Below are 144,179 nucleotides of genomic sequence, written 5' to 3'. Positions count from 1 at the left end.
TCAGCTGCCCAATGAATTCGGCTGCACTCTCTTGCTCAAGTTCAATCTTCAGTTAAATCAGCACATTTACGCAATCACGGCCTTTTAGGGACCGTAGTGGGTTTTCGGCAGCGTCGTGACCTCGACATAAGTTTGCTGGCTGGGGAGTTCGGAACTACAGGTTCCTCAATACTTCATACACTCGAGGTCCTACTACAGTCAGGAATACAGCTTGCTTCTTGCCTTCAGCCACATCATTTGCCAAGACGTAAAGCTCAAATATTTCCAAGTAGGACTCGAAGCTGTCGCTCCTTTTATCAAGAGAATGAAATTTTCCCTCCTTCGCCACTGCAGCACCCGCCAGGGAGTCGTCTTCAGCAGGAGCCGAAGAAAGTAGCCATCCTTTTGGTCCCAACCTCGTCTCCAGTGAAATGTCGTAGCGTGGGCAGCCGAGCGACAGCACCAAAAAAAAAAGCGAAGGGTGGTGCAGTACAAGGAATGACGCTTCTTTTGTAGGCTGTGATCGCTTATCCATTGCTGGTATCAGTGCGCGTGATGACCAAGTGGCGCGTCATGCACTTGACGCTATCGCAGTTACATAATGGTACCATAATGCCCCTAGTTTCGTGGGTGTTCCGCTGTTTCGAGGCAACTCGCTCGGTAAAGACAGCGCGTTCCTGAAAATGAAGCGATTCAGTTTCGACAGACAGAGTACTTACGCCAATCCATGACAGAAGGAGGAAAAGCGGAAACTGGTTCGTCGCACAAAAACTGTTTTTCAGATCTGTCACTTTACCTTCTTTTCTTTCTCCCGGCGATCCACACGCGCGGCTCGACAGTATCCACACAAATAGGCATGCATGAAAAGACAAACGTTGCGATGAGCCAAAATATCTGAAGAGACAATGATCTCTTTAGCGGAGGTCAAGTTATAAGTCCGCCTAAAGTATTACGGCGTTGAAATTATTGAGCTTATTTTGCCTCCGTATATTTGGCTAGCTTGGCGAGAGAAATTGTCTAGTTATTACACGCACAGGTAAAGCTTGCCTTCTTGTCTTCACATAGTTTACCGTCTCGCGGCGCGCGCCTCTCCGGCGCGCGGTCGACCGTCGTTGCCCTAGCCGAAGCTGGGGCTCGCCGAGCGCCTTCGCCTTCCAGCGCAGGGTCCGACGCGATGGAAACACCGCTAAGAAGCCCGAGCCCGAGGTCGCCCCGCAGATCCTCGTCCCCGCCACCGGTGTCGGCTCTTACTCCGCCGCCAGCACAGCCCCGCAGGGCGACGAGCAAGCCGTCCTTCTGCCTCCTGCCCTGTTCCCTCTCCGAGTTGCTGTCGGCCCGCTCGACACCCACACCACCGCCCAGACGGTGCGAGACCGAGACCCAGGTGTCGTTCAGTAGTCGGAAGTAAGGCGAATTTCTTTGCATCCGCGTTTCGTTTTTCTTTTCGCCTCTACTTCCTTCCATATACGAGCAATACAGGCTGAGTCGGTTTGAGGCGTTTAACCCATTCAGCAGGAGGGCCATCGTGATGTCTTCGATTAAGGCACTTTTTACGACGACCCAATATTCTCGCTGCACTCAGAACGGCAGCCCAGACTGCAGTGGAGAGCATGGACAAAAAGACTACGCATGTTACGCGCGGCTGATAGAGTATAGGTGCCTTCTGGCTCTTGAGCTCCCAAGGTGGTCAAATGCCACGTCCAAAGGAATTGCTTACACGTGGGTAAAACATACAATGCCACTTTCACGCGCTAAAGGTGTTTCGAATTAGGACGCGTTTGTGACGTACTGCTACTGTCTTGTCCCAGTGTTTAATCAGTTTCATTATTTCGTGGTTGCCGGTGGTGCAGGCAGCTGAAGGCGGTCGAATCAGCGCCGTGGCTGCCATTCCAGAGCTACTGTGCGCGGTGCTGGGAGCCGGAAGCGTGGTCGCGAAGCACGCAGACCGACCTGCCCGCCGAAAGTAGCACCCAAACTGAACCGGTCGCCTTTCTCTACAATGAACAACTGAAGCAAGAGTAGGCTGCGCGTGCGCTTTGCGCACTGCTTTCATTCGTTATGTCTTAATACCTATCGGTGCTTTGTGAATGGATTCTAAGAAGGTGGAGACGGATGTTTTCTCGTTATGCCAACAGGACGGCACCCAAATTATCTTCGATCACGTCGCCAAAAAGTTCAGTTATGTGTGCCAACGATTTCTCTAGTTTCCACGTTGATGGATCCCGCAGAGGCCTCATAAGAACACGGCTGAGGCTCCAAACCTCACAGGGGCTCATTCAGCAGCGAACGTCTGAATATAGGAGACAAAATGTTTAGAGTGCGCTGTGGAAGTTTAGATAGGCGAATTGCGGTTGTCACCTACTACGAGATGCATAGGGGCGGTATTCAAGAAAAGGTAAGAGAAATAGCTTTTCTTTGGAAATTTTGCGCAAGGCGGCAAGAAAAAAAGAGACAGAGAGGGGTTAAGCTACAATGGTGATTACAGAGTGCTGCTAGATATTTTTGTATGAGGCAGTCAAAATGAAAGATAATTACCAGTTCCAACACAGTATATTTTAACGTCAACACCAATGCATAGATTTAGTGTCACGTTCAGCATTGTACGCTCTTCGACCCACACTGCTCGGCCCACTAACAGATTCGTTTCTTTCTCCCTCGGAACGCGGACCTGTCGCCACTGTTGGGGTATCTCACTTTTTATCCACGGTTCAGCGAGGATCCCCTGCACTCGTTCCAGCGGCTGCTGGATGCACGGTTCTACATCAGCCCTTTCTTCTTGACGGTAGCGACGATAGGCCTCTTCGTGTTCATCTTGGTCACCATCGCCACCGTTCTGGGACCAGGTATTGGTGGCGTTGTAAACCGGGTCTGCCAAACATTCTCTCAGAATCGTGTGTAATACTTGTGACTGCATGTATATCAACGGCAGGGACCGCCAGGCTACACTAAGAATACGTCGAATGCAGATTTATGGGACATGCACTCTTGGAAGTGGAATGGGGGTTGTGGGCAATTTGATTTTTTTTTTTTCTCCCAGAAAATTGAGTTCGGTGTGTTCAGTGAGAGTACATGGAGAAGCCATAGAGTAGAATGCTTAGGGTTTTCAGCCGCTTTGGTTTTTTTTCATAAACTTGGAAGCATCAGTGCAAAAGTGTAAGCGTTTTGCTCCCAGCAAAAAGCGGTCGCCGCGGTTCAAATCGAAATCATGACCGCGACGTTTTGAAGTTGCTGCATATGTCTCTGCTCCGCGGCAACCCATTAGTGTTCATTACCTCTACGTGTTCATTAGATCTGAGCGGATAAAAAACATTTGGTTCAGATCTGCTGGCTTTTATAGCGCACACGTGTCCTTCCTAGACTGCGGCCGTCAGTAATTCTTTCCTCTGCAATGAAGGCATCATACATTCTTTGTTAATTAACATATACGGGAAGCTACTCCTGACGTGGGGACTGCGCATATCTTAGGAGCGGGTCGCTACTGCAGACAGGCATTTATCCGATAAATACAGAGGGCATTTCGGAATGGCCTAGCTATGCTGTGTCCACATGTACATGGCGGAGAGGCTGTGATTATCTTCAGTCGGACTGCAATAGGCTTATAATACAAAACGCAGTTTGAGGTAGGCTAATAAAAAATTCTTAGAACAGCAGGGGTTTAAAACGCCGTTTCGTTTTTTTGTTTTTCTAATGAAGAATTTGATATGCTACCAGTGGACGCCCGCGCCGTAGTGGCAAGCTTTAGCGGAAGGGCGTCGTGCTTTTGTAATAACTTCTTAATATAATTATTTTTGCTACCATACTCCTGCCCTGTACTGTGTCCTTATCGCACCCCTCTCTTATTGCCCCTTTCTTTGTTTCCGCCACAGCTCCTCAGGTGACACCAAGTGCGATGGCAGATGCACGGCGGGAACAACTATTTTCCTTACTTTTGAGATATTTCTTAGTAACTATTTGAAAATGATTATACTTTTCGGGGTAATCTCAGCATTAGTTTTCCACTTATAGAAAGCAAACTTGCATACTAAAAGTTCATAACAAAAACAAATAATGAGATATCCTTAGCAAGCTTGGCTTTATAGCGAAGCGGCGAATCTATCTTTTTTCTCACTGTCAACACAGGCCAGAAAGCTGAAAAAGCGGAGCTTCTTTCCGACGCGTTCGAAAAAGATCAGCCAGCGGTTGTAGCGGCGGCACTTGAAAACTCCCGGGCCATCAGCATCCCATTAACAAGTAGAGGTAAAGTTCACATATTCCTTACCATAATGGGTAGGACAGACCTTCTCCTCTCACTGTCTAATCAAAAGAAAAAAATTTCTCAAATCTTTACTGTGCTTCTGTGTTCAGTGCTGCAACTTGTTATTCTAATTTACTAGTTTAATTCATTCATGCAATACATTCCTGGCCACAAATGAGGCTGCAGGACGATTCGTCTTCTCTTCACTTCCGCTTTTTTCGTCCGCCCTGTCGAATGACAATTCACCGCGAACGTGGGTGCTGGTGGTGTCTTCATCTGATGGTGCAGGGAAAAATGAATATAGGATGTAGTAGTTACATCATCTCAGCCCCTTGTACAGGTTGTAGTCGTCTCCTTTCACACCCTGGATGAGGGCGAATAGTCGTGGTTTTTGATTGCTGGCATTTTTGTTTTTATATTCTCATAGAAACAAGCCAAGTACCGGAGGTTGCCGATTAGTGACGAATTACTCCCATGCTACATGCGTGTTTTCAAATTATTTCGATCTTTTAAGGAATGAGACAGCCAATTCAGTAGGTATAAAAGGATTTCAAGAAAGAAAAGAATGCGATTAGGCCCTCCGTTTTGGTACCATTGCGAATGAAGTGCCCTGCTAGTGCAATATAAGCAACCCTCTTCTTGGCCGTTTCTAAGTATACACGAACTCACAATCCACGTGGACGGATGGCTGCTTCCTAACGGGAGCATGAAACCCAAAGCAGTAAACATAGCGAGCCGGTGTCCATCATTCACGTTTGTTCGCTCACAGATGCGTGGCTTATACCTCTGTCACACGGGCAATCTCAGTGCCCATTGAGTGAATGGCCATTGGAATTTTCGAGGGTCATCGATATGCACCAAAGCCACACGACAAGTTTCAATCACTATTGAGTAGTGAGCCTGTTATCCGAGAAAGGGCGCCACGGGTAATAACACGCAGTAAAGATATGATGTGAAACAGGATAAAACGAGGCAGGTATCACACTATCAGCCATTAATAAATGAAATTTAGTTCAGAGAAGGGTATTGAAATACCTCACAACACGGCATAACCCACAGGGAAGCAAGAGCGGAGCGACGACGAACGATGTGCAATCGCAGCATTCATTTTACGTTAGCGATGCTGCCATAACTCGGCAGTCTTCGCTGCTTTCGTAGTTGATGTCGTTAGGAGCAGATATGGGGCTAGCTCTTCTTGGACTCGGTTATCGCAAAGCGTTGTAAGGGCCGAACATGAGCGAAACACTGCAGCATGCCGCACTGCCATAGAACAGCACCTAGACAGTCTAGAGCAGCGTCAGTTTGTATACATCTGAACGCCGCACATTTTCTACAGCGATCATTTTGACTTAATAAACACTAGTCGTTGAACTGTTTAATGTAGTCTAAATAATATATACAAGTTTGTCTTGTTTTTCACCTTAGAGTGAGTGCGGGGCTGCTCTGAATGCTCAGTGGCATTCCAATCGACATCCTCATTGAGTCAATGAGGATCGAGTTCAATCGTCATTGAAAACCGCCGTGTGGCCATTGAGTTCGATCTCCATCAACTCAATAGGCGTTGAAACTGCCGGTGTGATAAGGGTATTAAGAGCCTAAGTAATTCATCGACAGCACTGTCGCACTGAAAACTTTTGTAATGTCTGTCAACCTGATTTCGAAGAGTTACGAAATAATTGCCTGATGACTAGGGTAATTTTTCTCTAAAGAAAAAAACAAAAATGTTACGGCCTAACTTAGGTTTAATGTAATAATGAAGTCCTCCCAAGTGTTTTGTAATCTTAATATTGAGTAATTGACTGGGGCTTATTTTGGCCGGCTAAGTGCAAAGATCACGGCCACTGCAAAGTGTGAACCCGGCTGCAAGATCAGGAAGGGAAGAGGGCAGCGCAATCGCAAATCAGTGCTAAAACATTTTTTAATGTGTGTTTTCGCACCTTCCGCTTGTACCATGCGGAAGCTTAATCATAGCTTCCTATGTTCTTAGGACAGCCTAGAAAAACGCTCAGAGATAAGGTAAAGGTGATACGGCGAGTGCACCGAGCCATCGCCTCCCTCTCGTCTATTTGGAATTGTTTCCGATAAATTACTGCCGCATCGGTGGCGCACAGAAAGTTTAGGTTTTCTTGCCTGCCGACTATAGGCAAAGGGCATTCGCTAGGAGCCGCCGCGATCGCCTAGCAAGCCAGCGCCACCCCGCGCAGCAGCGGGAAGAGTATTTATTGCACGATCGCTCCGGCGCAGCTGGCGTAGGAGGCTGGGTAGCGTAGCGCGAAACCGAAGCAAAATAAAGCATGCGAAAAAATGGCTGTTCCGGCCGCAATTTATGCCTTGGGTGTTTGAATTACCAGGTCTTTTATTTTGTAGTGGCAATTTAAAGTTGGGGCCTGCTTTCCGTCCGTCTCCTCTGGAAACACAGCGAATTGCACGCCTCCGATGATGAACGCGCAGCCGCATTTCCTCTTAAAAGCACCTGTATTAAATGGGCTTAGAGTTTTGGCTGCTTTTAAAGGGTTTTCGCGTGGCTAGTACGGCTGGCGGCGTGACGCGTATCAGTTGTCATATCGTATGGCGACGCGGCACAATTTCGATGTCGCTATAGAGTGCGGTACCCGAACTCCCTATGCATGGTCGCCTGTACACATTTTAAACAGCTATTTCGGCTAAAGCTTGTCTGAATGAAACCTAAAATGCGTCTTTGTTTAGAAGGAAACTCTGGGATGGTACCATTGAGAAAACGGAATTATGCTGTGCTGCGTATTTGGCTGCAAAAGACGTCATGCCGTGGTTTTTAGCATAGTTATAACATGACAATTGTAAGAGTACGTGAGGACACAGCAGTACTCCCGACGTCGGGAGGCTGAGTGCAGGACAGCAAGAACAACAAAAATGATACAGTTTTAACATAGTTAAACTGATTCGGTAGCACGTGCGAAAGCTTTTCGGCAGAGATGAAAGTTGATGTAGATGACGACATGCAATGAACAGCGCGAGAGTATTTTGCACTCTGCACGGGGGGTGACCGGCTGCGGTGGTAGCTACCGGACTTCGCATCCGTTTCCCACGAGAAATTACGAGATTCGAATCCGCTAATTTCCGAAAGCTTTGTCCTTCTAAGCTCGGCAGAGGCTTCAAGCAAAATTCGATGTTGTATTTGACCGTGTTAAATCTAGTCTAGTGTACTAGACATATGTGCCTTTCTGACATATAATAGACTTCGTGTATTGAATGAGTAGCGCTGTCGAGCTACTCATTCAATACATTTCGTAATATATCTATTTTCGCACTCTCTCAGTGTACCATAAAAATTTGCCAGCTGTTAATTTAGATCACGTACGACGGGCTCAGTAGCATGCTTCAGGTACAATCTGGTTCTGCAGCAGTCTGTCCCTTGTGCCGTTGTTTCTGAAAGCGGCATATATTTGCAATCGAATGGGAACGAACTACAGCAGGCATAACAAACGTATTTGTGATGGTAGATGTATAAAGAGGCAGACATTCTGGACGAATTTTTTTCTAGCAAGTTTTTAATATTTTATAGTGATCACCTAGTAATTGGTACGAGTGTCAGTTTTATAACACGTAGGAATGGCCGCTTAATTCGCCTTCGAAACGAAAACAAAATGCTTGCTCTCCCTATTCTCTACTGCGTAAGCTGCATAGATAGCACTCATTCCCGGTAACCGAAAAGCGCTGTATCCAGCCTGAGGCAACGTTTGCCACAAGATCAGCCGCAATAAAACGACTAGTGCAAGCTGTCAAACAGGGCTGATGGAGAAATATTATATGTACGTGCCTTGCGAAGTTGGCAATCCCAAAAATTTATGTTTAAAATCGGCTGTCTTTGCTAACTAAGAATGCAGTAGCATGCTCGCAGTAAACGGAAAGCAGCTGTCTCCCACGCGCGGCCGGCTAGAGTATCCTGCAACACGTACGCCCCTCGCCGCGAGCGGCGCTCTCGTCGGCGCCGGAGTTACGTTCGCCCGCCTCGCGCTATCCTTCACGTCGCGCTCTTTACTTTTGCTTTTTTTTTTTTATGAGCGGAGCGCGAATAAAGCACTGCCTTCGGGAATATGCTTCTCACGACGCCGCTAGTACAGTAATTTGCGGTACGCTGTGTCGGTCAGTTCAGGCGCACTTTGGTGGCTTAAAATTTCATTTGACGACGAATGCAGTATTAACAGACTCAACTGAACTTAGTGTCTTCTTTTCCTTTCTCCGAAATCACGGTACCGTCTTATAAGACCTCGTCAACATAGGTGCAAATACGTAGTTCCTATTGTAGCTGACTCCATGAGAGTTCGTCCTAATTTATATAAGTTATGTACATGCAATATAAGAATTCATTCTAGCCGTTTATGCATTTGTTTTTTTCTGGGCCTCGCCTTAGAGGGCATTCTGATTCAATTAAGTTTGAAAGGAGATCTTTGCAAGATCTTCTTTATTACGTAGGCTGTGATAGCGGCAAGCTTTCCTTTCAGGTCACCTTTGACGGAACGTCTTGAATTAGTGCAGCAAGTAAAATACGGATACGCTCAATAGGTCGTATACCCTGAAAATTCTCGCTTCTTATCCTTTATAAATAAGGACGAGCAGAAAATATTATAAAACGATGCGGCGAAATTTGCAAAGCTTTGCCTACCTATTGCATTCAATGGCCGTCAAAAAAATGTTTGGTTCTAATGAAGACAATTTTTGATCATGGCATAGAACAAAACTCATTATCACCCCCATCTGCTGTCTATGAAGCAAATTTATTTCAATGTTAATTCAATTCCAGCATTGATCTTGTTGTTGATCTCGACAAGTCATTGATCTCGACAAACTCTCCATCATAATGTTCAGTCCATGGTGGCTAGCCAACTGGTTTACTCTTTTGGCTCAAATCGCTTTAGTGTATAAAGAAAACTTTGATTCCCACGTACCAGTATATTGTTATTTGTCCTCGAAAGCTTTAAGCAAACGAAAGAGTGCGGCAACTGCTTTTCTCTATCCCTTAGTGTGACACCACTTACTGGAATTATACTCGATGCAAAATAGAATGGTGCATAACAAACTGAGACGAAACCGATGCTCCACTATGGTTGCAGCCCGTGTTACTGCAGTTCAGCTGGCTACTCCAAAGCTTACGGCTAAGATGCGCAGAGCCTCGCGAAGAGCGTCAGCGAAGGATCATGAGGCTACTAGGACGTTGCGCCGACGTCCTCGGAAGGATGTGCGCGGCACGTCCTTAAAAGCGAAAGCAACGCCAAATGCGCGGAGGACAAAGGGCTCGTCCTTGAGAAGGAAAATACCAGCTGTGCGGAGGAGGACAAGGGGCGCATCCTTCAGAGCAAAAGTGACTCAACCAGGCGCTATGGAGCCTAAGTACGAGTACGCGAGTGAACTGAACCTGTACCAGGCCAACTACATGCGTAACTCGAAGGCTATCGGCGTTCTGTGGGCCGTGTTCACAATCTGCTTCGCCATCATCAACGTGGTGGTGTTCATACAACCACACTGGCTCGGCGACACCAAGGAAGCTAAGGAGCCCAGTAGCCTCTCCGGCTGCCGCGGCCCGACGCCCAAGTATGTGCTCATGTCTCTGGATGCTGATCGACCTGCTCATGAACTCTCGATGTAGTAGTAATGGGACTGAAACGATATGAGTGCACTGCTTTATGCAGGAATTTCTGCTTATGGTTGCCTAAGATCATAGTCTTTGGAGCGCAACGCTGAAAGCGTGGTTCGCATCTCGCTCTGATCAGCTCGTGGGTAGAGGGTGCCGTTGTCGTTGTTGGTCTAGTGTTTGGATAACTCAACTGGTGATGGTTAACGGCTGTTGTGCTAACGACAACAGCAGAAGCCTCTGGCCACTCGAAGCCTTTCGCGGGAGGGGGGTTGCTGCCCCTCGTTCAGCTCTGTGGATTGCGTTCTACGCCTTATACACACGCTGTAAACTTCCGCACATGTAGTCCTAAAGGCTACTTTTATTTTTCTTTGGAAAGAATTCATGGCGCCAAAATTGTCTATTTTCTAAAGATATCAGATGGCACATCACTGTGAACATCTAACGATACGCGTCACTGGTACTGGAAAACTGATCTCATTAGCGTGATACAAAGTTGAAGCGTACAACCAGACGAGGACGGTGAAAGACACAAGAGGCAAAGGGAGACGAGAGACTAGTCTCTTTCACCGTCCTCGTCTAGTTGTGCGCTTCAACTTTGTATCATGTGTCACCAACACGCTCAAACAATCACTCTGCTCATTAACGTAACTCGTTTGCTACGCCGTTCTTATAGGTGCCATTGGAGGGTCGCGCAGATAAGTGGCCATTTTCCATGGCGCAAGAAATCGGTCAGTGAAGTCATTTTCAAGTCGTAGGATCACCGCAAATCTGTCAATACCGGTGCCAAGATCCCGAACTCGTTGGTGTGATTGTACTTTTGAACTGTCTGGTGGGACAACGCATGCTTTCAATCATTTCTCAGGAGCCCGGATGGCAGGCAGCCGTAACTACTTGACTCACAACGGCCACATGGGGGTGGTGATCAGAGAATTGGTCGCCTTAGCATCGGGCCGTGGGAACAATTGAACTCTGAGTTTTTTGTTTTTTTTTTTTTGCTCTTCATTCTTCGATCTTGTTACATTCCGTGTCATGGTATAGAAATGATTGAAAGAAAATATAACAGAGGCATAAGTGTAATACTTATGCCTCTGTTATACTTATGCCTATAGATTATCCCATTCAACTCCGGTTTAACGATACCCTGATTGAATCTGTAACCTCCTGTAAATTCCTGGGCGTATTTTTCCGTAGTGACCTAGGCTGGGGAGACCATGTAAATTATGTTCGCCTGCAGGTAGCTCGGTCAGTTGGTGTGATCAATCGTATCAGACACCTGTTGCCCTTGCAGATAAAAAAACAGCTGTATTTTGCCCTAATCCATTCTCAACTGGTGTACTGTAATTTAATCTGGGGGACTTGCAACAAAACTTGTTCAGACAGTCTATTTTCTTTGCAAAAAAGAGCTTTACGCGCTTGCTCCACAAACCCTTCAAACGGCGGCCACTCATTTCACGCCCTACATATTCTTCCATTCCCTGTGTGCCATAAGTATTCTGTTGCTGTGCATATCTTTCAAAAAATTAGGCAAGACATCACATCATTTAGAAATAAATATCTGAACAGAAATACCGGCTACAGTCTGCGTGTTACCTCTCTTGTTTCCACTCGTGCCCGGACTAACTACGGCACCCAACATACAGATACCCAAATTAGTATAGTATGCAATGCCTATCCTTCAATAATTGATGATGCTATAAACAGTAAAACTATCTTTCAATTTAAAAAGAAAATGAAGTTGCTTTTTTCCACTTCTTAGGAATGCACCAAATCTATGTGACTTGTAGTGCTTGTCGTATATTATTTTGTTTACATTTTGTGCCGCGAATTGTAGCGTTACTGATGTACTTACCTTGTTTACGATGCCATGGTTCTTATATACTTTCTTATAATGCCAAATATAATCTATGAGATTTTTTTTTTCTTCATTGGTGATGTTTTGTTTTGTTTTCTTGGTGAAACTTACCTTGACCTTGTCCATCCTTCTGCCATTGATGTGTGACCCGGGGTGAGGCCTCGTCAGGAAGAATGCAATCAGCTTCTTCCTTTTGCCTCTTCCCGTGGGCATGTTCTGTGTACATGTTTCATGTCCGAATAAACTTATTATTATTATTATTATTATTATTACTTAAACTGAGCACCGTAACTGTCCCCTGCTTGTTGTACTTTTCGAAATACATGCATTAATACTCCCGTGACGTTTAACAGCCAGGTTACAACCCATTCAATCTATAAGACTTCTCGGTCCATCATGAAAATGCGGGGTCGTCCAGTGAGGATGCTTTTTACGAACTTTATTAGGTTTCAGTTCTTGGCGCTTTGGTCTGAGCATCTGTGTTAGCACATGACATCAATATATATTACCATTACTAGCGTTCTGATGCATACGGGCTGCTAATAGGCGCTGTCTAAACGCGTAAAAAGTGAAGCAGCGCAGCGGCACGAGCCCAGAAAGGTGCAAAAGGGCAAACGCGGCTCTTAACATTCAGCTATATATTGAGCTATCTATTTTCTTAACTGAAAAAGGTGTACAGCACGAGGACGAGGGATAAAGAAGAAGAGCCAGAACTATTCAATCAACAACACTCTAGTCTATTAAATACGAAAGCTGCTGGAAGCCTGAAAACCTTCTTTGAAACATATGCGCCTATATATATAAGAAAGAAATGCGAGAGCTGGCAGACTAGAAGGAGGAGACGAAGTTATTTACTTCAAGACATGTGTTTGTGTGCAGCTTGCAATCCGTAAAAGTCCTCATGACCACTGCCCAGCTCGAATTGATTTCGCCTCATGCTGATTACAAGGCCGTCTTGTTTGTCTTCTCTCTTTTGGTCCAGCAGCGACGAGGAAGAGCATGCACCGGCCGATGATGTTGGCGCCCCCGAGTGGATGCGGCCTCGAGGGTTGCCCACACCAGCTACCGGTTTCGCGAAGGAGATCATTTAGCACGCCAGAGTGGAACTACTGTGCATGCACTCATGATGTTACGGAAGCAGATTGCCGCTGTAGCTGACAGTGCAGTATCGGAGAAAGGCAAAAGAAAAATGCAGCCACCGCTACATTTGGGTGTGCTCAAGGTGTCATGATATTGGCACGAGGTGAAAGGGTAGTCAAGTTTCACTGCCAGTCTAACACCCAGATACGGGGCACACTGCTCAGATGTTCCGTATTCTGCTACATTGTAAAGGCGAGTTATATCTGTCCTTAGACCAGAACCACAGACATGGTGTTGGTTTTCGCCTCTGTGTCCCAGCATTGAATTTGAAAATTGCCGATTGTTGAGAAGATAATCGATTTCAGTCCCAGCCTTTAATCTTTGAACCTTGTGCCCCGCCTACAATCTTTTGAAGCAGCGTAAACGCTCTTCAGAAGAATTTACAAAGAAAAATTTAATGCAACTCAAAATTGAGGAACCTTATGTCCTTGTATTCTTAGCTCTACATTTATATCTAGAGTTGTGCACAGGCAATATTTTGAATACATATCCGAGCATCGCATGTGGAAGTGCATGTGTGTGGCAGAAGTGTGCGGCTGTAATCTTCTTTCATTCCGACGTTTCTACCTACCGAAGACCATAAGACCTGTTTTTTAAAATAAAATTGCATCGTCTACTGTAAAGTGTATTTTAAATATAGGTCCACACTATCTGGCCAATTGAACACGGCGCAGCACAGCAAATCCTCCGCGAGATGTGCATTGTAGGCACGTAGTCTTGGATTAGACGTAAGAACTTCCTGTACACAACACAGTGCCGCATCGGGGGTCACTTCATTGAGTGGATTTATTAAATTATCCTCAAATGTGTGTTTGTGTATGTGTGGGGGGGGTGGGGGGGGCAATGGCTGACGCTTCCACTAATAGGCAATTATCACAATCGTCCGCACACAAGCTTCAACCGTACACATACGGATTCTTCGAAATAAGCCCAGAGTTTATTTGAAAAATTCTCGAAGTCCTCGATGGAGAAGAGTATGAAGTCCGCGTCACTATCAGCTTGCCAGGGAGGCAATGACTGAGACGTCGGGCTAGCTGTGCAGTGCAGCACGTTTCTGCATCACAGAGCCCGAGGAAATCCTACGCTTTTTTCTTCGCCGTCTACAGCGTATACTTTACCTCTCTCAAAGGATATGTGGGTGTAACAGGCGTTTGCTCATGGTGCTTACTTCGCGCGAGCATCTCTTTTCACTCTCCCACCTACCGCAATGGTGCGTTTTCAGCTTATCTCCTGAAAAATAAAATGAAGGGATCAAACCCTACCGGCTGCTGCAGTGTTTCGAAAGAGGCTAAATGCGGTAACGCCATAAGTGGGCCGGAGTTCTGCGGTACGGAGAATTTTTCTTTACTTCATTCTGTCCCTTATCTCATTACTCCATTCAGTGAACGGGTGGTTCTGGTTCCCACTTGAGCTCGCCTGCTAAAATTCGCAGTTTTCTCAATTGTGAATGAAAAAGATAACATCTGCGCTAACGTGGGAACACTCTTATGTAATAACGCATTAACACAATTTGTTCTGCTGATTGAATGGGTCAGCGGTTTATGATAGCTTTGGCATGCATCCAGTGAGAGTCAATTTTCACTTGCTTTTCTTTTTTGCAAGCTTGTAGGATTTAGAGGTCTAAAATAGATTTATTTTTTTTTATTGTCTTATATATACTGTGACAGGAATCAGCCGAAAGAAGCATATTGAGATTAGAAAAGAGTGCGGAATCACATGATCCGAAATTCTGAGGGCCCTACATAATCAGCATATTTAATAAGCGGAGAAAATTCTTTTTTTTTGTTTTTAAATACTGGCGTCAGAGGCTTCTCGCAAATATTTGTTTCGAAAAAATCTCCTCGTCCCTGGATTTTAATCCTCGTGTGAATGGGTGCATATACACAGAGTATTAGGTATATATGCGCACACAGAATTTTTGGTGACCACGACGAGCGCCAATTCGTTTGGGCTGGATGCCTCACTTCAACAGACATCAGAATTACTGGGGGTGCCGGAAACCCTATTTTCACAGTGAAATATATAGATATGTAAATTTAGAAATAAATTGTCACTGATGAAAATCCACTCAATCTCAACCCAAGTAAGATTTCGAATTTCACGGTGAATTTCTTTTTTTTTTTTTTGACGTTCCAAAGAGCCCTATTAAAATAGGGCTCTTTGGAACAGAACAATATGCATGCTTGGCATGTACCCAACACCTTGCATCTTCTACATAGGTGCGTATTCCATGACCTCTATTGCAATGCGGCTACCATGGCCAGTAGTGAGAACAGCAAACTCGCGGTGCGTTCATAATACAGAACTTTGGCGAAAGAGTTATCATAGTGAGTCCTTCAGCCACACAGAACGGCCTCTTAATGGTTTGCGGGCATATCGATCTGACCACACATCACGCTCTGTGTTGTTATTCGTTTGCATTTTTCATATTTGAGAGTATATTGGGCTACTGCGTTTACCTACAGTAGACAAGTACTGTCATTCGCGATGTTGGGTAGTCACAGGACCCGGTTTACTCAGCCACGTTAGCGTTAATGTGCAAGGAGTCCCGCAGATTGTTTCTTTTTTGCTTCTTGACAAACATTTATTCTACTGTAACCTTTCTTGATTATTTTTTTTCTGCATTTCCATTCCTCGTTGCAAGGCAGAAGCTAGAAAATCATCCGCTTATCATTTTCATTTAATCAAAATCGATCGCGTCTATTGCCGACAGAGGCAGGAAATCGGAAAGAGGCAATTTCCGGTTCAGCAATCACCTGAGATCGTTGCAACGGCGACTACTGAAGCGTCATCGCTTCACGGCTTGATGATGTTTGACCTCCTGGCAATGTCCGACAGAAATGAAAAGAAGATCAAGGTGTAGCGCAGCCGCTGGTCGAGTCGTCGAAGCCGTCCTTATAAGCGCCTTAGGACGGAGTTCCCAGGACGCTATCGAACGGCCTGCATTTCCGAGCTTATGAGAAATACCACGGACCGGACGACTGTTTTCCTGTTCGAGGTTGCAACACCGAAAACCACTTCCTGCGGTTACCTAAGCTTTGAAAGCCACGGGGATGCTCTCCAAACGGCACCGGCTCCGCTGCTCCGCGCCCTCGGCATTCAGCTGGCGAGCGCTCTGCCTCTGCAGCTCTGTCGCTGAGGCGACGGTAACGCTAAGCAACAGACGCCTTGTCCCTATGCAGGTATCATAGGTAATAAATTCAAATAAGGCTGAAGAAATGAGTAAAAGCAGGACAATGGTTTGAACCTAATGGATAAATTTTCCCTCTTAGGTGCGGGGTCTTAGGAACGCTGAAATCTCCGTACGCTGGGCTATAATTATACGTGACGCATGCAAACACCTGCTGGTTATCCGCTTTCTTTTTCGTGCTTTACGCTTCACGGAACACCTCGCGGGAAGGGTGCTTGAAAGCACGCGTACATAACACGTTATCGGGACGAGTGGGCGTAATAGACGCTTTATTTCAGTCCTGGCCCCGGAACTCCGCATTATGCGGAAACACCATGGAAACACCGAAAACACCACTCAATTTCCTCGGAAATTGAACGCAAGTTCCCAGCACCCATGCCGCACTGGAAAGAGATTGCCCGTGCAGCGGCTGCAATGTTTTGCCGCAATCAGATTTATCACATCGGACGGCTACGCTCACTGACAGCTGTGACATCCGTGTGTTGAAGAACTGCGCATGCTCTATAGCACCGCCTCGGCATGGTGTTCTTGTGTGCCTAAAGCCTTGAAAGGCAGTGCAGTGACGCGTCGACCACTTTTTGTTGTGCGCTACATGGTTAAAGTGCAGGTTATAACGCAGTTATGATATCACACTCCGATGTAACAAATCAGCGCTAGAACATTTCTAGACGTTTCATTTGTCTTGAACAAAACTCCTGAGGTGCATTTGTGATGATGTTGATAACGCCGTTTAAGTTTCCACGGACAAGTTTATCGGTGTCCGGGATAATGGCTTCGCTGCAGCCGGCGAGCAAGTTGGCGTGGCCAAAGCGAGCATGTACGCGCGCATAACATTTACACGCCTCACCCGGGGTGGGATTTATGGTTTCATTAAGAGGCGAACTCGTGAGAAATTCGTGGAATTTAAAATCTCTCGAGTTCAACTACGGGCTCGCATGGCGGATAAGTTGCAGTGGGGTCATCGCTTCTATAAAGTTGCAGAAAATGTTAGTGTGATCGACGTAGAGTTCCACCTTCATTTTAGTCTGTCGAAAATACTGTCTCACTGGCCGTGCACCGAGCTAGACGACTAACATCGGCGAAGACTGCGTGGTGGCCCTCAGACGCGGAGTCGAAGAGCTTGTCCTGCGCTTGTCGGATTCTATAGGAAAAGGGGATTGTCTGAAAGCGCTTTTACACACACAGGGACACTGGACGGCATGAGCCGCTTTGTTTAGTGTAATTACTTATTGAGGACACTGTGAGCAGTCGCTCGCTGCGTTTACACACTGCCGGACTAGCGGGCTTATATTCAGTACAATCTCCTTCTCCTCAGCAGCCCCACGGTGCAATTGTGGGATGTATCGAAAGCACATACACTCTACTAGAAAGTTCCTTCTAAGAGGCTGGCACTGTCAGTGAAGTAAAGAGATTACCGTGTGTGAGCTTTGTAGAAGGACTATTGAAAGGAATAAGACACGAACGCTAACTCGCTTAGCTTTGCTCTTTACGTGCAGAAGCAGGGAAGCATTCACCCCTTCTCGGCTACCTCCGTAAAAGGTGGGACAGATTCCTTGGCCCGTGACTGCGCAAAGTGAACTTCAAAAACATCGATTCATTTCAAATCACAGGCTGAGCCTCCCAGGTCATGTGACAAGGTTAGGCTCTCTACTCCGTAGAATTTTTCCGCGAAATAAAATCTGCCTTAGCTGATCACGCAGCCTTAGCATCACATCTAGGAGAAAGCAACACATAATAAATTACAAGTCAATAGAACCTGAATTCGGTGTCCACTTTGCACACTATAATACTCTTGCAAAGTACCGCGAATCCCGAAGTAATCCGGGTCAACAATTTTCTTCGCCAATTTACATGCACAAGTAATAAGCTAGGTGAAACGATAAACAAGTGAAGTAATGCACCTGGGGGCTAACACGGAAGTCGTGTTTATGGGCTGTCCACGAAGCTCATGAAAAGCCGACCAAGCGGCAATAACCCCAATGTGGCCGTAGATAAACGAATGAAACCGCAAGGCTTGCCGAGCATTGAATTTAATACCTTTATATCATTGGTTCGGTAATTAGACGCCGTCACAATGCAGAGGTCTCGAGATCCCGAGTTGAGCCAAACTTGAGGCATCCGATTGCCGCCTCTGCTCAGTGCAATTCATAGATAGATATGAATACAATTTATTATAAAAGCTCTACATAAAGGCGAACAGAGGGAAAATTATTTGACTCCAATTTTGTTATTTAATTTTCTCTACATATTTATTTATCGTACTCTGAGTAATATATTTCAGATAAAGCCACCATGAAATTTATTCGTTGATCTCTTGGCACGTTTGCCCTTTAGCGCATTCTCTAATTGAAAACAAATACATTCCATCAAAAGAAAATCACTTATTCATGCCTTCGAAGGTTTTGTTTCTCGTGCAGTGCATATATTTATTAAGTGGTACGGGTCGCTGAGGAAATGTTTTTCGTACGGGCAAAGAAATATCAAAAGAAGACTTGGCTTCGTTTGGGTAAAGGGGTTTAACTTCCCAAAGCCACTCACGCTATGAGGGACGTCTTACTGAAGGTCTTCAGAAAATTTCCACTGCCTGTAGTTCTTTAACGTACGCTGAATTCGCACAGTGCAGAAGCGAATTTGGCCTTCGGCTCTATCGAAACGCCACCGCCGGAGCCAGGCTCTGTAGCCAAGTGCTCTAAGCCCTGACCTACTGCGGCGTTATTTATAAATGTAGCAGTTGGAATTATTTTGCAACCAATTGATGCTTTGGGGCTTACTGAGTGAAGCATGGAAGTTTAATTTTCTCAGGGAGGTTATTTGTGTCCTCTCTGCTCGGTGGAGGTTTTCAGTCGATTAGCACTAGGGCTCTCATTCAGACGATAAGCCGATGTTTGTGTGTTTGTCTGAAAACCGTAGGAATTGCAGTAAAACAAGATCGCCTTAGACACTTCCGGCATGCTTCATTGCATCAAATGCCAAAGCATTATATCCTCGCGGGTGAAAAGTTTTCACGTAAATTTGGCGACCTCCATTTCAGTTCATTCGGGCTGGTAGTGTACTCGGTGTGCACGTTTGCAGTTTCGACGTAGATTATCATGCTTCACGCGACGTCTGGGAGCACTAATTGCCGATACCTTGGCTTGAAGGCGTACAATTGGGGGTAAAGTCATTACGAAAAAAAAATGCAGCCCGGGTAGTTTGCTTTTGAGTCATGGAACATTGCTCATGGGAACACTCCTAGAATACCTTTGGTAGATAGACGCGTGGAAGAATTTACTCCTCAAATGCAAGAGCCAGAACGCTGGAGATGCGCACAAGCTACGCAAGCTACGTTACTGAACATAGGAGACCACTTGTGCAGTGTACTTTTAACTAAGGCTATATATACCGTCAGGTCTAATCCCTTTCGCCAGGAAGAAAATCGTATAACATCAACTGGAGCTCTTTACGAGAAGCGGTTCCGTCACAGTTTTGATAATAAATTCCAAACGTTGTAGCCACATGAAGGTAAACCACTGGTGAGTATATACCGAGTGTTTCAGTGAACACTTTCAAGAACTGCAGAAAATAAGAAGCTCAAAATAAAAACCAACACTTGCAGCTAGGAACGAGCTCTCAGCCTCAGTTGACAGTTTTCTGGAAAACTGTTTTATTTAGAAGAACAATTAAATACAACTATAGCTTTCAATTAGCGCGCATAAATTGTTAGTGTCATTAGAACATTTGAAATCGTGGACAAACCGATGCCATATTAGCTCTTGAAAAAAAAAAAAAGAAGAACAGTTGTCTAAAGTCCTGAAGCGCTATCAAAAAGAATGCGTTTTTTTTTTGTATCAAATCAAAACTGAGTGCACTGGACGCGCTCGATGCTGGCTGCGGACCTGACATCCGCTGCTGACTTGTTGCAATGTAAATGGCGCCAAATTTGAACTGCCCCCTCTATCGTGCCGCGTCATGCACTTCGTTGCGAACCGTCACTCTCAAAAATAACGACCACGCATTGACGGGGGTTTTCTTCGGAGCAAGGTGCGAAACGCTATTTAACGTGACGCAACACCAATTGCAGATTTAACTGGGCGCCGCTGGCCCTAGATCGCGTCATCAAATGACGTGGCGTCTGCGCCACGCTACCTGCGCGTCCAATGCGCAAAGCTCAGTTATTGTGTGGAAAAAAATGCCGAATTCATCGGGTTTCTGGGCTTAAGAAAAATCTTTTTTTTTTTTGTATGGAAAGCTGGGCAGCGCTTCAACTGCGCCGTAAGGTCGTGCCTACGTTACCTAGGGTAGCGTGTTTCTCTCGGGATTCTGGTGGACTGTATTACGATATCACCCTCCCATGTCAAACGCGATGTCAGAATTGGCAGCGCCTAGCTGCCAACTTGTGGCGTCCCTCACATAGCCCGACGTCAGTGCAAGGCCATTTCATTTGCCAACGATCACCTGCCAGAGGCACGTATACGCCTGCCATTTTCCTATAACAACGCCGAAGCTCGATTTTCTGAAGAACGAGGTCTTGAATGCTGTTCCGTTAAAAGAGTACCTACTTCTCTGTTACGACGAGCACGAAATGGGATAACATAATATTTCGGTTCTGAACTTACGAACGTAGCAGCTGCGGTCAAACGCCGGTTTACTCCGTATAGTGCGCCTCTACTACGCCCAGCGAAGCCAAACCAACCAAAAAACGGCTTGCTCATTGGGCATCATGCCCATATAGCGCATTATATGATGTGTGTGGTACGATGTCTTCGCTTGACGAAGGAACATCGCCTCACTGAAACACAAAATTTGGGCAGTACGGCCAATGACAGTGCAATCGCATGAGGTTGTGCTAGTTTCAGACCCATACAACAGTGGTCCACCTTTATTATGACTTGCATTTAAGGGGCATATCTTGATTAAAACTACGTCTCACTTTATACACGCCGTGCGACTAAACGAGGACCTCTCTAAAACAAAGTCCGATGGATCATTAGGCACACCGCACTGCAATGTGGGATAAGCAAAAAATCCGGTCACAAGAGGAGCGCTGGGGCCGAGATAGTCGTCTTCAGAGCTGATTTAAACTTCCACTTTGTTGCAGGCCAGGAGCTGTCGGCCAGCTTCCTGCGGGAAAAGCGACAAATAATGGCATTCACAACACTGCATGACTACTAATTTGTGGCAATAATGCAGATGCTCATGAGCTGTAGAGCGCAGGCTATATGCCTAAAGCAACAACGTAGTGCTTCACCAATAATAATAATCAATCAATCAATCAATCAACCAATCAATCAATCAATCTTCATTTAATGTGCGCAGGAACAACCATGTGGTCTTTGTGCTGCAGCACAAAAAAAAAAATGAAAAAGCACAAACATGTTTACACACACAGAGAGAACACAAAAAAAAAGAAATAAATAATACATGAAATGAAACTGAGACGAAAAGTATCACGGAAATTAAGCAAACAATGAGTATCATCACTTATATACACAGTGAGAGAATTTTTTAGCACACCAGGAAATAAAGAAAAAAAAAAAAAAAGAACGGTAGGTAGAAGAGAAAAAAAAAAACAGATGACTGACATTGATTATAGTAATATAGAAATATACATAAAATAAACAACCATTCCAGGCGCAACAAGTGCATGGTACTTAAAACACAGGCTAGAAATACAGAATAATACAATAAAGAAGTAAAATTGAACAAGGGACAGTAAGATTCGAATATAAAGTTTAAAGTTGAAATATAAGCAAGAAACGGATAAAAAGTAGTTCAAGATACAGACAGCATTGAACAGGAGAAAAAGCAAAAAGTGAAGTAAATACAATTTAAGGCTAGAAAGTGGGAGTTATATGTGATAAAGTACTATTTAGAATACAACGCTACGAACATCCAATGTAAATGAACAGAGCGAGTTTTGGAAGATGTCAAGGTGAGGACAAAAAGAGTTAAATAACCACTGCATCCTGTCCAGAGGGGAGTGGGAATGAAGAGGAGAAACCTGAAATGGTCTGAATTCCCTCATGCTCTTTCGCGGAACGCGCAGTAGGATGTACTCTAAGAGCTGAGGGCACATAATGTGGCCATGAAGGAGTTTGTACAGAAATATGATATCAAGTCTGATACGACGGCAGTGAAGGGAAGGAAGATTCAGTTGGGCGCTCCTGGTGGAGCGAGAGGGGGAAGTTGCGCAAGAAAAGCGATAATGAAATATCCGTAAAAATTTTTTTTGTACTCTGTCAACCTTGTCCAAGTTCGATTTGCAAGTGCCATTCCAAACAACCGACGCATACTCCAAGACCGGGAGGCATATGGACAGGTACAGTTTTAGGAACGGAAGTGGAGTATGGAACTCTCTCGAAAGTCTGCAAACGAATCCGAGTGTGCGCATAGCCCGCTGAGCAATGCGTTTAGTGTGAGAGGAGAAGCTGAGGGTGCGGTCAAAAAGTACACCAAGGTCATTAATTTCATCAACCCTATCCAACAGCACAGAATTGACAGAATAATGGTAGAGAAAGCTATGTGTTTTACGAGTAAAGGACACAACCCTAGTTTTGGAAGAATTGAGGGTAAGTCGATTCATCGCACACCAATCAGAAAAGGCAGACATGTCCGATTGCAACAACACGCAATCTTGAAAAGAATGTATTACCTTGAATATTTTTATATCATCAGCATAAAGAAGAAACGAGGAGTTCTTTATCGCCGAGGAAACATCATTAATAAAAACGGAGAAGAGAAGCGGGCCTAGTACTGAACCTTGAGGAACTCCACTCGTTGCAGGGTAAACGAAAGAAGTCTGTCCATTGACACTGACAAAGCAGAAGCGATCAAGGAGATAGTTGCGTAGGAGGGCTACGAGAGAGACTTCAACGCCAGAGAGTAGAAGTTTTTCAAGAAGTAGTGAGTGAGTAACAACGTCGAAAGCTTTGCTCATATCACAGTACACAGTGTCAACCTGACCCCTCTGAAGGACTGCTGCAGAGGCATACGTCATAAACGTGACTAGGTTGGTGGAAGTAGAGCGACCCGACATGAAGCCATGTTGATTCGGTACTATGATATGTTTGAGATGGAAGGAAAGTACGCTGTGCAAAGCTAATTCGAAAAGCTTAGAGGTTGCACATAGAAGAGAAATCGGACGATAATTGGAAACATCAGTTTTGTTTCCAGACTTGAAGACAGGAAACACGCGTGCCATTTTCCACACGCGAGGAAAGGCAGCATTTTTTAAACAGTTATTAAATATGGCAGTCAGTACTGGTACGAAGATATAACTGAAGGCTTTTATTATGGCAGCTGGAATGCCATCAGGTCCAGGAGACAAAGATGGTCTCAGACGCTTAAGACTCTCAGTTATCAACTCCTCGTCAAAGAGAATGGAATTAGATAGTGCACCAGATGGGAGGCAAACGGAATCACAATGTGGATGTTTGTAAACGGAGGAAAAATGTTGTGCAAAACTGTCGGCAACATCCCGAATTTCCGAACCCTGAGAGTCAACTAAGCTGATACTTAAATCTGATTTAATGGAACGCTTGCGAACGTAACGCCAGAACTGACTAGGACGATTTGAGGCATACCTCTCTAAAGACTCAAGATAGGAGTCGTAGTCCCGCTTGTATAAGCGTTTGCAAAGAGAACGCACACGGCGAAACTCATCTGCCCAATTGTGAAACCCAGGGCGTTTCGCTTTACGATGGGCCCGTTCCTTGAGCTTTAACGCCGTTATTAGTTCCCTTGAAAACCAGGAAGGGAACTTCCTACGCGTAGGAGTATGCAAAGGTATGTACCGACGCATACCATCAAGAACTATTTCTGTAAAGCGACTGACTTGTCCATCTGAATCATTAATGTCATTTAAAAGGGACCAGTCGACGGAAGAGAAGAAATTGAAAAGACCGACATAATCACCACGTGCATACGCGAAACGGGGCGAATTCCCCACCCGATCTGAGTTAGTAGAAGGTGATGCAGAGACAGCAGTAGTAACTAGAAGCGGAGGGTGAAATTTGTCACAGCGAGTCAGCGGTATGTCCGAACTCGAGACTCGAACACTTTCAAAATTCGATAGACAGATGTCAAGAATATTACCGCAACAGTTTTCAATGAAATTGTGTTGCTGCAAAGAGTTAAAGGCTATGAAATCAAGTAGAGCGTTACACTTACTTAATATGTAATGATTGTTGTGAGAAGAAATAAGTGAGTTCCAGTTGATACCAGGAGTATTAAAATCACCTAAAATAAGAAGTTTGTGTTTGCTATGACAGGTTATAACATGTTCGATTGAGAGCAGAACATCATCATAGGCTGAAGGAGGTAGATTCGGAGGAATGTAGAAAGCTGCAAGTAAAAGTTTTTCATGTCGATTTAAAGTGAGCTCGAGCCACACACATTCTTCAACAGTTTCCAGATCGGAACGTCGAACACACTTCACAAAACTGTCAATAGCAATGAGCACTCCACCTCCTCTTGATTTGGGACCTGTTTCAGGGCGGTCGCTACGAAAAACAGAGTAATTATTTGGAAAGAAATCATTGGAAGGAATATCACTTGACAGCCAGGTTTCGGTAACCACAACAGCGGTATAACAAGAGGACAAGACGCTAGAAAAAAATTCTGATCCCTTAGTCCGAAGACCTCGGGCGTTTTGATAATAGATATCCAAATTAGGGGCCACTGCAATTTTGCGTCAGTTCAGAGGGATGAAGCATATCGTTGTAAAGCTTCCCACGAAAGTCCTTGTATATGCAACCCATCGGCCACATCGAAGGCTCAACAAGCTTACTGTAGGATTCTTCATCAACTTCAATATGGAAGGACGAGTAGGAGTCGTACCTTGTTTTCAGCTGCCGGCAGGAAATGGGAGTAATATTCACTGATTTTAGATGGTTGGTAAGGTCTACCGATGTAGTATCGGGACTGAGTTTAGAGACGAAAATATTCTTCGGACGCTTCTTTTGGTAAATGGCAACGTTCAGGACAGATGAGCTCGATGCGCCAGTAATGGCTCGACTTCGGTGCTTCTTCATCTCACTGGGTAAGTCAACCGCACGGCGAGGAGCAGAGGCAGAAGATGAACAGGGAATATCTCCAGGAGTCATCCCTCGATGAAGAGCGGCGGAGTAGTCCACAGATGGCTGCTCCTCACGGGTAGGATTGCCCACAGAGACAACGAGAGGACGCTCGACGAGAGGACGCTCACACTGCGAAGCAGCGCACCGCACAAGCTCCTGGCGTAGGCCGCGAACATCGGCACGTAAAGAGGCGATAACCTCGGCTTGTTGTACGAAAGCCCGCGAGATCTCTACACGAAGGCGCTCGTTCTCTTCCCGTAGCTGGGCAACCTCATCGCTCAGAAAAGAGATTCCCTCAAGCGCGTCGAGGAGGAGAGCCCGTAGCGAGGCAAACTCACCGCCATGTTCGCCGGTCGCGGCTGAAGGGGGAAAACCGGTCGGGTGGCTGGGCAGGAGCGGGGCACCAGGGACTCTAGCACCACCGTCGCTAAGACTAACACCGTCAGACGACGACGACGCACACAAATTACACAAGAATGGCCGAGAGCCGGACTTCAGAAGTTGCAGCTCGTCATCCGCCCAGGTGACGCACTTCGTGTGAACACGTTTCGCACAGTCGGCACATCGTAAAAACTGCTGCTTGCCAAAAAACGGGCGGGAGCACAGCGCACATGCGTCCTTACTGGGCGCCATCTTGGGAAAAAAAAAAAAAAAAAAAAAATAATAATAATAATAATAATAATAATAATAATAATAATAATAATAATAATATTAATAATAATAATAATCAATCTTAATTTATTTAATGTGCACAGGAACAACCATGTGGTCTTCGTGCTGCAGCGCAAAAGAAAAATGACAATGCACACACAAGTTTTACACAGACACAGATAGAACACAAAAGAAGTAGCAAATAACGCATGAAATGAAACTGAGACGAAAAGTATCACGGAAAGAAAGAAATCAATGAGTAGCATGTCTCAAATACACAGTCAGAGAATTGTAGAGCACATCAAAAAAAAAACAAAAAAAAAACAATAGATAGAGAGAGGAAAAAAAGAAGCAAATAAGTGACATTGATTATAGTAAATAGAAATATACAAAAAAATAAACAACCATTTCAGGCACAAGTGCGTGGTACTTAAAACACAGGCTAGAGATACAGGGAAATACAATTAAAATATAGAATTGAACGCGGGACAGTAAGATTCGAAAATAAAGTTTAAAGTTATAATATAAATAAGAAACGGATAAAAAGCAGTACAAGATACTTTAAACAGCATTGAACAGGAGAAAAAGCAAAATGTGAATTAAATTAAATACAATAATTAGGCTAGAAAGTGGAAGTTATATGTGATAAACACAGTTTAGACTACAAAGCTACGAACGTCCAATATAAGTGAAGAGAGCGAGTTTTGGAAGATGTCAAATTAATAATAATAATAATAATAATAATAATAATAATAATAATAATAATAATAATAATAATAATAATAATAATAATAATAATAATAATAATAATAATAATAATAATAATAATAATCAATCTTTATTTAATGTGCGCAGGAACAACCATGTGGTCTTTGTGCTGCAGCACAAATAAAAAAAAAATGAAAAAGCGCAAACATATTTACACACACAGAGAGAACACAAAAAAAGAAATAAATAATACATGAAATGAAACTGAGACGAAAAGTATCACGGAAAGTAAGCAAACAATGAGTAGCATCACTTATATACACAGGGAAAGAATTTTTTAGCACACCAGGAAATAAAGAAAGAAAAAAAAGAACGGTAGATAGAAGAGAAAAAAAACAACAACAACAGATAACTGACATTGATTATAGTAATATAGAAATATACATAAAATAAACAACCATTCCAGGTGCAACAAGTGCATGGCACTTAAAACACAGGCTAGAAATACAGAATAATACAATAAAAAAGTAAAATTAAACAAGGGACAGTAAGATTCGAATATAAAGTTTAAAGTTGAAATATAAGTAAGAAATGAATAAAAAGTAGTTCCCGATACAGACAGCATTGAACAGGAGGAAAAGCAAAAAGTGAAGTAAATACAATTTAAGGCTAGAAAGTGGGAGTTATATGTGATAAAGTACTATTTAGAATACAACGCTACGAACATCCAATATAAATCAACAGAGCGAGTTTTGGAAGATATCGAGGTGAGGACAAAAAGAGTTAAATAACCACTGCATCCTGTCCAGAGGGGAGTGGGAATGAAGAGGAGAAACCTGAAATGGTCTGAATTCCCTCATGCTCTTTCGCGGAACGCGCAGTAGGATGTACTCTAAGAGCTGAGGGCACATAATGTGGCCATGAAGGAGTTTGTACAGAAATATGATATCAAGTCTGATACAACGGCAGTGAAGGGAAGGAAGATTCAGTTGGGCGCTCCTGGTGGAGCGAGAGGGGGAAGTTGCGCAAGGAAAGCGATAATGAAATATCCGTAAAAATTTTTTTTTGTACTCTGTCAACCTTGTCCAAGTTCGATTTGCAAGTGCCATTCCAAACAACCGACGCATACTCCAAGACCGGCAGGCATATGGACAGGTACAGTTTTAGGAACGGAAGTGGAGTATGGAACTCTCTCGAAAGTCTGCAAACGAATCCGAGTGTGCGCATAGCCCGCTGAGCAATGCGTTTAGTGTGAGAGCAGAAGCTGAGGGTGCGGTCAAAAAGTACACCAAGGTCATTAATTTCATCAACCCTATCCAACAGCACAGAATTGACAGAATAATGGTAGAGAAAGCTATGTGTTTTACGAGTAAAGGACACAACCCTAGTTTTGGAAGAATTGAGGGTAAGTCGATTCATCGCACACCCATCAGAAAAAGCAGATATGTCGGATTGCAACAACACGCAATCTTGAAAAGAATGTATTACCTTGAATATTTTTATATCATCAGCATAAAGAAGAAACGAGGAGTTCTTTATCGCCGAGGAAACATCATTAATAAAAACGGAGAAGAGAAGCGGGCCTAGTACTGAACCTTGAGGAACTCCACTCGTTGCAGGGTAAACGAAAGAAGTCTGTCCATTGACACTGACAAAGCAGAAGCGATCAAGGAGATAGTTGCGTAGGAGGGCTACGATTGAGACTTCAACGCCAGAGAGTAGAAGTTTTTCAAGAAGTAGTGAGTGAGTAACAACGTCGAAAGCTTTGCTCATATCACAGTACACAGTGTCAACCTGACCAACCTGATAATAATAATAATAATAATACTAATCAATCTTTATTTAATATGCGCAGGAACAACCATGTGGTCTTCATGCTGCAGCACAAATAAAAAAAGAAAAAAAGAAGCAAAAATGAAAATGCACAAACATGTTTACACACACAGAGAGAACATAAAGAAGAAATAAATAACACAAGAAATGAAATTGAGACGAAAATTATCACGCAAAGAAAGCAATCAATGAGTAGCCTCACTTATATACACAGTCAGAGAATTGTTGAGCACATCACGAAAGAAAAAAAAAAGAACGGTAGGTAGAGAGAAAAAAACAACAACAAATAACAGACATTGATTATAGTAAAATAGAAATATACATAAAATAAATAACCATTCCAGGCGCAACAAGTGCGTGGTATTTAAAATACAGGCTAGAAATACAGAATAATACAATAAAGAAATAGAATTGAACACGGGACAGTAAGATTCGAATATAAAGTTGAAAGTTTAAATATAAGAAACGGATAAAAAGCAGTTCAAGATAGACAGCATTGAACTGGAGAAAAAGCAAAAAGTGAAGTAAATACAATATTTTGGCTAGAAAGTGGGAATTATATGTGAAAAAGTACTATTTAGAATACAACGCTACGAACATCCAATATAAATCAACAGAGCGAGTTTTGGAAGATATCGAGGTGAGGACAAAAAGAGTTAAATAACCACTGCATCCTGTCCAGAGGGGAGTGGGAATGAAGAGGAGAAACCTGAAATGGTCTGAATTCCCTCATGCTCTTTCGCGGAACGCGCAGTAGGATGTACTCTAAGAGCTGAGGGCACATAATGTGGCCATGAAGGAGTTTGTACAGAAATATGATATCAAGTCTGATACGACGGCAGTGAAGGGAAGGAAGATTCAGTTGGGCGCTCCTGGTGGAGCGAGAGGGGGAAGTTGCGAAAGGAAAGCGATAATGAAATATCCGTAAAAATTTTTTTTGTACTCTGTCAACCTTGTCCAAGTTCGATTTGCAAGTGCCATTCCAAACAACCGACGCATACTCCAAGACCGGGAGGCATATGGACAGGTACAGTTTTAGGAACGGAAGTGGAGTATGGAACTCTCTCGAAAGTCTGCAAACGAATCCGAGTGTGCGCATAGCCCGCTGAGCAATGCGTTTAGTGTGAGAGGAGAAGCTGAGGGTGCGGTCAAAAAGTACACCAAGGTCATTAATTTCATCAACCCTATCCAACAGCACAGAATTGACAGAATAATGGTAGAGAAAGCTATGTGTTTTACGAGTAAAGGACACAACCCTAGTTTTGGAAGAATTGAGGGTAAGTCGATTCATCGCACACCAATCAGAAAAGGCAGACATGTCCGATTGCAACAACACGCAATCTTGAAAAGAATGTATTACCTTGAATATTTTTATATCATCAGCATAAAGAAGAAACGAGGAGTTCTTTATCGCCGAGGAAACATCATTAATAAAAACGGAGAAGAGAAGCGGGCCTAGTACTGAACCTTGAGGAACTCCACTCGTTGCAGGGTAAACGAAAGAAGTCTGTCCATTGACACTGACAAAGCAGAAGCGATCAAGGAGATAGTTGCGTAGGAGGGCTACGAGAGAGACTTCAACGCCAGAGAGTAGAAGTTTTTCAAGAAGTAGTGAGTGAGTAACAACGTCGAAAGCTTTGCTCATATCACAGTACACAGTGTCAACCTGACCCCTCTGAAGGACTGCTGCAGAGGCATACGTCATAAACGTGACTAGGTTGGTGGAAGTAGAGCGACCCGACATGAAGCCATGTTGATTCGGTACTATGATATGTTTGAGATGGAAGGAAAGTACGCTGTGCAAAGCTAATTCGAAAAGCTTAGAGGTTGCACATAGAAGAGAAATCGGACGATAATTGGAAACATCAGTTTTGTTTCCAGACTTGAAGACAGGAAACACGCGTGCCATTTTCCACACGCGAGGAAAAGCAGCATTTTTTAAACAGTTATTAAATATGGCAGTCAGTACTGGTACGAAGATATAACTGAAGGCTTTTATTATGGCAGCTGGAATGCCATCAGGTCCAGGAGACAAAGATGGTCTCAGACGCTTAAGACTCTCAGTTATCAACTCCTCGTCAAAGAGAATGGAATTAGATAGTGCACCAGATGGGAGGCAAACGGAATCACAATGTGGATGTTTGTAAACGGAGGAAAAATGTTGTGCAAAACTGTCGGCAACATCCCGAATTTCCGAACCCTGAGAGTCAACTAAGCTGATACTTAAATCTGATTTAATGGAACGCTTGCGAACGTAACGCCAGAACTGACTAGGACGATTTGAGGCATACCTCTCTAAAGACTCAAGATAGGAGTCGTAGTCCCGCTTGTATAAGCGTTTGCAAAGAGAACGCACACGGCGAAACTCATCTGCCCAATTGTGAAACCCAGGGCGTTTCGCTTTACGATGGGCCCGTTCCTTGAGCTTTAACGCCGTTATTAGTTCCCTTGAAAACCAGGAAGGGAACTTCCTACGCGTAGGAGTATGCAAAGGTATGTACCGACGCATACCATCAAGAACTATTTCTGTAAAGCGACTGACTTGTCCATCTGAATCATTAATGTCATTTAAAAGGGACCAGTCGACGGAAGAGAAGAAATTGAAAAGACCGACATAATCACCACGTGCATACGCGAAACGGGGCGAATTCCCCACCCGATCTGAGTTAGTAGAAGGTGAGGCAGAGACAGCAGTAGTAACTAGAAGCGGAGGGTGAAATTTGTCACAGCGAGTCAGCGGTATGTCCGAACTCGAGACTCGAACACTTTCAAAATTCGATAGACAGATGTCAAGAATATTACCGCAACAGTTTTCAATGAAATTGTGTTGCTGCAAAGAGTTAAAGGCTATGAAATCAAGTAGAGCGTTACACTTACTTAATATGTAATGATTGTTGTGAGAAGAAATAAGTGAGTTCCAGTTGATACCAGGAGTATTAAAATCACCTAAAATAAGAAGTTTGTGTTTGCTATGACAGGTTATAACATGTTCGATTGAGAGCAGAACATCATCATAGGCTGAAGGAGGTAGATTCGGAGGAATGTAGAAAGCTGCAAGTAAAAGTTTTTCATGTCGATTTAAAGTGAGCTCGAGCCACACACATTCTTCAACAGTTTCCAGATCGGAACGTCGAACACACTTCACAAAACTGTCAATAGCAATGAGCACTCCACCTCCTCTTGATTTGGGACCTGTTTCAGGGCGGTCGCTACGAAAAACAGAGTAATTATTTGGAAAGAAATCATTGGAAGGAATATCACTTGACAGCCAGGTTTCGGTAACCACAACAGCGGTATAACAAGAGGACAAGACGCTAGAAAAAAATTCTGATCCCTTAGTCCGAAGACCTCGGGCGTTTTGATAATAGATATCCAAATTAGGGGCCACTGCAATTTTGCGTCAGTTCAGAGGGATGAAGCATATCGTTGTAAAGCTTCCCACGAAAGTCCTTGTATATGCAACCCATCGGCCACATCGAAGGCTCAACAAGCTTACTGTAGGATTCTTCATCAACTTCAATATGGAAGGACGAGTAGGAGTCGTACCTTGTTTTCAGCTGCCGGCAGGAAATGGGAGTAATATTCACTGATTTTAGATGGTTGGTAAGGTCTACCGATGTAGTATCGGGACTGAGTTTAGAGACGAAAATATTCTTCGGACGCTTCTTTTGGTAAATGGCAACGTTCAGGACAGATGAGCTCGATGCGCCAGTAATGGCTCGACTTCGGTGCTTCTTCATCTCACTGGGTAAGTCAACCGCACGGCGAGGAGCAGAGGCAGAAGATGAACAGGGAATATCTCCAGGAGTCATCCCTCGATGAAGAGCGGCGGAGTAGTCCACAGATGGCTGCTCCTCACGGGTAGGATTGCCCACAGAGACAACGAGAGGACGCTCGACGAGAGGACGCTCACACTGCGAAGCAGCGCACCGCACAAGCTCCTGGCGTAGGCCGCGAACATCGGCACGTAAAGAGGCGATAACCTCGGCTTGTTGTACGAAAGCCCGCGAGATCTCTACACGAAGGCGCTCGTTCTCTTCCCGTAGCTGGGCAACCTCATCGCTCAGAAAAGAGATTCCCTCAAGCGCGTCGAGGAGGAGAGCCCGTAGCGAGGCAAACTCACCGCCATGTTCGCCGGTCGCGGCTGAAGGGGGAAAACCGGTCGGGTGGCTGGGCAGGAGCGGGGCACCAGGGACTCTAGCACCACCGTCGCTAAGACTAACACCGTCAGACGACGACGACGCACACAAATTACACAAGAATGGCCGAGAGCCGGACTTCAGAAGTTGCAGCTCGTCATCCGCCCAGGTGACGCACTTCGTGTGAACACGTTTCGCACAGTCGGCACATCGTAAAAACTGCTGCTTGCCAAAAAACGGGCGGGAGCACAGCGCACATGCGTCCTTACTGGGCGCCATCTTGGGAAAAAAAAAAAAAAAAAAAAAAATAATAATAATAATAATAATAATAATAATAATAATAATAATAATAATAATAATAATAATAATAATAATAATAATAATAATAATAATAATAATAATAATATTAATAATAATAATAATCAATCTTAATTTATTTAATGTGCACAGGAACAACCATGTGGTCTTCGTGCTGCAGCGCAAAAGAAAAATGACAATGCACACACAAGTTTTACACAGACACAGATAGAACACAAAAGAAGTAGCAAATAACGCATGAAATGAAACTGAGACGAAAAGTATCACGGAAAGAAAGAAATCAATGAGTAGCATGTCTCAAATACACAGTCAGAGAATTGTAGAGCACATCAAAAAAAAAAACAAAAAAAAACAATAGATAGAGAGAGGAAAAAAAGAAGCAAATAAGTGACATTGATTATAGTAAATAGAAATATACAAAAAAATAAACAACCATTTCAGGCACAAGTGCGTGGTACTTAAAACACAGGCTAGAGATACAGGGAAATACAATTAAAATATAGAATTGAACGCGGGACAGTAAGATTCGAAAATAAAGTTTAAAGTTATAATATAAATAAGAAACGGATAAAAAGCAGTACAAGATACTTTAAACAGCATTGAACAGGAGAAAAAGCAAAATGTGAATTAAATTAAATACAATAATTAGGCTAGAAAGTGGAAGTTATATGTGATAAACACAGTTTAGACTACAAAGCTACGAACGTCCAATATAAGTGAAGAGAGCGAGTTTTGGAAGATGTCAAATTAATAATAATAATAATAATAATAATAATAATAATAATAATAATAATAATAATAATAATAATAATAATAATAATAATAATAATAATAATAATAATAATAATAATAATAATAATAATAATAATAATCAATCTTTATTTAATGTGCGCAGGAACAACCATGTGGTCTTTGTGCTGCAGCACAAATAAAAAAAAAATGAAAAAGCGCAAACATATTTACACACACAGAGAGAACACAAAAAAAGAAATAAATAATACATGAAATGAAACTGAGACGAAAAGTATCACGGAAAGTAAGCAAACAATGAGTAGCATCACTTATATACACAGGGAAAGAATTTTTTAGCACACCAGGAAATAAAGAAAGAAAAAAAAGAACGGTAGATAGAAGAGAAAAAAAACAACAACAACAGATAACTGACATTGATTATAGTAATATAGAAATATACATAAAATAAACAACCATTCCAGGTGCAACAAGTGCATGGCACTTAAAACACAGGCTAGAAATACAGAATAATACAATAAAAAAGTAAAATTAAACAAGGGACAGTAAGATTCGAATATAAAGTTTAAAGTTGAAATATAAGTAAGAAATGGATAAAAAGTAGTTCCCGATACAGACAGCATTGAACAGGAGGAAAAGCAAAAAGTGAAGTAAATACAATTTAAGGCTAGAAAGTGGGAGTTATATGTGATAAAGTACTATTTAGAATACAACGCTACGAACATCCAATATAAATGAACAGAGCGAGTTTTGGAAGATGTCAAGGTGAGGACAAAAAGAGTTAAATAACCACTGCATCCTGTCCAGAGGGGAGTGGGAATGAAGAGGAGAAACCTGAAATGGTCTGAATTCCCTCATGCTCTTTCGCGGAACGCGCAGTAGGATGTACTCTAAGAGCTGAGGGCACATAATGTGGCCATGAAGGAGTTTGTACAGAAATATGATATCAAGTCTGATACAACGGCAGTGAAGGGAAGGAAGATTCAGTTGGGCGCTCCTGGTGGAGCGAGAGGGGGAAGTTGCGCAAGGAAAGCGATAATGAAATATCCGTAAAAATTTTTTTTTGTACTCTGTCAACCTTGTCCAAGTTCGATTTGCAAGTGCCATTCCAAACAACCGACGCATACTCCAAGACCGGCAGGCATATGGACAGGTACAGTTTTAGGAACGGAAGTGGAGTATGGAACTCTCTCGAAAGTCTGCAAACGAATCCGAGTGTGCGCATAGCCCGCTGAGCAATGCGTTTAGTGTGAGAGCAGAAGCTGAGGGTGCGGTCAAAAAGTACACCAAGGTCATTAATTTCATCAACCCTATCCAACAGCACAGAATTGACAGAATAATGGTAGAGAAAGCTATGTGTTTTACGAGTAAAGGACACAACCCTAGTTTTGGAAGAATTGAGGGTAAGTCGATTCATCGCACACCCATCAGAAAAAGCAGATATGTCGGATTGCAACAACACGCAATCTTGAAAAGAATGTATTACCTTGAATATTTTTATATCATCAGCATAAAGAAGAAACGAGGAGTTCTTTATCGCCGAGGAAACATCATTAATAAAAACGGAGAAGAGAAGCGGGCCTAGTACTGAACCTTGAGGAACTCCACTCGTTGCAGGGTAAACGAAAGAAGTCTGTCCATTGACACTGACAAAGCAGAAGCGATCAAGGAGATAGTTGCGTAGGAGGGCTACGATTGAGACTTCAACGCCAGAGAGTAGAAGTTTTTCAAGAAGTAGTGAGTGAGTAACAACGTCGAAAGCTTTGCTCATATCACAGTACACAGTGTCAACCTGACCAACCTGATAATAATAATAATAATAATAATAATAATCAATCTTTATTTAATATGCGCAGGAACAACCATGTGGTCTTCATGCTGCAGCACAAATAAAAAAAGAAAAAAAGAAGCAAAAATGAAAATGCACAAACATGTTTACACACACAGAGAGAACATAAAGAAGAAATAAATAACACAAGAAATGAAATTGAGACGAAAATTATCACGCAAAGAAAGCAATCAATGAGTAGCCTCACTTATATACACAGTCAGAGAATTGTTGAGCACATCACGAAAGAAAAAAAAAAGAACGGTAGGTAGAGAGAAAAAAACAACAACAAATAACAGACATTGATTATAGTAAAATAGAAATATACATAAAATAAATAACCATTCCAGGCGCAACAAGTGCGTGGTATTTAAAATACAGGCTAGAAATACAGAATAATACAATAAAGAAATAGAATTGAACACGGGACAGTAAGATTCGAATATAAAGTTGAAAGTTTAAATATAAGAAACGGATAAAAAGCAGTTCAAGATAGACAGCATTGAACTGGAGAAAAAGCAAAAAGTGAAGTAAATACAATATTTTGGCTAGAAAGTGGGAATTATATGTGAAAAAGTACTATTTAGAATACAACGCTACGAACATCCAATATAAATCAACAGAGCGAGTTTTGGAAGATATCGAGGTGAGGACAAAAATAGTTAAATAACCACTTCATTCTGTCCATAGGGGAATGGGAATGAAGAGACGGAGAAACTTTAAATGGTCTGAATTCCCTCATGCTCTTTCGCGGAACGCTCAGTAGGACGTACTCTAAGAGCTGAGGGCACATAATGTGGCCATGAAGGAGTTTGCAAGGAAAGTGATATCAACTCTGATACGACGGCAGTGAAGAGAAGGAAGATTCAATTGGGCGCTCCTGGTGGAGCGAGAGGAGGAAGTTGCGCAAGGAAAGGGATAGTGAAATATCCGTAACAAAATTTTTTGTACTCTGTCAACCTTTTCCAAGTTTGATTTGCAAGTGCCGTTCCAAACAACCGACGCGTATTCCAAGAGCGGCAAGCATATGGACAGGTACAATTTTAAGAACGGAAGTGGAGTACGGAACTCTCTCGAAAGTCTGCAAACGAATCCGAGTGTGCGGATAGCCCGCTGAGCAATGCGTTTAGTATGAGAGGAGAAGCTGGGAGGATGCGGTCAAGAAGCACACCAAGGTCATTAGTTTCATCAACCCTGTCCAACGGCACAGAATTCACAGAATAATGGTAGAGAAAGCTATGTTTTTTACGGGTAAATGAGACAACCCTAGCTTTGGAAGAATAGAGGGTAAGTCGATTCTTCGCACACCAGTCAGAAAAAGCAGATATGTCCGATTGCAACAACAAGCAATCTTGAAAAGAATGTATTACCTTGAATATTTTTATATCATCAGCACAAAGAAGAAACGAGGAGTTCTTTATCTCCGAGGAAACATCATTAATAAAAACGGAGGAGAGAAGCGGGCCTAGTACTGAACCTTGAGGAAATCCACTGTATTCGCCGCTCTCGGGCAGATGAGCACCTGTTCGAATACAAGCATGTTGTTCATTCCTCCTTTCACCCTGAAATTCTTTGGACTTGCAGACATAAAGTTCTCTTAAGGGTAACATAGCGCGTACGAAGGTTCAGCATTTCGTATGTGCACTGCCCCATGAAAAATCTCTATACTGAGCTAATTAAGCATCACTAACGTTAAAAAAGTTTGTCTACGTTTCACAAGCGCAGATGTGCCGCGAATGTACCGTGAATTAGTATCCGTCGGTCATGGACAATAATGCGCATCATTCCTGGGGAAGAAAAAAAGATGACTAATTTTTGTTTTATAGAAAAAGACTATGTGGACACACACACCACACATTTTATTGGGTGCAGAATAAAGCCGACTGGTATGACGATTTCGTGCTAGTGTGTGGAGAGACTTAGCGCGCTGCCGAGAACGATATACAGATCCTGGCGAAGGCAGTATGATGCTGAGCAGCGAAGGGAAATGAGTGAGACCTTGCCCAGACCAATTAAAAGAGTGCAACTTGCACCATCTATTGGCGGTCCCAGGATGTGCTACGTCGGTTCTGCACCGCAGTTCGTGCTCAGACCGGTACATAACGGTGACAGCGTCTTCTTTTTATTTCTTCCCATGGTGTCGTCAAGTATTCCGACTGTCCTTTGCCGGTGCCTTCTTCTGAACATAAAATTGGAAAAGATAGAAATAAACCGACGTTGACATTTTCGTTATTATGTAAAGTCACAACGCAATAATTCAGCACGTTGCTTTCGCCAATCCTAATAGTTTTATTACGAAAGTGCAATTCATTAATACAAACGCAAGCCCAAACTTTTCCCCCACTTTATAAGGGCGAGGAGAAAAATGCGAATGAGCGATCTGTCCGACTACACTAATCTAGTGAAATGCTGAAATGTCACACGGACGTAACGTATTTTTCCAAAATCTGCTTTTCCGGCGCACTTTAATTTATGCGTACTCTGTTTCAAAAGTCAAAAGTCAAAGCAGAGCCCAGGAGGTCTGCTTCTGAGCTACTTCGTGCTTCTTGTAATGCATTTTCAATGTTCCGAATCTGTTTATGGTAAGAATATCTTTTGTCCTATCCTCTCCAGTGGGAAGGACCTCCAGTAATGCTAAATTAGCGCCACTATACGGCTCAGAAGCAGACGCCTAGGCTCTGCACTTTTGGCAAAAGCTCTACATGTGCTATGTTCACATGGCCTACATCACTGATATTAATTTAGAAGCATAGTAACGGGCAATTACGCAACGGAAAATTAAATACAACGCAGGCAGGTTGAAGAATAATATCTACCCTTTAACCTAGCGATGCTTGGCTGAAAGCGAGCGTAACACAGACCGAGAACTACGTTCATAATGTGCTCTTTCCACACGATTGATATGAAGATCTCTCTATGACGCATCCTATCTCCTCAATTCACCTCGAAAGTATCAACAGACCGTCACGGTGCTCTTTGTCCATTATGGTTATTGGTTTTTAACAAGCCGAAGTGATCCTCTGCTCACTTGCGTCGCTCACACCAGCTACGCAGGTTACTCACTAAAACTGCATCTTACTTTCATACTCAGACATAGCTGGCCTTTCGTTCCCTTGCAACAGTGGCTCGGAGTTCTCGATCTGGCGGCTCCTGAACGTTCACTGGAAGGAGTCCTTCCTGGCGTCTCTGGGAGTGCTTTCCACTACTATATTCCCCGTGGTCGTAGTGGCAACTCTCTCGGCAACATGTAAGCAGTCTCTTAGTGACTACTTCTGAGAGTAAACAACTTGTTCTGCCGTTTCGGGAAATAAGTGGGAATCGATTGACCTCATCGCCTAACCCGTATTCGCTCTAAGGTTTTACAGCTTTTTCCAAAAGTGGGAGTGGCAGACTCGCCATTCCTACTCAGCATTGCTGCTGCATCACAAGCTAACAGAGCACATAATGCTATCGCGAAACCATTGTGCTCAAACCTAATGGAATAGAAATACGACGCCACTGGGCCTTCACGGCATACTAACAAACTGATATAGCCCTATCGATGCTCTGTCAGAAATATGTAATCCACTTTACACGTGTTGAATATGGGCATTCTTATTAGGTCGAGTTACCACAAAACAGGGCTTTGATCATGAAACATGTTTATACTGTTTTAAGATAAACCAGCCAACAGACTTGAAATGAGGACATCTTAGTACATATCGAACCAAAAGGCTTTCGCGAAAATTATTGCATATGTCCCGCTTTCTTATTTATGCTCGCAAATCTTATGTATTGTCTTTGTCAAAAGTAATGGAGCAGACCCGCCGGCTGAAGGAGCAGGCGCGAGGCCGAGCGACAGTGCGGTGGTGGCCATCGGTGGCTACTGCGCATCGGCGGCAAGTGTAAGGTAGCTGAATTCGATTCCCTCGCTATCTTTCTTGGGAGGATAAAATGTAAGTGGGTAACATGCGGCCTCTGATTTCGCGCTTCGCTACTGAGAAAGCGCGCTGCCAGCAGCAAAACTCGCTCAACGATCTTTTATTGCGAAATCAATACTACTCCCATTTTCAGCCATTCGCGTTGCCACGGTCGGTAGGAACGTTTGACCTTGAATCACCCCAGATGGCTGGGACGTCATACCAGCTGCTACCACCAAAGCTACAAAGTCGAGTCGTCGGGTGGCGGCGGTCGGTAAGCACGGCGCGGTGCAGCTGGAGCGGCGCAGCTACCGAGTAGAGGCGCTGCTGTCGCCTCTTCACTCGCAGTTGAGAGGAGGAGAAGGAGGAGGAGAAGGAGGAGGAGAAGGAAAACGATGTGTATATAAATATTCGCGCTTGCTCAGCTGAGGCACTCGCTATGCATCCTGATAAACAGAAAGAAAAGCCACGCCGTCTCGATGAAGGCAGCAAATGACAGCGGGCTACCGAGACAAATGAAGAACGGAAATAGCGTCTCGCTCGACGGTGGGCTCAAGATGAAGCTAGACGAGTGCGTCACGCTTATCGTCCTCCACCGGTGACGACTCCGAATGGAATGTAATGGACGCTTAGAACAGTGAAGACTCTTTGTCGACGTGTTCATTCAGCAGTCAAGGACGTAGGAATGCAACTAGGCGGCAACGACGCGTTCAGGAAACAGAAGAAGAACGGGAAGGGCGGCCACACTACGAGCTGAACTATAGCGTAGCCATGATATTATTGCTTTCACAACATACCGGGCTTAACTAAAGCTAAACTCCAGCTAATATTTTTGACTGGTGTTGTGAACCATTCTTGTGAATGGGTCTCCAGCCGACGTTTGGAGCAGATTATCCAGCAGCTGAAGACCGAGACGGATCTAGCGGGCGCCGGCGTGCGACCGCTGCCACATGCGTTGAAGCGGGGGAGTGACGCTTTGTTTCCGGCTGCAGCGACCAACCCTTCCTGCAGTCCCTCCTTCGGGATAGAAACGAGCTGCTTTCAGGCCTTAATCCCCTTGGCGCCACGGCGGCGACAGCAGGGAACCCATCGTTGTGCTGAATGGGCCAGAGGCGCGCCACCGAGCAGCCTTGACGATTGACCCTGCTCGCCGAATTCTTGAAGAAGGCGGATGACCTTCTTAGAATTACGCGGGGGAAGTGACGGCCGCGAGCGGTCGACTTCGCGGGATGTTCCACCTTGGTGCAGAAACGCCATCGCCCTCACAAGATCGGCGTCGAGATCGGAAAATGTGCCCTCGCCACCGAAAGATGTGAGAGGACATCCGAGCACCACCCTCGGCAGTGGGCGGCACATCGAGTGATTTCTTGTGCCCCAGTGATTGGACTGCACCGATTGAACTTTGTTTCCCCAGCTAGGGAAGGGGGACAACCGACTGCATTTAAGCGGTGAAAATTGTCTCCACCGAGAGCTCCATTTTCCTCTCTTAACCTGTACATATCCCATCATGTAAAAAGTTGTATAAAACGCTCCTCTTTGCCTCTCCTCCCTGGATGCTCCTGCTCCTTCATCTCGGCTCATCATGGTTAGACGGCGGTGAAGCCTAGGCCCCCGAATCCCAGCTACATCAACTGGATGGCAGTTATGGGATCGTCCACGCTTGTTCCTGGCATCGGCAATATGGTGAGCGCATGACTTTCTTTGAGAAACTGCCAGGTTTGATAACTCAGCGATTTTATTAAAACCAGTAGATATTGTTTTTGTGCAGCGTGCGTGGGGAAGCGGTTATCACGCTACAATTTGTTTGAGAAAGTCCTCATTCGAAAGGGGCCATGGATCTGAGCAAACTAGAGAAAGCAGAGCTGATTTTGTTTTGTGAAGAGTTGGGCATTGACGTCGGGGAAAGCCTTAAAGAGTCGCAACTTGTGAGGACAATTCGGGAGTGTGGAGCTGAGGAGGATGAAATTTCCGAGACCTGGGATTTCATACAGGAGAAGTTCAGGGAGGCTGATGAAGAGGCCCGCAGGATTAAGAGAGCAAAAGAAAGAGAACTAGAGCTCAAAAGATTGGATTTACTAATCGCAGAGATAAATAGTACAGGAAGTCATGCGACTAGTAATCAGGCAAGCTCGTTCGACGCAAAAATAAAAATCAGAGATCAGAAACTGCAACGAAGAGAATCGGACCAAGAGCGCGTCCGATTCGGATCGAAGGTTGGTGGGGATAGCCAGGCGGAGTTTAATGCAGATGAGGAAGCCAAGACTGGCACAAAAAACGCGTCGGCTAATTCCACACTTGGAGGGAAACCTGCAACAGGTAGCACAGAGAAAGAGGCGATAAAGGAGAGGGGTTTTAAAGCTAGGAAACCGATCGTGTGTTTCCGTTGCCAAGAGCATGGCCATATAGCGATCGGTTGCCGTAAGCCAAGGACTACCTTTTCGTCTCAGTCTAATAGCCACAAGTCGCGAGTTATGCAGCCCTTTCGGGGAGAGCGAGCGAAAAATGGAAAACCGCATAAAGTTCCCCGTAACTCGACTGCTAAAAAGGACGTTGTCCGCCCATCAGACGTTTGGCCTGCAGAGTTACCAGGCGAGCGTGCCTGTGAAGGGCAGTAGGTAAGGAGAGTAGCTTGCCCATTTCCCGCAACGAGATCGAGGAGTCATTTGGAGTTCCTCAGACAGAGGAAGCCATCTCGCAAAACCTGCCCAAGCATTATCCGTACGGGTTCTCTGATGACTCGGATATGTTGCCGAAAGTAAAGGGCCTTTGTTTTGGAGACGACGATGTTCGGGATCTCACCCGCTTGTGGCCTCAGGATAGCGCAGTGCAAGCGAGGTGCGGAAATGAAGAGGGTAGACAGGATGCTGAAAGAGAAAGGGGACTTTTATAGTCACGAGAAAGAGCAAGAGGTGACCAAAAATGGCCCTGCGAGGGAGGCTAGCTTAACCTGTGAATTGTCTTCGAGAACTAGTGACGCGCCAGTGGAAGTTTCAGAATGGCGGCATCACGTAGAGAAGGACACACAGGAGGTTCTCAGGTCACTTTCAAAGCCGAGTTGAAAACCAAGAGGCTACGTAAGCGAAAGTAACCGGTACCTCAGCGCTCTAGGTTGCTTACGCGTCGCGTGAGAACACAGAGCATTCGCAGATCAGCATGTTCAAGCCCCTCAGCATTTCGAGTATGTCTTCCCCTAACATGAGACACGCAGGTAGCTGTCCTTTGTCGGATGACATGGGTCGTTTGCTGAGAAGAGTGCGTTGCTGTCGCGCGACAGCAGCACAGGATAAGCGCGCGAAGCAGGTATCAAAGCCAGCTACGGCACTGGGAGAGTCAGAGCGTAGAGGTTTTTGTGGAACTAAATGTTCAAAGAAAAGGTCTACTTGTGTGTTCAGACACCACAGTAGTCTAATGAGAGGTGGCATGAGGAGGCTGCGAAAAAGGGTGCTTAACTCTTGCGTGAAAAGAAAGAAAGCTAAGCGCGCGCAGCGGACGCTAAAGCTACCTGCGGCGCTATCGAAGTCAGGCCGTAGATGCTTTTCTAAACGTTCGAGACCCCTCAGCACTTCTGGCTTGTCTTTCTCTAACATGGGACACTCGGGGTGTTGTCCCTTGAGAGGAAAAATGTGTCGCTTCCTACGGAGGGTGCGTAGCTGCCGCATGAAAGGCGCACAAGCAAAGCACGCGCAGCATGGACGGAAACCATCTACGGCACCATCAGCGTCAGGCCCGTGGAGGCTTCAGCAAAAGAGGTACAAGGCGCCCTTAAATTCTTTGAGCATGGCTACCTGTACCTCGAGACACTCAGGTCGTTGTCTCTTGGCAGGTTGCAGGTATCGCTTGGTACGCAGGGCAGGCAGAGCTCGCGTGAAAGGAGCCCAAGCGAAGTGCGCGCAGTGAACGTTAAAGGTCCCCAGAAAGGGGTCACCAAGAAGGGTAAACAACGCCATAACACTGGTAGTTATAGAACCACCCATCATTCTCCCGCAAAAATTTTCGATCTAGCTTCTGCAACACCAGAGATATCGGCGATTAAAAATGACCCTTCCAATTTTCCCTCTCAACTAGTACGCCGAAGGGAGCCATAAAAAAACAAAGAATACAAGCAAGTTCAAAGCTCCGCCCAGACATACGTCACTTCGACGAACTTCCGGTTGCCGCGCGCTCGCTCGCTGGCGTACTCGCGCCAACCCCCACCCGTCCTCGCTCGCACACGCCTGAGGAGTTCGCCAGTTCGCGCAGTGACGGTTAGTGTAACCGCGAACCCGTGGTTATCCTATATTACACGGCGGACCAAACCATGGTTGCACCACTAACCGCGGTTACCGCAAACCGAGCTTGATGACCTCGGTTTGCGTCGTTAACCGAGGTTATGACGGCGTCTGTTGACGGAAGCTACTCGTCGGCGCCCGAGTGCGCGAAACGTACGAGCGCGGTCTGCTTCACAAAGTTATTCATTTGCCCACTGTATCACGTTTAAAGATCGATGTATAGATTATGGTGCCGCCCGACGTCTTCGATTACGGCCGACAGCGCAGCGACTGCGTACTGAAGCCTTGTCGTGCCTACAGTATCGTTTGAACGGCTTGTTGCTGAGCAGAACGCTGAAAATACGCGGCCTTAGCTATGAAAGTACACGAGTTTGCAACGCTTGCAGCACGGGATGCCGCGAGCAGGCTGAGGTACGTTACACAATTACCGCGGGGGTGGAACGTGCGAGCGCGGCGAACGCCGGCGTCGTGCGTGACCGTCCCTAGTCGTCGCTAGGCCTATTGTTTCGCTTCGAAGCCGCGGCGGTCGACGCTTTGGAACATAATCAACGCTGTCGTAAATCGTCTACTTATGAAACTGCCTTATAGTGATTCCTATCCTGCCATAGTAAAATAATTATGGGATTAACTCTGCCGACGCATTAATCGCAGAGCTAGTACGAGCAGATCGGATCAGCCGAAATGCACCAGCGGCAGCTGGCTTGAGCAGAAACTAGCCTGTATCACGGCTATCGCTCTTACCAGCAATTTGCTGCTGGTCAGCATCCTCACGAGGGCTTCATACTTGATATTCGGCTCAATATTCCAGACTCCAACAAATTTTAGCACGCTTTATTTCGGACATCGGTGCTAACGATCCGCCGTGTGGTTCGCGAACGGTATGCGGGAGGAGGGGCCACAGCGGCGATGTTTACGGCGGTCAAGGAGGCGCTGCCATCGTGCGGTGCTTGACCGTGCTGTTGACGCCTCGTCGGATGACACTCCGATACTCCTGAAACCACGTTATATAAATAAGATATTTGTAAATACAGCTTCGTTCTGCCGATCCCTGCGTCGCTTCGGTTGTTGCACTTAATGGGCAATGGCCACCTAACCGATAAGGGCGGCGAGCTGTAACCGCCCGCACAGAGTTCGAGCAGCGCACGAGCAGACGACTTTCGCAGCTACCGGAAGTGTGTTCGTGACGTCATGGTTGCAGTGACCGCAGCGAATGGCAGCTTCTAGCAAGCCTTGCCAGTCAACCGACCCGTGACGTCACGGGATTAGGAAATAGTTCCATGCGACACCGCCAAGCGACATTCCCTCTACCGCGAATTTCAAAAAGCGCTGTTTTTAAAAACTAATAATAAATCGCTGGCTTTGTTCCAAGGAGTTATACTTTGCGTTAATGCTCAAAAGGATGTGTTCTACACACTGAACACGTTTATCAGTGGTTTCATGGGGGCCGTTTCCGTGGACCTTTAAAGTCAAATGCGGCACGATCGAGGTCCGGCCGCAAAGTTTTTAGCAGAAAAAAGTACAAAACCCCGTGGTATTTGGATATCATCATCATCATCATCATCAGCCTGATTATACCCACTGCAGGGCGAAGGCCTCTCCCATATTTCTCCACTTAACCCGGTCTGCCTAAACATCGAAACACCCAGGTAGTTGTTTCGTAAGGGTGACACGTGCGGTGAGCGGGGAAGGGACCGTAGCTGTCGCGTGAAAAGAAAACAGGCTAAGCGCGCGCAGAGAAGGTCGAAGCCAGTTACGTAACCGGCAAAGGCTCGAGGGTATAAATCCAAATGTTCTGGGCCCTCTTTTCACTCGAGACCGTGTAGTAGGGGCTCAGTAGGGCACGAAAGAGACGTCGTCGCCGCGTAAAATGGTACTGCAGAGTCCGCGGCAGTAAGAGAGGGATGCAGCATGCAAACGGGATCCAAGACAGGAGGATCAGCAAGCAACGCGTTCGCAATCGCTCGCCCCTATCTCGCGTCCTGCTTTCCAAGAGCGGGCTGCTCTTCGGAAGCGTACAGTTCCGAGGCGGAAAAAGTCGCATTAGCGAGCTGACGCCTTCAAGTTTTTCTCAGATCTCGGCTTCTAGTTCCGCCGTAGGCTCGCGGCCGCCAAGGGCGCGACTGAAACATTAAAGCTTAAGAGAGGTGAATGGAATCGGAAAACAAAATCATCCCCGGCTGGTCAGGTTTTTTGAGGGTTCCTGTCTACTCACCCTTCTGTGCTGCAGAAAAAAAAAGCGAGTGAACGCGGTGCGTGGGTCGTCCCCACTTGAGAGGTTGACAATGGAGGGGGAGCACCCCCATGATGTTTGTGAGCTTGCAAGCAGTGTGTGAGAGAAGGAAGGCACTTGTCTTGTTCCAGCTTTTCGAAAATTTCAATGTTTTGTGCAGGGTCGTACCAGCCTGTAGAAATAACCTTTGTTCGTTTACCCGCTATCTTTACAGGTATGTTTCATTGGGGCCTTGCTTTGCAGGAGTTCGCATCTGGCATGCGTTAAATAAAAGGGCGTGATAATGCCAACTTTGATGGCCTCAGACAAATCTTCCCTGGGCAGTGCCCTCTTGTTTGGCATTACTCTTTTTTGTATTACTCTTTGGTCACCTGCAGCTCCACCTTGAAGATATGTTCTCGCAGGGAGTGGCTGTCTACAGCAATTTTAATGTTATTTCATGTTAAGACATGGGTCAAATTCTAGCTTGAGTGTTCGCTTTTGAACAGAAATTCGGCTTTCTTGTTTTCTCTAACATGGTTTCTTTCGGAAGAGGACTCGAAATTATCAGGGCAAAATTTGGTTTTTTCTTTCTTTCTTGTCTTGTAAAGGCAATTTTAACTAAAAAGCAGCCTGGCAGTTTTCAAATTTGGTTTTGCGCTTGCTATATGCTGTGGTTTGGGCCTTGCGTGGCTGAGACTGTTAAAGCTGTCCAGCGAGCAAGCGAGAACCAGAATGCCATGTTTGATACGTGGCTGGACCGACCAGGCTTATCCGACTCCAGGTCTCTTCGCGGAGCGTCGTGGGCTGCCCCACTGCGGGACCTCTTCGGGCGGCGGATGTGCTGTTGTGAATGGGTCTCCAGCCGCAGTTTGGAGCAGATTATCTAGTAGCTGAAGACTGAGACGGGTCTAGCGGGCGCCGGCGTGCGACCGCTGCCAAATGCGTTGAAGCGGCTGCGATGGCGGGGGAGTGACGCTTTGTTTCCGGCTGCAGCGATCAATCCTTCCCGCCGTCCCTCCTTCGGGATAGAAACGAGCTGCTTTCAAGCCTTAATCCCCTTGGCGCCACGGCGGCGACAGCAGGGAACCCATCATTGTGCTGAATGGGCCAGAGGCGCGCCACCGAGCAGCCTTGACGATTGACCCCGCTCACCGAATTCTTGAAGAAGGCGGATGACCTTCTTGTAATTACGCGGGGGAAATGACCGCCGTGAGCGGTCGACTTCGCGAAATGTTTCACTCGGTGCAGAAACTCCATCTCCCTCACAAGATTGTCGCACAGATCGGAAAATGTGCCCTTGCCACCGAAAGATGTGAGAGGAGGTCCGAGCACCACCCTCGGCACTGGGCGGCACATCAAGTGATTTCTTGTGCCCCAGTGATTGGACTGCACCGATTGAACTTTGTTTCCCCAGCTAGGGAAGTTGGGACAACCGACTGTATTTAAGCGGTGAAAATTGTCTCCACCGAGAGCTCCGTTTTCCTCTCTTAACCGGTACATATCCCATCATGTAAAATGTTGTATAAAACGCTCCTCTTTGCCTCTCCTCCCTGGCTGCTCCTGCTCCTTCATCTCGGCTCCTCAAGGTTTGACGGCGGTGAAGCATAGGCCCCGAACCCCGGCTACATCACCATGCCCTCTTTGTTAGAACACCTTGCGCCTTTAATATCAGTACGCAGCTCCTGTAGTTGCAAAACAGTTGCTGTTCTCTTGTTAGGAGTACTAGCAAAGCAAGATCATTTACGTGTCTCGAAAAATCGATGTGGTTTTCCTCAAGATTCGGTAGTCTTCGTCTGTGACGCTGCATTGAGCCTGAGGAGAGATAAAATCTAGGGGATATATCCCTCAGATTCAGGTCTCGCGGTATTGCTACATAAGTAACGAATCAAACCCGCCATTGACGCATTTGCAGCCGCTTGCTAACGCCCAGGGTTACTGTCTTGACGTTTGTATCGTCAAAGCGAATGCAATGCGGGAAGGTTGAGTAAGGTTCATACCTGCCCAAGCATATTAGGCATTATAGCGAATGGATGATATGTACGTAAATGTACCCAAACATACGATCTCTAAGAATGCATGAAAAAATTGTTGTAGTTGAATTGAACCTCCGGCTTAAGTCGACCATGCTGCGGCAGGGGACTTCAGGAAGGGCGGGAATTCAGGTGCCGAAAATAATTGTCTGCAGCACTTCAAGGTTGCATCCAGCGTTATTTCAAAACGAATTACTGATGTTACCACTCTAATAGCGGGCACTGCGCCATCAGTAAAGTGCCTCAGGAATTAGGACTAATACTAAACGTGTTCGCAGTCCTTGTCGGGTCTCTGTGACATCAGAAACATATTGCTATTAGGCTCGGATTATGTTTTCGTAAAGAAGCGACCACACGTATTGTGAACAGCAGTGACCTAAGTTTGAGGCGCGTGAGTTACATTGTGTCTCGCATTGTGAAAATTAGTGGTGCAGGTCAAAACAAGATTACTAACGCAAAATGCATTACGCTCTTTTCGCACATGACCAATGGAACGTGAAACGACTGGAAAACTTAGCTCAATTGTTCTCACCTGCAGCATAACGTGTGTTAAGAAAAGGAACGCCGACCAAAGGTTGTTGTTCGGCATCACACCGCTGAAAGCCCAATGCACGAAGCTTAAGTGCGTCGCAGTAATCTACTCCCACTAATCTAATAGACGAATTTACTACCCGACCAGGCGAGTTTTCGTTAAATGTCAGATTTCACTTCTCCAGCATAACGAAGCGACATAACACAGTTGGGCATGGGTAAAGAAGTATTGGACCCGTAGGGAACGGTGCACAGAAGTGACGAGATTCCTTACTTGCAAATACTTTCCCGATATTCAAAAAGAGCAGCAAAGCAAGTATTTGCCCTATCGATACAGCTATAGGAGCTGCGTGCGGGTATTAAAAGCACAAGGTTTGTAATGAAGAGCGCAGCTTCACAGCGCCACGCTATGCTGACGCCCTTCCACTGAAGCGCAACGCTCCGAAGGCACCAAATCAGACGCTGCACACGATTACGCGCCTACGTTTTATCATCCCGCGAATGAGAGCGAGAGAGCAAGCTTACGTCAGCTAGCTTACGGTTGCTACGAGAATGCTGCGGTCAGTGACAGCGACGGTAGCCCAATAGCCCCGCGACACAGCCCCGCGCCCCGACTGCTCCGACTGCCGTCGGGGCTGCTCGGTTACTTTTGGAAAAAACAATACACAGTTTTATCGCTGTGAAGTTCTGTTGTCTTATTTCGCAAATAATCACCCCTTCTGAACAGATTTTCTTTGCAGTTTAGATGAAGAAAAGTAACTCTTTCCCGCCATTCGGCGTATCTGACACCACCTAACATCTTTTTTCTTCCACAGGCAATGTGAACTAACTTAACAGCCTGGGCCTGGCACCCTACTCTTCATAGAGGGACTCAGACTCAGCGGAGAGAATTGTTTCCGCCACAGAGCCCCTCTCAGGTACGTGGTACAGGCTGTCTACCGCATCTTCAGCGAGTATGGCAACGTTAAAGAATTAAGAGGGCATTGGCAGCACCTGGTTAGCGCTACAGGGGACTGTCCTTGCCGATGAATAAACGAGGATTCTTGCAGTAGTCCACGCTTAGAGATCCAGAGATTATAGCGGGGCATAACATGTGCATCAAAGTCCAGCTGTTCAAGGGCGTGAATGTGCTCAGGTCTTCTTCGAACAATACTGTGCACTGCCGAGGACAGCGTGGCTTAATGTTTTATAGTCATCCGTACGTCCAAATGACGAGACGACGCGAGATAGCATACTCACATGGCCGGTGCTGTAAAAAATAGCCCAGTTTTTACCAACGTCCACGAGTGGTCCAGCCCCAACTAATGATGGCTTCAGTAATAAATTCATTTTTGCTGTGCTGAAAGACGTTGTTTCGCGCTTGAGCGCGCTTTCTCAGCATTTGCGTGATTCTGCCATGGCTGTCAACACAGCGCCTACAAAATCACTCAGAAATTGCCAGTATGAAGAAACTGTGATTAATCGCGCAAATAGAGGACAATGTAAAAAAGAGACCAGCACAACATAACTTCACCGTGCTCACTACGCAGGTCACAAGACGGTGACTGCGGTTCGATCGAGGGACGCCTCACACGGATGCATCTACCGTAGAGCATTTCGTGAGGCCCGCAGGAATACCAGGTATGAGCCAGCTCACACCCTAAAAGTGGGGGCCAGTCGCCGGCACTGTCCATCGTCCGACGGCGAGGTATGTGCTATTATAGTGTCTTATATGATTGAAGAGTCCCGTCTGCCGCCGGCGAGCTGGTCGTATGAGCGATGACCGCTCCGGGTGGCATGATAGGGCGCTGTGTGTACAAGGAGTGCGGCACCCTAGAAGAGTGCAATGAGTGCCGAGCAGACAGCTGGGTGAACCGTCTCCGCCACCTCTAGTTCTTCGGACCCCGAAGGCGAGGAACATTGAATTGCCGCTTTAGCTCCCACACGTTTGCCTAAATGCTTTAAACCGACTCTGTGCATGAATAAAAACTAGTTTCGTATAAAAGCGGCCGTCGTCGTGGAAAATGTGTACAAGTGGCAATTAAGACACCTATAGCCAATGCAAGATATATACATTATGCTAATTTCCTGAACGTATTGGGCACTATATTTCTCGAACGTTAATGGCTGGTCCAATGAGGAATGTCTACCATATTTTTACGACCACAAATAATATTGGATGCGCCAGTCTATGTTAGCTACACAGAAGTCCATCTTCGACGCTCGCTGTCTTGAAAACCCAATGGAGGGTGTTTTAGGCTAGGCTAGCACGGATGTTTTTGCCCATTCATTTTTTCCTTTTCTGTTCAGTTCAGTCGTTCAGTCATGTCCGACTCTTCGTGAACCTATGGACCATATCACGCCACGCTTTCCGGTCTCTCGCTATATTCTTAACATCACATAACTTCATCTGCAGCGCCTCAAGGATGCCATCTAACCATCGCGTTCGCTGCCTACCCCTTCTCCGGCGACCCCTAACCTTTCCCGAGATCAAATCTTTCTCCAGCGCTTCCTCTCTTCTCATCAGATGACCAAAGTAGCTGAGATTTAACTTTAGAATTTGACCCTCCAATGAGCAGTCATGGCTTATGGTCGACAATATCGACTGATTTGATCTTCTGGCCGTCCAAGGAACTCTCAAGAGTCTCCGCCAGCACCACAATTCAAACGCGTCAATTCTTCGGCGGTCCGCCTTCTTCACAGTCCAACTCTCGCATTCATACATCACAGCTGGAAAGACCATAGCACGAGTTACACGGATCTTGGTTGGCAGTGTAATGTCTCTGCTCTTTATTAGGCGGTCAAGGCTAGCCATGGTTCTCTTTTCCAGAAGCAGGCGTCCCCTAATTTCATGGCTGCAGTCTCCTAATCTTGGAGCCTAAGACGAGAAAATCTGTCACAGCTTCCACTTTTTGTCCCTTGATGCTCCAGGACTTGATAGGGCAAGACGCCTTGATCGCTGTCTTTTTAATGTTCAGTCTAAGCCCAAACTTCTCAATCTCTTCTTGTACGCGCATCAGAAGTCTCTTCAGGTCCACTGCAATTTCTGACATTAAAGTGGTATCGTCCGCATAGCTGAGGTTGTTGATACGTTTTCCAGCAATCTTCACTCCAGCTGTAGACTCGTCCAGACCGGCCTTCCTCATGATGTACTCTGGATGTAGGTTAAATAGGCAAGGCGACAGTATGCATCCTTGTCTCACTCCTTTCTCAATCGGAAACCAATCAGTAAGACCACGCCCAGTTCTGACTGTGGCCTCTTGCCCTTCATACAGGTTCCTCTTGAGACAGATGAGGTGAATTGGAACTCCCATCTCTTGGTGAGCTTGCCACAATCTGCTGTGATCTACGCAGTCAAACGCTTTCGCATAATCAATAAAGCAGAAGTAGATGGGTTTCTGGAACTCTCTGCTTTTTCCATAATCCAGCGAAGGTTGGCAATTTGGTCTCTAGTTCCTCTGCCCTTGCTAAACCCAGCTTGCACGTCCGGAAGCACCCGATCCACATACTGCTGCAGCCTACCTTGGAGGATTTTCAACATCCTTGCTAGCATGCAAAATAAGCGCGATCGTGCGGTAGTTGGAACAATCTTTGGCACTGCCTTTCTTTGGGATGGGGTTGTAAACTGACCTCCTCCAATCCTGTGACCTCTGCAGGGTGGTCCAAATTTGCTGACATAATGAATACAGAACGATAACAGCGTCGTCATGGTTGAGGTTTTGAAGCAACTCAGCTGGAATACCATCAATTCCGCTAGCTTTGGTCTTAGCAAGGGCGGCTAAGGCCCATTCAACTTCACTCTTCAGGTGCCCGGCTCGAGATCAGTAATCACAACCATCCTATGTTGCGTTTGCACATCCGGGTCCTTCTTGTACAGTTCTTCTGTGTATTCCTGCCACCTCTTCTTTATCTCCGAGGCTTCAGTGAGGTCCCTGCCTCGTTTGTCCTTTATCAGGCTTATCTCAGCACAGAAGCGTCCTTTGATATCTTTGATTGTCTTATACAGAGCTCTCGTGTTCCTCAATTGGCTGTTGTCCTCAACTGTTTCGCGCTGTATGTTCGGGAAGGTATTTTCTCTCTTATATTTTCTGAAAATCCGCATTGATAACCTTGCATCTCTCTTTCCCCCATAACTTTTGCCATCCTCCTTTCCTCAGCTATTTGTAAAGCCTCTTCAGATAACAAGTTTGCTTTCTTGCATTTGTTTTGCTTTGGAACTACCTTAGTAGCAACTTCTTGTATTATGTCACGAACATCAGTCCACATCTCTTCAGGTTCTCGGTCTTCTAGATCTAATTCTTGAAATCGATTCCTCATTTCTACAGCATATTCTGATGGAATTTGATCCAGATCATACTTGAAAGGCCTTCTAGTTTTCTACATTTTCCTCAATTGAAGCTTAAATTTGGCAAAAAGAAGCTGATGATCAATGCCACAATCGGTCCCAGGCCTTGTTTTACTGCTTGTATAGCGCTTCTTCATCTCTTCCGGCAAAGAATATAATCAATCTGATTCCGGTACAGACCGTTCGGTGAAGTTCATATGTACAGGCGCCTCTTGTGCTGTTGAAAATGAGTATTCGCTATGGTCAAGTTGTTTTCTTGACAAAACTCTACTAGCCTCTTACCCAGCTTCATTTGGCTCACCAAGACCGAGCTTGCCTGTAATTCCGGATATTTCTTCACTCCCTACCTTAGCATTCCAATCTCCTATGAGAAAAAGGACGTCTGATGATGGAGTGCGGTCAAAAAGGCATTGCAGGTCAGCATAAAATCTCTCAACGTCAGCTTCTCCAGCAGTAGTGGCTGGTGCATAGACTTGGATAACTGTTATGTCGAAAGGGTGACCTTGAACCCAAATGAAATCATTCGGTCATTTTTGGGGTTGTACCCTAGCACTGCTTTGCCCATTCTTCTGTTTACTATGAGAGCGACCCCGTTTCTTCTCCTGGATTCATGCCCACAATAAAAGACAATGGTCGCCGGAATTAAATTCTCCCAATCCGGTCCACTTGATCTTGCTGATACCCAAGATATCAATGTTCAATCTGCCCATTTCTCGCTTGACGACATCCGTTTTACCTTGCGTCATAGATCTTACATTCCATGTTGCTATGTGATACATCTCCTTGCAACATCGGACTTTCCGGTCGCTTCCCGACACATCCACAACTGAGCGTCCTTTTGGCTTTAGCCCAGCCGCTTCATTCGTCCTGGAGCTACTATGAATCGCCCTTTGTTCATCCCCAGTAACATATGGGACGCCTGCCAACCTGGGGGCCTCATCTTCCGGCGCCATATCATTAATGCTATTGTGACTGGTCATAGGGTTTGCTTGCAGGAAATACTGGAGTGGGTTGCCGTTAACTTCTCCAGTGAATCACATTTTGTCAGAACTCCCTGCCGTGACCTGTCTATCTTGGGTGGCCCTACACAGCAGAGCTCACGACTTCATCGAGTTTCGCAAGCCCCTCCGTTCGACAAGGCAGTGATCCATGAAGGGGTTTTGTTTTCCCTTTTACCGTAAACAAATAAAATAGACTGCCCGAAAGTGTAGTCATTGTCCCATCCACCACCTTTTCATCAGCCTCGGTTGAAGTGTGTGAGTTTTGTTACATTTTTAACTGTTTGTTGTGAATTTCATTGCATATAGTATTCTGAATTTTTCATTATTTATGTTCCCAAGGACGCGGGATCGAATCCCGGCCTCGGCGGCAGCTTTTCGATGGAGGCGAAAAGCAAGGCGCCCGTGTGCTGTGCGATGTCAGTGCACGTTAAAGAACCCCAGGTGGTCGAAATTTCCGGAGTCCTCCACTACGGCGTCTCTCATAGCCTGAGTTGCTTTGGGACGTTAAACCCCACAAACCAACCAACCATCATTATTTATGTTGTGTTTGGCGTTTTTTCTTTTTCCCTAACTTTTCTTATTTATGAGACACAATGTTTGCAATCCCCAGCCCTATACAATAATGATACACGAACGATGTAGGTATATGCACAATAAATAAATAAATGAATAAATAAATAAATAAATTGTAAGGGTGCGTTGAAGCTCAGGTCGGTGTTCAGGTCGACCGTTTAACTAGCGCCTCAGTCTGTTGCGTCTTCGTCTTTTGTCTGCCGTCTTCTTTTTTTAGCACGCGCCTTTCCACATACGCTCGTCGTCTTTGTCACCGTCGAAAGTCACCGAGCGTTGGTGTGACACTACAATTATCCCCGGGAGAAAAAAGAGGCATCCTGCCGACTTATAGTGTGGACACAACAGGCGGGTCGTAACAGGGCTTGAGGCGGTCAACGTGCACTGTTTCACGCCCGCGGCGACGCATGTCCGGTGTCGGTACAGGCGGTTCTATAACATGGTTCACCGGAGAGGTCTGGCAAATAACCCGATATGGGCCATGGTATTTGGAGGCAAGTTTGGTAGAGAGGCCGGAAGGGGTGGCAGGAACCCAAAGCCACACGAGGGAGTCTGTGCTGTATGAAGGAGCTGGACAAGACGGTGCGCGAAGGAACTGCTGGTGACCTTGGTTCTGGGTTGTAAATGAGCGGGCCAACTGGCGACATTCTTCTGCATATGCTGCTGCTTGAGAGATGGTGGTCGCTTCGGAGGTGTCAGGGCGATAAGGAAGTATCGTGTCCATAGTTGAGGTGGGTTCATGGCCGTATAGAAGGAAGAAGGGAGAGAAGCCGGCCGTGCTTTGTATGGCAGTATTATAAGCGTACGTGACGAATGGGAGAAGCCGGTCCCAGTTTGAGTGGTCGGACGCGACATACATGGCCAGCATGTCACTTAAGGTACGGTTAAAACGTTCCGTCATGCCATTTGTCTGCGGATGGTAGGCCGAGGTAGAACGGTGGACAATGCGGCACTGCTGAAGAAGGGCTTCAATGGTCTCGGAAAGAAAAACACGGCCACGGTCACTGAGCAATTCTTTAGGTGAACCGTGGCGCAGAACGAGATGGTGCAGGACGAAAGACGCAACGTCTGGCGCCGACGCAGAAGGTAAGGAAGATGTTTCTGCGTACCGGGTAAGGTGGTCAACAGCCACGATGACCCAATGGTTACCAGCTGGTGTGACTGGTAGTGGCCCGTAAAGATCAATACCAACACGATCGAATGGTCGGCTGGGGCAGGGCAAGGGCTGCATCGGAACGGTGGAGTGGCTTGATGGGCTTTTGCGGCGTTGGCATTCCTGGCATGCGCGAACGTAATGACGCACGAAGCGATACATGCCCTGCCAGTAATAGCGGAGGCGAAGACGGGTGTAAGTTTTCAACACTCCGGCGTGGGCACACTGAGGATCGGCGTGAAAGGCGGCGCATATTTCCGAATAGAGATGCCGAGGAATGACAAGGAGCCACTTGCATCCGTCGGAAAGGTAGTTTCGGCGGTAAAGCAATCCGTCGCGGATGGAAAAATGACGAGCTTGGCGGTGAAGCGTTCGTGAAGCTGGGCGCAGAGAAGGTGTAGATAAAAGCGTGAGAAGAGAAGCGATCCAAGGGTCTTGCCTTTGTTCATTGGGCATGTCGGCAATTTCTAGCGAAAATGAGTCACTTATGGTGATAGCTGTCGAGTCAGAGCCACATTGAAGAGGTGACCTAGACAAGGCGTCGGCATCAGAATGTTTACGGCCAGACCGGTAGGTGACCTGAATGTCGTACTCTTGTAAGCGGAGGGCCCAACGAGCAAGACGGCCGGACGGGTCTTTAAGGGTGGACAACCAGCAGAGTGCGTGATGGTCCGTAACAACAGAAAAGGGACGACCGTAGAGATATGGGCGGAACTTCCCAATGGCCTAAATGATGGCCAAGCACTCCTTTTCGGTTACAGAATAATTCTTTTCGGCCTTCGTTAAGGTACGGCTGGCATAAGCCACAACGCACTCTGGGTTGCCGGGCTTTCGTTGCGCAAGGACAGCGCCGAGACCTACACCGCTGGCATCAGTGTGAATTTCGGTAGGCGCCGTAGGGTCAAAATGGCGGAGAATCGGAGGCGACACTAGGAGGCGCCGAAGTGTCGAAAAGGCCTCATCACAGTCGGATGTCCAAGACGAAAGAATGAGGTCACCGGCAAGGAGATCAGTCAGCGGTGAGATGATCGAAGCGAAATTGTGGACGAAGCGACGAAAATACGAGCACAGCCCGATAAAACTACGCAGCTCTTTTAGAAAAGTTGGGCGTGGAAACTCAGCTACTGCACGGAGTTTCGCAGGATCTGGACGAACACCGTCTTTCGAAACAACGTGTCCCAATATAGGAAGCTGGCGAGCCCCGAAGCAGCACTTTTTCAAATTTAGTTGCAGGTCGGCATCAGTCAAACACTTCAGCACACGCTCGAGACGGTCCAAATGTGACGTAAAACCTTTTGAAAACACGACAACATCGTCCAGGTAACAAAGACAGTCATGCCACTTGAGTCCGCACAGAATTGTGTCCATCATGCGCTCGAAAGTGGCCGGCGCGTTGCACAATCCAAACGGCATGACGTTAAATTCATAGAGATTATCAGGTGTCACAAAGGCGGTTTTTGGTCGATCGTCAGCTGCCATGGGTACCTGGCAGTAGCCCGAGCGAAGATCCAGAGATGAAAAGAATTCGGCGCCTTGAAGGCAATCGAGAGCGTCATCAATACGTGGAAGGGGGTATACGTCTTTTCGCGTTATCTTGTTCAAACGCCTGTAATCAACACAGAAACGTATAGAGCCATCCTTTTTCCTCACGAGAACAACTGGAGAGGCCCAAGGGCTGTGCGAAGGCTGGATGACGCCACGCTGAAGCATGTCATTAACGTGCTCGGTGATAACTTGACGTTCAGCAGCCGACACCCGATAAGGGCGCTGGCGTACCGGGGCGTGCGTACCGGTGTCGATGCAGTGAGTGGCTACGGATGTGCGCCCCAAAGATGTCCGAGGAAGGTTTGAATGAGGAACGGAAGCGCTGCAGCAAGCTGACGAGTTGGTCGCGTTGATCTGCAGAAAGGCTGGCATCCAGACAGCCAGAAAAAGCTGCAGTGAAGTCGTCGTTCTGTACAGAAGCGGGCAAGTCAATAGTATCGAGTTGCAGTGGGGTTGGGTCTTCTGAGACGGCAGATGTCGTAGCGTCATCAAAGGACTCGACATGACCAAGACATTCTCCACGAAGAAGCGTTGACGGACAAGGCGACGGGTTAGAGACGTATATGGCGCTGTAGCCACCACAGAAAGTTAGAAGGGCGAAAGGCAGGACTAAGCAATGGCGACGATTAGCGGCGCGAGTCGGAGTGAACAGAACTGTCGAATCAGAAAAGCCGGCGCAGGAAACGGGCACGAGGACGGTAGAGCAGGCGGGGATGTCAGTATCTTCGGCCATAGTTATCTTATCGATGTGGAGCGGTGTGTCAGACGAGGCGGCCGGTGAAAGCGGAGAAAATTCGATGCTGGCTCGGGCACAATCAATAATCGCATGATGACTGGTAAGAAAGTCGCAACCCAGAATCATTTCGTGAGAGCAGTGAGGCAGCACAAGAAATTCGGCGACGTACAAAACACCCTGAATGACAATGCGAGCTGTGCACGCCGCAAGCGGTTGAAGGCGATGTGAGCTGGCAGTTCGGAGAAAAAATTTCGAAACAGGCATCGTAACTTTAAGAAGTCGGCGGCAAAGGTTGGCACTTATAACAGACACAGCGGCGCCAGTGTCCACAAGAGCGAGAACTGCGACGCCATCAACAAACACTTCGATAACGTTGGTCGAGGAAGACGGAGGACTTGCACAAGTAGAGGAAAACGCAGTTCTTGCCTCCAGAACTGCGGCTGTTAGTTTTCCTCCTGGCCAGCTGGAGAGCGACGGCGCAGCGGCGAGAGGGAACGACGGCGGGGAGACTGCCATCGACGGGAGGAGCGGTCAGGATAAAATGAGTCCGTAGAAGTGCCAGCAGAGACAGGGGGAGGGGAAGGTTCAAAGATTGAACTGTAGTTGTAACAGTACAGGCGGGGGCCATTGCGGTATGACTGCGTGCGCTGGCGACAAAGCCGGGCAACGTGGCCAGGAACGCCACATGAATAACAGTTTGGGCGGTTGTCGGAGGTCCGCCATGGATTGTTGACTGGACGTCGAGGAGGCAGATAAGGGCGGGGCGGAGGTGGTGGTGGTGGTAACGGCGCAGCATACGCGACAGGGCAGGGTGGTGGTCTGGCGGCGACAGCGGCGTACGTTAACGGGGCTCTCACAGGCGTAATTTGAGAGGTTGGCGGTAAAACTTCTGCAACTTGCTCCTGGATGGTGGGTCGAAGTGCAGAATCTATCGACGGAGTGATTGCGGCAGAAGCAGGGAGGAGCGATAATTGGCGAGCCACTTCCTCCCGTATAAAGGCCTTGATCTCGGGAAGGAGGGAAGGTGGTTCAGAAGTGAGACTGCATGCTGTCGGAGGTACGAATAACCGATCGTTCACGAGAGAACGCCGGGTAGAAGCTCGTTGCCTTTTGAAGACGTCGTAACTCTGACAGAGCTGAACCACTTCGACGACAGTTTGGGGGTTTCTGGCCGTCAACATGCATCGTCGGAGATTCCCTTCACGATTTTGGTGATCTTGTCAGCTTCGGACATACAAGGATCAACACGTCTACAAAGATCCACAATGTCCTCTATGTAGCTGGTGAACGTTTCATCGGGATTCTGAGCGCGGGCTTCGAGGCGTTGTTCGGCGCGCAGTTTGCGCACAGCGGGGCGGCCGAACACCTCGGAAAAGCTCGTTTTCAAGGCCGACCAGGTGGGTAGGTCGGTATCGTGGTTGCGGAACCATAAATTTGCTACATCGGTCAGGTAAAAGAGGACGTTGGCTAACTTCGTGGTGTCGTCCCACTTGTTGTAGGCGCTTACGCGTTCGTAGGAGGATAGCCAATCGTCTACATCTTGGTCGTCGGCGCCACTGAAAAAGCTGGGGTCACGCTGGCGAAGCCCACCAGAGCACAGGATTGTAGGGGAAGCGGTGGGATCAGCCGAGTGTGGAGTGGCGGTCTGGCTTGTTGCCTCAGGCATAGCGGATGGCGGAGCGAGTGTGCGGCTGCGAAGCTCCAGAGTGAGAGGAGGGAACAAACAGCAGCCTCCACCAAATGTAAGGGTGCGTTGAAGCTCAGGTCGGTGTTCAGGTCGACCGTTTAACTAGCGCCTCAGTCTGTTGCGTCTTCGTCTTTTGTCTGCCGTCTTCTTTTTTTAGCACGCGCCTTTCCACATACGCTCGTCGTCTTTGTCACCGTCGAAAATCACCGAGCGTTGGTGTGACACTACAAAATAAATAAATAAATAAATAAACAAAAAATAAATTCTTGAAAGACCTGGCAACAACGCACGTAGATGGCTGCAACTGTTCAGTGCTTGCGTACGGTGCTAACGATGCAGGCACGACGTTCTTTACGGTCGACATGGAACACTGCCCTGGCGTGGTGTCCCTCATCGTGAGCCACTTGTACGACCGCGTAGATTAGCTGCGCTTTGAGAGCCAGTCCTGCGATGTTGCCGTGGCCTACCTCGATGTGTACAATGAGGTGGTGCGTGACCTGCTTTCTGCCGGTGGAGCGTCGGTGGAGGGCCCCGCCATCTCCAACCTCTCCATCCATAAGGTGAAAGAGGCTGATGCTCTTCTAGACCAGGTGCTGAAAGGAAACAAGGATGGAACTCAGCACGCCACTGACGCCAACGCTGAATCGTCACGGTCACATGCCATCTTCCAGGTGTATGTGACACAGACAGAGACGGCGAGAGGCACCAGTAAGGGCATCCGCGCTTCAAATATGAGCTTCATCGATCTCGCCGGCTCAGAGCGCGCTGCCGCGCGGTCAACAGGAACATCGGGGCTAGGCTGCGCGAGGGCACCAAGACAAAGCCTGTCCCTCCTGGCATTCTGCAAGTGCGTGGATGCCCTTTCCAAGAATGGGACGCAGCGGGCTTTGTACCGAGGCTCGAAGCTGAAGCACACATTGAAGGACTCTCTGGGTGGGACGTACTGGACACTGATGATCGCCGCTGTGACGCCGTCAAAGCTCAGCTGCACAGACACGTACAACACGCTCAAGCATGCTGAACGTGCAATGAATATTGAAATGCAGACCAAGAAGAACATCCTGGATGTGTATGAAAAAGAACTGAACAAGGGTAAATGGGGTACGCCACAGTTCGCAGATGAGCCAACGTTTCGACAAGTGGACTAGTCTTCGTCTGGGCATAGCGATGATCACTGGCAGGGGTTTAAATACGCTTTTGCTTCCGAAAAGGAAAAGCTGGGGAGGGGAAAGTGGGTGTGAAGGAGTGGGGAGGACAGGATGGAAGAGAAGAAAGTGGGTCATGAAGTGAAAAAAAAATCTTCGGTATGTTCGTATCAGCCATGGAACCAGGGATTCTGTGGCCTGCAAAAGAAGCAAAAGCGGCAGTACGAGGAAAAACTACGATGCCGGGTAGGTGATTAGTCACCACTTAAGCCGGTTTGGTTTAAATACGGTTTAGGGGTTTAAAATAGGAGTTTAAATTAGGGGTCAAAATAGGGGTTTAAATACGCTTTTGCTTCCGAAGAAGAAAAGCTGGGGAGGGGAAAGTGGGTGTGAAGGAGTGGGGAGGACAGGATGGGTGAGAAGAAAGTGGGTCATGAAGTGAAAAAAAAAATCTTCAGTATGTACGTATCAGCCATGGAACCAGGGATTCTGTGGCCTGCAAAAGAAGTAAAAGCGGCAGTACCAGGATAAACTGCAATGCCGGTATACAGTACCGGACCATGCGGACTTCAACGGCACCAGGTGATCCAAAATACGCCCAGCCCTGTCATCATCCGGTAAGAGGACTTTGACTTCACTTCGCTTGCCTTGACGAGTAAGCATCAGAGGGGCAGGTATCAGGCGTAGGGGACTAGGCTATGGAGGCGCTGAGGGGGTGCAGCCCTCCCACCCCTCCCCCCTACAAGGAATTTCTCGTAGATAGAGGGTGCTCATCTACGCTTTGTCTGCGAGGAACGTCATTGAAATACATGGTTCAAATGCGGGCACCCTAGTGAATGGTCTCTTCTAAGCGCCACCCAAAATATTTCTCTGTTAAAAGTGCACTTATTCTCTAAGGCATGTCCACCTTGCTGATAGCGGTAAGCGACGTTCAGGGTTTATTTTGATCTTCGTCTTTCTCGTCATGCTTTTTATATTTACGAAATGAGAATTATCGCGTTGGGTAATGTTCAGGTGCCTAATTCTCAATATCATATCGCCCCGCTTACTTCTAAGCGTTTGGGATTAGATAACTGATGCGATGTAACTGTTCCCCTTGACATTGAAGATATGTTATATCCAAATTGTATAACCGTCCATCGCAGTGCAGTCACTTGCTTCCTGTTACTAAGCTGGATGTTGTTTGTGGAATGGTGTATTGACGTTGATTTCACGCTGTTTGCTTTGTGTTTCCTCCTGTTGAGGTTAACAAGTTAAGAATTTGATTCGCTTCTGACATCGCTCTTTCTGTCCTCATTGTTAGCTTTGCCCATGATGGATGATGGTGGTGGATGATGGGAAGGGCATGGTGATGGAGTGGTGGAAGAGGGTGTGTTTAGTCTTGAGGAGCCGCTATAGGCGCAACCCAAGAGGTAGCCAGTCACTCTGGGACTCGCCTTCCAGCCTAGTTTGCCTCCAGAGTCTGACCAAAGAAGGTCACACTTGGTCCCCCTACAGGGGCACCTCCTGCTTGCGGTCCATGGCTCAGAAGTCCAGAGTTTGGATAGATGGTGACAGACCTCCATGAACGCAGAAAATTTTGCCATCGATGACAGCACACAAAGGCAGGTAGTCCAAGGACCCTGCAGCAACGCCACACAACAAGGCAATTGTAATTTCGCAACCACTCATCACAAAAGCCGCACCGCATCGAAACATGTCGGCTGTCGTGGTTTCCCCTGATCAGTGTGATGCGTTCTGGGTAGCGTAAATTGATGGCTAGCAGCAAACGAAATGTCTCTACACTGTGAAAGCTCTGGTCGACAAAGTCTCCCATGAAGATGTAGTTGCTACTGGGGACCTCTCCACCAACTTCGAACAGTTCTTGTAGGTCATAAAACTGGCCGTGGATATCACCACATACGTTGACTGTTGAGTCCACCATCTGCAAGTTAGTCAATTTGATAAGAGTTTCCCGGGCTTTGCGCACACTAACTTGTCCTCGAACTCAATAAGGAATTCGCACCTTCGCTGTTGCTCGATCTGGCTGTACAGATTAGTGCTGTCACCCATGCCTCCGCACATTTTCTTTGCTGTGTGATTGAAATCTGCTTACCGGTCTAAATATGAGGCAGGAAGCAGCCGAAGCACGTTGCCGAGTAGATCACGGCTGGACAGATTTCTGGAAGACCGAAAACCTCGTAATGGTGCATAGAGAAGAAGAAGCCGACAGGAGCGGACGTACTTCGATTGGGCTCGGCTAACAAGAAAGGAAATTGTCTGGAAAATCCAACAAATCCTGGAAAGTTTGTTTCGAGGACCTTCCTGAAGTCACCGGAATTCACCGAGGCCTTTCTCAAACTCGTGAGTGTTTTATTGGACATCAAAATGGGCTTTTGAAGCTCCTCGGCGGCGGCCATGCTAGGCGATGCGAGGCCTAGTAATGCCGATCCAGAGCGCATGGATACCTTAGACCAAGGCGAAGCGGGATCTAGTGGTCTGTGTTCAACAACCGCTAACCCAGCTCACTCTGCTAAACACCAGGGAATGGAATTAGACGTCCAAATCCAAACTTCTAATGACATGGAAGAGGGTCATGCCTGGACGCCGGATGACCTTTACTCCAACTGGCACGTAAACATATGCAAGAAGAATCGTCAAAGGTTAGCAAGAGGCGAACAAGTCGTGATCGCAGGAAAGATCTATGCTCCCCCGACACACTTGCTGCAGACCGTCGTGAAACCGAAGAAAACGATAGCATCGCCAGTACAGCCGGCTATGGATCAAACAACGTCTCAAAAGAGGAGGAAATTACCACCCCTTCCTAAAACTGACTATAAGGTGATAATAAGACCCAAGAAGGGCATGGAAGTCAGAAAATTCGTTCCTACCCAGTTCTCAAGAGCCATCGTGGCTGCCTGCAACAACCCGGAATTGTGCGACTTCTCCAAATTTATTGTGAGACCCCGCACAGGATCGAACATCATCATAGTCAGCACTCCTTACGACGAGACTGCGGACGCCATACGGCACATCAAGAGTTTGACCTTGGAAAACAAGGCTTACGAAGTCAACGTCTACCTGGCGGCGCCTGAGGACGTCATCAGAGGAGTTATTCATGGAGTGGATCCAAACACACCATCAGAGGAGCTTCTAACAAACATCCGACTACGCACACAAGGGGTCGAGCTCGTTCAAGCACGAATGTTGGGAAAGTCTCGCACGGCAGTGCTAACATTCATAGGCCCCATTCTCCCCCGCTACGTCATCTATTACGGGGGAGAGACGGCATGTTACCCATATCGACCAACCCAGCAGATCTGCCAAGGCTGTCTCAAGGCAGGCCACAGAGCGGATGTCTGCCCAACACCCAACGCCAACGTATGTCGGAACTGCGGCCTTCATGAACCATAGGAAAACCACACCTGTGAAGCCAAGTGCGTGGCCTGCCAGGGAAACCACCCAACGGGAGACAAGGCCTGCAAGCAGCGCCTCAGGGCACATATCGGACGTTACAACAACAAAGCTAAACAAAGCAATAACAATCAGCAACAGAAGCCCCCCAAGCAGCACGTCAGCCGGGGAGATCAGCAGATCAAGCCGATGGAGCGCCGCTGGTTTTCATCGGAGGAGGAGGAACAGCAGCTGGCAGAGAAACAGAGACCCCAATCCCGATCGAGATCCAAGGGACGGGACTTGAGAGCCTACTATTCCCAACAGAAGACACAACAGATCAGGTCCAACCAGCAGGGACCACCAGAAGCGATAGGGGCGACGCCAGACAATCTAGAGCACGACAGCAAAAGGGTAAGCTGGGCTCAGGTTGCCTCTCCCACTGCTCTAAATGGGTATGGTCCATGCCAGGATTGCACTAGGCTCGAGGAGCAAAATAGACAACTGAAAATAAAACTATCAGAGCAACAGAAACGCCTTAATAAGGTGGAACAACAACTACAACAACTGCTACAAATGGGTCAGAAGCAAACTGCCCCCCAACCCTCATCAATAGTATCGATACAGCCGCAATCGGTACAAAATGCTGTAAACACCTCCGCATCTCAACCTCAACAGGCGAGTGTACTCCAAACGCAACGGCAGAAAACGCTTACGCAAACTCTCGGACTTCACACTCAAGAAAACGCACCAAGCATTCTTACTCAAATGCAACAAATGATTATTCAAATGCAGCAGACCATGACACAACTAACCAAACAACTCCAAGACCAACAAATTGCCACGCAAACTCAATTTGCGGCAGTTCAAAAAGAATTCAATTCGAAAATCCAAATAATAACTCAGATGGTGCGAAAACGCACGGGAATCCCGATGACCCTCGACTAAAAACCCACCGAAGGTCCGCTGGCATGACAGATCTCAGCGACTGCGAGTCAGTGGCGAGTAACGCTGATGGCTGCCTCCCCTAACCGGCAACCAAACCACCTAGAGCTCTGGCAGTGGAACTGTCGCTCCTTCAAGAGGAAACGCAGCTCCCTGCAGATGTTTATTCAAAATCAACCGATACCTCCGGACGTCATCTGTCTCCAAGAAACAGGATGCACAACATACCTCAAAGGATACCTCACATACACCCATGACACGGCACCTAAAATAGCTACACTAGTGGCCCCCACACTAACAGTCATACCGCAAGACCTTCCCTTCAGTGAAATTAACCAAGTTCTCATCGAGATCATCTCTCAAAAAAGAAGAAAGCAGAGTGTGTTTGTTCTAAACCTTTACAGTCCTCCAAGCAACACGCAGGAAGATTTCAAGCCACTTTTACTGGAATGCACACGCATAGCTGGAACGAACCCCCTTATTATTATGGGGGACCTAAACGCTGTACATACGGCATGGGGCTACCACAAGGACACCCCGAAGGGAACCAAGTTGTTGGAAGCGGCTGAGCAGCTGGACCTCTGTCTTATGACGGACACCATGTCCCCTACTAGAATAGGAAACAGTGTAAGCAGAGACACCTGCCCAGACCTAGCTTTCACCAAAAACATAAGACATTGCACCTGGACCAATCTAGAAGAAACACTTGGCAGCGATCACAAAATCCTTAGCTTATCCCTAATGACAACCCGTATGAAAAGGAACATTGGCTCTACTAAAATAACAGACTGGGATAAGTTCAGACAAATTAGACGGCCACACGACGGCATCACAACAATTCAAGATTGGGTTCAAAGCCTGAAGGATGCTCATGCAAAAACGACCAAGACTATCAACACAACGACAAAAACCCCGGAAGTAGACAGACATCTCCTACATTTATGGGACGCCCGAAAAAGTCTATTAAAACGGTGGAAAATGCAAAAATTAAATAGAAAACTTAAAATGAAGATAGCACAGGTTACGGCTGAAGCACAAGAGTATGCTATAAAGCTCGCCAAGCAAAACTGGGCAGATTTCTGCAATTCACTGAAAGGTACCCTAAGCATGGCTAAAGCATGGTCAATATTAAGAAGCATGATAGACACATCAAAAAGCAAAACGGCCGCAAGAAGAACCCTCCACACCATAGCCCATAAATACCCGGGCACAGATGCAGAGTTGATCACCGCCATGCACAAGAAATACATAGGAGACCCTACTCCGGCTTGCCAAACTTCATATGCGGGTCAACCAAACACCTCCCTTGACTCCCCCATAACACTGGCGGAGGTCTACTCAGCCGCCCGTACATTTACAAGAAACACTGCCCCTGGAGGAGACAAAGTCACCTATGCTATGATTAGGAACTTAAGCACCGAACATCTGCAAGACCTAACGAAGTACATCAACGAAGAACTGTGGGAGAAGGGACAGGTCCCATCAGCTTGGAGACACGCGGATATCATCACCATACCAAAGGCTGGAAAGCCACCGGCTGTGGAGAGTCTCCGTCCTATCTCCCTCACTTCTTGCCTGGGAAAACTCTATGAAAAAGTAGTCCACCTAAGGCTCCAAAATTACATCGACGAAAACAACATCTTTCCTTCCTGCATGCTGGGCTTCCGCAAGGGATTCTGCACGCAAGATGCTTTCCTCCGGATTAGGGAAGAAGTCATCAACGCCATACCCCGAAAAGGCGAAAATTTCATTCTGGCACTAGATCTCAAAGGAGCATTCGACAACATTGGCCACCAAACCATATTGCAAGAATTAAACAATATCAACTGCGGAGAGAAAATTTTCAAATACGTGAAGGCTTTCCTCTCAGATCGCACAGCCACCATAGGAATTGGAGAGATCCGATCATCAAAAGTACCCATGCCGAACAAAGGTACACCGCAGGGTTCTAAATCTCTCCAATGCTATTTAACATAGCAATGATAAATTTAGAAAAAAAACTGTTGACCCGCACTGATATTGGCTTCACTTTATACGCGGACGACATCACCATCTGGGCTACTCAGGGATCCTTGGCGCAAAAAGAAGAAGCTCTGCAAGCCGCTATAGACCTAGTCGAAGAATTTGCCGGGGAGAGTGGTCTTCAATGCTCCCCAGAAAAATCCGAGCTTATCAGGCTACACAGAAGAAATTACAAGTCCCCAGGAGAAATTCAGCTCTATCTAGGAGACCAGATAATTCAAGAGAAGGACAAGATCAGAGTTTTGGGGCTGTGGTTGCAAAGCAATTTGAGAGTGGATTATACAATCAAAACACTCAAAACTACAGTCAACCAAATTTCCAGAATGATTAGAAGGGTGACCTGGCACCGGAAAGGGATGAGGGAGGAGGACACCCTACGCCTTGTACAGGCCCTAGTCGTTAGCAGGATTACCTACGGGCTCCCATATCACGAAATTAGATTCACTGATAAAAGGGCCATTGACACTATCATAAGAGGAGCCTATAAAACGGCCCTAAACCTCCCGCCAACAACATCAACGGAACGTCTTTGGGCACTCGGAGTGCACGACAACTTCGAGGAGCTCAAGGGGGCGGTTCTAGAGAGTCAGAAACAACGCCTAACAACAACGCAGGCGGGTAGGGAAATCCTGTCAAACCTAGGGCTATGGCAGGCACTAAGAACTTTTGAGATCAAATCACAAATTCCGACATCCACAAGAAACAACATCTATGTGAACCCTATACCCAAGCACATGCACCATGAGTTACAAAAGGGTCGAAGGAAAGCCAGAGTCAAATCATTGGAAAAACAATTGTCTAAAGACGCGGAAGTTGTCTACGTGGACATAGGGGTTTACGGCGAACCTGGCAAGTTCACAATAGCTGCAGTTGACCACAAGAAGAGGCCAATTATTCAGGCTTCGATCTATGCAAAGGATCCTGCGGAAGCGGAATCACTGGCAATAGCCATCACCATAAAAACACAAGACAACCAAAATAAGTCATCACACGTAGTGACGGACTCCCAACCAGCCTGCAGGGACTACCTGGCCGGAAAACCTCACAAAAGAGCGTGTGCAATATTACGTTCCATCTCCCAGACGCACACAATTACATGGACACCTGGACACGAAGGCCTAGAAGGAAATGAGGTAGCGAATGATCTAGCCCGAGCTCTCACAAACCGGGCGGATCCCCATCCCTACCTCACCCCTCTCCTAGGACCCTACGACGACAGGCTGGAACACCTACGGTTAGAAAGAAGACTTTTCTCACCACCACACAAACACCTTCCTTCCTCGGACGCTATAGACTGGAGAAAAATACAAACAAACACATTCCCTAATCTTCAAATTTTAAATAAGCCCAACAAAATACACGAGCTACTGTCCTTGGTGCGGCGCAAGCCCCACACTCTTTCACATCTCTTGGGAATGCCAGGACAAACCTGACCCAACGTTAATAGTGCCATGCCCGACACACGAGCAGTGGGATGCGGCCCTGACCAGCGACAACCTGGACCAGCAAGCCTGGATTATCCAGCTAGTCCGCAAGTCACCTGCTGCCAGCGGAGCCCTGGACTAGGGGCACCGACCACCCAGCTCCTGCGAATATTTACTGATTACATGCTCATTAAAAGTTTCTCTCTCTCTCTCTCTCGTAATGGTAGGTCAGCCGTTCTTGTTGTTCTTCTTCTTCTACTGCCTTGATATATGGCACATACCCACGACGGGGTTTTGGTCATTGTTCTGGTGGACGGCCAATTGTCCTACACATACTGAATTAGTGCATAAAGTAATTGTCAACAAAACAAAAACATAAGATATAAGATCACAAAAGTTATTGAACGAAAAAACATACGAAGCGAAAATTTGGATGTTTGTAAATTTGGATGAGGGTGGAATTGAATTCTCGAACCTCTTTGTCTTCTGCGTCATGCAGATTGTTGGCCGTGCAAGAAAACCAATATTAACAATCTCGGCCATGCATTTTTATTTTCAACTTTGATTTTTACATTGGTGCTATGTTTATGAAATGCTCCCACAATAACGCCATAGAAATTGATTTCACTCAGGGCTAGTATTTATGGCTTTAGTGTCATGAAGTCAAAATCGGACCATCATCGTCCACTGGCATTTTGAAGATCACGCGGAATTTCCAGCTACGGCCTGAAGTATAGACGTTTGTTTGAGCGGTGACTCAAAATATGTTTACTTTTGAAGTGTGGGAGATTTATAAAGCAATTTATTTTTACTTTCGCACTGAGAAGTGCGATATTTTGAATACTTTTGCAACTCTGCACAGGTGAGAAAGAATTCCATTTCAAGCTCAATACAGCGTCAAATCCTTCGTCTTAAATGGCTAAACAACGCATTTACGAGCAGTCTGGTTTCGTATGTTTTTTAAAAAGAATCGAATCATTATCTATTGTTGCCAGCATCGAGGGCACGTACACATGCTTCACTTTGGGTGGTGGAGTCAACGTGCCACACCGGCTTTTCAACACCCCTTAGGGGTGCCCACAGCAAGGACAGTGTGAAAAAGATGATAAATAAAAGTGTACGTTCATGATTGAATTTATTCCAACTCTTATTTTCTGCTGTTGCGGTTCCCCAATTTTACCATAGTCAATACTTGGCTTGATTTCAATATTCACCCTAATTGGCAGAGAAAATATCAATTTTTCTTTTTTAGAGAGCAGTTGTATACTTTTGATCTGAATGCTGCAAGTAATGATAGATGTCAGCCGTCCAGCAGTTTGAATAATATAATTATGACTGCAAAAATGCACGAGAAAGCATCTATGCAGGCAGGCAGGCAGGCTTGTAGGCTTGCAGGCGAGCAGTAGCAGCAAGCAGCAGCAGCTGAAAAAAAAAATAATACTACGAGAACACATTCAGTAATTGAGGACGGGGAAGATGAATATGAAAGAAGCCTAATCTTCTAAACTAATGGTTACTAGCGCTATCCAAGTGATATATCTTTCAAGAATAATATGTTGAGCACGAACTGTAGTACAGGTACCTTCTGCAAAAAAGGCCCACCCGCTTCCCTAAAAAAGCAACCCTTAATTCTCATCTTACGATATATGGCACTTTCAGGTGTTAGCATCAAAGTTATGTGATCAAAAAAAGGCGGCAGTGTGCAGGAAAGAAATCTGCGTTTCTTAATAACACCATGGTGTCCGGAATAGATCAGTTATGAAGAAACAATAAGGCGTCAGAGTGCAGGAAAGAACTCCGCGTTTTTATTAACACCATGGCGTCCGGACTAGATCAGATAAGAAATCAGATTACTGTAGTGGTCGCTTTGAACTGCTTCCTTTACTAGTTGGGGGGCGTGGCAGATCATATCGATGTGATTGGTCGCGTTGAATAGAGTAACCGCATCGCTTCCCAAGAAGTAGCCAGTCACTTTGGGACTCGCCTTCCAGCCTAGTTTGCCTCCAGAGTCTGAACAAAGAAGGTCACACTTGGTCCCCGTACAGGGGCACCTCCTGCTTGCGGTCCATGGCTCAGAAGTCCAGAGTTTGGATAGATGGTGACAGACCTCCATGAACGCCGAAAATCTAGCCATCAATGGCAGCACACAAAGGCAGGTAGTCCAAGGACTCTGCAAGGACTCTCTCTTTGTCTTCTGCCTCATGCAGATTGTTGGCCGTGCGAGAAAACCAATATTAACAATCTCGGCCATGCATTTTTATTTTCAACTTAGATTTTTACATTGGTGCTATCTTTATGAAATGCTTCCACAATAACGCCATAAAAATTGATTGCATTCAGGGCTACTATTTATGTCTTTAGTGTCATGAAGTCCAGATCGGACCATCATCGTCCACTGGTGTTTTGAAGATCACGCGGAATTTCCAGCTACGGCCTGAAGTACAGACGTTTGTTTGAGCGGTGACTCAAAATATGTTTACTTTTGAAGAGTGGGAGATTTATAAAGCAATTTATTTTTACTTTCGCACTGAGAAGTGCGATATTTTGAATACTTTCGCAACTCTGCACAGGTGAGAAAGAATTCCATTTCAAGCTCAATACAGCGTCACATCCTTCGTCTTAAATGGCTAAACAACGCATTTACGAGCAGACTGGTTTCGTATGTTTTTTAAAAAGAATCGAATCATTATCTATTGTTGCCAGCATCGAGGGCACGTACACATGCTTCACTTGGGGTGGTGGTGTCAACGGGCCACACCGGCTTTTCAACACCCCTTAGGGGTGCCCACAGCAAGGACAGTGTGAAAAAGATGATAAATAAAAGTGTACGTTCATGATTGAATTTATTCCAACTCTTATTTTCTGCTGTTGCGTTTCCCCAATATTACCATACTCAGTACTTGGCTTGATTTCAATATTCGCCCTAATTGGCAGAGAAAATATCAATTTTTCTTTTTTTAGGAGCAGTTGTATACTTTTGATCTGAATGCTGCAAGTAATGATAAATGTCAGCCGTCCAGCAGTTTGAATAATATAAGTATGTCTGCAAAAAAGCACGAGAAAGCCTCTATGCGGGCAGGCGGGCAGGCTTGCAGGCTTCCAGGCGAGCAGTAGCAGCAAGCAGCAGCAGCTGAAAAAAATAATACTACGAGAACACATTCAGTAATTGAGGACAGGGAAGATGAATATGAAAGAAGCCTAATCTTCTAAACTAATAGTTACTAGCGCTATCCAAGTGATATATCTTTCAACAAAAATATGTTGAGCACAAACTGTAGTGCAGGTGCCTTCTGCAATAAAGGCCCACCCGCTTCCCCTAAAAAAGCAACCCCTAATTCTCATCTTACGCTATATGGCACTTTCAGGTGTTAGCATCAAAATTATGTGATCAAGAAAAGGCGGCAGTGTGCAGGAAAGAAATCTGCGTGTCTTAATAACACCATGGTGTCCGGAATAGATCAATTATGAAGAAACAATAAGGCGTCAGAGTGCAGGAAAGAACTCCGCGTTTTTATTAGCACCATGGCGTCCGGACTAGATCAGATAAGAAATCAGATTACTGTAGTGGTCGCTTTGAACTGCTTCCTTTACTAGTTGGGGGGCGTGGCAGATCATATCGATGTGATTGGTCGCGTTGAATAGAGTAACCGCATCGCTTCCCAAGAGGTAGCCAGTCACTCTGGGACTCGCCTTCCAGCCTAGTTTGCCTTCAGAGTCTGACCAAAGAAGGTCACACTTGGTCCCCCTACAGGGGCACCTCCTGCTTGCGGTCCATGGCTCAGAAGTCCAGAGTTTGGATAGATGGTGACAGACCTCCATGAACGCAGAAAATTTTGCCATCGATGACAGCACACAAAGGCAGGTAGTCCAAGGACCCTGCAGCAACGCCACACAACAAGGCAATTGTAATTTCGCAACCACTCTTCACAAAAGCCGCATAGCATCGAAACATGTCGGCTGTCGTGGTTTCCCCTGATCAGTGTGATGCGTTCTGGGTAGCGTAAATTGATGGCTAGCAGCAAACGAAATATCTCTACACTGTGAAAGCTCTGGTCGACAAGTCTCCCATGAAAATGTAGTTGCTACTGGGGACCTCTCCACCAACTTCGAACAGTTCTTGTAGGTCATAAAACTGGCCGTGGATATCACCACATACGTTGACTGGTGAGTCCACCATCTGCAAGTTAGTCAATTTGATAAGAGTTTCCCGGGCTTTGCGCACACTAGCTTGTCCTCGAACTCAATAAGGAATTCGCACCTTCGCTGTTGCTCGATCTGGCTGTACAGATTAGTGCTGTCACCCATGCCTCCGCACATTTTCTTTGCTGTGTGATTGAAATCTGCTTACCGGTCTAAATATGAGGCAGGAAGCAGCCGAAGCACGTTGCCGAGTAGATCACGGCTGGACAGATTTCTGGAAGACCGAAAACCTCTTAATGGTAGGTCAGCCGTTCTTGTTCTTCTTCTTCTACTGCCTTGATATATGGCACATACCCACGACGGGGTTTTGGTCATTGTTCTGGTGGACGGCCAATTGTCCTACACATACTGAATTAGTGCATAAAGTAATTGTCAACAAAACAAAAACATAAGATTTAAGATCACAAAAGTTATTGAAACGAAAAAACATACGAAGCGAAAATTTGGATGTTTGTAAATTTGGATGAGGGTGGAATTGAATTCTCGAACCTCTTTGTCTTCTGCGTCATGCAGATTGTTGGCCGTGCAAGAAAACCAATATTAACAATCTCGGCCATGCATTTTTATTTTCAACTTAGATTTTTACAATGGTGCTATCATTATGAAATGCTCCCACAATAACGCCATAGAAATTGATTGCACTCAGGGCTAGTATTTATGGCTTTAGTGTCATGAAGACAAAATCGGACCATCATCGTCCACTGGCGTTTTGAAGATCACGCGGAATTTCCAGCTACGGCCTGAAGTATAGACGTTTGTTTGAGCAGTGACTCAAAATATGTTTACTTTTGAAGTGTGGGAGATTTATAAAGCAATTTATTTTTGCTTTCGCAATGAGAAGTGCGATATTTTAAATACTTTTGCAACTCTGCACAGGTGAGAAAGAATTCCATTTCAAGCTCAATACAGCGTCATATCCTTCATCTTAAATGGCTAAACAACGCATTTACGAGCAGTTTGGTTTTGTATGTTTTTTAAAAAGAATCGAAACATTATCTATTGTTGCCAGCATCGAGGGCACGTACACATGCTTCACTTGGGATGGTGGTGTCAACGTGCCACACCGGCTTTCCAACACCCCTTAGGGGTGCCCACAGCAAGGACAGTGCGAAAAAGATGATAAATAAAAATGTACGTTCATGATTGAATTTATTCCGACTCATTTTCTGCTGTTGCGATTCCCCAATATTACCATAGTCAGTACTTGGCTTGATATCAATATTCGCCCTAATTGGCAGAGAAAATATCAATTTTTCTTTTTTAGGAGCAGTTGTATACTTTTGATCTGAATGCTGCAAGTAATGATAAATATCAGCCGTCCAGCAGTTTGAATAATATAAGTATGTCTGCAAAAAAGCACGAGAAAGCCTCTATGCAGGCAGGCAGGCAGGCTTGCAGGCGAGCAGTAGCAGCAAGCAGCAGCAGCTGAAAAAAATAATACTACGAGAACACATTCAGTAATTGAGGACGGGGAAGATGAACATGAGTGAAGCCGAATCTGAACTAAAGGTTACTGGCGCTATCAAAGTGATATGGCTTTCAAGAAAAATATGTTGAGCACAAACTGTAGTACTGGTACCTTCTGCAATAAAGGCCCACCCGCTTCCCCTAAAAAAGCAACCCTTAATTCTCATCTTACGCTATATGGCACTTTCAGGTGTTAGCATCAAAATTATGTGATCAAGAAAAGGCGGCAGTGTGCTGGAAAGAAATCTGCGTGTCTTAATAACACCATGGTGTCCGGAATAGATCAATTATGAAGAAACAATAAGGCGTCAGAGTGCAGGAAAGAACTCCGCGTTTTTATTAACACCATGGCGTCCGGACTAGATCAGATAAGAAATCAGATTACTGTAGTGGTCGCTTTGAACTGCTTCCTTTACTAGTTGGGGGGCGTGGCAGATCATATCGATGTGATTGGTCGCGTTGAATAGTGTAACCGCATCGCTTCCCAAGAGGTAGCCAGTCACACTGGGACTCGCCTTCCAGCCTAGTTTGCCTCCAGAGTCTCACCAACGAAGGTCACACTTGGTCCCCCTACAGGGGCACCTCCTGCTTGCGGTCCATAGCTCAGAAGTCCAGAGTTTGGATAGATGGTGACAGACCTCCATGAACGCAGAAAATCTTGCCATCGATGAGAGCACACAAAGGCAGGTAGTCCAAGGACCCTGCAGCAACGCCAAACAACAAGGCAATTATAATTTCGCAACCACTCATCACAAAAGCCGCACCGCATCGAAACATGTCGGCTCTCGTGGTTTCCCCTGATCAGTGTGATGCGTTCTGGGTAGCGTAAATTGATGGCGAGCAGCAAACGAAATGTCTCTACACTGTGAAAGTTCTGGTCGACAAAGCCTCCCAGGAAGATGTAGTTGCTACTGGGGACCTCTCCACCAACTTTGAACAGTTCTTGCAGGTCATAAAACTGGCCGTGGATATCACCACATACGTTGACTGGTGAGTCCACCATCTGCAAGTTAGTCAATTTGATAAGAGTTTCCCGGGCTTTGCGCACACTAACTTGTCCTCGGACTCAATAAGGAATTCGCACCTTCGCTGTTGCTCGATCTGGCTGTACAGATTAGTGCTGTCACCCATGCCTCCGCACATTTTCTTTGCGGTCTGATTGAAATCTACTTACCGGTCTAAATATGAGACTGGAAGCAGCCGGAGCACGTTGCCGAGTAGATCACGGCTGGACAGATTTCTAGAAGAACGAAAGCGTCGTAATGGTAGGTCAGCCGTTCTTGTTGTTCTTCTTCTTCTACTGCCTTGATATATGGCACATACCCACGACGGGGTTTGGTCATTGTTCTGGTGGACGGCCAATTGTCCTACACATACTGAATTAGTGCATAAAGTAATTGTCAACAAAACAAAAACATAAGATTTAAGATCACAAAAGTTATTGAACCAAAAAAAAAATACTAAGCGAAAATTTGGATGTTTGTAAATTTGGATGAGGGTGGAATTGAATTCTCGAACCTCTTTGTCTTCTGCCTCATGCAGATTGTTGGCCGTGCGGGAAAACCAATATTAACAATCTCGGCCATGCATTTTTATTTTCAACTTAGATTTTTACATTGGTGCTATCTTTATGAAATGCTCCCACAATAACGCCATAGAAATTGATTGCATTCAGGGCTACTATTTATGTCTTTAGTGTCATGAAGTCCAGATCGGACCATCATCGTCCACTGGTGTTTTGAAGATCACGCGGAATTTCCAGCTACGGCCTGAAGTACAGACGTTTGTTTGAGCGGTGACTCAAAATATGTTTACTTTTGAAGAGTGGGAGATTTATAACGCAATTTATTTTTACTTTCGCACTGAGAAGTGCGATATATTGAATACTTTTGCAGCTCTGCACAGGTGAGAAAGAATTCCATTTCAAGCTCAATACAGCGTCACATCCTTCGTCTTAAAAGGCTAAACAACGCATTTACGAGCAGTTTGGTTTCGTATGTTTTTTAAAAAGAATCGAAACTTTATCTATTGTTGCCAGCATTGAGGGTACGTACACATGCTTCACTTGGAGTGGTGGTGTCAACGTGCCACACCAGCCTTCAACACCCCTTAGGGGTGCGCACAGCAAGGACAGTGTGAAAAAGATGATAAATAAAAGTGTACGTTCATGATTGAATTTATTCCAACTCTTATTTTCTGCTGTTGCGGTTCCCCAATATTACCATAGTCAGTACTTGGCTTGATTTCAATAGTCGCCCTAATTGGCAGAGAAAATATCAATTTTTCTTTTTTTAGGAGCAGTTGTATACTTTTGATCTGAATGCTGCAAGTAATGATAAATGTCAGCCGTCCAGCAGTTTGAATAATATAAGTATGTCTGCAAAAAAGCACGAGAAAGCCTCTATGCGGGCAGGCAGGCAGGCTTGCAGGCTTCCAGGCGAGCAGTAGCAGCAAGCAGCAGCAGCTGAAAAAAATAATACTACGAGAACACATTCAGTAATTGAGGACAGGGAAGATGAATATGAAAGAAGCCTAATCTTCTAAACTAATAGTTACTAGCGCTATCCAAGTGATATATCTTTCAACAAAAATATGTTGAGCACAAACTGTAGTGCAGGTGCCTTCTGCAATAAAGGCCCACCCGCTTCCCCTAAAAAAACAACCCCTAATTCTCATCTTACGCTATATGGCACTTTCAGGTGTTAGCATCAAAATTATGTGATCAAGAAAAGGCGGCAGTGTGCAGGAAAGAAATCTGCGTGTCTTAATAACACCATGGTGTCCAGAATAGATCAATTATGAAGAAACAATAAGGCGTCAGAGTGCAGGAAAGAACTCCGCGTTTTTATTAACACCATGGCGTCCGCACTAGATCAGATAAGAAATCAGATTACTGTAGTGGTCGCTTTGAACTGCTTCCTTTACTAGTTGGGGGGCGTGGCAGATCATATCGATGTGTTTGGTCGCGTTGAATAGAGTGACCGCATCGCTTCCCAAGAGGTAGCCAGTCACTCTGGGACTCGTCTTCCAGCCTAGTTTGCCTCCAGAGTCTGACCAAAGAAGGTCACACTTGGTCCCCCTACAGGGGCACCTCCTGCTTGCGCTCCATGGCTCAGAAGTCCAGAGTTTGGATAGATGGTGACAGACCTCCATGAACGCAGAAAATTTTGCCATCGATGACAGCACACAAAGGCAGGTAGTCCAAGGACCCTGCAGCAACGCCACACAACAAGGCAATTGTAATTTCGCAACCACTCATCACAAAAGCCGCATAGCATCGAAACATGTCGGCTGTCGTGGTTTCCCCTGATCAGTGTGATGCGTTCTGGGTAGCGTAAATTGATGGCGAGCAGCAAACGAAATGTCTCTACACTGTGAAAGTTCTGGTCGACAGTCTCCCATGAAGATTTAGTTGCTACTGGGGACCTCTCCACCAACTTCGAACAGTTCTTGTAGGTCATAAAACTGGCCGTGGATATCACCACATACGTTGACTGGTGAGTCCACCATCTGCAAGTTAGTCAATTTGATAAGAGTTTCCCGGGCTTTGCGCACACTAACTTGTCCTCGAACTCAATAAGGAATTCGCACCTTCGCTGTTGCTCGATCTGGCTGTACAGATTAGTGCTGTCACCCATGCCTCCGCACATTTTCTTTGCTGTGTGATTGAAATCTGCTTACCGGTCTAAATATGAGGCAGGAAGCAGCCGAAGCACGTTGCCGAGTAGATCACGGCTGGACAGATTTCTGGAAGACCGAAAACCTCTTAATGGTAGGTCAGCCGTTCTTGTTCTTCTTCTTCTACTGCCTTGATATATGGCACATACCCACGACGGGGTTTTGGTCATTGTTCTGGTGGACGGCCAATTGTCCTACACATACTGAATTAGTGCATAAAGTAATTGTCAACAAAACAAAAACATAAGATTTAAGATCACAAAAGTTATTGAAACGAAAAAACATACGAAGCGAAAATTTGGATGTTTGTAAATTTGGATGAGGGTGGAATTGAATTCTCGAACCTCTTTGTCTTCTGCGTCATGCAGATTGTTGGCCGTGCAAGAAAACCAATATTAACAATCTCGGCCATGCATTTTTATTTTCAACTTAGATTTTTACAATGGTGCTATCATTATGAAATGCTCCCACAATAACGCCATAGAAATTGATTGCACTCAGGGCTAGTATTTATGGCTTTAGTGTCATGAAGACAAAATCGGACCATCATCGTCCACTGGCGTTTTGAAGATCACGCGGAATTTCCAGCTACGGCCTGAAGTATAGACGTTTGTTTGAGCAGTGACTCAAAATATGTTTACTTTTGAAGTGTGGGAGATTTATAAAGCAATTTATTTTTGCTTTCGCAATGAGAAGTGCGATATTTTAAATACTTTTGCAACTCTGCACAGGTGAGAAAGAATTCCATTTCAAGCTCAATACAGCGTCATATCCTTCATCTTAAATGGCTAAACAACGCATTTACGAGCAGTTTGGTTTTGTATGTTTTTTAAAAAGAATCGAAACATTATCTATTGTTGCCAGCATCGAGGGCACGTACACATGCTTCACTTGGGATGGTGGTGTCAACGTGCCACACCGGCTTTCCAACACCCCTTAGGGGTGCCCACAGCAAGGACAGTGCGAAAAAGATGATAAATAAAAATGTACGTTCATGATTGAATTTATTCCGACTCATTTTCTGCTGTTGCGGTTCCCCAATATTACCATAGTCAGTACTTGGCTTGATATCAATATTCGCCCTAATTGGCAGAGAAAATATCAATTTTTCTTTTTTAGGAGCAGTTGTATACTTTTGATCTGAATGCTGCAAGTAATGATAAATATCAGCCGTCCAGCAGTTTGAATAATATAAGTATGTCTGCAAAAAAGCACGAGAAAGCCTCTATGCAGGCAGGCAGGCAGGCTTGCAGGCGAGCAGTAGCAGCAAGCAGCAGCAGCTGAAAAAAATAATACTACGAGAACACATTCAGTAATTGAGGACGGGGAAGATGAACATGAGTGAAGCCAAATCTGAACTAAAGGTTACTAGCGCTATCCAAGTGATATAGCTTTCAAGAAAAATATGTTGAGCACAAACTGTAGTACTGGTACCTTCTGCAATAAAGGCCCACCCGCTTCCCCTAAAAAAGCAACCCTTAATTCTCATCTTACGCTATATGGCACTTTCAGGTGTTAGCATCAAAATTATGTGATCAAGAAAAGGCGGCAGTGTGCTGGAAAGAAATCTGCGTGTCTTAATAACACCATGGTGTCCGGAATAGATCAATTATGAAGAAACAATAAGGCGTCAGAGTGCAGGAAAGAACTCCGCGTTTTTATTAACACCATGGCGTCCGGACTAGATCAGATAAGAAATCAGATTACTGTAGTGGTCGCTTTGAACTGCTTCCTTTACTAGTTGGGGGGCGTGGCAGATCATATCGATGTGATTGGTCGCGTTGAATAGTGTAACCGCATCGCTTCCCAAGAGGTAGCCAGTCACTCTGGGACTCGCCTTCCAGCCTAGTTTGCCTCCAGAGTCTCACCAACGAAGGTCACACTTGGTCCCCCTACAGGGGCACCTCCTGCTTGCGGTCCATAGCTCAGAAGTCCAGAGTTTGGATAGATGGTGACAGACCTCCATGAACGCAGAAAATCTTGCCATCGATGACAGCACACAAAGGCAGGTAGTCCAAGGACCCTGCAGCAACGCCACACAACAAGGCAATTGTAATTTCGCAACCACTCATCACAAAAGCCGCATAGCATCGAAACATGTCAGCTGTCGTGGTTTCCCCTGATCAGTGTGATGCGTTCTGGGTAGCGTAAATTTATGGCGAGCAGCAAACGAAATGTCTCTACACTGTGAAAGTTCTGGTCGACAAAGCCTCCCAGGAAGATGTAGTTGCTACTGGGGACCTCTCCACCAACTTTGAACAGTTCTTGCAGGTCATAAAACTGGCCGTGGATATCACCACATACGTTGACTGGTGAGTCCACCATCTGCAAGTTAGTCAATTTGATAAGAGTTTCCCGGGCTTTGCGCACACTAACTTGTCCTCGGACTCAATAAGGAATTCGCACCTTCGCTGTTGCTCGATCTGGCTGTACAGATTAGTGCTGTCACCCATGCCTCCGCACATTTTCTTTGCGGTCTGATTGAAATCTACTTACCGGTCTAAATATGAGACTGGAAGCAGCCGGAGCACGTTGCCGAGTAGATCACGGCTGGACAGATTTCTAGAAGAACGAAAGCGTCGTAATGGTAGGTCAGCCGTTCTTGTTGTTCTTCTTCTTCTACTGCCTTGATATATGGCACATACCCACGACGGGGTTTGGTCATTGTTCTGGTGGACGGCCAATTGTCCTACACATACTGAATTAGTGCATAAAGTAATTGTCAACAAAACAAAAACATAAGATTTAAGATCACAAAAGTTATTGAACCAAAAAAAAAATACTAAGCGAAAATTTGGATGTTTGTAAATTTGGATGAGGGTGGAATTGAATTCTCGAACCTCTTTGTCTTCTGCCTCATGCAGATTGTTGGCCGTGCGGGAAAACCAATATTAACAATCTCGGCCATGCATTTTTATTTTCAACTTAGATTTTTACATTGGTGCTATCTTTATGAAATGCTCCCACAATAACGCCATAGAAATTGATTGCATTCAGGGCTACTATTTATGTCTTTAGTGTCATGAAGTCCAGATCGGACCATCATCGTCCACTGGTGTTTTGAAGATCACGCGGAATTTCCAGCTACGGCCTGAAGTACAGACGTTTGTTTGAGCGGTGACTCAAAATATGTTTACTTTTGAAGAGTGGGAGATTTATAAAGCAATTTATTTTTACTTTCGCACTGAGAAGTGCGATATTTTGAATACTTTTGCAACTCTGCACAGGTGAGAAAGAATTCCATTTCAAGCTCAATGCAGCGTCACATCCTTCGTCTTAAAAGGCTAAACAACGCATTTACGAGCAGTTTGGTTTCGTATGTTTTTTAAAAAGAATCGAAACTTTATCTATTGTTGCCAGCATCGAGGGTACGTACACATGATTCACTTGGGGTGGTGGTGTCAACGTGCCACACCAGCCTTCAACACCCCTTAGGGGTGCGCACAGCAAGGACAGTGTGAAAAAGATGATAAATAAAAGTGTACGTTCATGATTGAATTTATTCCAACTCTTATTTTCTGCTGTTGCGGTTCCCCAATATTACCATAGTCAGTACTTGGCTTGATTTCAATAGTCGCCCTAATTGGCAGAGAAAATATCAATTTTTCTTTTTTTAGGAGCAGTTGTATACTTTTGATCTGAATGCTGCAAGTAATGATAAATGTCAGCCGTCCAGCAGTTTGAATAATATAAGTATGTCTGCAAAAAAGCACGAGAAAGCCTCTATGCGGGCAGGCAGGCAGGCTTGCAGGCTTCCAGGCGAGCAGTAGCAGCAAGCAGCAGCAGCTGAAAAAAATAATACTACGAGAACACATTCAGTAATTGAGGACAGGGAAGATGAATATGAAAGAAGCCTAATCTTCTAAACTAATAGTTACTAGCGCTATCCAAGTGATATATCTTTCAACAAAAATATGTTGAGCACAAACTGTAGTGCAGGTGCCTTCTGCAATAAAGGCCCACCCGCTTCCCCTAAAAAAGCAACCCCTAATTCTCATCTTACGCTATATGGCACTTTCAGGTGTTAGCATCAAAATTATGTGATCAAGAAAAGGCGGCAGTGTGCAGGAAAGAAATCTGCGTGTTTTAATAACACCATGGTGTCCGGAATAGATCAATTATGAAGAAACAATAAGGCGTCAGAGTGCAGGAAAGAACTCCGCGTTTTTATTAGCACCATGGCGTCCGGACTAGATCAGATAAGAAATCAGATTACTGTAGTGGTCGCTTTGAACTGCTTCCTTTACTAGTTGGGGGGCGTGGCAGATCATATCGATGTGATTGGTCGCGTTGAATAGAGTAACCGCATCGCTTCCCAAGAGGTAGCCAGTCACTCTGGGACTCGCCTTCCAGCCTAGTTTGCCTTCAGAGTCTGACCAAAGAAGGTCACACTTGGTCCCCCTACAGGGGCACCTCCTGCTTGCGGTCCATGGCTCAGAAGTCCAGAGTTTGGATAGATGGTGACAGACCTCCATGAACGCAGAAAATTTTGCCATCGATGACAACACACAAAGGCAGGTAGTCCAAGGACCCTGCAGCAATGCCACACAACAAGGCAATTGTAATTTCGCAACCACTCTTCACAAAAGCCGCATAGCATCGAAACATGTCGGCTGTCGTGGTTTCCCCTGATCAGTGTGATGCGTTCTGGGTAGCGTAAATTGATGGCTAGCAGCAAACGAAATATCTCTACACTGTGAAAGCTCTGGTCGACAAAGTCTCCCATGAAGATGTAGTTGCTACTGGGGACCTCTCCACCAACTTCGAACAGTTCTTGTAGGTCATAAAACTGGCCGTGGATATCACCACATACGTTGACTGGTGAGTCCACCATCTGCAAGTTAGTCAATTTGATAAGAGTTTCCCGGGCTTTGCGCACACTAACTTGTCCTCGAACTCAATAAGGAATTCGCACCTTCGTTGTTGCTCGATCTGGCTGTACAGATTAGTGCTGTCACCCATGCCTCCGCACATTTTCTTTGCTGTGTGATTGAAATCTGCTTACCGGTCTAAATATGAGGCAGGAAGCAGCCGAAGCTCGTTGCCGAGTAGATCACGGCTGGACAGATTTCTGGAAGACCGAAAACCTCGTAATGGTAGGTCAGCCGTTCTTGTTGTTCTTCTTCTTCTACTGCCTTGATATATGGCACATACCCACGACGGGGTTTTGGTCATTGTTCTGGTGGACGGCCAATTGTCCTACACATACTGAATTAGTGCATAAAGTAATTGTCAACAAAACAAAAACATAAGATTTAAGATCACAAAAGTTATTGAAACGAAAAAACATACGAAGCGAAAATTTGGATGTTTGTAAATTTGGATTAGGGTGGAATTGAATTCTCGAACCTCTTTGTCTTCTGCGTCATGCAGATTGTTGGCCGTGCAAGAAAACCAATATTAACAATCTCGGCCATGCATTTTTATTTTCAACTTTGATTTTTACATTGGTGCTATCTTTATGAAATGCTCCCACAATAACGCCATAGAAATTGATTTCACTCAGGGCTAGTATTTATGGCTTTAGTGTCATGAAGTCAAAATCGAACCATCATCGTCCACTGGCATTTTGAAGATCACGCGGAATTTCCAGCTACGGCCTGAAGTATAGACGTTTGTTTGAGCGGTAACTCAAAATATGTTTACTTTTGAAGTGTGGGAGATTTATAAAGCAATTTATTTTTACTTTCGCACTGAGAAGTGCGATATTTTGAATACTTTTGCAACTCTGCACAGGTGAGAAAGAATTCCATTTCAAGCTCAATGCAGCGTCACATCCTTCGTCTTAAAAGGCTAAACAACGCATTTACGAGCAGTTTGGTTTCGTATGTTTTTTAAAAAGAATCGAAACTTTATCTATTGTTGCCAGCATCGAGGGTACGTACACATGCTTCACTTGGGGTGGTGGTGTCAACGTGCCACACCAGCCTTCAACACCCCTTAGGGGTGCGCACAGCAAGGACAGTGTGAAAAAGATGATAAATAAAAGTGTACGTTCATGATTGAATTTATTCCAACTCTTATTTTCTGCTGTTGCGGTTCCCCAATATTACCATAGTCAGTACTTGGCTTGATTTCAATAGTCGCCCTAATTGGCAGAGAAAATATCAATTTTTCTTTTTTTTAGGAGCAGTTGTATACTTTTGATCTGAATGCTGCAAGTAATGATAAATGTCAGCCGTCCAGCAGTTTGAATAATATAAGTATGTCTGCAAAAAAGCACGAGAAAGCCTCTATGCGGGCAGGCAGGCAGGCTTGCAGGCTTCCAGGCGAGCAGTAGCAGCAAGCAGCAGCAGCTGAAAAAAATAATACTACGAGAACACATTCAGTAATTGAGGACAGGGAAGATGAATATGAAAGAAGCCTAATCTTCTAAACTAATAGTTACTAGCGCTATCCAAGTGATATATCTTTCAACAAAAATATGTTGAGCACAAACTGTAGTGCAGGTGCCTTCTGCAATAAAGGCCCACCCGCTTCCCCTAAAAAAGCAACCCCTAATTCTCATCTTACGCTATATGGCACTTTCAGGTGTTAGCATCAAAATTATGTGATCAAGAAAAGGCGGCAGTGTGCAGGAAAGAAATCTGCGTGTTTTAATAACACCATGGTGTCCGGAATAGATCAATTATGAAGAAACAATAAGGCGTCAGAGTGCAGGAAAGAACTCCGCGTTTTTATTAGCACCATGGCGTCCGGACTAGATCAGATAAGAAATCAGATTACTGTAGTGGTCGCTTTGAACTGCTTCCTTTACTAGTTGGGGGGCGTGGCAGATCATATCGATGTGATTGGTCGCGTTGAATAGAGTAACCGCATCGCTTCCCAAGAGGTAGCCAGTCACTCTGGGACTCGCCTTCCAGCCTAGTTTGCCTTCAGAGTCTGACCAAAGAAGGTCACACTTGGTCCCCCTACAGGGGCACCTCCTGCTTGCGGTCCATGGCTCAGAAGTCCAGAGTTTGGATAGATGGTGACAGACCTCCATGAACGCAGAAAATTTTGCCATCGATGACAGCACACAAAGGCAGGTAGTCCAAGGACCCTGCAGCAACGCCACACAACAAGGCAATTGTAATTTCGCAACCACTCTTCACAAAAGCCGCATAGCATCGAAACATGTCGGCTGTCGTGGTTTCCCCTGATCAGTGTGATGCGTTCTGGGTAGCGTAAATTGATGGCAAGCAGCAAACGAAATATCTATACACTGTGAAAGCTCTGGTCGACAAAGTCTCCCATGAAGATGTAGTTGCTACTGGGGACCTCTCCACCAACTTCGAACAGTTCTTGTAGGTCATAAAACTGGCCGTGGATATCACCACATACGTTGACTGGTGAGTCCACCATCTGCAAGTTAGTCAATTTCATAAGAGTTTCCCGGGCTTTGCGCACACTAACTTGTCCTCGAACTCAATAAGGAATTCGCACCTTCGCTGTTGCTCGATCTGGCTGTACAGATTAGTGCTGTCACCCATGCCTCCGCACATTTTCTTTGCTGTGTGATTGAAATCTGCTTACCGGTCTAAATATGAGGCAGGAAGCAGCCGAAGCACGTTGCCGAGTAGATCACGGCTGGACAGATTTCTGGAAGACCGAAAACCTCGTAATGGTAGGTCAGCCGTTCTTGTTGTTCTTCTTCTTCTACTGCCTTGATATATGGCACATACCCACGACGTGGTTTTGGTCATTGTTCTGGTGGACGGCCAATTGTCCTACACATACTGAATTAGTGCATAAAGTAATTGTCAACAAAACAAAAACATAAGATTTAAGATCACAAAAGTTATTGAAACGAAAAAACATACGAAGCGAAAATTTGGATGTTTGTAAATTTGGATTAGGGTGGAATTGAATTCTCGAACCTCTTTGTCTTCTGCGTCATGCAGATTGTTGGCCGTGCAAGAAAACCAATATTAACAATCTCGGCCATGCATTTTTATTTTCAACTTTGATTTTTACATTGGTGCTATCTTTATGAAATGCTCCCACAATAACGCCATAGAAATTGATTTCACTCAGGGCTAGTATTTATGGCTTTAGTGTCATGAAGTCAAAATCGGACCATCATCGTCCACTGGCATTTTGAAGATCACGCGGAATTTCCAGCTACGGCCTGAAGTATAGACGTTTGTTTGAGCGGTGACTCAAAATATGTTTACTTTTGAAGTGTGGGAGATTTATAAAGCAATTTATTTTTACTTTCGCACTGAGAAGTGCGATATTTTGAATACTTTTGCAACTCTGCACAGGTGAGAAAGAATTCCATTTCAAGCTCAATACAGCGTCACATCCTTCGTCTTAAATGGCTAAACAACGCATTTACGAGCAGTCTGGTTTCGTATGTTTTTTAAAAAGAATCGAATCATTATCTATTGTTGCCAGCATCGAGGGCACGTACACATGCTTCACTTTGGGTGGTGGAGTCAACGTGCCACACCGGCTTTTCAACACCCCTTAGGGGTGCCCACAGCAAGGACAGTGTGAAAAAGATGATAAATAAAAGTGTACGTTCATGATTGAATTTATTCCAACTCTTATTTTCTGCTGTTGCGGTTCCCCAATATTACCATAGTCAATACTTGGCTTGATTTCAATATTCACCCTAATTGGCAGAGAAAATAACAATTTTTCTTTTTTTAAGAGCAGTTGTATACTTTTGATCTGAATGCTGCAAGTAATGATAGATGTCAGCCGTCCAGCAGTTTGAATAATATAATTATGACTGCAAAAATGCACGAGAAAGCCTCTATGAAGGCAGGCAGGCAGGCTTGTAGGCTTGCAGGCGAGCAGTAGCAGCAAGCAGCAGCAGCTGAAAAAAAAAATAATACTACGAGAACACATTCAGTTACTGAGGACGGGGAAGATGAATATGAAAGAAGCCTAATCTTCTAAACTAATGTTTACTAGCGCTATCCAAGTGATATATCTTTCAAGAATAAAATGTTGAGCACGAACTGTAGTACAGGTACCTTCTGCAATAAAGGCCCACCCGCTTCCCTAAAAAAGCAACCCTTAATTCTCATCTTACGATATATGGCACTTTCAGGTGTTAGCATCAAAGTTATGTGATCAAAAAAAGGCGGCAGTGTGCAGGAAAGAAATCTGCGTTTCTTAATAACACCATGGTGTCCGGAATAGATCAGTTATGAAGAAACAATAAGGCGTCAGAGTGCAGGAAAGAACTCCGCGTTTTTATTAATACCATGGCGTCCGGACTAGATCAGATAAGAAATCAGATTACTGTAGTGGTCGCTTTGAACTGCTTCCTTTACTAGTTGGGGGGCGTGGCAGATCATATCGATGTGATTGGTCGCGTTGAATAGAGTGACCGCATCGCTTCCCAAGAGGTAGCCAGTCACTCTGGGACTCGTCTTACAGCCTAGTTTGCCTCCAGAGTCTGACCAAAGAAGGTCACACTTGGTCCCCCTACAGGGGCACCTCCTGCTTGCGGTCCATGGCTCAGAAGTCCAGAGTTTGGATAGATGGTGACAGACCTCCATGAACGCAGAAAATCTTGCCATCGATGACAGCACACAAAGGCAGGTAGTCCAAGGACCCTGCAGCAACGCCACACAACAAGGCAATTGTAATTTCGCAACCACTCATCACAAAAGCCGCATAGCATCGAAACATGTCGGCTGTCGTGGTTTCCCCTGATCAGTGTGATGCGTTCTGGGTAGCGTAAATTTATGGCGAGCAGCAAACGAAATGTCTCTACACTGTGAAAGTTCTGGTCGACAAAGCCTCCCAGGAAGATGTAGTTGCTACTGGGGACCTCTCCACCAACTTTGAACAGTTCTTGCAGGTCATAAAACTGGCCGTGGATATCACCCCATACATTGACTGGTGAGTCCACCATCTGCAAGTTAGTCAATTTGATAAGAGTTTCCCGGGCTTTGCGCACACTAACTTGTCCTCGGACTCAATAAGGAATTCGCACCTTCGCTGTTGCTCGATCTGGCTGTACAGATTAGTGCTGTCACCCATGCCTCCGCACATTTTCTTTGCGGTCTGATTGAAATCTACTTACCGGTCTAAATATGAGACTGGAAGCAGCCGGAGCACGTTGCCGAGTAGATCACGGCTGGACAGATTTCTAGAAGAACGAAAGCGTCGTAATGGTAGGTCAGCCGTTCTTGTTGTTCTTCTTCTACTGCCTTGATATATGGCACATACCCACGACGGGGTTTGGTCATTGTTCTGGTGGACGGCCAATTGTCCTACACATACTGAATTAGTGCATAAAGTAATTGTCAACAAAACAAAAACATAAGATTTAAGATCACAAAAGTTATTGAACCAAAAAAAATACTAAGCGAAAATTTGGATGTTTGTAAATTTGGATGAGGGTGGAATTGAATTCTCGAACCTCTTTGTCTTCTGCCTCATGCATATTGTTGGCCGTGCGAGAAAACCAATATTAACAATCTCGGCCATGCATTTTTATTTTCAACTTAGATTTTTACATTGGTGCTATCTTTATGAAATGCTCCCACAATAACGCCATAGAAATTGATTGCATTCAGGGCTACTATTTATGTCTTTAGTGTCATGAAGTCCAGATCGGACCATCATCGTCCACTGGTGTTTTGAAGATCACGCGGAATTTCCAGCTACGGCCTGAAGTACAGACGTTTGTTTGAGCGGTGACTCAAAATATGTTTACTTTTGAAGAGTGGGAGATTTTTACTTTCGCACTGAGAAGTGCGATATTTTGAATACTTTTGCAACTCTGCACAGGTGAGAAAGAATTCCATTTGAAGCTCAATGCAGCGTCACATCCTTCGTCTTAAAAGGCTAAACAACGCATTTACGAGCAGTTTGGTTTCGTATGTTTTTTAAAAAGAATCGAAACTTTATCTATTGTTGCCAGCATCGACGGTACGTACACATGCTTCACTTGGGGTGGTGGTGTCAACGTGCCACACCAGCCTTCAACACCCCTTAGGGGTGCGCACAGCAAGGACAGTGTGAAAAAGATGATAAATAAAAGTGTACGTTCATGATTGAATTTATTCCAACTCTTATTTACTGCTGTTGCGGTTCCCCAATATTACCATAGTCAGTACTTGGCTTGATTTCAATAGTCGCCCTAATTGGCAGAGAAAATATCAATTTTTCTTTTTTTAGGAGCAGTTGTATACTTTTGATGTGAATGCTGCAAGTAATGATAAATGTCAGCCGTCCAGCAGTTTGAATAATATAAGTATGTCTGCAAAAAAGCACGAGAAAGCCTCTATGCGGGCAGGCAGGCAGGCTTGCAGGCTTCCAGGCGAGCAGTAGCAGCAAGCAGCAGCAGCTGAAAAAAATAATACTACGAGAACACATTCAGTAATTGAGGACAGGGAAGATGAATATGAAAGAAGCCTAATCTTCTAAACTAATAGTTACTAGCGCTATCCAAGTGATATATCTTTCAACAAAAATATGTTGAGCACAAACTGTAGTGCAGGTGCCTTCTGCAATAAAGGCCCACCCGCTTCCCCTAAAAAAGCAACCCCTAATTCTCATCTTACGCTATATGGCACTTTCAGGTGTTAGCATCAAAATTATGTGATCAAGAAAAGGCGGCAGTGTGCAGGAAAGAAATCTGCGTGTCTTAATAACACCATGGTGTCCGGAATAGATCAATTATGAAGAAACAATAAGGCGTCAGAGTGCAGGAAAGAACTCCGCATTTTTATTAGCACCATGGCGTCCGGACTAGATCAGATAAGAAATCAGATTACTGTAGTGGTCGCTTTGAACTGCTTCCTTTACTAGTTGGGGGGCGTGGCAGATCATATCGATGTGATTGGTCGCGTTGTATAGAGTAACCGCATCGCTTCCCAAGAGGTAGCCAGTCACTCTGGGACTCGCCTTCCAGCCTAGTTTGCCTTCAGAGTCTGACCAAAGAAGGTCACACTTGGTCCCCCTACAGGGGCACCTCCTGCTTGCGGTCCATGGCTCAGAAGTCCAGAGTTTGGATAGATGGTGACAGACCTCCATGAACGCAGAAAATTTTGCCATCGATGACAGCACACAAAGGCAGGTAGTCCAAGGACCCTGCAGCAACGCCACACAACAAGGCAATTGTAATTTCGCAACCACTCATCACAAAAGCCGCATAGCATCGAAACATGTCGGCTGTCGTGGTTTCCCCTGATCAGTGTGATGCGTTCTGGGTAGCGTAAATTGATGGCTAGCAGCAAACGAAATATCTCTACACTGTGAAAGCTCTGGTCGACAAAGTCTCCCATGAAGATGTAGTTGCTACTGGGGACCTCTCCACCAACTTCGAACAGTTCTTGTAGGTCATAAAACTGGCCGTGGATATCACCACATACGTTGACTGGTGAGTCCACCATCTGCAAGTTAGTCAATTTGATAAGAGTTTCCCGGGCTTTGCGCACACTAACTTGTCCTCGAACTCAATAAGGAATTCGCACCTTCGCTGTTGCTCGATCTGGCTGTACAGATTAGTGCTGTCACCCATGCCTCCGCACATTTTCTTTGCTGTGTGATTGAAATCTGCTTACCGGTCTAAATATGAGGCAGGAAGCAGCCGAAGCACGTTGCCGAGTAGATCACGGCTGGACAGATTTCTGGAAGACCGAAAACCTCGTAATGGTAGGTCAGCCGTTCTTGTTGTTCTTCTTCTACTGCCTTGATATATGGCACATACCCACGACGGGGCTTTGGTCATTGTTCTGGTGGACGGCCAATTGTCCTACACATACTGAATTAGTGCATAAAGTAATTGTCAACAAAACAAAAACATAAGATTTAAGATCACAAAAGTTATTGAAACGAAAAACATACGAAGCGAAAATTTGGATGTTTGTAAATTTGGATTAGGGTGGAATTGAATTCTCGAACCTCTTTGTCTTCTGCGTCATGCAGATTGTTGGCAGTGCAAGAAAACCAATATTAACAATCTCGGCCATGCATTTTTATTTTCAACTTTGATTTTTACATTGGTGCTATCTTTATGAAATGCTCCCACAATAACGCCATAGAAATTGATTTCACTCAGGGCTAGTATTTATGGCTTTAGTGTCATGAAGTCAAAATCGGACCATCATCGTCCACTGGCATTTTGAAGATCACGCGGAATTTCCAGCTACGGCCTGAAGTATAGACGTTTGTTTGAGCGGTGACTCAAAATATGTTTACTTTTGAAGTGTGGGAGATTTATAAAGCAATTTATTTTTACTTTCGCACTGAGAAGTGCGATATTTTGAATACTTTTGCAACTCTGCACAGGTGAGAAAGAATTCCATTTCAAGCTCAATACAGCGTCACATCCTTCGTCTTAAATGGCTAAACAACGCATTTACGAGCAGTCTGGTTTCGTATGTTTTTTAAAAAGAATCGAATCATTATCTATTGTTGCCAGCATCGAGGGCACGTACACATGCTTCACTTTGGGTGGTGGAGTCAACGTGCCACACCGGCTTTTCAACACCCCTTAGGGGTGCCCACAGCAAGGACAGTGTGAAAAAGATGATAAATAAAAGTGTACGTTCATGATTGAATTTATTCCAACTCTTATTTTCTCCTGTTGCGGTTCCCCAATATTACCATAGTCAATCCTTGGCTTGATTTCAATATTCACCCTAATTGGCAGAGAAAATATCAATTTTTCTTTTTTTAAGAGCAGTTGTATACTTTTGATCTGAATGCTGCAAGTAATGATAGATGTCAGCCGTCCAGCAGTTTGAATAATATAATTATGACTGCAAAAATGCACGAGAAAGCCTCTATGAAGGCAGGCAGGCAGGCTTGTAGGCTTGCAGGCGAGCTGTAGCAGCAAGCAGCAGCAGCTGAAAAAAAAAATAATACTACGAGAACACATTCAGTTACTGAGGACGGGGAAGATGAATATGAAAGAAGCCTAATCTTCTAAACTAATGTTTACTAGCGCTATCCAAGTGATATATCTTTCAAGAATAAAATGTTGAGCACGAACTGTAGTACAGGTACCTTCTGCAATAAAGGCCCACCCGCTTCCCTAAAAAAGCAACCCTTAATTCTCATCTTACGATATATGGCACTTTCAGGTGTTAGCATCAAAGTTATGTGATCAATAAAAGGCGGCAGTGTGCAGGAAAGAAATCTGCGTTTCTTAATAACACCATGGTGTCCGGAATAGATCAGTTATGAAGAAACAATAAGGCGTCAGAGTGCAGGAAAGAACTCCGCGTTTTTATTAATACCATGGCGTCCGGACTAGATCAGATAAGAAATCAGATTACTGTAGTGGTCGCTTTGAACTGCTTCCTTTACTAGTTGGGGGGCGTGGCAGATCATATCGATGTGATTGGTCGCGTTGAATAGAGTGACCGCATCGCTTCCCAAGAGGTAGCCATTCACTCTGGGACTCGTCTTACAGCCTAGTTTGCCTCCAGAGTCTGACCAAAGAAGGTCACACTTGGTCCCCCTACATGGGCACCTCCTGCTTGCGGTCCATGGCTCAGAAGTCCAGAGTTTGGATAGATGGTGACAGACCTCCATGAACGCAGAAAATCTTGCCATCGATGACAGCACACAAAGGCAGGTAGTCCAAGGACTCTGCAGCAACGCCACACAACAAGGCTATTGTAATTTCGCAACTACTCATCACAAAAGCCGCACCGCATCGAAACATGTCGGCTCTCGTGGTTTCCCCTGATCAGTGTGATGCGTTCTGTGTAGCGTAAATTGATGGCTAGCAGCAAACGAAATGTCTCTACACTGTGAAAGCTCTGGTCGACAAAGTCTCCCATGAAGATGTAGTTGCTACTGGGGACCTCTCCACCAACTTCGAACAGTTCTTGCAGGTCATAAAACTGGCCGTGGATATCACCACATACGTTGACTGGTGAGTCCACCATCTGCAAGTTAGTCAATTTGATAAGAGTTTCCCGGGCTTTGCGCACACTAACTTCTACCCGGACTCAATAAGGAATTCGCACCTTCGCTGTTGCTCGATCTGGCTGGGCAGATTAGTGCTGTCACCCATGCCTCCACACATTTTCTTTGCGGTGTGATTGAAATCTGCTTACCGGTCTAAATACGAGGCTGGAAGCAGCCGAAGCACGTTGCCGAGTAAATCACGGGGGGGGGACAGATTTCTGGAAGAACGAAAACTTTGTAATGGTAAACCGCCATTCTTGTTGTTGTTCTTCTTCTTTTTCTACTACCTTGATATATGGCATACACCCACGACGGGGGTTTGGTCATCGTTCAGTTGGACTGCCAATTGTCCTACACATACTGAATTAGTGCATAAAGTAATTGTCAACAAAACAAAAACATAAGATTTAAGATCAAAAAAGTTATTGAAACGAAAAAACATACGAAGCGAAAATTTGGATGTTTGTAAATTTGGATGAGGGTGGAATTGAATTCTCGAACCTCTTTGTCTTCTGCCCCATGCAGATTGTTGGCTGTGAGAGAAAACCAATATTAACAATCTCGGCCATGCATTTTTATTTTCAACTTAGATTTTTACAATGGTGCTATCATTATGAAATGCTCCCACAATAACGCCATAGAAATTGATTGCACTCAGGGCTAGTATTTATGGCTTTAGTGTCATGAAGACAAAATCGGACCATCATCGTCCACTGGCGTTTTGAAGATCACGCGGAATTTCCAGCTACGGCCTGAAGTATAGACGTTTGTTTGAGCAGTGACTCAAAATATGTTTACTTTTGAAGTGTGGGAGATTTATAAAGCAATTTATTTTTGCTTTCGCATTGAGAAGTGCGATATTTTAAATACTTTTGCAACTCTGCACAGGTGAGAAAGAATTCCATTTCAAGCTCAATACAGCGTCACATCCTTCATCTTAAATGGCTAAACAACGCATTTACGAGCAGTTTGGTTTTGTATGTTTTTTAAAAAGAATAGAAACATTATCTATTGTTGCCAGCATCGAGGGCACGTACACATGCTTCACTTGGGATGGTGGTGTCAACGTGCCACACCGGCTTTCCAACACCCCTTAGGGGTGCCCACAGCAAGGACAGTGCGAAAAAGATGATAAATAAAAGTGTACGTTCATGATTGAATTTATTCCGACTCATTTTCTGCTGTTGCGGTTCCCCAATATTACCATAGTCAGTACTTGGGTTGATTTCAATATTCGCCCTAATTGGCAGAGAAATTATCAATTTTTCTTTTTTAGGAGCAGTTGTATACTTTTGATCTGAATGCTGCAAGTAATGATAAATATCAGCCGTCCAGCAGTTTGAATAATATAGGTATGTCTGCAAAAAAGCACGAGAAAGCCTCTATGCAGGCAGGCAGGCAGGCGTGCAGGCGAGCAGTAGCAGCAAGCAGCAGCAGCTGAAAAAAATAATACTACGAGAACACATTCAGTAATTGAGGACGGGGAAGATGAACATGAAAGAAGCCAAATCTGAACTAATGGTTACTAGCGCTATCCAAGTGATATAGCTTTCAAGAAAAATATGTTGAGCACAAACTGTAGTACTGGTAATTTCTGCAATAAAGGCCCACCCGCTTCCCCTAAAAAAGCAACCCTTAATTCTCATCTTACGCTATATGGCACTTTCAGGTGTTAGCATCAAAATTATGTGATCAAGAAAAGGCGGCAGTGTGCAGGAAAGAAATCTGCGTGTCTTAATAACACCATGGTGTCCGGAATAGATCAATTATGAAGAAACAATAAGGCGTCAGAGTGCAGGAAAGAACCCCGCGTTTTTATTAACACCATGGCGTCCGGACTAGATCAGATAAGAAATCAGATTACTGTAGTGGTCGCTTTGAACTGCTTCCTTTACTAGTTGGGGGGCGTGGCAGATCATATCGATGTGATTGGTCGCGTTGAATAGAGTAACCGCATCGCTTCCCAAGAAGTAGCCAGTCACTCTGGGACTCGCCTTCCAGCCTAGTTTGCCTCCAGAGTCTGACCAAAGAAGGTCACACTTGGTCCCCCTACAGGGGCACCTCCTGCTTGCGGTCCATGGCTCAGAAGTCCAGAGTTTGGATAGATGGTGACAGACCTCCATGAACGCAGAAAATTTTGCCATCGATGACAGCACACAAAGGCAGGTAGTCCAAGGACCCTGCAGCAACGCCACACAACGAGGCAATTATAATTTCGCAACCACTCATCACAAAAGCCGCATAGCATCGAAACATGTCGGCTGTCGTGGTTTCCCCTGATCAGTGTGATGCGTTCTGGGTAGCGTAAATTGATGGCTAGCAGCAAACGAAATATCTCTACACTGTGAAAGCTCTGGTCGACAAAGTCTCCCATGAAGATGTAGTTGCTACTGGGGACCTCTCCACCAACTTCGAACAGTTCTTGTAGGTCATAAAACTGGCCGTGGATATCACCACATACGTTGACTGGTGAGTCCACCATCTGCAAGTTAGTCAATTTGATAAGAGTTTCCCGGGCTTTGCGCACACTAACTTGTCCTCGAACTCAATAAGGAATTCGCACCTTCGCTGTTGCTCGATCTGGCTGTACAGATTAGTGCTGTCACCCATGCCTCCGCACATTTTCTTTGCTGTGTGATTGAAATCTGCTTACCGGTCTAAATATGAGGCAGGAAGCAGATGAAGCACGTTGCCGAGTAGATCACGGCTGGACAGATTTCTGGAAGACCGAAAACCTCGTAATGGTAGGTCAGCCGTTCTTGTTGTTCTTCTTCTTCTACTGCCTTGATATATGGCACATACCCACGACGGGGTTTTGGTCATTGTTCTGGTGGACGGCCAATTGTCCTACACATACTGAATTAGTGCATAAAGTAATTGTCAACAAAACAAAAACATAAGATTTAAGATCACAAAAGTTATTGAAACGAAAAAACATACGAAGCGAAAATTTGGATGTTTGTAAATTTGGATTAGGGTGGAATTGAATTCTTGAACCTCTTTGTCTTCTGCGTCATGCAGATTGTTGGCCGTGCAAGAAAACCAATATTAACAATCTCGGCCATGCATTTTTATTTTCAACTTAGATTTTTACAATGGTGCTATCATTATGAAATGCTCCCACAATAACGCCATAGAAATTGATTGGACTCAGGGCTAGTATTTATGGCTTTAGTGTCATGAAGACAAAATCGGACCATCATCGTCCACTGGCGTTTTGAAGATCACGCGGAATTTCCAGCTACGGCCTGAAGTATAGACGTTTGTTTGAGCAGTGACTCAAAATATGTTTACTTTTGAAGTGTGGGAGATTTATAAAGCAATTTATTTTTGCTTTCGCAATGAGAAGTGCGATATTTTAAATACTTTTGCAACTCTGCACAGGTGAGAAAGAATTCCATTTCAAGCTCAATACAGCGTCATATCCTTCATCTTAAATGGCTAAACAACGCATTTACGAGCAGTTTGGTTTTGTATGTTTTTTAAAAAGAATCGAAACATTATCTATTGTTGCCAGCATCGAGGGCACGTACACATGCTTCACTTGGGATGGTGGTGTCAACGTGCCACACCGGCTTTCCAACACCCCTTAGGGGTGCCCACAGCAAGGACAGTGCGAAAAAGATGATAAATAAAAGTGTACGTTCATGATTGAATTTATTCCGACTCATTTTCTGCTGTCGCGGTTCCCCAATATTACCATAGTCAGTACTTGGCTTGATATCAATATTCGCCCTAATTGGCAGAGAAAATATCAATTTTTCTTTTTTAGGAGCAGTTGTATACTTTTGATCTGAATGCTGCAAGTAATGATAAATATCAGCCGTCCAGCAGTTTGAATAATATAAGTATGTCTGCAAAAAAGCACGAGAAAGCCTCTATGCAGGCAGGCAGGCAGGCTTGCAGGCGAGCAGTAGCAGCAAGCAGCAGCAGCTGAAAAAAATAATACTACGAGAACACATTCAGTAATTGAGGACGGGGAAGATGAACATGAGTGAAGCCAAATCTGAACTAATGGTTACTAGCGCTATCCAAGTGATATAGCTTTCAAGAAAAATATGTTGAGCGCAAACTGTAGTATTGGTACCTTCTGCAATAAAGGCCCACCCGCTTCCCCTAAAAAAGCAACCCTTAATTCTCATCTTACGCTATATGGCACTTTCAGGTGTTAGCATCAAAATTATGTGATCAAGAAAAGGCGGCAGTGTGCTGGAAAGAAATCTGCGTGTCTTAATAACACCATGGTGTCCGGAATAGATCAATTATGAAGAAACAATAAGGCGTCAGAGTGCAGGAAAGAACTCCGCGTTTTTATTAACACCATGGCGTCCGGACTAGATCAGATAAGAAATCAGATTACTGTAGTGGTCGCTTTGAACTGCTTCCTTTACTAGTTGGGGGGCGTGGCAGATCATATCGATGTGTTTGGTCGCGTTGAATAGAGTGGCCGCATCGCTTCCCAAGAGGTAGCCAGTCACTCTGGGACTCGTCTTCCAGCCTAGTTTGCCTCCAGAGTCTGACCAAAGAAGGTCACACTTGGTCCCCCTACAGGGGCACCTCCTGCTTGCGCTCCATGGCTCAGAAGTCCAGAGTTTGGATAGATGGTGACAGACCTCCATGAACGCAGAAAATTTTGCCATCGATGACAGCACACAAAGGCAGGTAGTCCAAGGACCCTGCAGCAACGCCACACAACAAGGCAATTGTAATTTCGGAACCACTCATCACAAAAGCCGCATAGCATCGAAACATGTCGGCTGTCGTGGTTTCCCCTGATCAGTGTGATGCGTTCTGGGTAGCGTAAATTGATGGCGAGCAGCAAACGAAATGTCTCTACACTGTGAAAGTTCTGGTCGACAAAGCCTCCCAGGAAGATGTAGTTGCTACTGGGGACCTCTCCACCAACTTTGAACAGTTCTTGCAGGTCATAAAACTGGCCGTGGATATCACCACATACGTTGACTGGTGAGTCCACCATCTGCAAGTTAGTCAATTTGATAAGAGTTTCCCGGGCTTTGCGCACACTAACTTGTCCTCGGACTCAATAAGGAATTCGCACCTTCGCTGTTGCTCGATCTGGCTGTACAGATTAGTGCTGTCACCCATGCCTCCGCACATTTTCTTTGCGGTCTGATTGAAATCTACTTACCGGTCTAAATATGAGACTGGAAGCAGCCGGAGCACGTTGCCGAGTAGATCACGGCTGGACAGATTTCTAGAAGAACGAAAGCGTCGTAATGGTAGGTCAGCCGTTCTTGTTGTTCTTCTTCTTCTACTGCCTTGATATATGGCACATACCCACGACGGGGTTTGGTCATTGTTCTGGTGGACGGCCAATTGTCCTACACATACTGAATTAGTGCATAAAGTAATTGTCAACAAAACAAAAACATAAGATTTAAGATCACAAAAGTTATTGAACCAAAAAAAATACTAAGCGAAAATTTGGATGTTTGTAAATTTGGATGAGGGTGGAATTGAATTCTCGAACCTCTTTGTCTTCTGCCTCATGCAGATTGTTGGCCGTGCGGGAAAACCAATATTAACAATCTCGGCCATGCATTTTTATTTTCAACTTAGATTTTTACATTGGTGCTATCTTTATGAAATGCTCCCACAATAACGCCATAGAAATTGATTGCATTCAGGGCTACTATTTATTTCTTTAGTGTCATGAAGTCCAGATCGGACCATCATCGTCCACTGGTGTTTTGAAGATCACGCGGAATTTCCAGCTACGGCCTGAAGTACAGACGTTTGTTTGAGCGGTGACTCAAAATATGTTTACTTTTGAAGAGTGGGAGATTTATAAAGCAATTTATTTTTACTTTCGCACTGAGAAGTGCGATATTTTGAATACTTTTGCAACTCTGCACAGGTGAGAAAGAATTCCATTTCAAGCTCAATGCAGCGTCACATCCATCGTCTTAAAAGGCTAAACAACGCATTTACGAGCAGTTTGGTTTCGTATGTTTTTTAAAAAGAATCGAAACTTTATCTATTTTTGCCAGCATCGAGGGTACGTACACATGCTTCACTTGGGGTGGTGGTGTCAACGTGCCACACCAGCCTTCAACACCCCTTAGGGGTGCGCACAGCAAGGACAGTGTCAAAAAGATGATAAATAAAAGTGTACGTTCATGATTGAATTTATTCCAACTCTTATTTTCTGCTGTTGCGGTTCCCCAATAGTACCATAGTCAGTACTTGGCTTGATTTCAATAGTCGCCCTAATTGGCAGAGAAAATATCAATTTTTCTTTTTTTAGGAGCAGTTGTATACTTTTGATCTGAATGCTGCAAGTAATGATAAATGTCAGCCGTCCAGCAGTTTGAATAATATAAGTATGTCTGCAAAAAAGCACGAGAAAGCCTCTATGCGGGCAGGCAGGCAGGCTTGCAGGCTTCCAGGCGAGCAGTAGCAGCAAGCAGCAGCAGCTGAAAAAAATAATACTACGAGAACACATTCAGTAATTGAGGACAGGGAAGATGAATATGAAAGAAGCCTAATCTTCTAAACTAATAGTTACTAGCGCTATCCAAGTGATATATCTTTCAACAAAAATATGTTGAGCACAAACTGTAGTGCAGGTGCCTTCTGCAATAAAGGCCCACCCGCTTCCCCTAAAAAAGCAACCCCTAATTCTCATCTTACGCTATATGGCACTTTCAGGTGTTAGCATCAAAATTATGTGATCAAGAAAAGGCGGCAGTCTGCAGGAAAGAAATCTGCGTGTCTTAATAACACCATGGTGTCCGGAATAGATCAATTATGAAGAAACAATAAGGCGTCAGAGTGCAGGAAAGAACTCCGCGTTTTTATTAGCACCATGGCGTCCGGACTAGATCAGATAAGAAATCAGATTACTGTAGTGGTCGCTTTGAACTGCTTCCTTTACTAGTTGGGGGGCGTGGCAGATCATATCGATGTGATTGGTCGCGTTGAATAGAGTAACCGCATCGCTTCGCAAGAGGTAGCCAGTCACTCTGGGACTCGCCTTCCAGCCTAGTTTGCCTTCAGAGTCTGACCAAAGAAGGTCACACTTGGTCCCCCTACAGGGGCACCTCCTGCTTGCGGTCCATGGCTCAGAAGTCCAGAGTTTGGATAGATGGTGACAGACCTCCATGAACGCAGAAAATTTTGCCATCGATGACAGCACACAAAGGCAGGTAGTCCAAGACCCTGCAGCAACGCCACACAACAAGGCAATTGTAATTTCGCAACCACTCATCACAAAAGCCGCATAGCATCGAAACATGTCGGCTGTCGTGGTTTCCCCTGATCAGTGTGATGCGTTCTGGGTAGCGTAAATTGATGGCTAGCAGCAAACGAAATATCTCTACACTGTGAAAGCTCTGGTCGACAAAGTCTCCCATGAAGATGTAGTTGCTACTGGGGACCTCTCCACCAACTTCGAACAGTTCTTGTAGGTCATAAAACTGGCCGTGGATATCACCACATACGTTGACTGGTGAGTCCACCATCTGCAAGTTAGTCAATTTGATAAGAGTTTCCCGGGCTTTGCGCACACTAACTTGTCCTCGAACTCAATAAGGAATTCGCACCTTCGCTGTTGCTCGATCTGGCTGTACAGATTAGTGCTGTCACCCATGCCTCCGCACATTTTCTTTGCTGTGTGATTGAAATCTGCTTACCGGTCTAAATATGAGGCAGGAAGCAGCCGAAGCACGTTGCCGAGTAGATCACGGCTGGACAGATTTCTGGAAGACCGAAAACCTCGTAATGGTAGGTCAGCCGTTCTTGTTGTTCTTCTTCTTCTACTGCCTTGATATATGGCACATACCCACGACGGGGTTTTGGTCATTGTTCTGGTGGACGGCCAATTGTCCTACACATACTGAATTAGTGCATAAAGTAATTGTCAACAAAACAAAAACATAAGATTTAAGATCACAAAAGTTATTGAAACGAAAAAACATACGAAGCGAAAATTTGGATGTTTGTAAATTTGGATTAGGGTGGAATTGAATTCTAGAACCTCTTTGTCTTCTGCGTCATGCAGATTGTTGGCCGTGCAAGAAAACCAATATTAACAATCTCGGCCATGCATTTTTATTTTCAACTTTGATTTTTACATTGGTGCTATCTTTATGAAATGCTCCCACAATAACGCCATAGAAATTGATTTCACTCAGGGCTAGTATTTATGGCTTTAGTGTCATGAAGTCAAAATCGGACCATCATCGTCCACTGGCATTTTGAAGATCACGCGGAATTTCCAGCTACGGCCTGAAGTATAGACGTTTGTTTGAGCGGTGACTCAAAATAGGTTTACTTTTGAAGTGTGGGAGATTTATAAAGCAATTTATTTTTACTTTCGCACTGAGAAGTGCGATATTTTGAATACTTTTGCAACTCTGCACAGGTGAGAAAGAATTCCATTTCAAGCTCAATACAGCGTCACATCCTTCGTCTTAAATGGCTAAACAACGCATTTACGAGCAGTCTGGTTTCGTATGTTTTTTAAAAAGAATCGAATCATTATCTATTGTTGCCAGCATCGAGGGCACGTACACATGCTTCACTTTGGGTGGTGGAGTCAACGTGCCACACCGGCTTTTCAACACCCCTTAGGGGTGCCCACAGCAAGGACAGTGTGAAAAAGATGATAAATAAAAGTGTACGTTCATGATTGAATTTATTCCAACTCTTATTTTCTGCTGTTGCGGTTCCCCAATATTACCATAGTCAATACTTGGCTTGATTTCAATATTCACCCTAATTGGCAGAGAAAATATCAATTTTTCTTTTTTTAAGAGCAGTTGTATACTTTTGATCTGAATGCTGCAAGTAATGATAGATGTCAGCCGTCCAGCAGTTTGAATAATATATTTATGACTGCAAAAATGCACGAGAAAGCCTCTATGAAGGCAGGCAGGCAGGCTTGTAGGCTTGCAGGCGAGCAGTAGCAGCAAGCAGCAGCAGCTGAAAAAAAAATAATACTACGAGAACACATTCAGTTACTGAGGACGGGGAAGATGAATATGAAAGAAGCCTAATCTTCTAAACTAATGTTTACTAGCGCTATCCAAGTGATATATCTTTCAAGAATAAAATGTTGAGCACGAACTGTAGTACAGGTACCTTCTGCAATAAAGGCCCACCCGCTTCCCTAAAAAAGCAACCCTTAATTCTCATCTTACGATATATGGCACTTTCAGGTGTTAGCATCAAAGTTATGTGATCAAAAAAAGGCGGCAGTGTGCAGGAAAGAAATCTGCGTTTCTTAATAACACCATGGTGTCCGGAATAGATCAGTTATGAAGAAACAATAAGGCGTCAGAGTGCAGGAAAGAACTCCGCGTTTTTATTAATACCATGGCGTCCGGACTAGATCAGATAAGAAATCAGATTACTGTAGTGGTCGCTTTGAACTGCTTCCTTTACTAGTTGGGGGGCGTGGCAGATCATATCGATGTGATTGGTCGCGTTGAATAGAGTGACCGCATCGCTTCCCAAGAGGTAGCCAGTCACTCTGGGACTCGTCTTACAGCCTAGTTTGCCTCCAGAGTCTGATCAAAGAAGGTCACACTTGGTCCCCCTACAGGGGCACCTCCTGCTTGCGGTCCATGGCTCAGAAGTCCAGAGTTTGGATAGATGGTGACAGACCTCCATGAACGCAGAAAATCTTGCCATCGATGACAGCACACAAAGGCAGGTAGTCCAAGGACTCTGCAGCAACGCCACACAACAAGGCTATTGTAATTTCGCAACTACTCATCACAAAAGCCGCACCGCATCGAAACATGTCGGCTCTCGTGGTTTCCCCTGATCAGTGTGATGCGTTCTGGGTAGCGTAAATTGATGGCTAGCAGCAAACGAAATGTCTCTACACTGTGAAAGCTCTGGTCGACAAAGTCTCCCATGAAGATGTAGTTGCTACTGGGGACCTCTCCACCAACTTCGAACAGTTCTTGCAGGTCATAAAACTGGCCGTGGATATCACCACATACGTTGACTGGTGAGTCCACCATCTGCAAGTTAGTCAATTTGATAAGAGTTTCCAGGGCTTTGCGCACACTAACTTCTACCCGGACTCAATAAGGAATTCGCACCTTCGCTGTTGCTCGATCTGGCTGGGCAGATTAGTGCTGTCACCCATGCCTCCACACATTTTCTTTGCTGTGTGATTGAAATCTGCTTACTGGTCTAAATATGAGGCAGGAAGCAGCCGAAGCACGTTGGAGAGTAGATCACGGCTGGACAGATTTCTGGAAGACCGAAAACCTCGTAATGGTAGGTCAGCCGTTCTTGTTGTTCTTCTTCTTCTACTGCCTTGATATATGGCACATACCCACGTCGGGGTTTTGGTCATTGTTCTGGTGGACGGCCAATTGTCCTACACATACTGAATTAGTGCATAAAGTAATTGTCAACAAAACAAAAACATAAGATTTAAGATCACAAAAGTTATTGAAACGAAAAAACATACGAAGCGAAAATTTGGATGTTTGTAAATTTGGATGAGGGTGGAATTGAATTCTCGAACCTCTTTGTCTTCTGCGTCATGCAGATTGTTGGCCGTGCAAGAAAACCAATATTAACAATCTCGGCCATGCATTTTTATTTTCAACTTAGATTTTTACAATGGTGCTATCATTATGAAATGCTCCCACAATAACGCCATAGAAATTGATTGCACTCAGGGCTAGTATTTATGGCTTTAGTGTCATGAAGACAAAATCGGACCATCATCGTCCACTGGCGTTTTGAAGATCACGCGGAATTTCCAGCTACGGCCTGAAGTATAGACGTTTGTTTGAGCAGTGACTCAAAATATGTTTACTTTTGAAGTGTGGGAGATTTATAAAGCAATTTATTTTTGCTTTCGCATTGAGAAGTGCGATATTTTAAATACTTTTGCAACTCTGCACAGGTGAGAAAGAATTCCATTTCAAGCTCAATACAGCGTCACATCCTTCATCTTAAATGGCTAAACAACGCATTTACGAGCAGTTTGGTTTTGTATGTTTTTTAAAAAGAATAGAAACATTATCTATTGTTGCCAGCATCGAGGGCACGTACACATGCTTCACTTGGGATGGTGGTGTCAACGTGCCACACCGGCTTTCCAACACCCCTTAGGGGTGCCCACAGCAAGGACAGTGCGAAAAAGATGATAAATAAAAGTGTACGTTCATGATTGAATTTATTCCGACTCATTTTCTGCTGTTGCGGTTCCCCAATATTACCATAGTCAGTACTTGGCTTGATATCAATATTCGCCCTAATTGGCAGAGAAAATATCAATTTTTCTTTTTTAGGAGCAGTTGTATACTTTTGATCTGAATGCTGCAAGTAATGATAAAAATCAGCCGTCCAGCAGTTTGAATAATATAGGTATGTCTGCAAAAAAGCACGAGAAAGCCTCTATGCAGGCAGACAGGCAGGCTTGCAGGCGAGCAGTAGCAGCAAGCAGCAGCAGCTGAAAAAAATAATACTACGAGAACACATTCAGTAATTGAGGACGGGGAAGATGAACATGAAAGAAGCCAAATCTGAACTAATGGTTACTAGCGCTATCCAAGTGATATAGCTTTCAAGAAAAATATGTTGAGCACAAACTGTAGTACTGGTACCTTCTGCAATAAAGGCCCACCCGCTTCCCCTAAAAAAGCAACCCTTAATTCTCATCTTACGCTATATGGCACTTTCAGGTGCTAGCGTCAAAATTATGTGATCAAGAAAAGGCGGCAGTGTGCTGGAAAGAAATCTGCGTGTCTTAATAACACCATGGTGTCCGGAATAGATCAATTATGAAGAAACAATAAGGCGTCAGAGTGCTGGAAAGAACTCCGCGTTTTTATTAACACCATGGCGTCCGGACTAGATCAGAGAAGAAATCAGATTACTGTAGTGGTCGCTTTGAACTGCTTCCTTTACTAGTTGGGGGGCGTGGCAGATCATATCGATGTGATTGGTCGCGTTGAATAGAGTAACCGCATCGCTTCCCAAGAAGTAGCCAGTCACTCTGGGACTCGCCTTCCAGCCTAGTTTGCCTCCAGAGGCTGACCAAAGAAGGTCACACTTGGTCCCGCTACAGGGGCACCTCCTGCTTGCGGTCCATGGCTCAGAAGTCCAGAGTTTGTATAGATGGTGACAGACCTCCATAAACGCAGAAAATTTTGCCATCGATGACAGCACACAAAGGCAGGTAGTCCAAGGACCCTGCAGCAATGCCACACAACAAGGCAATTGTAATTTCGCAACCACTCATCACAAAAGCCGCACCGCATCGAAACATGTCGGCTGTCGTGGTTTCCCCTGATCAGTGTGATGCGTTCTGGGTAGCGTAAATTGATGGCTAGCCGCAAACGAAATGTCTCTACACTGTGAAAGCTCTGGTCGACAAAGTCTCCCATGAAGATGTAGTTGCTACTGGGGACCTCTCCACCAACTTCGAACAGATCTTGTAGGTCATAAAACTGGCCGTGGATATCACCACATACGTTGACTGGTGAGTCCACCATCTGCAAGTTAGTCAATTTGATAAGAGTTTCCAGGGCTTTGCGCACACTAACTTCTACCCGGACTCAATAAGGAATTCGCACCTTCGCTGTTGCTCGATCTGGCTGGGCAGATTAGTGCTGTCACCCATGCCTCCACACATTTTCTTTGCTGTGTGATTGAAATCTGCTTACTGGTCTAAATATGAGGCAGGAAGCAGCCGAAGCACGTTGGAGAGTAGATCACGGCTGGACAGATTTCTGGAAGACCGAAAACCTCGTAATGGTAGGTCAGCCGTTCTTGTTGTTCTTCTTCTTCTACTGCCTTGATATATGGCACATACCCACGTCGGGGTTTTGGTCATTGTTCTGGTGGACGGCCAATTGTCCTACACATACTGAATTAGTGCATAAAGTAATTGTCAACAAAACAAAAACATAAGATTTAAGATCACAAAAGTTATTGAAACGAGAAAACATACGAAGCGAAAATTTGGATGTTTGTAAATTTGGATTAGGGTGGAATTGAATTCTAGAACCTCTTTGTCTTCTGCGTCATGCAGATTGTTGGCCGTGCAAGAAAACCAATATTAACAATCTCGGCCATGCATTTTTATTTTCAACTTTGATTTTTACATTGGTGCTATCTTTATGAAATGCTCCCACAATAACGCCATAGAAATTGATTTCACTCAGGGCTAGTATTTATGGCTTTAGTGTCATGAAGTCAAAATCGGACCATCATCGTCCACTGGCGTTTTGAAGATCACGCGGAATTTCCAGCTACGGCCTGAAGTATAGACGTTTGTTTGAGCGGTGACTCAAAATATGTTTACTTTTGAAGTGTGGGAGATTTATAAAGCAATTTATTTTTACTTTCGCACTGAGAAGTGCGATATTTTGAATACTTTTGCAACTCTGCACAGGTGAGAAAGAATTCCATTTCAAGCTCAATACAGCGTCACATCCTTCGTCTTAAATGGCTAAACAACGCATTTACGAGCAGTCTGGTTTCGTATGTTTTTTAAAAAGAATCGAATCATTATCTATTGTTGCCAGCATCGAGGGCACGTACACATGCTTCACTTTGGGTGGTGGAGTCAACGTGCCACACCGGCTTTTCAACACCCCTTAGGGGTGCCCACAGCAAGGACAGTGTGAAAAAGATGATAAATAAAAGTGTACGTTCATGATTGAATTTATTCCGACTCATTTTCTGCTGTTGCGGTTCCCCAATATTACCATAGTCAATACTTGGCTTGATTTCAATATTCACCCTAATTGGCAGAGAAAATATCAATTTTTCTTTTTTTAAGAGCAGTTGTATACTTTTGATCTGATTGCTGCAAGTAATGATAGATGTCAGCCGTCCAGCAGTTTGAATAATATATTTATGACTGCAAAAATGCACGAGAAAGCCTCTATGAAGGCAGGCAGGCAGGCTTGTAGGCTTGCAGGCGAGCAGTAGCAGCAAGCAGCAGCAGCTGAAAAAAAAAATAATACTACGAGAACACATTCAGTTACTGAGGACGGGGAAGATGAATATGAAAGAAGCCTAATCTTCTAAACTAATGTTTACTAGCGCTATCCAAGTGATATATCTTTCAAGAATAAAATGTTGAGCACGAACTGTAGTACAGGTACCTTCTGCAATAAAGGCCCACCCGCTTCCCTAAAAAAGCAACCCTTAATTCTCATCTTACGATATATGGCACTTTCAGGTGTTAGCATCAAAGTTATGTGATCAAAAAAAGGCGGCAGTGTGCAGGAAAGAAATCTGCGTTTCTTAATAACACCATGGTGTCCGGAATAGATCAGTTATGAAGAAACAATAAGGCGTCAGAGTGCAGGAAAGAACTCCGCGTTTTTATTAATACCATGGCGTCCGGACTAGATCAGATAAGAAATCAGATTACTGTAGTGGTCGCTTTGAACTGCTTCCTTTACTAGTTGGGGGGCGTGGCAGATCATATCGATGTGATTGGTCGCGTTGTATAGAGTGACCGCATCGCTTCCCAAGAGGTAGCCAGTGACTCTGGGACTCGTCTTACAGCCTAGTTTGCCTCCAGAGTCTGACCAAAGAAGGTCACACTTGGTCCCCCTACAGGGGCACCTCCTGCTTGCGGTCCATGGCTCAGAAGTCCAGAGTTTGGATAGATGGTGACAGACCTCTATGAACGCAGAAAATCTTGCCATCGATGACAGCACACAAAGGCAGGTAGTCCAAGGACTCTGCAGCAACGCCACACAACAAGGCTATTGTAATTTCGCAACTACTCATCACAAAAGCCGCACCGCATCGAAACATGTCGGCTCTCGTGGTTTCCCCTGATCAGTGTGATGCGTTCTGGGTAGCGTAAATTGATGGCTAGCAGCAAACGAAATGTCTCTACACTGTGAAAGCTCTGGTCGACAAAGTCTCCCATGAAGATGTAGTTGCTACTGGGGACCACTCCACCAACTTCGAACAGTTCTTGCAGGTCATAAAACTGGCCGTGGATATCACCACATACGTTGACTGGTGAGTCCACCATCTGCAAGTTAGTCAATTTGATAAGAGTTTCCAGGGCTTTGCGCACACTAACTTCTACCCGGACTCAATAAGGAATTCGCACCTTCGCTGTTGCTCGATCTGGCTGGGCAGATTAGTGCTGTCACCCATGCCTCCACACATTTTCTTTGCTGTGTGATTGAAATCTGCTTACTGGTCTAAATATGAGGCAGGAAGCAGCCGAAGCACGTTGGAGAGTAGATCACGGCTGGACAGATTTCTGGAAGACCGAAAACCTCGTAATGGTAGGTCAGCCGTTCTTGTTGTTCTTCTTCTTCTACTGCCTTGATATATGGCACATACCCACGTCGGGGTTTTGGTCATTGTTCTGGTGGACGGCCAATTGTCCTACACATACTGAATTAGTGCATAAAGTAATTGTCAACAAAACAAAAACATAAGATTTAAGATCACAAAAGTTATTGACACGAAAAAACATACGAAGCGAAAATTTGGATGTTTGTAAATTTGGATGAGGGTGGAATTGAATTCTCGAACCTCTTTGTCTTCTGCGTCATGCAGATTGTTGGCCGTGCAAGAAAACCAATATTAACAATCTCGGCCATGCATTTTTATTTTCAACTTAGATTTTTACAATGGTGCTATCATTATGAAATGCTCCCACAATAACGCCATAGAAATTGATTTCACTCAGGGCTAGTATTTATGGCTTTAGTGTCATGAAGACAAAATCGGACCATCATCGTCCACTGGCGTTTTGAAGATCACGCGGAATTTCCAGCTACGGCCTGAAGTATAGACGTTTGTTTGAGCAGTGACTCAAAATATGTTTACTTTTGAAGTGTGGGAGATTTATAAAGCAATTTATTTTTGCTTTCGCATTGAGAAGTGCGATATTTTAAATACTTTTGCAACTCTGCACAGGTGAGAAAGAATTCCATTTCAAGCTCAATACAGCGTCACATCCTTCATCTTAAATGGCTAAACAACGCATTTACGAGCAGTTTGGTTTTGTATGTTTTTTAAAAAGAATAGAAACATTATCTATTGTTGCCAGCATCGAGGGCACGTACACATGCTTCACTTGGGATGGTGGTGTCAACGTGCCACACCGGCTTTCCAACACCCCTTAGGGGTGCCCACAGCAAGGACAGTGCGAAAAAGATGATAAATAAAAGTGTACGTTCATGATTGAATTTATTCCGACTCATTTTCTGCTGTTGCGGTTCCCCAATATTACCATAGTCAGTACTTGGCTTGATATCAATATTCGCCCTAATTGGCAGAGGAAATATCAATTTTTCTTTTTTAGGAGCAGTTGTATACTTTTGATCTGAATGCTGCAAGTAATGATAAAAATCAGCCGTCCAGCAGTTTGAATAATATAGGTATGTCTGCAAAAAAGCACGAGAAAGCCTCTATGCAGGCAGACAGGCAGGCTTGCAGGCGAGCAGTAGCAGCAAGCAGCAGCAGCTGAAAAAAATAATACTACGAGAACACATTCAGTAATTGAGGACGGGGAAGATGAACATGAAAGAAGCCAAATCTGAACTAATGGTTACTAGCGCTATCCAAGTGATATAGCTTTCAAGAAAAATATGTTGAGCACAAACTGTAGTACTGGTACCTTCTGCAATAAAGGCCCACCCGCTTCCCCTAAAAAAGCAACCCTAAATTCTCATCTTACGCTATATGGCACTTTCAGGTGTTAGCGTCAAAATTATGTGATCAAGAAAAGGCGGCAGTGTGCTGGAAAGAAATCTGCGTGTCTTAATAACACCATGGTGTCCGGAATAGATCAATTATGAAGAAACAATAAGGCGTCAGAGTGCTGGAAAGAACTCCGCGTTTTTATTAACACCATGGGGTCCGGACTAGATCAGAGAAGAAATCAGATTACTGTAGTGGTCGCTTTGAACTGCTTCCTTTACTAGTTGGGGGGCGTGGCAGATCATATCGATGTGATTGGTCGCGTTGAATAGAGTAACCGCATCGCTTCCCAAGAAGTAGCCAGTCACTCTGGGACTCGCCTTCCAGCCTAGTTTGCCTCCAGAGTCTGACCAAAGAAGGTCACACTTGGTCCCGCTACAGGGGCACCTCCTGCTTGCGGTCCATGGCTCAGAAGCCCAGAGTTTGTATAGATGGTGACAGACCTCCGTAAAACGCATAAAATTTTGCCATCGATGACAGCACACAAAGGCAGGTAGTCCAAGGACCCTGCAGCAATGCCACACAACAAGGCAATTGTAATTTCGCAACCACTCATCACAAAAGCCGCACCGCATCGAAACATGTCGGCTGTCGTGGTTTCCCCTGATCAGTGTGATGCGTTCTGGGTAGCGTAAATTGATGGCTAGCCGCAAACGAAATGTCTCTACACTGTGAAAGCTCTGGTCGACAAAGTCTCCCATGAAGATGTAGTTGCTACTGGGGACCTCTCCACCAACTTCGAACAGATCTTGTAGGTCATAAAACTGGCCGTGGATATCACCACATACGTTGACTGGTGAGTCCACCATCTGCAAGTTAGTCAATTTGATAAGAGTTTCCAGGGCTTTGCGCACACTAACTTCTACCCGGACTCAATAAGGAATTCGCACCTTCGCTGTTGCTCGATCTGGCTGGGCAGATTAGTGCTGTCACCCATGCCTCCACACATTTTCTTTGCTGTGTGATTGAAATCTGCTTACTGGTCTAAATATGAGGCAGGAAGCAGCCGAAGCACGTTGGAGAGTAGATCACGGCTGGACAGATTTCTGGAAGACCGAAAACCTCGTAATGGTAGGTCAGCCGTTCTTGTTGTTCTTCTTCTTCTACTGCCTTGATATATGGCACATACCCACGTCGGGGTTTTGGTCATTGTTCTGGTGGACGGCCAATTGTCTTACACATACTGAATTAGTGCATAAAGTAATTGTCAACAAAACAAAAACATAAGATTTAAGATCACAAAAGTTATTGAAACGAAAAAACATACGAAGCGAAAATTTGGATGTTTTAAATTTGGATGAGGGTGGAATTGAATTCTCGAACCTCTTTGTCTTCTGCGTCATGCAGATTGTTGGCCGTGCAAGAAAACCAATATTAACAATCTCGGCCATGCATTTTTATTTTCAACTTAGATTTTTACAATGGTGCTATCATTATGAAATGCTCCCACAATAACGCCATAGAAATTGATTGCACTCAGGGCTAGTATTTATGGCTTTAGTGTCATGAAGACAAAATCGGACCATCATCGTCCACTGGCGTTTTGAAGATCACGCGGAATTTCCAGCTACGGCCTGAAGTATAGACGTTTGTTTGAGCAGTGACTCAAAATATGTTTACTTTTGAAGTGTGGGAGATTTATAAAGCAATTTATTTTTGCTTTCGCATTGAGAAGTGCGATATTTTAAATACTTTTGCAACTCTGCACAGGTGAGAAAGAATTCCATTTCAAGCTCAATACAGCGTCACATCCTTCATCTTAAATGGCTAAACAACGCATTTACGAGCAGTTTGGTTTTGTATGTTTTTTAAAAAGAATAGAAACATTATCTATTGTTGCCAGCATCGAGGGCACGTACACATGCTTCACTTGGGATGGTGGTGTCAACGTGCCACACCGGCTTTCCAACACCCCTTAGGGGTGCCCACAGCAAGGACAGTGCGAACAAGATGATAAATAAAAGTGTACGTTCATGATTGAATTTATTCCGACTCATTTTCTGCTGTTGCGGTTCCTCAATATTACCATAGTCAGTACTTGGCTTGATATCAATATTCGCCCTAATTGGCAGAGAAAATATCAATTTTTCTTTTTTAGGAGCAGTTGTATACTTTTGATCTGAATGCTGCAAGTAATGATAAAAATCAGCCGTCCAGCAGTTTGAATAATATAGGTATGTCTGCAAAAAAGCACGAGAAAGCCTCTATGCAGGCAGACAGGCAGGCTTGCAGGCGAGCAGTAGCAGCAAGCAGCAGCAGCTGAAAAAAATAATACTACGAGAACACATTCAGTAATTGAGGACGGGGAAGATGAACATGAAAGAAGCCAAATCTGAACTAATGGTTACTAGCGCTATCCAAGTGATATAGCTTTCAAGAAAAATATGTTGAGCACAAACTGTAGTACTGGTACCTTCTGCAATAAAGGCCCACCCGCTTCCCCTAAAAAAGCAACCCTTAATTCTCATCTTACGCTATATGGCACTTTCAGGTGTTAGCGTCAAAATTATGTGATCAAGAAAAGGCGGCAGTGTGCTGGAAAGAAATCTGCGTGTCTTAATAACACCATGGTGTCCGGAATAGATCAATTATGAAGAAACAATAAGGCGTCAGAGTGCTGGAAAGAACTCCGCGTTTTTATTAACACCATGGCGTCCGGACTAGATCAGAGAAGAAATCAGATTACTGTAGTGGTCGCTTTGAACTGCTTCCTTTACTAGTTGGGGGGCGTGGCAGATCATATCGATGTGATTGGTCGCGTTGAGTAGAGTAACCGCATCGCTTCCCAAGAAGTAGCCAGTCACTCTGGGACTCGCCTTCCAGCCTAGTTTGCCTCCAGAGTCTGACCAAAGAAGGTCACACTTGGTCCCGCTACAGGGGCACCTCCTGCTTGCGGTCCATGGCTCAGAAGTCCAGAGTTTGTATAGATGGTGACAGACCTCCATAAACGCAGAAAATTTTGCCATCGATGACAGCACACAAAGGCAGGTAGTCCAAGGACCCTGCAGCAATGCCACACAACAAGGCAATTGTAATTTCGCAACCACTCATCACAAAAGCCGCACCGCATCGAAACATGTCGGCTGTCGTGGTTTCCCCTGATCAGTGTGATGCGTTCTGGGTAGCGTAAATTGATGGCTAGCCGCAAACGAAATGTCTCTACACTGTGAAAGCTCTGGTCGACAAAGTCTCCCATGAAGATGTAGTTGCTACTGGGGACCTCTTCACCAACTTCGAACAGATCTTGTAGGTCATAAAACTGGCCGTGGATATCACCACATACGTTGACTGGTGAGTCCACCATCTGCAAGTTAGTCAATTTGATAAGAGTTTCCCGGGCTTTGCGCACACTAACTTGTCCTCGAACTCAATAAGGAATTCGCACCTTCGCTGTTGCTCGATCTGGCTGTACAGATTAGTGCTGTCACCCATGCCTCCGCACATTTTCTTTGCTGTGTGATTGAAATCTGCTTACCGGTCTAAATATGAGGCAGGAAGCAGCCGAAGCACGTTGCCGAGTAGATCACGGCTGGACAGATTTCTGGAAGACCGAAAACCTCGTAATGGTAGGTCAGCCGTTCTTGTTGTTCTTCTTCTTCTACTGCCTTGATATATGGCACATACCCACGATGGGGTTTTGGTCATTGTTCTGGTGGACGGCCAATTGTCCTACACATACTGAATTAGTGCGTAAAGTAATTGTCAACAAAACAAAAACATAAGATTTAAGATCACAAAAGTTATTGAAACGAAAAAACATACGAAGCGAAAATTTGGATGTTTGTAAATTTGGATGAGGGTGGAATTGAATTCTCGAACCTCTTTGTCTTCTGCGTCATGCAGATTGTTGGCCGTCCAAGAAAACCAATATTAACAATCTCGGCCATGCATTTTTATTTTCAACTTTGATTTTTACATTCGTGCTATCTTTATGAAATGCTCCCACAATAACGCCATAGAAATTGATTTCACTCAGGGCTAGTATTTATGGCTTTAGTGTCATGAAGTCAAAATCGGACCATCATCGTCCACTGGCATTTTGAACATTACGCGGAATTTCCAGCTACGGCCTGAAGTATAGACGTTTGTTTGAGCGGTGACTCAAAATATGTTTACTTTTGAAGTGTGGGAGATTTATAAAGCAATTTATTTTTCCTTTCGCACTGAGAAGTGCGATATTTTGAATACTTTTGCAACTCTGCACAGGTGAGAAAGAATTCCATTTCAAGCTCAATACAGCGTCACATCATTCGTCTTAAATGGCTAAACAACGCATTTACGAGCAGTCTGGTTTCGTATGTTTTTTAAAAAGAATCGAATCATTATCTATTGTTGCCAGCATCGAGGGCACGTACACATGCTTCACTTTGGGTGGTGGAGTCAACGTGCCACACCGGCTTTTCAACACCCCTTAGGGGTGCCCACAGCAAGGACAGTGTGAAAAAGATGATAAATAAAAGTGTACGTTCATGATTGAATTTATTCCAACTCTTATTTTCTGCTGTTGCGGTTCCCCAATATTACCATAGTCAATACTTGGCTTGATTTCAATATTCACCCTAATTGACAGAGAAAATATCAATTTTTCTTTTTTTAAGAGCAGTTGTATACCTTTGATCTGAATGCTGCAAGTAATGATAGATGTCAGCCGTCCAGCAGTTTGAATAATATAATTATGACTGCAAAAATGCACGAGAAAGCCTCTATGCAGGCAGGCAGGCAGGCTTGTAGGCTTGCAGGCCAGCAGTAGCAGCAAGCAGCAGCAGCTGAAAAAAAACAATACTACGAGAACACATTCAGTAATTAAGGACGGGGAAGATGAATATGAAAGAAACCTAATCTTCTAAACTAATGGTTACTAGCGCCATCCAAGTGATATATCTTTCAAGAATAATATGTTGAGCACCAACTGTAGTACAGGTACCTTCTGCAATTAAGGCCCACCCGCTTCCCTAAAAAAGCAACCCTTAATTCTCATCTTACGATATATGGCACTTTCAGGTGTTAGCATCAAAGTTATGTGATCAAAAAAAGGCGGCAGTGTGCAGGGAAGAAATCTGCGTTTCTTAATAACACCATGGTGTCCGGAATAGATCAGTTATGAAGAAACAATAAGGCGTCAGAGTGCAGGAAAGAACTCCGCGTTTTTATTAACACCATGGCGTCCGGACTAGATCAGATAAGAAATCAGATTACTGTAGTGGTCGCTTTGAACTGCTTCCTTTACTAGTTGGGGGGCGTGGCAGATCATATCGATGTGATTGGTCGCGTTGAATAGAGTGACCGCATCGCTTCCCAAGAGGTAGCCAGTCACTCTTGGACTCGTCTTACAGCCTAGTTTGCCTCCAGAGTCTGACCAAAGAAGGTCACACTTGGTCCCCCTACAGGGGCACCTCCTGCTTGCGGTCCATGGCTCAGAAGACCAGAGTTTGGATAGATGGTGACAGACCTCCATGAACGCAGAAAATCTTGCCATCGATGACAGCACACAAAGGCAGGTAGTCCAAGGACCCTGCAGCAACGCCACACAACAAGGCAATTATAATTTCGCAACCACTCATCACAAAAGCCGCACCGCATCGAAACATGTCGGCTCTCGTGGTTTCCCCTGATCAGTGTGATGCGTTCTGGGTAGCGTAAATTGATGGCGAGCAGCAAACGAAATGTCTCTACACTATGAAAGTTCTGGTCGACAAAGTCTCCCAGGAAGATGTAGTTGCTAGTGGGGACCTCTCCACCAACTTCGAACAGTTCTTGCAGGTCATAAAACTGGCCGTGGATATCACCACATACGTTGACTGGTGAGTCCACCATCTGCAAGTTAGTCAATTTGATAAGAGTTTCCCGGGCTTTGCGCACACTAACTTGTCCTCGGACTCAATAAGGAATTCGCACCTTCGCTGTTGCTCGATCTGGCTGTACAGATTAGTGCTGTCATCCATGCCTCCGCACATTTTCTTTGCGGTCTGATTGAAATCTACTTACCGGTCTAAATATGAGACTGGAAGCAGCCGGAGCACGTTGCCCAGTAGATCACGGCTGGACAGATTTCTGGAAGAACGAAAACCTCGTAATGGTAGGTCAGCCGTTCTTGTTGTTCTTCTTCTTCTACTGCCTTGATATATGGCACATACCCACGATGGGGTTTTGGTCATTGTTCTGGTGGAGGGCCAATTGTCCTACACATACTGAATTAGTGCATAAAGTAATTGTCAACAAAACAAAAACATAAGATTTAAGATCACAAAAGTTATTAAAACGAAAAAACATACGAAGCGAAAATTTGGATGTTTGTAAATTTGGATGAGGGTGGAATTGAATTCTCGAACCTCTTTGTCTTCTGCGTCATGCAGATTGTTGGCCGTGCAAGAAAACCAATATTAACAATCTCGGCCATGCATTTTTATTTTCAACTTTGATTTTTACATTCGTGCTATCTTTATGAAATGCTCCCACAATAACGCCATAGAAATTGATTTCACTCAGGGCTAGTATTTATGGCTTTAGTGTCATGAAGTCAAAATCGGACCATCATCGTCCACTGGCATTTTGAACATTACGCGGAATTTCCAGCTACGGCCTGAAGTATAGACGTTTGTTTGAGCGGTGACTCAAAATATGTTTACTTTTGAAGTGTGGGAGATTTATAAAGCAATTTATTTTTACTTTCGCACTGAGAAGTGCGATATTTTGAATACTTTTGCAACTCTGCACAGGTGAGAAAGAATTCCATTTCAAGCTCAATACAGCGTCACATCCTTCGTCTTAAATGGCTAAACAACGCATTTACGAGCAGTCTGGTTTCGTATGTTTTTTAAAAAGAATCGAATCATTATCTATTGTTGCCAGCATCGAGGGCACGTACACATGCTTCACTTTGGATGGTGGAGTCAACGTGCCACACCGGCTTTTCAACACCCCTTAGGGGGGCCCAGAGCAAGGACAGTGTGAAAAAGATGATAAATAAAAGTGTACGTTCATGATTGAATTTATTCCAAGTCTTATTTTCTGCTGTTGCGGTTCCCCAATATTACCATAGTCAATACTTGGCTTGATTTCAATAGTCGCCCTAATTGGCAGAGAAAATATCAATTTTTCTTTTTTTAGGAGCAGTTGTATACTTTTGATCTGAATGCTGCAAGTAATGATAAATGTCAGCCGTCCAGCAGTTTGAATAATATAAGTATGTCTGCAAAAAAGCACGAGAAAACCTCTATGCGGGCAGGCAGGCAGGCTTGCAGGATTCCAGGCGAGCAGTAGCAGCAAGCAGCAGCAGCTGAAAAAAATAATACTACGAGAACACATTCAGTAATTGAGGACAGGGAAGATGAATATGAAAGAAGCTTATTCTTCTAAACTAATAGTTACTAGTGCTATCCAAGTGATATATCTTTCAACAAAAATATGTTGAGCACAAACTGTAGTGCAGGTGCCTTCTGCAATAAAGGCCCACCCGCTTCCCCTAAAAAAGCAACCCCTAATTCTCATCTTACGCTATATGGCACTTTCAGGTGTTAGCATCAAAATTATGTGATCAAGAAAAGGCGGCAGTGTGCAGGAAAGAAATCTGCGTGTCTTAATAACACCATGGTGTCCGGAATAGATCAATTATGAAGAAACAATAAGGCGTCAGAGTGCAGGAAAGAACTCCGCGTTTTTATTAACACCATGGCGTCCGGACTAGATCAGATAAGAAATCAGATTACTGTAGTGGTCGCTTTGAACTGCTTCCTTTACTAGTTGGGGGGCGTGGCAGATCATATCGATGTGATTGGTCGCGTTGAATAGAGTGACCGCATCGCTTCCCAAGAGGTAGCCAGTCACTCTTGGACTCGTCTTACAGCCTAGTTTGCCTCCAGAGTCTGACCAAAGAAGGTCACACTTGGTCCCCCTACAGGGGCACCTCCTGCTTGCGGTCCATGGCACAGAAGTCCAGAGTTTGGATAGATGGTGACAGACCTCCATGAACGCAGAAAATTTTGCCATCGATGACAGCACACAAAGGCAGGTAGTCCAAGGACCCTGCAGCAACGCCACACAACAAGGCAATTGTAATTTCGCAACAACTCATCACAAAAGCCGCATAGCATCGAAACATGTCGGCTGTCGTGGTTTCCCCTGATCAGTGTGATGCGTTCTGGGTAGCGTAAATTGATGGCTAGCAGCAAACGAAATATCTCTACACTGTGAAAGCTCTGGTCGACAAAGTCTCCCATGAAGATGTAGTTGCTACTGGGGACCTCTCCACCAACTTCGAACAGTTCTTGTAGGTCATAAAACTGGCCGTGGATATCACCACATACGTTGACTGGTGAGTCCACCATCTGCAAGTTAGTCAATTTGATAAGAGTTTCCCGGGCTTTGCGCACACTAACTTGTCCTCGAACTCAATAAGGAATTCGCACCTTCGCTGTTGCTCGATCTGGCTGTACAGATTAGTGCTGTCACCCATGCCTCCGCACATTTTCTTTGCTGTGTGATTGAAATCTGCTTACCGGTCTAAATATGAGGCAGGAAGCAGCCGAAGCACGTTGCCGAGTAGATCACGGCTGGACAGATTTCTGGAAGACCGAAAACCTCGTAATGGTAGGTCAGCCGTTCTTGTTGTTCTTCTTCCTCTACTGCCTTGATATATGGCACATACCCACGACGGGGTTTTGGTCATTGTTCTGGTGGACGGCCAATTGTCCTACACCTACTGAATTAGTGCATAAAGTAATTGTCAACAAAACAAAAACATAAGATTTAAGATCACAAAAGTTATTGAAACGAAAAAACATACGAAGCGAAAATTTGGATGTTTGTAAATTTGGATTAGGGTGGAATTGAATTCTCGAACCTCTTTGTCTTCTGCGTCATGCAGATTGTTGGCCGTGCAAGAAAACCAATATTAACAATCTCGGCCATGCATTTTTATTTTCAACTTTGATTTTTACATTGGTGCTATCTTTATGAAATGCTCCCACAATAACGCCATAGAAATTGATTTCACTCAGGGCTAGTATTTATGGCTTTAGTGTCATGAGTCAAAATCGGACCATCATCGTCCACTGGCATTTTGAAGATCACGCGGAATTTCCAGCTACGGCCTGAAGTATAGACGTTTGTTTGAGCGGTGACTCAAAATATGTTTACTTTTGAAGTGTGGGAGATATATAAAGCAATCTATTTTTACTTTCGCACTGAGAAGTGCGATATTTTGAATACTTTTGCAACTCTGCACAGGTGAGAAAGAATTCCATTTCAAGCTCAATACAGCGTCACATCCTTCGTCTTAAATGGCTAAACAACGCATTTACGAGCAGTCTGGTTTCGTATGTTTTTTAAAAAGAATCGAATCATTATCTATTGTTGCCAGCATCGAGGGCACGTACACATGCTTCACTTTGGGTGGTGGAGTCAACGTGCCACACCGGCTTTTCAACACCCCTTAGGGGTGCCCACAGCAAGGACAGTGTGAAAAAGATGATAAATAAAAGTGTACGTTCATGATTGAATTTATTCCAACTCTTATTTTCTGCTGTTGCGGTTCCCCAATATTACCATAGTCAATACTTGGCTTGATTTCAATATTCACCCTAATTGGCAGAGAAAATATCAATTTTTCTTTTTTTAAGAGCAGTTGTATACTTTTGATCTGAATGCTGCAAGTAATGATAGATGTCAGCCGTCCAGCAGTTTGAATAATATAATTATGACTGCAAAAATGCACGAGAAAGCCTCTATGAAGGCAGGCAGGCAGGCTTGTAGGCTTGCAGGCGAGCAGTAGCAGCAAGCAGCAGCAGCTGAAAAAAAAAATAATACTACGAGAACACATTCAGTTACTGAGGACGGGGAAGATGAATATGAAAGAAGCCTAATCTTCTAAACTAATGTTTACTAGCGCAATCCAAGTGATATATCTTTCAAGAATAAAATGTTGAGCACGAACTGTAGTACAGGTACCTTCTGCAATAAAGGCCCACCCGCTTCCCTAAAAAAGCAACCCTTAATTCTCATCTTACGATATATGGCACTTTCAGGTGTTAGCATCAAAGTTATGTGATCAAAAAAAGGCGGCAGTGTGCAGGAAAGAAATCTGCGTTTCTTAATAACACCATGGTGTCCGGAATAGATCAGTTATGAAGAAACTATAAGGCGTCAGAGTGCAGGAAAGAACTCCGCGTTTTTATTAATACCATGGCGTCCGGACTAGATCAGATAAGAAATCAGATTACTGTAGTGGTCGCTTTGAACTGCTTCCTTTACTAGTTGGGGGGCGTGGCAGATCATATCGATGTGATTGGTCGCGTTGAATAGAGTGACCGCATCGCTTCCCAAGAGGTAGCCAGTCACTCTGGGACTCGTCTTACAGCCTAGTTTGCCTCCAGAGTCTGACCAAAGAAGGTCACACTTGGTCCCCCTACAGGGGCACCTCCTGCTTGCGGTCCATGGCTCAGAAGTCCAGAGTTTGGATAGATGGTGACAGACCTCCATGAACGCAGAAAATTTTGCCATCGATGACAGCACACAAAGGCAGGTAGTCCAAGGACCCTGCAGCAACGCCACACAACAAGGCAATTGTAATTTCGCAACCACTCATCACAAAAGCCGCATAGCATCTAAACATGTCGGCTGTCGTGGTTTCCCCTGATCAGTGTGATGCGTTCTGGGTAGCGTAAATTGATGGCGAGCAGCAAACGAAATGTCTCTACACTGTGAAAGTTCTGGTCGACAAAGCCTCCCAGGAAGATGTAGTTGCTACTGGGGACCTCTCCACCAACTTTGAACAGTTCTTGCAGGTCATAAAACTGGCCGTGGATATCACCACATACGTTGACTGGTGAGTCCACCATCTGCAAGTTAGTCAATTTGATAAGAGTTTCCCGGGCTTTGCGCACACTAACTTGTCCTCGGACTCAATAAGGAATTCGCACCTTCGCTGTTGCTCGATCTGGCTGTACAGATTAGTGCTGTCACCCATGCCTCCGCACATTTTCTTTGCGGTCTGATTGAAATCTACTTACCGGTTTAAATATGAGACTGGAAGCAGCCGGAGCACGTTGCCGAGTAGATCACGGCTGGACAGATTTCTAGAAGAACGAAAGCGTCGTAATGGTAGGTCAGCCGTTCTTGTAGTTCTTCTTCTTCTACTGCCTTGATATATGGCACATACCCACGACGGGGTTTGGTCATTGTTCTGGTGGACGGCCAATTGTCCTACACATACTGAATTAGTGCATAAAGTAATTGTCAACAAAACAAAAACATAAGATTTAAGATCACAAAAGTTATTCAACCAAAAAAAATACTAAGCGAAAATTTGGATGTTTGTAAATTTGGATGAGGGTGGAATTGAATTCTCGAACCTCTTTGTCTTCTGCCTCATGCAGATTGTTGGCCGTGCGAGAAAACCAATATTAACAATCTTGGCCATGCATTTTTATTTTCAACTTAGATTTTTACATTGGTGCTATATTTATGAAATTCTCCCACAATAACGCCATAGAAATTGATTGCATTCAGGGCTACTATTTATGTCTTTAGTGTCATGAAGTCCAGATCGGACCATCATCGTCCACTGGTGTTTTGAAGATCACGCGGAATTTCCAGCTACGGCCTGAAGTACAGACGTTTGTTTGAGCGGTGACTCAAAATATGTTTACTTTTGAAGAGTGGGAGATTTATAAAGCAATTTATTTTTACTTTCACACTGAGAAGTGCGATATTTTGAATACTTTTGCAACTCTGCACAGGTGAGAAAGAATTCCATTTCAAGCTCAATGCAGCGTCACATCCTTCGTCTTAAAAGGCTAAACAACGCATTTACGAGCAGTTTGGTTTCGTATGTTTTTTAAAAAGAATCGAAACTTTATCTATTGTTGCCAGCATCGAGGGTACGTACACATGCTTCAGTTGGGGTGGTGGTGTCAACGTGCCACACCAGCCTTCAACACCCCTTAGGGGTGCGCACAGCAAGGACAGTGTGAAAAAGATGATAAATAAAAGTGTACGTTCATGATTGAATTTATTCCAACTCTTATTTTCTGCTGTTGCGGTTCCCCAATATTACCATAGTCAGTACTTGGCTTGATTTCAATAGTCGCCCTAATTGGCAGAGAAAATATCAATTTTTCTTTTTTTAGAAGCAGTTGTCTACTTTTGATCTGAATGCTGCAAGTAATGATAAATGTCAGCCGTCCAGCAGTTTGAATAATATAAGTATGTCTGCAAAAAGCACGAGAAAGCCTCTATGCGGGCAGGCAGGCAGGCTTGCAGGCTTCCAGGCGAGCAGTAGCAGCAAGCAGCAGCAGCTGAAAAAAATAATACTACGAGAACACATTCAGTAATTGAGGACAGGGAAGATGAATATGAAAGAAGCCTAATCTTCTAAACTAATAGTTACTAGCGATATCCAAGTGATATATCTTTCAACAAAAATATGTTGAGCACAAACTGTAGTGCAGGTGCCTTCTGCAATAAAGGCCCACCCGCTTCCCCTAAAAAAGCAACCCCTAATTCTCATCTTACGCTATATGGCACTTTCAGGTGTTAGCATCAACATTATGTGATCAAGAAAAGGCGGCAGTGTGCAGGAAAGAAATCTGCGTGTCTTAATAACACCATGGTGTCCGGAATAGATCAATTATGAAGAAACAATAAGGCGTCAGAGTGCAGGAAAGAACTCCGCGTTTTTATTAGCACCATGGCGTCCGGACTAGATCAGATAAGAAATCAGATTACTGTAGTGGTCGCTTTGAACTGCTTCCTTTACTAGTTGGGGGGCGTGGCAGATCATATCGATGTGATTGGTCGCGTTGAATAGAGTAACCGCATCGCTTCCCAAGAGGTAGCCAGTCACTCTGGGACTCGTCTTACAGCCTAGTTTGCCTCCAGAGTCTGACCAAAGAAGGTCACACTTGGTCCCCCTACAGGGGCACCTCCTGCTTGCGGTCCATGGCACAGAAGTCCAGAGTTTGGATAGATGGTGACAGACCTCCATGAACGCAGAAAATTTTGCCATCGATGACAGCACACAAAGGCAGGTAGTCCAAGGACCCTGCAGCAACGCCACACAACAAGGCAATTGTAATTTCGCAACCACTCATCACAAAAGCCGCATAGCATCGAAACATGTCGGCTGTCGTGGTTTCCCCTGATCAGTGTGATGCGTTCTGGGTAGCGTAAATTGATGGCTAGCAGCAAACGAAATATCTCTACACTGTGAAAGCTCTGGTCGACAAAGTCTCCCATGAAGATGTAGTTGCTACTGGGGACCTCTCCACCAACTTCGAACAGTTCTTGTAGGTCATAAAACTGGCCGTGGATATCACCACATACGTTGACTGGTGAGTCCACCATCTGCAAGTTAGTCAATTTGATAAGAGTTTCCCGGGCTTTGCGCACACTAACTTGTCCTCGAACTCAATAAGGAATTCGCACCTTCGCTGTTGCTCGATCTGGCTGTACAGATTAATGCTGTCACCCATGCCTCCGCACATTTTCTTTGCTGTGTGATTGAAATCTGCTTACCGGTATAAATATGAGGCAGGAAGCAGCCGAAGCACGTTGCCGAGTATATCACGGCTGGACAGATTTCTGGAAGACCGAAAACCTCGTAATGGTAGGTCAGCCGTTCTTGTTGTTCTTCTTCTTCTACTGCCTTGATATATGGCACATACCCACGACGGGGTTTTGGTCATTGTTCTGGTGGACGGCCAATTGTCCTACACATACTGAATTAGTGCATAAAGTAATTGTCAACAAAACAAAAACATAAGATTTAAGATCACAAAAGTTATTGAAACGAAAAAACATACGAAGCGAAAATTTGGATGTTTGTAAATTTGGATTAGGGTGGAATTGAATTCTCGAACCTCTTTGTCTTCTGCGTCATGCAGATTGTTGGCCGTGCAAGAAAACCAATATTAACAATCTCGGCCATGCATTTTTATTTTCAACTTTGATTTTTACATTGGTGCTATCTTTATGAAATGCTCCCACAATAACGCCATAGAAATTGATTTCACTCAGGGCTAGTATTTATGGCTTTAGTGTCATAAAGTCAAAATCGGACCATCATCGTCCACTGGCATTTTGAAGATCACGCGGAATTTCCAGCTACGGCCTGAAGTATAGACGTTTGTTTGAGCGGTGACTCAAAATATGTTTACTTTTGAAGTGTGGGAGATTTATAAAGCAATTTATTTTTACTTTCGCACTGAGAAGTGCGATATTTTGAATACTTTTGCAACTCTGCACAGGTGAGAAAGAATTCCATTTCAAGCTCAATACAGCGTCACATCCTTCGTCTTAAATGGCTAAACAACGCATTTACGAGCAGTCTGGTTTCGTATGTTTTTTAAAAAGAATCGAATCATTATCTATTGTTGCCAGCATCGAGGGCACGTACACATGCTTCACTTTGGGTGGTGGAGTCAACGTGCCACACCGGCTTTTCAACACCCCTTAGGGGTGCCCACAGCAAGGACAGTGTGAAAAAGACGATAAATAAAAGTGTACGTTCATGATTGAATTTATTCCAACTCTTATTTTCTGCTGTTGCGGTTCCCCAATATTACCATAGTCAATACTTGGCTTGATTTCAATATTCACCCTAATTGGCAGAGAAAATATCAATTTTTCTTTTTTTAAGAGCAGTTGTATACTTTTGATCTGAATGCTGCAAGTAATGATAGATGTCAGCCGTCCAGCAGTTTGAATAATATAATTACGACTGCAAAAATGCACGAGAAAGCCTCTATGAAGGCAGGCAGGCAGTCTTGTAGGCTTGCAGGCGAGCAGTAGCAGCAAGCAGCAGCAGCTGAAAAAAAAAATAATACTACGAGAACACATTCAGTTACTGAGGACGGGGAAGATGAATATGAAAGAAGCCTAATCTTCTAAACTAATGTTTACTAGCGCTATCCAAGTGATATATCTTTCAAGAATAAAATGTTGAGCACGAACTGTAGTACAGGTACCTTCTGCAATAAAGGCCCACCCGCTTCCCTAAAAAAGCAACCCTTAATTCTCATCTTACGATATATGGCACTTTCACGTGTTAGCATCAAAGTTATGTGATCAAAAAAAGGCGGCAGTGTGCAGGAAAGAAATCTGCGTTTCTTAATAACACCATGGTGTCCGGAATAGATCAGTTATGAAGAAACAATAAGGCGTCAGAGTGCAGGAAAGAACTCCGCGTTTTTATTAATACCATGGCGTCCGGACTAGATCAGATAAGAAATCAGATTACTGTAGTGGTCGCTTTGAACTGCTTCCTTTACTAGTTGGGGGGCGTGGCAGATCATATCGATGTGATTGGTCGCGTTGAATAGAGTGACCGCATCGCTTCCCAAGAGGTAGCCAGTCACTCTGGGACTCGTCTTACAGCCTAGTTTGCCTCCAGAGTCTGACCAAAGAAGGTCACACTTGGTCCCCCTACAGGGGCACCTCCTGCTTGCGGTCCATGGCTCAGAAGTCCAGAGTTTGGATAGATGGTGACAGACCTCCATGAACGCAGAAAATCTTGCCATCGATGACAGCACACAAAGGCAGGTAGTCCAAGGACTCTGCAGCAAAGCCACACAACAAGGCTATTGTAATTTCGCAACTACTCATCACAAAAGCCGCACCGCATCGAAACATGTCGGCTCTCGTGGTTTCCCCTGATCAGTGTGATGCGTTCTGGGTAGCGTAAATTGATGGCTAGCAGCAAACGAAATGTCTCTACACTGTGAAAGCTCTGGTCGACAAAGTCTCCCATGAAGATGTAGTTGCTACTGGGGACCTCTCCACCAACTTCGAACAGTTCTTGCAGGTCATAAAACTGGCCGTGGATATCACCACATACGTTGACTGGTGAGTCCACCATCTGCAAGTTAGTCAATTTGATAAGAGTTTCCCGGGCTTTGCGCACACTAACTTGTCCTCGAACTCAATAAGGAATTCGCACCTTCGCTGTTGCTCGATCTGGCTGTACAGATTAGTGCTGTCACCCATGCCTCCGCACATTTTCTTTGCTGTGTGATTGAAATCTGCTTACCGGTCTAAATATGAGGCAGGAAGCAGCCGAAGCACGTTGCCGAGTAGATCACGGCTGGACAGATTTCTGGAAGACCGAAAACCTCGTAATGGTAGGTCAGCCGTTCTTGTTGTTCTTCTTCTTCTACTGCCTTGATATATGGCACATACCCACGATGGGGTTTTGGTCATTGTTCTGGTGGACGGCCAATTGTCCTACACATACTGAATTAGTGCATAAAGTAATTGTCAACAAAACAAAAACATAAGATTTAAGATCACAAAAGTTATTGAAACGAAAAAACATACGAAGCGAAAATTTGGATGTTTGTAAATTTGGATTAGGGTGGAATTGAATTCTCGAACCTCTTTGTCTTCTGCGTCATGCAGATTGTTGGCCGTGCAAGAAAACCAATATTAACAATCTCGGCCATGCATTTTTATTTTCAACTTAGATTTTTACAATGGTGCTATCATTATGAAATGCTCCCACAATAACGCCATAGAAATTGATTGCACTCAGGGCTAGTATTTATGGCTTTAGTGTCATGAAGACAAAATCGGACCATCATCGTCCACTGGCGTTTTGAAGATCACGCGGAATTTCCAGCTACGGCCTGAAGTATAGACGTTTGTTTGAGCAGTGACTCAAAATATGTTTACTTTTGAAGTGTGGGAGATTTATAAAGCAATTTATTTTTGCTTTCGTAATGAGAAGTGCGATATTTTAAATACTTTTGCAACACTGCACAGGTGAGAAAGAATTCCATTTCAAGCTCAATACAGCGTCATATCCTTCATCTTAAATGGCTAAACAACGCATTTACGAGCAGTTTGGTTTTGTATGTTTTTTAAAAAGAATCGAAACATTATCTATTGTTGCCAGCATCGAGGGCACGTACACATGCTTCACTTGGGATGCTGGTGTCAACGTGCCACACCGGCTTTCCAACACCCCTTAGGGGTGCCCACAGCAAGGACAGTGCGAAAAAGATGATAAATAAAAGTGTACGTTCATGATTGAATTTATTCCGACTCATTTTCTGCTGTTGCGGTTCCCCAATATTACCATAGTCAGTACTTGGCTTGATATCAATATTCGCCCTAATTGGCAGAGAAAATATAAATTTTTCTTTTTTAGGAGCAGTTGTATACTTTTGATCTGAATGCTGCAAGTAATGATAAATATCAGCCGTCCAGCAGTTTGAATAATATAAGTATGTCTGCAAAAAAGCACGAGAAAGCCTCTATGCAGGCAGGCAGGCAGGCTTGCAGGCGAGCAGTAGCAGCAAGCAGCAGCAGCTGAAAAAAATAATACTACCAGAACACATTCAGTAATTGAGGACGGGGAAGATGAACATGAGTGAAGCCAAATCTGAACTAATGGTTACTAGCGCTATCCAAGTGATATAGCTTTCAAGAAAAATATGTTGAGCACAAACTGTAGTACTGGTACCTTCTGCAATAAAGACCCACCCGCTTCCCCTAAAAAAGCAACCCTTAATTCTCATCTTACGCTATATGGCACTTTAAGGTGTTAGCATCAAAATTATGTGATCAAGAAAAGGCGGCAGTGTGCTGGAAAGAAATCTGCGTGTCTTAATAACACCATGGTGTCCGGAATAGATCAATTATGAAGAAACAATAAGGCGTCAGAGTGCAGGAAAGAACTCCGCGTTTTTATTAGCACCATGGCGTCCGGACTAGATCAGATAAGAAATCAGATTACTGTAGTGGTCGCTTTGAACTGCTTCCTTTACTAGTTGGGGGGCGTGGCAGATCATATCGATGTGATTGGTCGCGTTGAATAGAGTAACCGCATCGCTTCCCAAGAGGTAGCCAGTCACTCTGGGACTCGCCTTCCAGCCTAGTTTGCCTCCAGAGTCTCACCAACGAAGGTCACACTTGGTCCCCCTACAGGGGCACCTCCTGCTTGCGGTCCATGGCTCAGAAGTCCAGAGTTTGGATAGATGGTGACAGACCTCCATGAACGCAGAAAATCTTGCCATCGATGAGAGCACACAAAGGCAGGTAGTCCAAGGACCCTGCAGCAACGCCACACAACAAGGCAATTATAATTTCGCAACCACTCATCACAAAAGCCGCACCGCATCGAAACATGTCGGCTCTCGTGGTTTCCCCTGATCAGTGTGATGCGTTCTGGGTAGCGTAAATTGATGGCGAGCAGCAAACGAAATGTCTCTACACTGTGAAAGTTCTGGTCGACAAAGCCTCCCAGGAAGATGTAGTTGCTACTGGGGACCTCTCCACCAACTTTGAACAGTTCTTGCAGGTCATAAAACTGGCCGTGGATATCACCACATACGTTGACTGGTGAGTCCACCATCTGCAAGTTAGTCAATTTGATAAGAGTTTCCCGGGCTTTGCGCACACTAACTTGTCCTCGGACTCAATAAGGAATTCGCACCTTCGCTGTTGCTCGATCTGGCTGTACAGATTAGTGCTGTCACCCATGCCTCCGCACATTTTCTTTGCGGTCTGATTGAAATCTACTTACCGGTCTAAATATGAGACTGGAAGCAGCCGGAGCACGTTGCCGAGTAGATCACGGCTGGACAGATTTCTAGAAGAACGAAAGCGTCGTAATGGTAGGTCAGCCGTTCTTGTTGTTCTTCTTCTTCTACTGCCTTGATATATGGCACATACCCACGACGGGGTTTGGTCATTGTTCTGGTGGACGGCCAATTGTCCTACACATACTGAATTAGTGCATAAAGTAATTGTCAACAAAACAAAAACATAAGATTTAAGATCACAAAAGTTATTGAACCAAAAAAAATACTAAGCGAAAATTTGGATGTTTGTAAATTTGGATGAGGGTGGAATTGAATTCTCGAACCTCTTTGTCTTCTGCCTCATGCAGATTGTTGGCCGTGCGGGAAAACCAATATTAACAATCTCGGCCATGCATTTTTATTTTCAACTTAGATTTTTACATTGGTGCTATCTTTATGAAATGCTCCCACAATAACGCCATAGAAATTGATTGCATTCAGGGCTACTGTTTATGTCTTTAGTGTCATGAAGTCCAGATCGGACCATCATCGTCCACTGGTGTTTTGAAGATAACGCGGAATTTCCAGCTACGGCCTGAAGTACAGACGTTTGTTTGAGCGGTGACTCAAAATATGTTTACTTTTGAAGAGTGGGAGATTTATAAAGCAATTTATTTTTACTTTCGCACTGAGAAGTGCGATATTTTGAATACTTTTGCAACTCTGCACAGGTGAGAAAGAATTCCATTTCAAGCTCAATGCAGCGTCACATCCTTCGTCTTAAGAGGCTAAACAACGCATTTACGAGCAGTTTGGTTTCGTATGTTTTTTAAAAAGAATCGAAACTTTATCTATTGTTGCCAGCATCGAGGGTACGTACACATGCTTCACTTGGGGTGGTGGTGTCAACGTGCCACACCAGCCTTCAACACCCCTTAGGGGTGCGCACAGCAAGGACAGTGTGAAAAAGATGATAAATAAAAGTGTACGTTCATGATTGAATTTATTCCAACTCTTATTTTCTGCTGTTGCGGTTCCCCAATATTACCATAGTCAGTACTTGGCTTGATTTCAATAGTCGCCCTAATTGGCAGAGAAAATATCAATTTTTCTTTTTTTTAGGAGCAGTTGTATACTTTTGATCTGAATGCTGCAAGTAACGATAAATGTCAGCCGTCCAGCAGTTTGAATAATATAAGTATGTCTGCAAAAAAGCACGAGAAAGCCTCTATGCGGGCAGGCAGGCAGGCTTGCAGGCTTCCAGGCGAGCAGTAGCAGCAAGCAGCAGCAGCTGAAAAAAATAATTCTACGAGAACACATTCAGTAATTGAGGACAGGGAAGATGAATATGAAAGAAGTCTAATCTTCTAAACTAATAGTTACTAGCGCTATCCAAGTGATATATCTTTCAACAAAAATATGTTGAGCACAAACTGTAGTGCAGGTGCCTTCTGCAATAAAGGCCCACCCGCTTCCCCTAAAAAAGCAACCCCTAATTCTCATCTTACGCTATATGGCACTTTCAGGTGTTAGCATCAAAATTATGTGATCAAGAAAAGGCGGCAGTGTGCAGGAAAGAAATCTGCGTGTCTTAATAACACCATGGTGTCCGGAATAGATCAATTATGAAGAAACAATAAGGCGTCAGAGTGCAGGAAAGAACTCCGCGTTTTTATTAGCACCATGGCGTCCGGACTAGATCAGATAAGAAATCAGATTACTGTAGTGGTCGCTTTGAACTGCTTCCTTTACTAGTTGGGGGGCGTGGCAGATCATATCGATGTGATTGGTCGCGTTGAATAGAGTAACCGCATCGCTTCCCAAGAGGTAGCCAGTCACTCTGGGACTCGCCTTCCAGCCTAGTTTGCCTTCAGAGTCTGACCAAAGAAGGTCACACTTGGTCCCCCTACAGGGGCACCTCCTGCTTGCGGTCCATGGCTCAGAAGTCCAGAGTTTGGATAGATGGTGACAGACCTCCATGAACGCAGAAAATTTTGCCATCGATGACAGCACACAAAGGCAGGTAGTCCAAGACCCTGCAGCAACGCCACACAACAAGGCAATTGTAATTTCGCAACCACTCATCACAAAAGCCGCATAGCATCGAAACATGTCGGCTGTCGTGGTTTCCCCTGATCAGTGTGATGCGTTCTGGGTAGCGTAAATTGATGGCTAGCAGCAAACGAAATATCTCTACACTGTGAAAGCTCTGGTCGACAAAGTCTCCCATGAAGATGTAGTTGCTACTGGGGACCTCTCCACCAACTTCGAACAGTTCTTGCAGGTCATAAAACTGGCCGTGGATATCACCACATACGTTGACTGGTGAGTCCACCATCTGCAAGTTAGTCAATTTGATAAGAGTTTCCCGGGCTTTGCGCACACTAACTTGTCCTCGAACTCAATAAGGAATTCGCACCTTCGCTGTTGCTCGATCTGGCTGTACAGATTAGTGCTGTCACCCATGCCTCCGCACATTTTCTTTGCTGTGTGATTGAAATCTGCTTACCGGTCTAAATATGAGGCAGGAAGCAGCCGAAGCACGTTGCCGAGTAGATCACGGCTGGACAGATTTCTGGAAGACCGAAAACCTCGTAATGGTAGGTCAGCCGTTCTTGTTGTTCTTCTTCTTCTACTGCCTTGATATATGGCACATACCCACGACGGGGTTTTGGTCATTGTTCTGGTGGACGGCCAATTGTCCTACACATACTGAATTAGTGCATAAAGTAATTGTCAACAAAACAAAAACATAACATTTAAGATCACAAAAGTTATTGAAACGAAAAAACATACGAAGCGAAAATTTGGATGTTTGTAAATTGGGATTAGGGTGGAATTGAATTCTAGAACCTCTTTGTCTTCTGCGTCATGCAGATTGTTGGCCGTGCAAGAAAACCAATATTAACAATCTCGGCCATGCATTTTTATTTTCAACTTTGATTTTTACATTGTTGCTATCTTTATGAAATGCTCCCACAATAACGCCATAGAAATTGATTTCACTCAGGGCTAGTATTTATGGCTTTAGTGTCATGAAGTCAAAATCGGACCATCATCGTCCACTGGCATTTTGAAGATCACGCGGAATTTCCAGCTACGGCCTGAAGTATAGACGTTTGTTTGAGCGGTGACTCAAAATATGTTTACTTTTGAAGTGTGGGAGATTTATAAAGCAATTTATTTTTACTTTCGCACTGAGAAGTGCGATATTTTGAATACTTTTGCAACTCTGCACAGGTGAGAAAGAATTCCATTTCAAGCTCAATACAGCGTCACATCCTTCGTCTTAAATGGCTAAACAACGCATTTACGAGCAGTCTGGTTTCGTATGTTTTTTAAAAAGAATCGAATCATTATCTATTGTTGCCAGCATCGAGGGCACGTACACATGCTTCACTTTGGGTGGTGGAGTCAACGTGCCACACCGGCTTTTCAACACCCCTTAGGGGGGCCCACAGCAAGGACAGTGTGAAAAAGATGATAAATAAAAGTGTACGTTCATGATTGAATTTATTCCAACTCTTATTTTCTGCTGTTGCGGTTCCCCAATATTACCATAGTCAATACTTGGCTTGATTTCAATATTCACCCTAATTGACAGAGAAAATATCAATTTTTCTTTTTTAGGAGCAGTTTTATACTTTTGATCTGAATGCTGCAAGTAATGATAAATGTCAGCCGTCCAGCAGTTTGAATAATATAAGTATGTCTGCAAAAAAGCACGAGAAAGCCTCTATGCAGGCAGGCACGCAGGCTTGCAGGCTTCCAGGCGAGCAGCAGCAGCAAGCAGCAGCAGCTGAAAAAAATAATACTACGAGAACACATTCAGTAATTGAGGACAGGGAAGATGAATATGAAAGAAGCCTAATCTTCTAAACTAATGGTTACTAGCGCTATCCAAGTGATATATCTTTCAAGAAAAATATGTTGAGCACAATCTGTAGTGCAGGTGCCTTCTGCAATAAAGGCCCACCCGCTTCCCCTAAAAAAGCAACCCCTAATTCTCATCTTACGCTATATGGCACTTTCAGCTATTAGCATCAAAATTATGTGATCAAGAAAAGGCGGCAGTGTGCAGGAAAGAAATCTGCGTTTCTTAATAACACCATGGTGTCCGGAATAGATCAGTTATGAAGAAACAATAAGGCGTCAGAGTGCAGGAAAGAACTCCGCGTTTTTATTAACACCATGGCGTCCGGACTAGATCAGATAAGAAATCAGATTACTGTAGTGGTCGCTTTGAACTGCTTCCTTTACTAGTTGGGGGGCGTGGCAGATCATATCGATGTGATTGGTCGCGTTGAATAGAGTGACTGCAACGCTTCCCAAGAGGTAGCCAGTCACTCTTGGACTCGTCTTACAGCCTAGTTTGCCTCCAGAGTCTGACCAAAGAAGGTCACACTTGGTCCCCCTACAGGAGCACCTCCTGCTTGCGGTCCATGGCACAGAAGTCCAGAGTTTGGATAGATGGTGACAGACCTCCATGAACGCAGAAAATTTTGCCATCGATGACAGCACACAAAGGCAGGTAGTCCAAGGACCCTGCAGCAACGCCACACAACAAGGCAATTGTAATTTCGCAACCACTCATCACAAAAGCCGCACCGCATCGAAACATGTCGGCTGTCGTGGTTTCCCCTGATCAGTGTGATGCGTTCTGGGTAGCGTAAATTGATGGCTAGCAGCAAACGAAATGTCTCTACACTGTGAAAGCTCTGCTCGACAAAGTCTCCCATGAAGATGTAGTTGCTACTGGGGACCTCTCCACCAACTTCGAACAGTTCTTGTAGGTCATAAAACTGGCCGTGGATATCACCACATACGTTGACTGGTGAGTCCACCATCTGCAAGTTAGTCAATTTGATAAGAGTTTCCCGGGCTTTGCGCACACTAACTTGTCCTCGAACTCAATAAGGAATTCGCACCTTCGCTGTTGCTCGATCTGGCTGTACAAATTAGTGCTGTCACCCATGCCTCCGCACATTTTCCTTGCTGTGTGATTGAAATCTGCTTACCGGTTTAAATATGAGGCAGGAAGCAGCCGAAGCACGTTGCCGAGTAGATCACGGCTGGACAGATTTCTGGAAGACCGAAAACCTCGTAATGGTAGGTCAGCCGTTCTTGTTGTTCTTCTTCTTCTACTGCCTTGATATATGGCACATACCCACGATGGGGTTTTGGTCATTGTTCTGGTGGACGGCCAATTGTCCTACACATACTGAATTAGTGCATAAAGTAATTGTCAACAAAACAAAAACATAAGATTTAAGATCACAAAAGTTATTGAAACGAAAAAACATACGAAGCGAAAATTTGGATGTTTGTAAATTTGGATGAGGGTGGAATTGAATTCTCGAACCTCTTTGTCTTCTGCGTCATGCAGATTGTTGGCCGTGCAAGAAAACCAATATTAACAATCTCGGCCATGCATTTTTATTTTCAACTTTGATTTTTACATTCGTGCTATCTTTATGAAATGCTCCCACAATAACGCCATAGAAATTGATTTCACTCAGGGCTAGTATTTATGGCTTTAGTGTCATGAAGTCAAAATCGGACCATCATCGTCCACTGGCATTTTGAAGATCCCGCGGAATTTCCAGCTACGGCCTGAAGTATAGACGTTTGTTTGAGCGGTGACTCAAAATATGTTTACTTTTGAAGTGTGGGAGATTTATAAAGCAATTTATTTTTACTTTCGCACTGAGAAGTGCGATATTTTGAATACTTTTGCAACTCTGCACAGGTGAGAAAGAATTCCATTTCAAGCTCAATACAGCGTCACATCCTTCGTCTTAAATGGCTAAACAACGCATTTACGAGCAGTCTGGTTTCGTATGTTTTTTAAAAAGAATCGAATCATTATCTATTGTTGCCAGCATCGAGGGCACGTACACATGCTTCACTTTGGGTGGTGGAGTCAACGTGCCACACCGGCTTTTCAACACCCCTTAGGGGTGCCCACAGCAAGGACAGTGTGAAAAAGATGATAAATAAAAGTGTACGTTCATGATTGAATTTATTCCAACTCTTATTTTCTGCTGTTGCGGTTCCCCAATATTACCATAGTCAATACTTGGCTTGATTTCAATATTCACCCTAATTGGCAGAGAAAATATCAATTTTTCTTTTTTTAAGAGCAGTTGTATGCTGCAAGTAATGATAGATGTCAGCCGTCCAGCAGTTTGAATAATATAATTATGACTGCAAAAATGCACGAGAAAGCCTCTATGAAGGCAGGCAGGCAGGCTTGTAGGCTTGCAGGCGAGCAGTAGCAGCAAGCAGCAGCAGCTGAAAAAAAAATAATACTACGAGAACACATTCAGTTACTGAGGACGGGGAAGAAGAATATGAAAGAAGCCTAATCTTCTAAACTAATGTTTACTAGCGCTATCCAAGTGATATATCTTTCAAGAATAAAATGTTGAGCACGAACTGTAGTACAGGTACCTTCTGCAATAAAGGCCCACCCGCTTCCCTAAAAAAGCAACCCTTAATTCTCATCTTACGATATATGGCACTTTCAGGTGTTAGCATCAAAATTATGTGATCAAGAAAAGGCGGGAGTGTGCAGGAAAGAAATCTGCGTTTCTTAATAACACCATGGTGTCCGGAATAGATCAGTTATGAAGAAACAATAAGGCGTCAGAGTGCAGGAAAGAACTCCGCGTTTTTATTAACACCATTTCGTCCGGACTAGATCAGATAAGAAATCAGATTACTGTAGTAGTCGCTTTGAACTGCTTCCTTTACTAGTTGGGGGGCGTGGCAGATCATATCGATGTGATTGGTCGCGTTGAATAGAGTGACCGCATCGCTTCCCAAGAGGTAGCCAGTCACTCTTGGACTCGTCTTACAGCCTAGTTTGCCTCCAGAGTCTGACCAAAGAAGGTCACACTTGGTCCCCCTACATGGGCACCTCCTGCTTTCGGTCCATGGCACAGAAGTCCAGAGTTTGGATAGATGGTGACAGACCTCCATGAACGTAGAAAATCTTGCCATCGATGACAGCACACAAAGGCAGGTAGTCCAAGGACCCTGCAGCAACGCCACACAACAAGGCAATTATAATTTCGCAACCACTCATCACAAAAGCCGCACCGCATCGAAACATGTCGGCTCTCGTGGTTTCCCCTGATCAGTGTGATGCGTTCTGGGTAGCGTAAATTGATGGCGAGCAGCAAACGAAATGTCTCTACACTATGAAAGTTCTGGTCGACAAAGTCTCCCAGGAAGATGTAGTTGCTACTGGGGACCTCTCCACCAACTTTGAACAGTTCTTGCAGGTCATAAAACTGGCCGTGGATATCACCACATACGTTGACTGGTGAGTCCACCATCTGCAAGTTAGTCAATTTGACAAGAGTTTCCCGGGCTTTGCGCACACTAACTTGTCCTCGGACTCAATAAGGAATTCGCACCTTCGCTGTTGCTCGATCTGGCTGTACAGATTAGTGCTGTCATCCATGCCTCCGCACATTTTCTTTGCGGTCTGATTGAAATCTACTTACCGGTCTAAATATGAGACTGGAAGCAGCCGGAGCACGTTGCCCAGTAGATCATGGCTGGACAGATTTCTGGAAGAACGAAAACGTCGTAATGGTAGGTCAGCCGTTCTTGTTGTTCTTCTTCTTCTACTGCCTTGATATATGGCATATACCCACGACGGGGTTTTGGTCATTGTTCTGGTGGACGGCCAATTGTCCTACACATACTGAATTAGTGCATAAAGTAATTGTCAACAAAACAAAAACATAAGATTTAAGATCACAAAAGTTATTGAAATGAAAAAACATACGAAGCGAAAATTTGGATGTTTGTAAATTTGGATTAGGGTGGAATTGAATTCTAGAACCTCTTTGTCTTCTGCGTCATGCAGATTGTTGGCCGTGCAAGAAAACCAATATTAACAATCTCGGCCATGCATTTTTATTTTCAACTTTGATTTTTACATTGGTGCTATCTTTATGAAATGCTCCCACAATAACGCCATAGAAATTGATTTCACTCAGGGCTAGTATTTATGGCTTTAGTGTGATGAAGTCAAAATCGGACCATCATCGTCCACTGGCATTTTGAAGATCACGCGGAATTTCCAGCTACGGCCTGAAGTATAGACGTTTGTTTGAGCGGTGACTCAAAATATGTTTACTTTTGAAGTGTGGGAGATTTATAAAGCAATTTATTTTTACTTTCGCACTGAGAAGTGCGATATTTTGAATACTTTTGCAACTCTGCACAGGTGAGAAAGAATTCCATTTCAAGCTCAATACAGCGTCACATCCTTCGTCTTAAATGGCTAAACAACGCATTTACGAGCAGTCTGGTTTCGTATGTTTTTTAAAAAGAATCGAATCATTATCTATTGTTGCCAGCATCGAGGGCACGTACACATGCTTCACTTTGGGTGGTGGAGTCAACGTGCCACACCGGCTTTTCAACACCCCTTAGGGGTGCCCACAGCAAGGACAGTGTGAAAAAGATGATAAATAAAAGTGTACGTTCATGATTGAATTTATTCCAACTCTTATTTTCTGCTGTTGCGGTTCCCCAATATTACCATAGTCAATACTTGGCTTGATTTCAATATTCACCCTAATTGGCAGAGAAAATATCAATTTTTCTTTTTTTAAGAGCAGTTGTATACTTTTGATCTGAATGCTGCAAGTAATGATAGATGTCAGCCGTCCAGCAGTTTGAATAATATAATTATGACTGCAAAAATGCACGAGAAAGCCTCTATGAAGGCAGGCAGGCAGGCTTGTAGGCTTGCAGGCGAGCAGTAGCAGCAAGCAGCAGCAGCTGAAAAAAAAATAATACTACGAGAACACATTCAGTTACTGAGGACGGGGAAGATGAATATGAAAGAAGCCTAATCTTCTAAACTAATGTTTACTAGCGCTATCCAAGTGATATATCTTTCAAGAATAAAATGTTGAGCACAATCTGTAGTGCAGGTGCCTTCTGCAATAAAGGCCCACCCGCTTCCCCTAAAAAAGCAACCCCTAATTCTCATCTTACGCTATATGGCACTTTCAGGTATTAGCATCAAAATTATGTGATCAAGAAAAGGCGGCAGTGTGCAGGAAAGAAATCTGCGTTTCTTAATAACACCATGGTGTCCGGAATAGATCAGTTATGAAGAAACAATAAGGCGTCAGAGTGCAGGAAAGAACTCCGCGTTTTTATTAACACCATGGCGTCCGGACTAGATCAGATAAGAAATCAGATTACTGTAGTGGTCGCTTTGAACTGCTTCCTTTACTAGTTGGGGGGCGTGGCAGATCATATCGATGTGATTGGTCGCGTTGAATAGAGTGACCGCAACGCTTCCCAAGAGGTAGCCAGTCACTCTTGGACTCGTCTTACAGCCTAGTTTGCCTCCAGAGTCTGACCAAAGAAGGTCACACTTGGTCCCCCTACAGGGGCACCTCCTGCTTGCGGTCCATGGCACAGAAGTCCAGAGTTTGGATAGATGGTGACAGACCTCCATGAACGCAGAAAATTTTGCCATCGATGACAGCACACAAAGGCAGGTAGTCCAAGGACCCTGCAGCAACGCCACACAACAAGGCAATTGTAATTTCGCAACCACTCATCACAAAAGCCGCACCGCATCGAAACATGTCGGCTGTCGTGGTTTCCCCTGATCAGTGTGATGCGTTCTGGGTAGCGTAAATTGATGGCTAGCAGCAAACGAAATGTCTCTACACTGTGAAAGCTCTGCTCGACAAAGTCTCCCATGAAGATGTAGTTGCTACTGGGGACCTCTCCACCAACTTCGAACAGTTCTTGTAGGTCATAAAACTGGCCGTGAATATCACCACATACGTTGACTGGTGAGTCCACCATCTGCAAGTTAGTCAATTTGATAAGAGTTTCCCGGGCTTTGCGCACACTAACTTGTCCTCGAACTCAATAAGGAATTCGCACCTTCGCTGTTGCTCGATCTGGCTGTACAGATTAGTGCTGTCACCCATGCCTCCGCACATTTTCCTTGCTGTGTGATTGAAATCTGCTTACCGGTTTAAATATGAGGCAGGAAGCAGCCGAAGCACGTTGCCGAGTAGATCACGGCTGGACAGATTTCTGGAAGACCGAAAACCTCGTAATGGTAGGTCAGCCGTTCTTGTTGTTCTTCTTCTTCTACTGCCTTGATATATGGCACATACCCACGATGGGGTTTTAGTCATTGTTCTGGTGGACGGTCAATTGTCCTACACATACTGAATTAGTGCATAAAGTAATTGTCAACAAAACAAAAACATAAGATTTAAGATCACAAAAGTTATTGAAACGAAAAAACATACGAAGCGAAAATTTGGATGTTTGTAAATTTGGATGAGGGTGGAAATGAATTCTCGAACCTCTTTGTCTTCTGCGTCATGCAGATTGTTGGCCGTGCAAGAAAACCAATATTAACAATCTCGGCCATGCATTTTTATTTTCAACTTTGATTTTTACATTCGTGCTATCTTTATGAAATGCTCCCACAATAACGCCATAGAAATTGATTTCACTCAGGGCTAGTATTTATGGCTTTAGTGTCATGAAGTCAAAATCGGACCATCATCGTCCACTGGCATTTTGAACATTACGCGGAATTTCCAGCTACGGCCTGAAGTATAGACATTTGTTTGAGCGGTGACTCAAAATATGTTTACTTTTGAAGTGTGGGAGATTTATAAAGCAATTTATTTTTACTTTCGCACTGAGAAGTGCGATATTTTGAATACTTTTGCAACTCTGCACAGGTGAGAAAGAATTCCATTTCAAGCTCAATACAGCGTCACATCCTTCGTCTTAAATGGCTAAACAACGCATTTACGAGCAGTCTGGTTTCGTATGTTTTTTAAAAAGAATCGAATCATTATCTATTGTTGCCAGCATCGAGGGCACGTACACATGCTTCACTTTGGGTGGTGGAGTCAACGTGCCACACCGGCTTTTCAACACCCCTTAGGGGGGCCCACAGCAAGGACAGTGTGAAAAAGATGATAAATAAAAGTGTACGTTCATGATTGAATTTATTCCAACTCTTATTTTCTGCTGTTGCGGTTCCCCAATATTACCATAGTCAATACTTGGCTTGATTTCAATATTCACCCTAATTGACAGAGAAAATATCAATTTTTCTTTTTTTAAGAGCAGTTGTATACTTTTGATCTGAATGCTGCAAGTAATGATAGATGTCAGCCGTCCAGCAGTTTGAATAATATAATTATGACTGCAAAAATGCACGAGAAAGCCTCTATGCAGGCAGGCAGGCAGGCTTGTAGGCTTGCAGGCGAGCAGTAGCAGCAAGCAGCAGCAGCTGAAAAAAAAATAATACTACGAGAACACATTCAGTAATTGAGGACGGGGAAGATGAATATGAAAGAAACCTAATCTTCTAAACTAATGGTTACTAGCGCCATCCAAGTGATATATCTTTCAAGAATAATATGTTGAATACGAACTGTAGTACAGGTACCTTCTGCAATTAAGGCCCACCCGCTTCCCTAAAAAAGCAACCCTTAATTCTCATCTTACGATATATGGCACTTTCAGGTGTTAGCATCAAAGTTATGTGATCAAAAAAAGGCGGCAGTGTGCAGGGAAGAAATCTGCGTTTCTTAATAACACCATGGTGTCCGGAATAGATCAGTTATGAAGAAATAATAAGGCGTCAGAGTGCAGGAAAGAACTCCGCGTTTTTATTAACACCATGGCGTCCGGACTAGATCAGATAAGAAATCAGATTACTGTAGTGGTCGCTTTGAACTGCTTCCTTTACTAGTTGGGGGGCGTGGCAGATCATATCGATGTGATTGGTCGCGTTGAATAGAGTGACCGCATCGCTTCCCAAGAGGTAGCCAGTCACTCTTGGACTCGTCTTACAGCCTAGTTTGCCTCCAGAGTCTGACCAAAGAAGGTCACACTTGGTCCCCCTACAGGGGCACCTCCTGCTTGCGGTCCATGGCTCAGAAGACCAGAGTTTGGATAGATGGTGACAGACCTCCATGAACGCAGAAAATTTTGCCATCGATGACAGCACACAAAGGCAGGTAGTCCAAGGACCCTGCAGCAACGCCACACAACAAGGCAATTATAATTTCGCAACCACTCATCACAAAAGCCGCACCGCATCGAAACATGTCGGCTCTCGTGGTTTCCCCTGATCAGTGTGATGCGTTCTGGGTAGCGTAAATTGATGGCGAGCAGCAAACGAAATGTCTCTACACTATGAGAGTTCTGGTCGACAAAGTCTCCCAGGAAGATGTAGTTGCTACTGGGGACCTCTCCACCAACTTTGAACAGTTCTTGCAGGTCATAAAACTGGCCGTGGATATCACCACATACGTTGACTGGTGAGTCCACCATCTGCAAGTTAGTCAATTTGATAAGAGTTTCCCGGGCTTTGCGCACACTAACTTGTCCTCGGACTCAATAAGGAATTCGCACCTTCGCTGTTGCTCGATCTGGCTGTACAGATTAGTGCTGTCATCCATGCCTCCGCACATTTTCTTTGCGGTCTGATTGAAATCTACTTACCGGTCTAAATATGAGACTGGAAGCAGCCGGAGCACGTTGCCCAGTAGATCACGGCTGGACAGATTTCTGGAAGAACGAAAACGTCGTAATGGTAGGTCAGCCGTTCTTGTTGTTCTTCTTCTACTGCCTTGATATATGGCATATACCCACGACGGGGTTTTGGTCTTGTTCTGGTGGACGGCCAATTGTCCTACACATACTGAATTAGTGCATAAAGTAATTGTCAACAAAACAAAAACATAAGATTTAAGATCACAAAAGTTATTGAACCAAAAAAAATACTAAGCGAAAATTTGGATGTTTGTAAATTTGGATGAGGGTGGAATTGAATTCTCGAACCTCTTTGTCTTCTGCCTCATGCAGATTGTTGGCCGTGCGAGAAAACCAATATTAACAATCTCGGCCATGCATTTTTATTTTCAACTTAGATTTTTACATTGGTGCTATTGTTATGAAATGCTCCCACAATAACGCCATAGAAATTGATTGCATTCAGGGCTAGTATTTATGTCTTTAGTTTCATGAAGTCCAGATCGGACCATCATCGTCCACTAGTGTTTTGAAGATCACGCGGAATTTCCAGCTACGGCCTGAAGTACAGACGTTTGTTTGAGCGGTGACTCAAAATATGTTTACTTTTGAAGAGTGGGAGATTTATGAAGCAATTTATTTTTACTTTCGCACTGAGAAGTGCGATATTTTGAATATTTTGCAACTCTGCACAGGTGAGAAAGAATTCCATTTCAAGCTCAATGCAGCGTCACATCCTTCGTCTTAAAAGGCTAAACAACGCATTTACGAGCAGTTTGGTTTAGTATGTTTTTTAAAAAGAATCGAAACTTTATCTATTGTTGCCAGCATCGAGGGTACGTACACATGCTTCACTTGGGGTGGTGATGTCAACGTGCCACACCAGCCTTCAACACCCCTTAGGGGTGCGCACAGCAAGGACAGTGTGAAAAAGATGATAAATTAAAGTGTACGTTCATGATTGAATTTATTCCAACTCTTATTTTCTGCTGTTGCGGTTCCCCAATATTACCATAGTCAGTACTTGGCTTGATTTCAATAGTCGCCCTAATTGGCAGAGAAAATATCAATTTTTCTTTTTTAGGAGCAGTTGTATACTTTTGATCTGAATGCTGCAAGTAATGATAAATGTCAGCCGTCCAGCAGTTTGAATAATATAAGTATGTCTGCAAAAAAGCACGAGAAAGCCTCTATGCAGGCAGGCACGCAGGCTTGCAGGCGAGCAGTAGCAGCAAGCAGCAGCAGCTGAAAAAAATAATACTACGAGAACACATTCAGTAATTGAGGACAGGGAAGATGAATATGAAAGAAGCCTAATCTTCTAAACTAATGGTTACTAGCGCTATCCAAGTGATATATCTTTCAAGAAAAATATGTTGAGCACAATCTGTAGTGCAGGTGCCTTCTGCAATAAAGGCCCACCCGCTTCCCCTAAAAAAGCAACCCCTAATTCTCATCTTACGCTATATGGCACTTTCAGGTATTAGCATCAAAATTATGTGATCAAGAAAAGGCGGCAGTGTGCAGGAAAGAAATCTGCGTTTCTTAATAACACCATGGTGTCCGGAATAGATCAGTTATGAAGAAACAATAAGGCGTCAGAGTGCAGGAAAGAACTCCGCGTTTTTATTAACACCATGGCGTCCGGACTAGATCAGATAAGAAATCAGATTACTGTAGTGGTCGCTTTGAACTGCTTCCTTTACTAGTTGGGGGGCGTGGCAGATCATATCGATGTGATTGGTCGCGTTGAATAGAGTGACCGTAACGCTTCCCAAGAGGTAGCCAGTCACTCTTGGACTCGTCTTACAGCCTAGTTTGCCTCCAGAGTCTGACCAAAGAAGGTCACACTTGGTCCCCCTACAGGGGCACCTCCTGCTTGCGGTCCATGGCACAGAAGTCCAGAGTTTGGATAGATGGTGACAGACCTCCATGAACGCAGAAAATTTTGCCATCGATGACAGCACACAAAGGCAGGTAGTCCAAGGACCCTGCAGCAACGCCACACAACAAGGCAATTGTAATTTCGCAACCACTCATCACAAAAGCCGCACCGCATCGAAACATGTCGGCTGTCGTGGTTTCCCCTGATCAGTGTGATGCGTTCTGGGTAGCGTAAATTGATGGCTAGCAGCAAACGAAATGTCTCTACACTGTGAAAGCTCTGCTCGACAAAGTCTCCCATGAAGATGTAGTTGCTACTGGGGACCTCTCCACCAACTTCGAACAGTTCTTGTAGGTCATAAAACTGGCCGTGGATATCACCACATACGTTGACTGGTGAGTCCACCATCTGCAAGTTAGTCAATTTGATAAGAGTTTCCCGGGCTTTGCGCACACTAACTTGTCCTCGAACTCAATAAGGAACTCGCACCTTCGCTGTTGCTCGATCTGGCTGTACAGATTAGTGCTGTCACCCATGCCTCCGCACATTTTCCTTGCTGTGTGATTGAAATCTGCTTACCGGTTTAAATATGAGGCAGGAAGCAGCCGAAGCACGTTGCCGAGTAGATCACGGCTGGACAGATTTCTGGAAGACCGAAAACCTCGTAATGGTAGGTCAGCCGTTCTTGTTGTTCTTCTTCTTCTACTGCCTTGATATATGGCACATACCCACGATGGGGTTTTGGTCATTGTTCTGGTGGACGGCCAATTGTCCTACACATACTGAATTAGTGCATAAAGTAATTGTCAACAAAACAAAAACATAAGATTTAAGATCACAAAAGTTATTGAAACGAAAAAACATACGAAGCGAAAATTTGGATGTTTGTAAATTTGGATGAGGGTGGAATTGAATTCTCGAACCTCTTTGTCTTCTGCGTCATGCAGATTGTTGGCCGTGCAAGAAAACCAATATTAACAATCTCGGCCATGCATTTTTATTTTCAACTTTGATTTTTACATTCGTGCTATCTTTATGAAATGCTCCCACAATAACGCCATAGAAATTGATTTCACTCAGTGCTAGTATTTATGGCTTTAGTGTCATGAAGTCAAAATCGGACCATCATCGTCCACTGGCATTTTGAACATTACGCGGAATTTCCAGCTACGGCCTGAAGTATAGACATTTGTTTGAGCGGTGACTCAAAATATGTTTACTTTTGAAGTGTGGGAGATTTATAAAGCAATTTATTTTTACTTTCGCACTGAGAAGTGCGATATTTTGAATACTTTTGCAACTCTGCACAGGTGAGAAAGAATTCCATTTCAAGCTCAATACAGCGTCACATCCTTCGTCTTAAATGGCTAAACAACGCATTTACGAGCAGTCTGGTTTCGTATGTTTTTTAAAAAGAATCGAATCATTATCTATTGTTGCCAGCATCGAGGGCACGTACACATGCTTCACTTTGGGTGGTGGAGTCAACGTGCCACACCGGCTTTTCAACACCCCTTAGGGGGGCCCACAGCAAGGACAGTGTGAAAAAGATGATAAATAAAAGTGTACGTTCATGATTGAATTTATTCCAACTCTTATTTTCTGCTGTTGCGGTTCCCCAATATTACCATAGTCAATACTTGGCTTGATTTCAATATTCACCCTAATTGACAGAGAAAATATCAATTTTTCTTTTTTAGGAGCAGTTTTATACTTTTGATCTGAATGCTGCAAGTAATGATAAATGTCAGCCGTCCAGCAGTTTGAATAATATAAGTATGTCTGCAAAAAAGCACGAGAAAGCCTCTATGCAGGCAGGCACGCAGGCTTGCAGGCTTCCAGGCGAGCAGCAGCAGCAAGCAGCAGCAGCTGAAAAAAATAATACTACGAGAACACATTCAGTAATTGAGGACAGGGAAGATGAATATGAAAGAAGCCTAATCTTCTAAACTAATGGTTACTAGCGCTATCCAAGTGATATATCTTTCAAGAAAAATATGTTGAGCACAATCTGTAGTGCAGGTGCCTTCTGCAATAAAGGCCCACCCGCTTCCCCTAAAAAAGCAACCCCTAATTCTCATCTTACGCTATATGGCACTTTCAGCTATTAGCATCAAAATTATGTGATCAAGAAAAGGCGGCAGTGTG

The 144,179-nt window shown here is 44.6% G+C and overlaps 24 pseudogenes; all 24 read right to left on the bottom strand.

Annotated features, from left to right (window-relative positions):
* Positions 1-61,643: 61,643 nt before the first annotated feature.
* Positions 61,644-62,454, bottom strand: LOC146184226 (serine/threonine-protein phosphatase 4 catalytic subunit A pseudogene; annotated as a pseudogene).
* Positions 62,455-71,687: 9,233 nt separating this feature from the next.
* On the bottom strand, positions 71,688-74,963 carry LOC146184225 (serine/threonine-protein phosphatase 4 catalytic subunit B pseudogene; annotated as a pseudogene).
* Positions 74,964-81,688: 6,725 nt separating this feature from the next.
* Positions 81,689-82,460, bottom strand: LOC146184224 (serine/threonine-protein phosphatase 4 catalytic subunit B pseudogene; annotated as a pseudogene).
* Positions 82,461-84,198: 1,738 nt separating this feature from the next.
* Positions 84,199-84,982, bottom strand: LOC146184223 (serine/threonine-protein phosphatase 4 catalytic subunit B pseudogene; annotated as a pseudogene).
* Positions 84,983-86,710: 1,728 nt separating this feature from the next.
* LOC146184222 (serine/threonine-protein phosphatase 4 catalytic subunit B pseudogene) lies at positions 86,711-87,494 on the bottom strand (annotated as a pseudogene).
* Positions 87,495-89,198: 1,704 nt separating this feature from the next.
* Positions 89,199-89,982, bottom strand: LOC146184221 (serine/threonine-protein phosphatase 4 catalytic subunit B pseudogene; annotated as a pseudogene).
* Positions 89,983-91,706: 1,724 nt separating this feature from the next.
* On the bottom strand, positions 91,707-92,490 carry LOC146184220 (serine/threonine-protein phosphatase 4 catalytic subunit B pseudogene; annotated as a pseudogene).
* Positions 92,491-94,210: 1,720 nt separating this feature from the next.
* On the bottom strand, positions 94,211-94,994 carry LOC146184219 (serine/threonine-protein phosphatase 4 catalytic subunit B pseudogene; annotated as a pseudogene).
* A 79-nt stretch (positions 94,995-95,073) lies between these two features.
* LOC146184218 (serine/threonine-protein phosphatase 4 catalytic subunit A pseudogene) lies at positions 95,074-97,490 on the bottom strand (annotated as a pseudogene).
* A 1,723-nt stretch (positions 97,491-99,213) lies between these two features.
* On the bottom strand, positions 99,214-99,996 carry LOC146184217 (serine/threonine-protein phosphatase 4 catalytic subunit B pseudogene; annotated as a pseudogene).
* A 1,938-nt stretch (positions 99,997-101,934) lies between these two features.
* On the bottom strand, positions 101,935-102,507 carry LOC146184216 (serine/threonine-protein phosphatase 4 catalytic subunit A pseudogene; annotated as a pseudogene).
* Positions 102,508-102,534: 27 nt separating this feature from the next.
* Positions 102,535-107,513, bottom strand: LOC146184215 (serine/threonine-protein phosphatase 4 catalytic subunit B pseudogene; annotated as a pseudogene).
* Positions 107,514-114,231: 6,718 nt separating this feature from the next.
* LOC146184214 (serine/threonine-protein phosphatase 4 catalytic subunit pseudogene) lies at positions 114,232-115,003 on the bottom strand (annotated as a pseudogene).
* A 1,738-nt stretch (positions 115,004-116,741) lies between these two features.
* On the bottom strand, positions 116,742-117,525 carry LOC146184213 (serine/threonine-protein phosphatase 4 catalytic subunit B pseudogene; annotated as a pseudogene).
* Positions 117,526-119,252: 1,727 nt separating this feature from the next.
* Positions 119,253-120,036, bottom strand: LOC146184212 (serine/threonine-protein phosphatase 4 catalytic subunit B pseudogene; annotated as a pseudogene).
* A 1,722-nt stretch (positions 120,037-121,758) lies between these two features.
* LOC146184211 (serine/threonine-protein phosphatase 4 catalytic subunit B pseudogene) lies at positions 121,759-122,542 on the bottom strand (annotated as a pseudogene).
* Positions 122,543-124,270: 1,728 nt separating this feature from the next.
* Positions 124,271-125,054, bottom strand: LOC146184210 (serine/threonine-protein phosphatase 4 catalytic subunit B pseudogene; annotated as a pseudogene).
* Positions 125,055-126,766: 1,712 nt separating this feature from the next.
* Positions 126,767-127,550, bottom strand: LOC146184209 (serine/threonine-protein phosphatase 4 catalytic subunit B pseudogene; annotated as a pseudogene).
* Positions 127,551-129,274: 1,724 nt separating this feature from the next.
* LOC146184208 (serine/threonine-protein phosphatase 4 catalytic subunit B pseudogene) lies at positions 129,275-130,057 on the bottom strand (annotated as a pseudogene).
* Positions 130,058-131,993: 1,936 nt separating this feature from the next.
* Positions 131,994-132,566, bottom strand: LOC146184207 (serine/threonine-protein phosphatase 4 catalytic subunit A pseudogene; annotated as a pseudogene).
* A 1,712-nt stretch (positions 132,567-134,278) lies between these two features.
* On the bottom strand, positions 134,279-135,062 carry LOC146184206 (serine/threonine-protein phosphatase 4 catalytic subunit pseudogene; annotated as a pseudogene).
* Positions 135,063-136,790: 1,728 nt separating this feature from the next.
* LOC146184205 (serine/threonine-protein phosphatase 4 catalytic subunit B pseudogene) lies at positions 136,791-137,574 on the bottom strand (annotated as a pseudogene).
* A 1,727-nt stretch (positions 137,575-139,301) lies between these two features.
* LOC146184204 (serine/threonine-protein phosphatase 4 catalytic subunit pseudogene) lies at positions 139,302-140,073 on the bottom strand (annotated as a pseudogene).
* Positions 140,074-141,795: 1,722 nt separating this feature from the next.
* Positions 141,796-142,579, bottom strand: LOC146184203 (serine/threonine-protein phosphatase 4 catalytic subunit B pseudogene; annotated as a pseudogene).
* Positions 142,580-144,179: the final 1,600 nt, after the last annotated feature.

This window comes from Amblyomma maculatum, chromosome 7 (genome assembly GCF_055883805.1).
Source record: "Amblyomma maculatum isolate TAMU_Amacu chromosome 7, ASM5588380v1, whole genome shotgun sequence".
In the NCBI taxonomy this organism is placed as follows: domain Eukaryota; kingdom Metazoa; phylum Arthropoda; class Arachnida; order Ixodida; family Ixodidae; genus Amblyomma; species Amblyomma maculatum.
The sequence above is the reverse complement of the archived record's forward strand: the minus strand, read 5'-3'. Positions and strand labels throughout refer to the sequence as shown.